General features: G+C 39.5%; 10 protein-coding genes across 10 annotated transcripts; 9 read left to right on the top strand and 1 right to left on the bottom strand.

Moving 5' to 3' along the window:
* Positions 1-43,183: 43,183 nt before the first annotated feature.
* LOC137266220 (uncharacterized PE-PGRS family protein PE_PGRS54-like) lies at positions 43,184-109,761 on the bottom strand. The gene is made up of 20 exons (XM_067801719.1): positions 109,659-109,761; positions 108,548-108,802; positions 105,314-105,640; positions 102,076-102,402; positions 98,839-99,165; positions 95,601-95,927; positions 92,363-92,689; positions 89,125-89,451; positions 85,887-86,213; positions 82,649-82,975; positions 79,411-79,737; positions 76,173-76,499; positions 72,935-73,261; positions 69,697-70,023; positions 66,459-66,785; positions 63,221-63,547; positions 59,982-60,308; positions 56,744-57,070; positions 44,082-44,175; positions 43,184-43,403 (listed from the first exon to the last, which is right to left on the bottom strand). Exons 1-20 carry the CDS (start codon positions 109,759-109,761, stop codon positions 43,184-43,186), a joined length of 5,904 nt encoding a protein of 1,967 aa, XP_067657820.1.
* Positions 109,762-122,006: 12,245 nt separating this feature from the next.
* LOC137266219 (glycine-rich protein-like) lies at positions 122,007-122,558 on the top strand. Its single transcript, XM_067801718.1, has 2 exons — positions 122,007-122,295; positions 122,542-122,558. Exons 1-2 carry the CDS (start codon positions 122,007-122,009, stop codon positions 122,556-122,558), a joined length of 306 nt encoding a protein of 101 aa, XP_067657819.1.
* Positions 122,559-124,697: 2,139 nt separating this feature from the next.
* On the top strand, positions 124,698-125,249 carry LOC137266218 (glycine-rich protein-like). Its single transcript, XM_067801717.1, has 2 exons — positions 124,698-124,986; positions 125,233-125,249. Exons 1-2 carry the CDS (start codon positions 124,698-124,700, stop codon positions 125,247-125,249), a joined length of 306 nt encoding a protein of 101 aa, XP_067657818.1.
* A 2,139-nt stretch (positions 125,250-127,388) lies between these two features.
* Positions 127,389-127,940, top strand: LOC137266217 (glycine-rich protein-like). Its single transcript, XM_067801716.1, has 2 exons — positions 127,389-127,677; positions 127,924-127,940. The coding sequence occupies exons 1-2, from the start codon at positions 127,389-127,391 to the stop codon at positions 127,938-127,940; spliced, it is 306 nt and encodes a 101-aa protein (XP_067657817.1).
* Positions 127,941-130,079: 2,139 nt separating this feature from the next.
* Positions 130,080-130,631, top strand: LOC137266215 (glycine-rich protein-like). Its single transcript, XM_067801715.1, has 2 exons — positions 130,080-130,368; positions 130,615-130,631. The coding sequence occupies exons 1-2, from the start codon at positions 130,080-130,082 to the stop codon at positions 130,629-130,631; spliced, it is 306 nt and encodes a 101-aa protein (XP_067657816.1).
* A 2,139-nt stretch (positions 130,632-132,770) lies between these two features.
* LOC137266214 (glycine-rich protein-like) lies at positions 132,771-133,322 on the top strand. Its single transcript, XM_067801714.1, has 2 exons — positions 132,771-133,059; positions 133,306-133,322. Exons 1-2 carry the CDS (start codon positions 132,771-132,773, stop codon positions 133,320-133,322), a joined length of 306 nt encoding a protein of 101 aa, XP_067657815.1.
* A 2,139-nt stretch (positions 133,323-135,461) lies between these two features.
* LOC137266213 (glycine-rich protein-like) lies at positions 135,462-136,013 on the top strand. The gene is made up of 2 exons (XM_067801713.1): positions 135,462-135,750; positions 135,997-136,013. The coding sequence occupies exons 1-2, from the start codon at positions 135,462-135,464 to the stop codon at positions 136,011-136,013; spliced, it is 306 nt and encodes a 101-aa protein (XP_067657814.1).
* A 2,131-nt stretch (positions 136,014-138,144) lies between these two features.
* On the top strand, positions 138,145-138,696 carry LOC137266212 (glycine-rich protein-like). The gene is made up of 2 exons (XM_067801712.1): positions 138,145-138,433; positions 138,680-138,696. The coding sequence occupies exons 1-2, from the start codon at positions 138,145-138,147 to the stop codon at positions 138,694-138,696; spliced, it is 306 nt and encodes a 101-aa protein (XP_067657813.1).
* A 2,131-nt stretch (positions 138,697-140,827) lies between these two features.
* LOC137266210 (glycine-rich protein-like) lies at positions 140,828-141,379 on the top strand. Its single transcript, XM_067801711.1, has 2 exons — positions 140,828-141,116; positions 141,363-141,379. The coding sequence occupies exons 1-2, from the start codon at positions 140,828-140,830 to the stop codon at positions 141,377-141,379; spliced, it is 306 nt and encodes a 101-aa protein (XP_067657812.1).
* A 2,131-nt stretch (positions 141,380-143,510) lies between these two features.
* Positions 143,511-144,062, top strand: LOC137266209 (glycine-rich protein-like). The gene is made up of 2 exons (XM_067801710.1): positions 143,511-143,799; positions 144,046-144,062. The coding sequence occupies exons 1-2, from the start codon at positions 143,511-143,513 to the stop codon at positions 144,060-144,062; spliced, it is 306 nt and encodes a 101-aa protein (XP_067657811.1).
* Positions 144,063-144,179: the final 117 nt, after the last annotated feature.

Genomic DNA, 144,179 nt, shown 5'->3' with positions numbered 1-144,179 from the left:
TTTCTATCAAACGTTGTGTTGTAGCTGACATAAACCTGAACTTTTGTTAGAAAGTCCTGATCCTATAAAGGATTTCTCTGATGAAATAACACACATTGCTGATGAGTGTATCCCTAAATCTTCTGCAGTTCCAAACATGCGAAAACCATGGTTTACCGATGATTGCAAACAGGCTAGGAAGGCACGGAAGAAAGCTGAACGTTATTTCTGTAGCCATCCCATGGTCCATAATTTAAATAATTTCAAAATTTTAAATGCTAAGGCACGGCGCACTTTTAAGCACAGTAAGCGCCAATCCTGGCGCAATTGTGTGTCCAAAATAAATTCCCGAACACCAATATCAAAGGGATGGAATATGATCCAGAAAATAAAAGGTAAGGGCTCTCAAAATAGCATTAAACATCTCAAAGCCGGAGACGAATTATTAGCTAGTAAATCTGATATTGCAAATAAACTTGGCGAAAATTTAGCCAAACACTCTTCCTCATTGAATTATGTACCTCAATTCCAAATATATAAAGAACAGCAGGAAATGAAATCTATTAATTTTAATTCAGATAATGAAGGCGATTACAATGAAATATTTACTATTCATGAGCTGTATACTGCTCTCGAACAAGCTCGAGATACTGCTACAGGAGCTGATAACATACATTATCAACTCCTGAAGCAATTACCGTTTTGATGATATTTGGACGTCTGGAAACTTTCCTTCTTCATGGTGTGATGCTATAGTTGTCCCTATCCCGAAACCTGGAAGTGATCATACCGATTCATCGAACTATCGACCCATTTCGCTTACCAGCTGTGTTTGCAGAATCATGGAGCGCATGATTAATAATCGACTTGTTGGGTACTTGGAAACCAATAACGTAATTACAGATATTCAGTGTGGTTTCCGTAAAAACAGAAGTACCGTTGATCACTTGGTGCGTTTAGAATCATTTGTTAAAAACGCTCTAATTACTAAACAACATGCAGTGTCTATCTTTTTCGATCTAGAAAAATCATATGACACAACCTGGAAACATGGCATCTTAAAAGATTTACATGACTTCGGATTACGAGGCCGTTTACCTAAATTTATAGCCAAGGTTTTAAATGACAGACAAGTCCGAGTGGGTTCTACCCTGCCTGATCATTACAATCAGGATCAGGGTGACTTTGTTTAGTATTAAGATTAATAATTTAACAAAGGTTTTAACAGATTCAATCGATGGATCATTATTTGTGGATGATTTTAATATTTCTTGTCGTGGGAAAAATATGCATACCATTGAACAGCAACTGCAATAGATAAATGGTGTCTTGAAAACGGCTTTAAATTTTCTAAATCAAAAACTAATGCATACATTTTTGCCGTAAATATAAACCACATAAGGACCCAGAACTGTTTTAAATGGTACTTCCATCAAAGTTGTTAAAGAGAGCAAAGTTCTTAGGTCTGATTTTTTACTCCCATTTAACTTTTCTTCATCATATCAAATCCTTAAAAACTAAATGCCTGAAGGCACTTGATATATTGAAAGTCGTGTCTAATTCAAAGTGGGGAGGGTATCAAGCCACCCTTCTACACCAATAGAGATCACTTGTCTGTTCGAAGCTTGATTTTAACTCATTTGTATACGGTGGAACCTGCAAAAGCAACTTCAAACTATTAGATTCTGTCCATCATCAAGGTCTAAGACTTTGCCTTGGCTCCTTTCGAACTTCTCTGTTGACAGTATGTATGTCGAGGCTGATGAACCATCTCTTGTGCACCGCCGTATAAAGTTAGCTTTACAAAACTATATTCCAATGAGCCAAATCCTGCATATAACTGTGTTTTCAATCCCCTTCATGAGGATTTATACAACAAGAAATCTTCTCTTGTTCCGACTCTCGTGCACAGAATTAAACCATTTATATCTGCTGCCGACATTGAGTAGCAAAAATATAGCTCCTTTCCGTCTTCTTTCTTCTCCCCTTGGCAATTGGTTAGGCCACAGGTTGACCTAACATTGACTACATTTAAAAAATCAGAAACTAATGGCTTACAATATAAACAAGAATATAATTAATCAAAAACATAAATATAGCAATTATAAATCCTTATTTACAGATGGATCTAAGGACGGTGGCGCAGTGGCTTGTGCCACTGTCATTGGATCCAGAACAATATCTTCTAGATTACCGGATAACAGCTCTATTGTCACCGCTGAAGCTAAAGCCATATTAGCAGTTCTTATATATATTCAAAGACACCCTAAACATAAACAGTATATAACCTTTTCAGACTCTCTTTCTTGCCTTCAGACTATAAAAAATATTTCTTGCAAACATCCACTTCTCACTGAATTTTATAATGATCTTGCTACTGGCCAGTTGGTTATTCAGCCATGTAGGCATTTCTGGTAACACGAATGGCCGATCTTGCTGCCAAAGCAGCACTCAACAAATCTGTGACACCACTTCTTATTCCATACTCTGATTTCAAAGCTAGCATTAGAACTTACACCCGTGATCTGATGCAGAAGAAGCGGGACACCCAAGTAGGTATAAATAAATTAAATGAAACAAAACCATATATTGGTTACACCTATTTGGGCTGTCAGTCCAGATTTGAAGAGGTTATTTTGCGACGATGTCGTATTGGCTATACAAGATATACTCTAAAATACCTATTGAAAGGTGAAGATCCTCCGTTTTGCATCCCTTGTGATGAAAAAATCACAGTCAAGCATGTCTTGCTTGACTGTGTTGAATATTCCATCACAAGGGATAATTATTTTACGTCAAGAAGTATGAAGGATCTTTCTAACAATAACAGGTCTTATTTAATTATTGCTTTTTTAAAAGAATTAGGTTTGTTAAATGATTTGTAAATAGATAAATATTTTATGACTGGACGTTTGAATTAGTGACTAAGATTGCTAGTGGCTGTATCCTCGAGGGGGGTTAAAGTACCGTAAAATTATTGTCCTCCTGAGAGGGTACGTAAGTCCCAAAACATTCAAAGTACATCAAAACTTTCAACTGTTTTTAATCGTAGCATATGTGTTTTTTAAGTTGTGGCTAGATTTGACTAAATTGCTAACATCTGAAGGGATTTTGTAAATCCAGATAGGGTCCATGCAGGAAGCAAAGGTACTGTAAGTCCCCATGGTCCCTAGTATGGTGATCTACCTTCAGTTGTTGGCAATCTATCGCTTGTTTTTATATTGTATTGTCCGAATAGTGATATTAGTTTTAACTTTCCACGCTAGTTGTAATTCTAATTGTGATACTCTAGTTGTTTTACTGTCCTTCGTTGACAGGTTTTTATGACATACATATATTCCATTTCAGTGTTACATGTCACGATATGGCTGAAATATTGCCGATGTGACATTAAATATTAACTCACTCACTCGCTCTCTCTACCAGCACTTACTGTGGACTATAGCGACTCAACCTAACTACAGTTACCACGTGGGAAGGATTAAACCTTGGACAGGGTTGTAGTGATGCAGTTCTTGAGACTTGGAATTGACATCAGAAACCTTTCATGGAGGTCAGAGCAATTCGAAATGTGGTGTTTGTAGATTTAAAAACGTTGAATCTAATGTGTGTTTGCAACTGAAACTCAGATAGTTGCCATTCAAATGTACTGTTTACCTGTGCGTGAGGCGTAGCATACGCTGATCAAGTTTCATCGATGCCGCAAACTATCTGAATGAAAGATAAGCGTCGGGTATTCATATTTATTAGACTTCTGTTTATACGGGGTCACGGTAGATCCAGCGTGCCTCACGTTTCTGGTGTTGGTTGTCTACAATGATATGAAGGTGTTAGGTTCCTGAAATCAGATGTTTATTATGTCAACTACTGGTGTCATCCGCAGACTCTGTTACCATGAATTTACATTTTACATAAAATATCTGAATACTGTAAATCGACAAAGCTTTGCAGGTAGGGACGTTTTGCTAGTATTGCGAGTGAACTCCAGATGCAAAAACGTTCCAGGCGTAATGATATCTCTCATTTTGATAAGCAATTGTTCACGGTCCATGTAAATCACGTGATCAAACATGGCCATCATATCGCTATTGTTCTAAAAAACACAAACATATTATTGGGCACACTAGTTTGTAAACTAATAATTACAACAATACACAACATTAATTACAATTAGTCCTTAAAAGTTGAACTCACTATGTGACAACGTGAAGAATTTCAGATGCTCGTCTACCGATAATCCTTAAAAACGATGTCCTTACTTTACAGTAATAACTCACATATTGCGTCTACTCACGTCTCGAAGTGAAGTGTACCTGAAAGTTAATAGATACGCATACATATTGACTTCGCCAAGAGGCATAATTAGTGTACCTGGACGATGACATGTCAATAAACTACTTTTGCATTGGAAATACGGAGATGACGCGAATCTTTATTGTGACACATTAAATTGTTGCTGGCACAAAAACTATTCAGCAATACACCATAACCTTAGTCATGATTATAATTATTTTACATTGATAGCGCACACCCTGCAATTAAAATGCCACTATACTAGAATATATTTCTCTTTATAAAACAATAGTTCCAGATACTATATATTTAAGAGCATTGAACTCTGTGTATTATCGAGCACGCTTTAACTAAATCACCGGTCGGGGAACATGTGCACTACAATTTCCGGGACTGTTATCGAGACAATTACACACGATAATTTTAATACGCTGCGTACAAGACAATATCTGGCAAATGCAAATTAGATTGGAATAGACAACTAATCTTGTTAAGCGATGTTAAATTGTTTCACAAGAGGAGGATTCGACAAACCCAGGTAAGTTGTTGATCAAACAAAAAATGGACGACGGGAAACTTTGTCGATTTACAGGATGCAGAAAATATGACGAATAGTGAGAAGAAGTCATGAGGCAGAGATGCGTTAGTCATTATATATCTGCCTCATGGGTGTGAGAAGGGTTGTCTTGTTAATTCTTTCAAAAGGACGCCTTGAAACGTGATTTCAAGCTTATTTCGGTTCGCGTATATATCTAGATTATATCGGTTCGCTTAATATACATGAAAGGGATATTTCCTATGTCAATATAACGACGTGTGTCCTGTCCAATCGTGACAGTCAAATCACGCGTGATCATGTCTTCATCAACAGCTACTAATATGACATGCTCCCGATCATTTGCCCTTGGTAGTGATCCGAATTATGTATTTCATATGGAAAGTATAAATCAAAAACAAGATCGACTAAACCTTGAAGCCAGTGCAGGGCCAAGGCCTGCAAGCCTTCATCTCGACATGTTTTTAACGAGACACCGCCTCGGTGCGTCCTCCATGCCGTGTGTCCAGGTTAATCGCGCTGTCAGCTGCATGTACACAGCATTTGTTTAAGGCCTTGGATTGAGTTGCTAAAAATGCCTCAGGAAAATGCAGTTCAGCTGCCAGTATGATAGGATTAAGGCGTACACGATCATAACAACATCCCGTCCTTGGTCATTATTAAATCTTTGAACTTCTCGTTCCTTCTCGTACATGATTTTTCAGTGATAAATGTAATTATTATTTGTTCATTGTTTACATATATACAGCTGTGAATGAAAGGGCCCTGCACTGGAAACTAAAGAACATCGTAACTGACATTTTAAGATTCAAAAAGTACTATGAATTTCCAACAGTGTTCAAGTTTAGAAGACAATCAACAGGTTTATTTTCCTATACGAACACCTCCTAACAACACTCTTCATTTAAAGCTTTGAGGACGTTGCCAAGAGACCGTTGATCGTATAATCAGGACAGATTTTCTGTAGTTGATAACAATGACAATGAGATGTTTTTACAACGAACCACATGCATCGCTAACAGATCGGTCACATTTGAGATCACAGCTGCCTGACATTGTGGATTTCACAGAGCGTGCCTAAAACCGGTTTATGAATGTCATGAATGTCGAATGCATTGGTTAAGTCAGTGTCTGACGTTCTCGTTGACAGAATACACATCTAAAACCTAGAATAAACCTGACATGACAAATGCTATTGATCTTTTCCAGTAGCATTGCCATTGTATGTAAGTGTCACTTCAGTGTTCAATTTTAGTTACTTAATCGAAGCTCTTGATGCAAGTCATATACATCACATATGTATCTAACAATGCTAAACGTGTGACTTCACGCACATGTACCTGATGAGAAAGACCAGGGATGATCTTCACATGTTCCCGCTATGTAGCGCAGCACCCCCATCATCCCAGCCTCCTTGACAGTATACATTTCACATTGTGTTATGTGCGATTTCACATTGGCGAAGCCTTAAAGAATGTAATGTGACTGCCCGATGTTATTGCCTGTTTTGACGTGAGTCCATTTCAATTCGAAAACATTTGCCCCTGCACGGGTGTTTTCAGCAAAAACTATTTGGTCGCTTTTCAATGGAATTCATGAACACTAGTTATATAGTCACGATCGTATAATGGGTATGAAATTTATGTGATGACCAATGGATTACAAAATAAATCTGTCGCTTATATACGTACGTAATGCATTCTCTCGCAATATGTACCATAACAATATCTCCCTAACATTGTACTTGTCCTCTGACTTGCATGGAAATCAAATAAACATTCCTCACGTGACAATTCTTAAATAAGAATATCCAGAACGTTGGATCCGGAGTACCAAGACGGGACAAGACATGGTAAGTACAATTTCACATGTCAGTGGGAACCCGTCAGGATGTGGGGATCCGGAGTACCAAGACGGGACAAGACATGGTAAGTACAATTTCACATGTCAGTGGGAACCCGTCAGGATGTGGGGTTGGACATTAAGATCTAGGTTGAGTACATCGGGTGTTAATCAGATTCAGTGAATAAAAAGCGAGTGAGTTTAGTTTTACGTTGCTTCTATCCACATTTCACGGCGGGGGACAACCTCACATAGTGTACCCATGTGGTCTAAGCCTGGTCTTCAGCGTGACTGAGTGAGTGAGTAAAAATTACAAGTGATGAAATTAAAATACAAATGATAGTCCACTAACCCAGTCGACCATGTCTCATAATCCCGTGACTACTTATATAAACAACTTGTCCCACTGGCAAAAGAGGTTACCAACCTTTTCCCCGACCCAGTTTTGCCTGGTTTAAAGTATTTGCATGTCCTTGTCACGTTATGTGATTTGTGATGTCGAACAACCAATATCTGGCTTGATGAATGCTATCCTCCCCTGTCAGATGTAGAACTAAGTCCGGTAAATGCTCTAATATTTCTGTTGTAAACATGAACTTTCCGTGATTATAGACGAAGCCAGCGAGTCTGAAGATGGTAATATGTTCTGGAAGAGTGTGAAGCCCTTTATCCCAATAATGTTTAATTTCCCTGGAATTCTATTTTCCACTGAAGTGTCAGATTCTTCTACGCAGCCGACATGTATCATCGATTTATAACATGACGCTTAACGTGTTCACTCCAGACAGAACTTTTCTAATTTAACCAATTCGATGTTCTTGACACTGAAACGATTTTGGAAGTTTTCAGGGCGTTTTATTTGGCTAATTTCAGTATCATAAAAGTAATTAGTGGAGCACTTAGTGCTTCTGGGATGGGGCAGCCATGGGGAAGCCCACATACCATTGCTTTGTGTGTATCATGTACACTTAAGAATATATAGTAATAGCTCGTTATTTCTCTTTGGAACATAGGCAGGAAATAGCTAGGAGGACCCGGAGACAAAGCCACATAAGTAGTCAGTTCTCTCAGCTCGAACACGAACAAGAAAATGAGGGATCCCTACAAACAGTGTGGCGAGGCTGCATTAGCTTTCGGTATTTACGGCCTTCCCCTGTATTTAATTTCCTACCATTATGACTATGTCCAATCTAAACATGTCACGGAAGCTTTCAGGAGAAAAATAATGACTGGCTATTTTATAGAACTGTATATTGATCATTCCCAGTGAAAGATCTATGAAACCTGCCGAGAGACATTTGCCTGTGCTATAAAGTGGATATCAGATAAAACATCTTTACTTACTTGCGTGTAGTATATACTACATTTGACCACATTGTAATAGCAAATACTTAGTGGAAATACTTTCCTACACGTCAGGTTTTGTTTCTCAATTTCATCATGACATCGTACTGAATATTGTCAACTCCTGCATGTCCAGTCTTCTACTGTGAGGTAGCCAAGTGGTTAAAGTGTTCGCTCATCACGCCGAAGGCCCGGTTTAATTCCCTGCATGAGAACACTGTGAAATCTGGTGTCCCCTGTCATGATTTTGTTGGAATATTGCTAAATGAGGCGTAAAACGAGACTCGCTGTCTCACTCACTCACTTAACCTCGGGGCGATTGCAAGAGTTTATTTGGTAGGGTTGCATTTCTTTACATTCTTTTGCTTACATTTGTTCACTCTCCTGTATAACATCGGCAAAGCTCGGTCCAAGCACACACATTTGGTCTGCCGAACAGGAACAGGTATTGAGAGTCGTTTAATGTGGCATATCTTCATAAAAAAAGCAAAAGTGTTGTATCAACAAGCGTTTGGAAATTTGGGGTTTAAACGTGTGTAACTGTATATTCATTAATTATTTGGGTATTTCGTTCAGCTGAATATTTGCATTATATTTTCACTTCCTCCTCAGCTACCAACTGCGCAAAGATGGAAAATAACTGGTGTGCGGAATGGTGGCAATTCACTGTGGGCTATTGTAAGAGACGCTGGTTATCGTACACCCATTACCAGGCGCCTTGCCAGAAAACATCAGCGAACAAGTGGCGTCTAAGGTCGTCACAGTTCAGGTCGACCATCGTGACTTCAGGGAGGATACAGCCCTTTCCAGAGTCACAAGACTTCATCCACTCAAGTGATGTGTTAAAAGCTGAGTGGGTCACACCTCGTCTTTTGTCCAACAGAGCGGTCCGAAATAGCCTAACGATGGAGGGGAGGGTCAAGAGACAGACCATTATTGTTATCTCCAAAGCACAAAGCAACACGGCTAGCTTCATGTAAAGATCGGCGTCACTGGATTTTAAGGTCATGGGGAACGTTCCACTGGTCTGACGAATTAGATTTCATTTGTACATGAATGTTGTCCGAGTTCATGTTTGGTGCCGCAGGAACTCTGCATACGAAAAATATAACGTCTTTGAGCATGTGCCGTTTTGGGGGGTTTCATGTATGATACGGTACGTCTCTCACAGGTCTGTGAACTTTGCCATGTGACGATCAGAGAACATTTAATTGGACAAATGGACAGGACTGTCGTACTGCATTTCGATGGCCATCTTCTTGAGCTCAGGGTAGTTCTGCATGGACGATATTGACAGGGCATATCGTGCCCTTTGTGATTTTTTTTATGTCAAGGGGCAATAGCAAATCTACCTTGGCAGAAGTCCAGATCACAATTGTAAAGAAGGTGTTTGGGACATTATGAGTCGCAGAATACGCCAGAGGACTTCTTCAGTGCAAAATCGTGTATACTGGAACAAGCACTCTGTCAACAAAGGAAAGCAATACCTTAACGCCAAATTAAACATGTGGTCGAGTCCGTGAGGAGGAGGAGGATCGGGGACATGCTTGCAGTGTAGGCTACACCAGGTTTTTGACGCTGTGCTTGTCTATTGATAAAATGATGTGCTTTCCAGAAAACAACCGGCCGGAATCTTGAAAATGACCGCACTGAAAATGACGTTAAACGTTTGTTTTATGTCTTTGTCTTGTTGTTTTCTTTTGTGGGGGTATTCGTTTTTTGGGTTTTTTTTAAATATATTTGTCATTTAATTATCCCTCGAATGCCTTTTTTATAGAAAACTTTAAAAATGTCAGCATACTGATTCTATGAAAACGTATGGTGTTTTGCGTTACCTTTATCCATACATTTATGTGTATGTTGCTGATGATAAGATTAAAGTTCAATATCTCAAGATTTTGTCTTCCCCTGTAGTACACCTTAATAAACTCCACCCTGAAACTACCAGGCTGAAGTCATGTAAGTTAATTTGTTAAAAAAGCAATAAATTGAAGAGCACTTAAAATATTTGTACATTTATATTTACATTACAGCGCTACAACGGGTTGTCAATCAAGAATCGAAGTGAGGGAGCGAGTTCGAAGTCGGAGAAATCATTTCATCACTAAATCATATTGTTCACATCTATGATCATCCTGTCCCTTGTTGACAAAATCAACATGACAGTAACTATTATTACCAAAGATTAAAATACTTTTTAAACAAGCAAACCAATTTTTTTCATGATTATACGGGATTTTACGACCATTCACGCGTCATAAGCAATACGGTTATTATAAGTGAATGAGTGAGTTTAGTTTCACGCCGCACTTAGCAATATTCCAGCTATATGGCGGCGGTCTGTAAATAATCGAGTCTGGACCAGACAATCCCGTGATCAACAACATGAGCATCGATCTGACATGGGAACCGATGACATGTGTCAACCAAGTCAGCGAGCCTGACCACCCGATCCCGTTAGTCGCCTCTTACGACAAGCACGGTTATTATAAAATAACATGGGGATAACATGGGGCCTACCAGAGATGTTGGTCCTTGCTGCAAACAGAACATGGACAGAGGCATATAGAGACAATACTATAACTGTTGTGTTAACATGTTGAATTAGACTTGTGGCTACCATTGCCCTTGATGCATTAAATGTGGAATGAGGCAAACATCCACTTCATGCAGTTTCTCAGAGGACACACATCGTAATCGTTCACCACTCTGGTGAATGAAAAATGTATATTAAAAGCTTTGCAATTTAGGAGGAAATGCAATACATCTATTTGATGATTTAATGACGTCTGTGTTTCATACATACATCATTCAAAGTAGCATTGACGTTCATTAATCAGTCTCCGGTTGCCACTAGTGACAAATCCAGAAAAACAGAAAGTATAATGTAATGCTAAAGAAATATTTTCCGTGTGTATACGTCGGTCATCTTACTTTCCAATTGTTCTTGGCTTGTGTCTCGAGCGTTCGGAAAGTGAAGCAAATTGAATTCTGAATAGCAATACTGAAATCAATTCCCTTTTAATGTTTCTAATTAATATAAATTCAATAAATCTGTTGACCTTCGCCATGCATAGCCATGGATATGAGGTAGCTTCATACTTTGATCGTCCGCCGTCCTCCGAATACAGTTTTATCGCAACAAATTCCTATTTCTGTCAGTGAGTATGATCCGCTTCGCTATTCATATCTGGAATACCTGGCACGTCCCGGTTGCATCCTACGCTCTTACGTGTAAGGGTATTTCCAATACAAAAGTATTTCGTTTATTGTTTAGTGTAGTAGCTTACACAATTAAAACACTCATCCATTTTGCCGTCTTCGTGTAAAGAATTGTCTATAGATATACACATATAGATCCTTTCAACATCCACACGAAAACTCTTTGATGAGAAGTGTGGATTTTGGCTATATCGCGAGCATATCGTGTTTATGAATCACTTTCAGTTGGTGACAAAGGTGACATCATCCTGCCCCATCGGTGACATCCGTTACATATCTTACAGCAACGACTGAAGGAGAAGTAAGTTCTGTGCGATGTGGTGTCGGGATTTGTTGCCTACATATTTCCCCTGGACAAAACATGTTTTCATAACTATGCATTAACTATGCTTCGTCAGTGACGTTTTCTCTGTAGGGTTGTAATGTCGTCCGTGTTTTATTCAAACTGTCAAAGAATAGTATCATAAAATCATTGAATAACCTTCTCGAAATTCTTGAGCCTTACGAACGTCGGTCATGCCCTCGAGACCGCTAATCAGCCTTTCCTTGTTGGATTTTCCGTTAATTAAAATCATAGCACTGGCAACTGATATTAGATCCTGACATCCCATACGTCTCAACCAAATGAACTGAGGTATAAAGGTGGACCAAGCAGATTGTAACCTCTTGTGAAGAAACAGTGTATCAAGGCCGTACATCTTTCATACTGTTGTCTTCTATAAAACCTGTAGAACAATGTACGCTGTATGAAAGCAAATTAACAAAGGCCATGAAGAGAGATTTCATAAGAGAATCACACTTCACACTGATGGCGGCATTGCTAAGAAACACCTAAATAGCATAACATGCAACTGGGCTTCAAGCTTACTTCAGCATAAAAGTCGGCTTTGCAAAGATTTCAGATTTCTTTATTGGTCTTTGAAGATTAGGCATCGTGGCCTGTAGCATTAATGTATTTGGATAAGCATTTGGATTTCCGAGAAATTGGATTGATCAATCGGTGAGATTTTGTTCTGAGGTTTCAAACCACGTTAATAACCCCTGATTGATTCGACTCAGTTACCAACGTCATTATAGCAGCTTATACGTATGGGGAGTTATTTTTGTTGCTTAATATGATTGGGTATTTCCACTTTACAAAAAGGTCTGGGTTGCTAAATTCATCAAAGTTTGTGTTTGAATACATTTTCGGCAAGGCGCATGAGTAAATCTGAAACTTTTTACACCTTTTGAAATCTTGATTTTTTTTTACAGTTATGTATAAGGCTCCTACGTCATCTATAATAATAACATCACATTTAATGCTATGCCGTCAAAATGGGAGTGTGTGGATTCTGGATCTGAAAAGCTTTTCAGCAGTCATATAATGATTATATAATTATATAATTCCTTAATTCCAATTTCTACAAGGGACTTCAGAAATGAATCTCTCCGGGCGTTCCTCTCACACACAAAACTAATATTCTGACATTGCCTTAAACTGCTTTAGACCAAACTCATTCACCTGCTCCACACCTTCTCAAAAGCAAAAGCATTCGTCATGTGCCTGCACTTGAAAGTGAAAGGGGAGCAACATCTTGTATTTGCAATGCAGAGATTGGTTGTACGTAGATTTGTGCACAATGTTTCGAGCAAATGGGTGAATGCCTGTTAACAAACGTTAACAATGCACCGACAAAATTACAATGATGAGCTGTTACAAAAATAGTGGATCAAGATTCAATGTCTTTATGAACTGTATCTCAGTTTCAGAAAGGATTTTTTAGAAAAAGATATAAGTGCAGAGAGAATATCTTGCCTTCAAAACACTTTCGTTTGCAAACTGAACAAGTACTCGTAGGTGTTAGTATAAGGGGTTGTTATCATATCGCAGAACAATGCATGAAGCACATGTATGGCGTCCTTCAATGTGGTATTGGAAGAATATTGCTGAAAGTGGCGTAAAAGCCACCTCAGTCATTGTTATAACTTCGGGAGGTTTTAGATGCTGAACGCATAGAATAGTTTGTGAACCATATGAAAACATGATGCATGGAGTCTACATAAACAAACCTGGATGGGGTGTAAACAATAAGTCCTATCAGTGTTTGGTTATGCTGGTCATATAAAACAAGAACACGAAATCTGAACCCCAACTACCTTCATTAATTAAGACTAGTGCCAAATAATTGTTTATTGTAATTATTTAGTATGTGACAATGTAGTCGCTGTCAGTGTAGCAAAGGTGTTTATCTGAAAGTTCAAGTTATGGTGTTTTAACTATAAAGTAAGTGTACAGTTGTTTAAAAATGCGCTGATAAATGAATTTTCTCAAAGCTGGACTTTGATGTACAGAGAATATAAATTCATATTTGAACCAGCAATATCCCTGCATATCGTATCACAAAGACGGTGCGCTCTACTTACATCAACTATATATATATATACACATAAATAACGTATATCTTGTATATGGGCCCTTGGCCTCGTTACAAATAAACTCCTTTGACTTGAATTGAAGCATTCAGTTTATATCTTCACACACTGTAATGTACAGAATAGTATCCCCTCATGCATATGGTTCCCAGAGGGATTTTGGGCACTGTGAATAATAACCTGATTAGACGGGTTATATTTCGTTTGATGTGTAAAGCCGCACACAGCAGCAATCCATCTCTATAAAATCTTATAAATAATAATTGTCTAAACCAGACAATGATTAAACACGATGTACGAGGGATGTCGACACTCAATTGAGGGCGCCAAGTCAACAGATAACATCGATTCAGTCACCTCCCTCGCACCACGGCTAGAGATTGATTGGGTTTAATTCTAACCTGGAATCTAACAGTTCAATCAGGACTAAAGTTTACTTAATAGGATCTGTTTTTATAACGGTCAAGTTACAATAGATGCCATGTCGAAATAATTAGGTTCTCAAGACGTCATAAGAAACGGCTACTTTTAAACAACACAAACCAAAGCTGTACAAAGCATAAATATATATATATATACACATTTGCGCTTTGTTGTGTCACACGTACTATGAATGCATGGGTTTGACGGTATATTAATGTGTGACCATGACACTGTGACGTTTCCGATGCTATGAAAACAAAACCTTGCAATCAATTAGCAAGGTTGATACTTCAGAGAGGGGTTTGTCGATACATCTACCAGTCTGATTCAAGAGACCCCATAAGTTGCTTTTACCCTCAGACACATCAATAATAGGACAGGCACTCAGACCGCGGCAAGGGTCGGAACAATATCTGTCTTGATACACCTCTTTACTCATTTTCTAAATCATATGGCAAACGCAATGCTGTGAAAGGCTGCATAGGTTTCTTTGGGATCTTAATAAACATGCCCACTGAAATATTTAGTTTTGGAATGGAATATGAAAACGCATGGGATCAAGATGGAAAGTGATGACATCAACTAATGATGGAGAAATGGGCGATAGGATGGAAACACTGGTTAATTAGCTACAAAAATATGATTGCTATTTCCAGCTATAATGATCACCAATGTGTGTATGTGTTTGTGTGTGTGTGTCAGTGTCTGTGTGTGTCTGTGTGTGTGTGTGTGTGTGTGTGTGTGAATTGACGAAATACATTTCGTGAACTGACAAAAAATCTCAGTTTTTTTCGAGAAATGACTAAGACGGCCAGCGATCAAAATATACGTCAGTCATTCCATGACATTCCACTTAACATGACCTACAGGAGTGGATCACACAATTTCAATATCGCAATTGTCAGTAACATAATGACTTAAAGAATGAGAAATTAGCCATGTTTTCATGTTTGATCCGCAGATCGCACGTTTCAGTATAACTACAAAATATAGCGATTCTTCAATATATATATATATACACACACGCACGCACGCACGCACGTACGCACGCATGCATGCATGTATGTATGTATGTATGTATGTAATAATGTGTGTGTGTGGAGGGGATGGGGTATTACAGGTACCGTAATTTTATCGTCTTAGAAGCTGTTTGGGTTTTGTGCTCATCGTGACATTCATTACCTCAGGGCAGGAACTTCAGGTTACAGTTTAGTCCGATCAGGAAAAAAGTGCTGTGTTACATGAAGAGGTTCTGACATAATCAGCAGAACAACGTGTAGCATAACAAATCACTGAAAACACATATATAATAGGTAATCTCGAGTGAATTCCTACATGGTAATAATGGCACTGTATATGTTCTGATAGTACGAATAAGTTATTACTCAAAAGTGTTTGTTTGAGCTACACGTGTTATACACTGATTGGCGTTAATCACTGGATTGTCTGGACCAGACATGATTCTACACAGACAGCGTCGTACAGATTTACTAGTGCTGAATACGGCGTCAAACCCGTGATACAATTTAATTTAATATAATTCTGCAATCAATCGCCTTTAGCAGAGATTTGTTATGGATGTAGAGAGGTTTATGTCGTTATCAATCGCAAATTCACATTATCCTGTTCACTACTACTGCAATCTTTATATTGCCAATGCTAGAACTGAATCTGGTTTTTTATTTAAGAAATGCAGATCGCTCTACGACCATGCGTAGTGTTACAACGTACCCTTTCGCCCCGAACTATTATATATAGTTAAAGCACTATAAACGTTCAGAACGCAAGGATTATAACAGTTCATGGCGAAAGTGGCTTTAGTACACTACAGCGAACAGTATTTCTTTTCTAATATGCAAAATGTAATACTTTCTAGGGATAATTTCGAATAATGTAAAGCAGAAAACAAATGAAGGTGCCGATGACTAAAGTTAAGGAAGTAGGCACAGGGCCAACTGACGCGGTGTCCTTTGATGTGTCTACCTGCCCCCTTTATTAACACGAATGTAACACACACACACACACACACACACACACACACACACACACACACACACATATACACACCCTCACCCTCCCCTCCTCCAAAAAAAAAGAAAAAAAACAGTGGTAAAGTTTAGATCAGTACATCTAGATGATACATTGCAACCATATGTTGTTGTGAACACTATGAAGCATTTTATCCGTTGGGAAACATAAACGCAATGTTTCCACCAGTGATGTTACCTGAGTGATGCAACTGCAAACCATGAAACGGGATGCAGCGGAGTAGTTTACTCTAGGGGGCTGTATGAGGCGGTAACAACTGACATGCGTCTTGGCGTGTTCGATTACTAGAGGACAGACTAGAATGGCTCAGTGACGCCAACACATTTTGACGTAATGCCAAAAATGTGCACATTATCGTCGTGCACATTATAAAGTACTGTCAGCGCCTTTGATCTTTAACCGAAGCATCTTAGAATTACAGATAATATCTTAACTGGAATAATCCACCAGTGTAATAAATGAAAGAGTTGGTGAGTATGTTGTCTATCAACAAATAACTGATAACATATTCCCAATCGATTCGTTCCCTTATTGAGACCGAAACGGCTCAAGTATCATCAAGAAGAACCAATATTCCGGAACCTTACACTAAAACCACCTATCTTGTACACATAACAACTGCAAAGTATATGGAGATGATGCATGTCGGAAGAGGGTATGTCGGAAGAGGGTATGTCGGAAGCGGATAGGCGTTAACGACAGGTTATCAATAAGTTCGTGAGCATAATCATCATCATTGTGTGCTTCATTACTGAGTCGTCTTCTGAGTATGTCTAAGTTATCATTGACTGAATATTGATGGTGAAAAGGATGCCCATGCCATCAATTACACTCAAGTAGGGCGCAGTTTCGTGTGTACTAGTTTTATGAATCGAAACAGTGTCCTTAGCTTGAACTATTTAACTATTTCACTATTCATTTTGAAAGCTAGTACCTTGAATGATGTTGGAATCAGACAACTAATGTGATGGATTCTAGCCATATCTTGTTACACTTTGGATCATGTGTTGTAATATGACACCTACTTTGTGTACCACATATTTGATGTATATTTCGGTTATCATAAAGCATTCGAGATCGTTATCTCACGTTTGAAGAAAAAAACGATGAACATGTGATCTACACGGCTCTAGTTGCCATGTTGGTGGTCTGGCTATAAATACAGCTTGTTCAAAAGGCAATGGATGTGTCTTTTATCCCTGTAGACTATATCAGTTTCCTTGTAATATTACAACGCAGAGAAAAGTTGGCACTTTGATGCGTATAACAAGTACCATTTAGAAAGTGGTTAAAATGTAATATACATTATGTTCTGGTGATTAAACGCAGAGGCTGTGAGTTCGAATCACAGATGGGGCACAACCGAATAAACGTTCTACATTCTGAACTTAACTGAGAACGATGTTATCCTAAATTTAAGATATATTACATTGGCTGCAGTGGTGTTAAGAGAACATCCCGTCTCGGAAGAACATTACCCACAGTCACTCTGTAATCACCGTGTATGTATGTGGCTGAAAATATTACGCTGATCTTACACGTGACAAAAACATACATTAAATTCGCCTTTGCCTATTGAATCGTTTTGAGTTTAGACGCAATTTCTTTGAATACGTATATTTTTACCAAGTTTATTTTAACTGTGTTACAATGACTTCCATATTGAAACACAAAGGTAAACCCAGAAATCTGAAAATTACAGCTGTCAACAAATAAAAAATAACTCATACTCAAACTCAGCTTTAGATTTACGGTTTAAACTGGCAAACCTGGGGCTATAGAAACATACCGCAACTAGTTTGCATTCTGTTTTACACGTAACTGGATAGAGATATGTCATCATAACACAAAGGAAATGTCAAATCTTGTCAAGAGTTATTTCCCTTTATGAGTGACGCAATGAATACATAGGACTCAACTCACAATATGTAAGTTAAACATAAATTTAGGTACCAGAATATATCAGAACATTATACAAGTTCATACATGTATATCATAACGATATCCTGCTGTTGTCCTAAGAACACATGCAAGTAAGAAAACAGAGCGACATCCTGCCATGATCAGTGTTAAAGCCTATAATCAATTGTGTGGAGATCAGGAGATATCGCTGAGTGACCATAAGCACCATCAGCAGGAGTTTGCTTACACTACCTGGAGTAAACGTTGTTGGTCAAATCATTCAATTCAGTTGATACCGTATTTTTTGCATTTTTATTTTCTTTTAATCTTATTTTGTTTATCCCACATTACGTTTTTTGTATTATTATTCTATTTATTAATTTCTTTTCTTCTTATTTTTTTTTCTTGCATAATGAAGAAATCGTGTTGATTCAATCTGGGAGACACTTGTCCCTTTAGAAAGATGTACCGGTGGGATCGAATGAAGAAAGGATTCTGTTTGAGAAAGAAAAACACTCGTTTGTTTGATCTGAGAGTTTGCGGGGGACAGTGAACAAGAGGCTCATATGAAAATGTAATGATAGTTGTTGGGAGAGGGGAATCCCAGGTCGGGTTCTTTGTGTATCTGAAGCCAGAGAGCCCTTGACCCCGAGACAGTTTTCAAAACGAAACACATTTCAAGGAGAGTCATGCGACTTGTGCTCAAAAGTTGTTTGACTAGGCAATCGCAATTTAGAGATTTGGACTTGGTGGACCTTTCGGTAGGGTTGGAGGGGGAAGGGTGAAGAGGTAAGGGGAGGTGGAGTAGGGGATGGATCGATGACATAGGCGTTAGTTGGTTTGAGTGCGGCGATTTCTTCGGTGCTCGATACGTCCACTTTTTGCGAACACCTTATGTCAACACTATTTGATAGATATTCAAATAGCACATATAGAGTGAGAAGATTTTTCACAAGGAATCGGTTGCGTTTGTCTTTAGGTCTTTAGGTGACAAAATGGATGTACAGACTCAAAATTCGTTTATTTCATTTTCATAATCTTTTCGGCAATACGCCAGTCGATACGAGTAACACGGGTGGTAATCATTAGATTAAACATGAAGGCTTCTGTCGGAAATGTTGAAGACCATTCCAGCAGTGCGTCTGACTTCCTTCATAAGACCTCTGTCAGCTTTGATTCTTGAGAAACCTAGACAATCACCTCTCTGAAGAGCTTTCAATCAGTCTCTGTTGGACGTAAATCTTTTCGAACCATCCTGTTCACTTGCAATTCTTCTCCCGGTGCATGATAGGGTTCTTAATATTGCAGTATGGAGGCTTTCTTTTCATATTAATCATGGAAGATATGATGTGGAATCGATGCCTTTTCGTGTATCAGAATACAAACAGAACATGCTCGATCAGCCCTTTTCAGATTGCAAAATGATCATCTTTGTATCCGGAAGTGCAGTACACAGTTTTTGGCAGAAGTAGTTCCTTCTGCCTCTGGACAGCTAAACTCTCTCCAATCCATATTATCAAACTATGTTTTGAGTCAGCACAGTGTGTTCTTGCATGAGTAAGCATTCAAGGCAATGTTTCCCCTGATACTTGTTTGTTGAGCTGATTTAATTTGGATCGGGTGGTCTGATCTAGTGGATTGCGTGTCATCGTGTTGTGTCAAACTATCGCCGATCATTATTACTCATGCTTTCAGCTGCACGTGTACATGGTCAATACCCCATTATTTACAGGCCGTCGTGATACAGGTCATAGACTAGTGACGTCAAACAACAATCACCGATGGGTTTTCTATCAAATTAGTGTAAGTCGACTGGTAGTCGATGGCCAGTCTACAGTCAACAACGGTCAAGTCAAGGTCAGAGGTTCAATCTAAAATCTTTTAGAGATAAGAGAGATAAGGATCACATTGTATAGGTGGAAAATCATTTTTCAGATGGCGTGCGATGGGTCTAAACGAAAGTTGAGCCAGCTGTACTGTCGATGTCGTCATATTGAGTATGACGTTACAGTTAGTGACAATTGCGGGTGACGTAAAATGTAGTCATGGGTAGCAGTAGTGTTACGTTTGTGACGCCCATATGTTTTTGACGTCATAGAAACAATAGCGTTGAACGCGTATGCATTATGGTTTCACTGTACAAATGCATACTGAGTTACATTAAGACCATATCTACCTTTAAATCTACGTGGCGACAGAGACATTTGAGACCTTGGCATTTCGAAGAGACAACTTCTAGAATTAAAACCAAAGAGTGAGCTCTCCAGAACCTAATATCTGCCTTCGTGAACCTAATTCTCATTTATGAAAACAGCATGCTTTTACTTTATATGATAATATGTAATAGATTCAAATAGACAAAACACTCAGCACAAACGTGCAATACAACCTGCACTTTCATTAGATACATAAATAAAAGTAATCTGAAACTTTTGTGTACAGAAATAAACATCTTATCTCGTATTCTCGCCATCAACGTGAGCCGTGGAACACATACAGATATAGAATCTGGTCAACTTTAGTAGCAAACCACTTCGGTGTTGAGATGCCAAGTGGCTAGAGTGCAAAGATTCTCGTGTTTCAATTTTAATAACATGGAATAAACTGTCGGGTAAAAGCGGCCTACATTTAATGATGCCATAAAATAAAGATGTGATGTGATTTACACAGATATCATAGGCCGTATTGCATGCATAATATCCAGCAGTATGTCAAAAAAAGGCTGAAGCTATCAGACTAATAAAACTGGTTATTTCAAACGTAATTTATTGGGTTACATTTTCCAAATGCTTTGATTGACAGTTTTCAGTTATATGGTGCTATTTGATTTACTGGGAGGCATATCCAAAGTGAGAAAGGACATTGTAAATAACAAGAGTGAGTGATTTTAGTTTTACACCGCACTCAATATTCCAGCTATATGGCGGCTGTGTGTTTCTTATCGAGTCTAGGTCAGACAGTCCAGTGATCAACAGCAGGAGCATCGATCTGCCTAACTGCGAATCGATGACGTGTGCCAATCAAGTCTGTGTTACGACAAGCATGGGTTATTGAAGTCCAATACTCTAATACCGGCCCTCACGGGTAGTGGATAACAACAGCAGGAAACAAGAGCACGTGTAATGTCGATAGTGATGGTGGACAAATTTCATTAACTTCCACAAGTCGCCACATGCCTGTGAGCTGCCGCACTGCTGATCGGAAACACGTGTCGTTGTCAGGTTTTTGCCATATTTGTTAACTCTATCATCCACGCTGTGCCTAAAATAAAGTACTTTTTAACGTTCTAATGACCTCGTCATGTAGTGATGATAAAACACACAATTAATACATTGAGTTTGGGTATATCTGTTAGCGCCCACGGCCAAAACAACGTTAGTTCTCAGTAAAACAATGACATTACACATTGAGAAGGACATGTCCAAACGTGATGCATATGTGAATTTGTTTCCTCTATATTTGACTGGGACGTGCAAGTGTTTGGACGGGTGCAACTGATAAAGCGGGATAGGTTCACCCTTAAGCCAACAGCTGGTATAAGCACGTCCTTCTTCATAAACGCTCACTCAAGAAACACAGGTTGTCTTACAAGCGACACAACTCGTCAAGATTTGTTAGGGTTATACAATGGGATTATTTTTGCTATCTCTATTAATTAAGATCTTGGGATCTATATTTACTCTCGATGAAAATCAGTTGCTAAATGTCGTCACAAATTATAGGCTACCATATATATATTTACCGAAAGTGGCCCCTGGTCAAGGTCATGCAGTGATTATGGCTGCATTGATCGTATCGGTTAAACGAAGCTATCTAGTTGTTTACATGGCTCCTTTCTTCAGAAGCAATACAGACTTGGAGATTTCATTTCACATCACATGCCTCCGTTGAGGCCATACATAAACATGTGATGTGTAACATTATCGACAGAATGAAAATCTCTTTCAGGTTCAAGTTCCTTCCGGAATGTATCCTGTGTTGAGTCAACACAGTCAACACTGATTAAGTTCATTGATCCAGAGTTAGATGAGTATAGCTTCCCGTGATGTCAAAAAGAGTATGCCGATTGAACACACACTCCACAAATGTAAAATCATTGCTGAGCATGCGCTGCGAATGAAGCTTAGATGAAATGGCGACCTTGGGAGCACACATGTTTTGAATACATTTGTTTTTCATACAGATACCTAAGGAGCTTTAAGTAAACCGGAAAGCGTACTATCCATATGTATTGTATAATATGTTCAGATACCAATATTCTTGAGATGCTAGAGATTTATATCTCTAGACAATTTACTTGATAGACAACTTTAGTTATTCCATGGGGAAGCGTATGCATTCATTCATTCTGAACGCTATTGATCATAAAACCCAAGCAACCTCCGGGCTCCAGATGATGCTTTCAACAGTTTATGCGATGTATGGCTAGTGCGTGAATGGGTTTTACGTGTGGAAAACTTGAACAGCCAGGTCCACACTGCCTCGTGCAGAATCACCTAGATACACCAGCAAGACGTAGTCAAGACGGCTGGAGATTATGCAGATGCAGAAGAGTCTTCATTTTTCTGTAGAGTTGTCTCCCTTAGCCTTCTCTAATCCGACAGCTGTCCTCAAGGCAGTGATGATTTGAGAATACTTTAAGGTCTCCCTATGGTTCCCCCATCAACCTCGCATCTCGGATACCCATTCCCTTAAAGATCATAACATCATTTAAACGAAGTAATCTCCGAAACTACATGACATATGCTAAAGTCGTAATTGCACTTTCAACAGCGATTTATTAAATTCCTTTAACCACCAAAGCCCTAACCGAACTTATGACTTCGCATCGCTGTAGGGGTAATGTATCTCTGATGGTGTATAGTTATTCGTCCTTTGTCACACACACTACATGCTGATGTTGAAATGCTAACAGGCTGTGTTGAAGGTCAAGGACGAACGTGGCGAATCGTGCTCAAGTAAGTCATAATCACAAAGTAGCTCATGAACGTAGCAATAAAAGCAACGAGGAACAGCACAGGCATTCTGTGGGAGGGTGCTACAAGCACTTAAGTAGGTGTTTCAATCAAGCCAATCTCCCGCATAGGAAGCTTACAATAATCAACTCCTTGTATTATGAGAGTCTCTATACAACATCACTGAAAGGCCAATGAAGTAGGTTTCCCCGTTGACTATATTGTAAAACACGAGTTGACTTAGTCGTTTTGGTCAGGGTATTCTTTCCATGATGTAAGGTTGCAAAATCATTTCTCTCGTCCCTACATGTACTTTCTCACATTTACACTTTACTTTAACTCGAAATGCATCTACAAGACGTGTTACAAATGTGTCCGGCACAACTTTGCGATGATTCTCACAGAACGTTAGAGCCAAGTAAAGCATTAGAACGTACCACAGACGGTTCTGAAGAACAGAATACCACACACTACCAAGTCATGATTCAGATAGGTATCATCTGCTTATGGAATATGCTGGAGATACCACTTTGAGTGACACCAAGAGGTGTGTATCGAATTACCGTATCACTGAAGCTACTCAGCCTTACTTGCCATACACTTGATACTTTCAGTAAAAGAAAACGTGGAAGAATACATTATATAAGTTTGGGTGAACATTGCTGAGTGTCATTAACTAATTGATGTACTCGATACTTGTAATCGATGTTCTTCAGTGTTTCTCTAAAACTGGATGTAATGAGTATGATTTTTTTCTGTCAATCACCCGTAGAAGGGAGAGGGAGTAGCCCAGAAACGCCGTGCTATACAATAAAGAATTTGCCATTCATAAACTTATCTTATACACACGACTTTGTTCATAATAGTATCTGCACTGCGAATGGATCGACATTTACATAATATATGAAGAAAAGGTAAATAGTTAAAATGTCTGAGAAAATTTAAAGTTTGAAAAATTTGCTTTGAAAAGAAATATCAACATTACTTTTAGGTGATATGTTTCAGAAGAAACACGACATTCATTTTCAAATTAATGTAACCATATGCATCACACGTGGCAAAGGTTTGTATTCGCTGCAAGTTTAGAACTGAATATTCTGTTTCAATTGATAAATAAACGTCATTTCGGCAGAGTTCATCGAAGTTTAAACGCTTTAAAGTGCTTGTTAAACTGTGTGAACCCCGTAGCTTGAGAGTTTCGAAATAGTTGAAGCCTACTGTAGTTAATCTGTGTCATGCTGACATTCGGAATAATCTGACCGTATATCATTATTTCTTGCTATTCTGTTGATACCAGCTCGGTTTATTCAAAGCGACAAATCACCATGCTTCACGCAATAGAGGCTTCCACTGATGTGTGTACTTACAACAAAGTGTTGTGTTTGTCGATGGTTCAAACACAGTCTGAAATTATGAGCTTCGTATGAAATGGAAATGAACACGACTCTTAATAACCATGTATGAATATGGATAGTAAATAATGGCATATATATCATTGTGTGACCAGTCGCAATAAGAGGGTAACAAGCTCTACAAGTCGTAGTCGATCGAAGCCCGCAATTAGCGCTTGGTACCCACGTCTCAGAAAGAAATGTACAGACATGCATTGCATGGCGAAGTGAGTGAGTACACAGCTGCCTATTGTGAAGGCTCTCAATGTCATCATGGTCTTCATTCTCAAAACCTACCAGGTACCAGAGCATAACAAACAATAGTATTGCCAGTAAATGAATCGACATTGTAGTTAATGAGATTATTATCTAAGTGTACACTTTATTATCCCAACATATTTAGGCAGCGTCTTTAATACTGACACAGGGAGGCAGTAAGAAGTTTATTGATTTATGCATTAATACGTTTCACAGCTAGGTATAAGTATGCTCTTTCGAAGTATAACTGACATACCTTACCCCATGTTCATCAGTATGAACCAAATTGTTTAAAAGATTCGTTCATGCAACTTAGAGCTGGGCTCTTGCATTTCAGAAAAAAAGGACCAGATGGGTTAAAACTGACTGAGGTCAAGATAAATAATCGTACGTGCTGAAGCGACGTGGAGAAAAGGATTCTTTTGAAGCACTAGAGGCCCGTTTTTGAATATTACGATTAAAAGTGATTCAAATGATGGATCGCAATTTTAGATGATTTTAACATATTATTTTCTGTATAATAAATATACACCAAAAGGAAACGATCATAACAAATCCAACATTTTAACTACTAGGCAACTTAAGAAATATAAACCTAAAGAAGGCCATGTCTACGAACGTGAGAATATTGACAGTTCTACTGCATCAGCACACAGGAGCCAAATGACCAAATGAAATGTGTGCTTGTCTGTCATCCCACAATTGCTAAACTGTATTGAGAGCAAGCAAAAGTAGTGCTCACCTAGCTTTCTATACAGTAATATGCATAACAAAAATAACACTGATGGTATTAGGTAATTAATCAATACATCCTTGTGAGCTGTATAGATCTTAAGTAGTGATCAACACATAAACGTCTACTGTTGAGTGTAATACGTATAGAGGCCCTATATCACACTTATTGATGATCAGATACGACTCTGTATAACATCATTGTGAGTGTACAACTTATCACACATTGTCAACTTTCTCACACCCTAAGTTAGTAAGAAATCAAACCGTCTTATACGTATAGGTATATCAGCATAAATGTCACAATATCGACATCGTCCATTTTGTAAGATGGAAACCATTTTAGAAAGTTTGACAATACTACGGATATTCCTTGGGTAAACTGAAACATACAGAGTCGGCTTGTAAAATATGAGTGAGTGAGCTTTATGCCGCTTTTAGCAATATTGCGTCGTGAGACGCCAGAAATTGGTTTCTCACATTGTACCCATGTGGGAACATAGATGAGTTATCTGGACCAGACAATCCAGTGATTAATAACATGAGCATCGATCTGCACAATTGGGAACTGATGATATGTGTCAACCAAGTCAGCAAGCCTGACCACCTGATCCCGTTTCCGCCTCTTACAACAGGCGTAGTCGCCTTTTATGACAAGCATGGGTTGCTGAAGGCCTATTCTACCCCGGTACCTTCACGGGTCCAGTTCAATAGTATCTAACTGAATCCTATAACATAACGACTATACGTTTAATGACTGTATTCTTAAGTAAGCTCAATATTATTTGTTGAATTTTGAGGCAACTATCAGATTAAACGCTTTATACAGGGTCAGAAATATTTGCACATCTATGACATAATGACTAAGCAAAATAACAAATTCTGTGAGTAGCTGATTATTTTAGTCCCGTTCCTTGGAGGTCACCGCAGAACCGACTTGAAAGAGTAACCGTTCTAAGATGTCTTACAGGTCCAGCGATACACAGACAGGAGTGCAACATCCGCATACATACGCAGATAAATCGGCATCATGTTGCAGCACAATAGCACAATGACGTGACTGCTGAAACAGCCTTTGCACGTGGTTCATCGACACTTGAATTAAACCATTTGGTGAACACAGAATACGGTGATTAACATGCAATTTCTAATGCACAAAGTGCGTGCGTCCTGATGCCACATGAAACATCGTTTAATCGAAAGTAGTTCCTCAAGGAGGTACTTAGCAAGAATTTACCGGATGGATTATTAAACCCTCGGTATTCTCACGGTTTGGCGCTTCAAAGCGTACAAGGATCTAACCAAGCAGCTTCAAAAAACTTTTCATATTGTTGGCTGATGGTCATACATGGAACAATACCGCACTGCACAACTGTAATCCAGTTATCATTAGTTAGAGCTCATTATGGCTCGTTCTAACTTTTGATTCCGGAACGTGTGCACGCTCGCAACAGGGTTCCAGTCAACAGCCCCTTGCTTACACTTGTCGTCGTTGACCGGAGTTACCTGCAGGGTGACCAGTCTTCACAGGTCTGATCAACTGGACACTGTAGTTCCCTCTTAATGTACGTGTACTCGAATTACACGATGCCATTTAGAAAGTGGTGCGGGTTCGAATCCCGGATGGGACGCAACCGAAAAAAGTACTAGAATTTGTACTTTACTAAGAAAGTGAAATCCCAAATATGACATATGTTGCGTGTACTCGAAGGAGAAGAGTCGGCATCCTCCAGAGTGCAGAACGTTAACATACAGATGCATGCATCCTTGTCGTTAATCAAAGTGTGATCCACAGAGAACGGAATCCTTTCAGAACATATTTTAAGCCCGGAAGTATTGCTGAGGTCGACTGTGGTCAACAACAGCGCACGAAGGACGTTCATACCGCCACTTGATTAAACATCAAATGATTGAGTCAACTCAAACAGCGAATAGTCGTCTCCTATATACCTGATCATGCAGACTACAGTTCACAGTGCTACAGGCTTGCAGTGATAACTACAGATTACAGCAAACCACAATGTTTTCAGAATACGGAGGTATATACTCCCTTCCGTTCACAATGCAAATAGATGGGTTTAGTCTCTAATCGCCTACGTCTGTATTTGCCAACATCTCAGATCGCCAACATCTCAGATCGCCAACAAAAACAAAGCTGACTAATAAGGTAGAATAAATGCACCCCTTCTCTTATAGTGAAACCGCCTGACCAGGGATATAGTGATCTTGATTGACTGTTATAAAGATAGTTAGTGGAGTAGGAAGATAGGCATATCCAAAATGAAGTCACACCTGGGCTCAAATAAGATGAAAGGCATTAATGTATCATGGATCTTCACTACCACAGAGATGCTGGAAGTACTTGTTTAGGCCGTCTACATCGATGGTGTGTTTTATGTTAGATGTTGTTTCCAGGTATACCCCTGCTGCCAGATATATACATTGTTTAGATGTGCTGGACATGAGTCAGTACTGGACAGGGTTGCATTGGAATCCCTGACGATTACAAAGGTGATCTCTATTCTCTTGGGAGACACATGGACAACATTCTGTGAGTGAGAGAGTATGGTGCTACGCCGCTATTGGCATATATTCCGGAAATACGACGACTATAAGCACCAGGAATGGGCTTCACATATTGTACCTAAGCGATTATCGAACACGGACTTTCCGCGTGACCTACGAACGCTTTAACCAATAGGCTATCCTACCGCTCCAGGGTCACTAGTCCCCGTAACGGATGCAAATCTTCGGCGCAGAGCCTTCGGTGACCAGACTGCATCCTTACAATGACCCGGTGAGCGATCATTTGACTGAAGCAGTCATCACATGTCTAGAACAAGTTCCACATTGCAATTTCATGACATGTTTAGTTCCACGATGGATGCAAGATATTAGCATCAAGACGCGTTTGAGCCAAACGGTCAGTAGGCGTCACAATTCAGTCGCGTAATGAAGCCATTTATGACATGTATACCGACGCTGGATTGACGAGTGGTTCTCTGACGATATACATCCCCACTTATAGATTTAATCATGCTTAATCGACTTACCATATCAAACTGCTACTATGTTCGATTGGTTACCTTAACGTCCATGTGTATCACGTCTTATTTTCACACACCCAGTGTGGACCAGTGTAAAGGATGCGCTCAGCACCAGATTGCCAAACTGGGCAGCCGGTGTCAAGGGTCTGCGCCCCATGTTGGTGGATGAATCCAGGAAACGTGTTCCTTTTGTTTTGTGCTCCTTAACATCACTACAGATGGTAGTATGGACCTGCTCTACCAATCGATTGGTCCCAATAACGTTTATGCAAATTAAATCTACGCACATTCTTGACTTGTCTAATATTATGCATATTTGGTTCATGGGCAAACAGGCAATGATGATTGCTGACAAATGTTTGTAGATTATTGATTATTGATATAACCTCACAATGCTTTTAGTAGGACTATATAGCTATCCACGTCGTATTTGTAGGAGTATCATCCCTGTATCCCTAAGTGTTTGCATGATCCGATGCAATCAGACATGTTGATACTTCATTGTAAGTGTCTCGAACAAGACATCATGGTGAAGGTTCACGTCACTTGACTCGATTCATGGTAACTAAATCTCTAACCCAACATAACAAAAAGAAACGCTTTCAAAAGCTAATAGTATCATATATGAAATGTTACTCGCCTCCGATCTGGCTCTTTGATTATAGAACGTTTCAGAACTCAGCAATCTGTTGACCTTTCATCTATCCGAAATTTTACGACTGTAGAATGCCGCTCTGTTTCCATGCAGAAAACATAAAATTCCTCTCTATTAATTATTATGAATATGTTGCTGAATTGACAAATCACACTGTTACACTTAAAATCAACCAAAACGACCAATATTTGTCCTTTCACATTTTTCCATTCTAAATAGTCTATATATCCGAAACACACTGCTGGGGGGGCTGGTTGGTTGGCTGGCTGGTCGGTGAATATTGACTGGCTGACGCCGCACTCAGCAATATTCAGTCTATATGGCGGTGGTGTTTAAGGATCGAACCTGGACCAGACAATCCAGTGAGCATCAATCTATGACTCCGATGTTATAAATGACAAACGTTTGGTCACTGGGTCAAGGTGTTGCCAACATTGTCTGCTTTTCGTTGCAGAGGAGCTCACGCGAGTTCCATGCATATGCATAAATGAATGTCTAAAAGCTGCAGCAATGCAAAGGTAAGCATTTAGCCTCCATATCCACCACAGCCTTTACGAAATACAGCATCAGTAGCCCATATTCACCCCAGTCATGTTTGGAAATACTGATTAAAATCTGGTATGTAATTTGGATGTCTGGAAAGTGTCCTTCTTCCTGTCGTACGAACACATGAAAATTAAATTCAAAAGCGTGAAATTCAATCTGTGAATGATATTTAATGTACACATCGTTGACTGATGTTTCCAACAACGATTTCCCCTGTTTTCACTGAAGGTCCTTTTTGTGTCTGTACATAGCTGTGATTATGGCAATGATATAATCGGCATAATGTGACGGGGCTTTTGTGAGATTGCGGGAAGAGGTATTTAGGGCGGATGATGTTGACCTGGAAACCCAGTTAGCTTTCTTGGAAGTATTACTGAACCAGATACATTGGCCACTAAAATGAAAGTGACGGAAAACCTGAGGCTGTCAGGGTAAATCTGTCTCGCATCCGGCAGTCTCTTACCGGTATGTCAAATCGTATATCATTCTAAACGTCTTTAGCCTAACAGGTCTCCTACTAGTTTTCCATGAAAATGAGTCCATCTGCCACAGTGTCTATATTTCATCATTTAAGCGTATGTTTTCGTGTTCAATGGCAGGTGGGGTAGCCCTGTCGTTAAAGCTTTCTCTCGCCACGCTGAAAACCCTGGACCGTATACTAGTGTATTGGACTGAAGTTCATCCCGTCCTGAGAATGCATTACCGTTACTGGGGCGGTTGGGTTAAGCGTACACCGAAGTCCCGAGTTTGATTCCCACAAGGGTACAGGGTTTGAAACCGCCAACGCAAAAGAAATCCCTTTAATGTGACCATAAGACAGTTTCAAAGTGGGAGGAGGGAACTCCAGAACCTCTTCCTTTCAAAATTCCAGGATCCGCCCATGGGTCACATTTCGTCAACTGCTAAGCTATTGTTGTCGCTGACATGAAATATACTCTCAATGTTTGCAAAACATGCTGTTTGTCGTGGATGGGCTGCTGCTTAGCGGAAGGGTTGATAATTTCTATTAACTACATTGGCAAACTTACATTGATCATTTCTTTTTCCAGAAGATGGACAGTGAACGAGCATTTTGCGTATGTTTGGGCGATTTCTGTTTTGGCGATTAGGTCTCCTTTTCGTTGAGTACATCAAGGAGAGATGTGTAATACAAGCTTTGAGCGCTGCTAAACGTTTACAATCGTCGTTGTAATCGAGTCTGACTAGACAATCCAGTGATCAACAGCATGACCATCGATCTGACAATTGGGAACCGATGACATGTGTCAATAAAGTCAGCGAGCTTGACCACCCGATTTCGTTAGTCCTCTTACGACAAGCAGGGGTTACTGAAGGTGAGTGTTCTAAACCGGACTTTCACGGGTGTGATTGAGAAAGAGTCACAGGGACAGTACAACCAACACACAGTGATATTCGTATCATCGTCTTAGAGATCCCTGCACATTTCTTTAAAACCAGACAATGTGGCATGATGCCAGCGTTTGTGTTATCATCACCTTTCCTGCTAGTTTTCCAAAAAGATGGCAATATTTACAATACCATCTATTCATCACGCTTTTAGATGAACAGTAGAAGTAGTTAGTGTCAATCATCTAACACCTGGCCAAGAAGTTCCCTGAGAGATCCACTTGATTAGAACACAGTCAAAAAGCCTACAGCTACATGGTTGGTTGTCTGACTTTGTAATCCTGTACCCGCCCCTTCCATACAGACAAGAAGACTTAGTCACTAGTATACATAACGGGGATTGCCTCGGCTCGCAGTCTTGTATCGGTGCACTTCGGTATAAGCTAGAATTTGTATAGAATTTTCACGTTCTATGTTCTGACCTGGTCCTTTGCGATTCTTTGGGGTGTGGTTGGGAAAAGTCGGTGTAATTTTCCTAAAATTCGCCAAGAAGGTATAAACAGGGCAATTGTCAACTGTCATAACTGACCGTCTTTGCCACCCTTCAAACTATAAAGATCTCCCCAATCAACAACCGCGTTCTTATTATCCCCCTCTGCCGTTCGTAACGGTGTTTGTATACGGTGTTTCCCGGTAGAAGGTTGGGTTTAACCGTGTTTTGAAGCTGGTTATGCATCCTTGAGGTCACTAGACTTGTTCATTTCACTATGTGCTGCCTAGGCTACGATCCCATGTATTCGGACCCTGCAGTCAAGCGAGGGCAATAACAGCTCATCCAGGATTAACACGTTCAAGCGAAGACAGGAGATCACGATCGATCGCCGGGATCATCCTGGATTTGCCAACCACAGTGTACATGTTTGCATTACTTACAGAGCTAAAAGTAAAACTCCAAATGTTCGTTATGACTGACATAGTGATCCTTTAGATTACACACCGCTTTGTGTTATTGACACAGTTTGCAGTCAGTGTGCATTACGGAAACTGCTTTTTGTATGTGAACATGGTTGAAATAAACACAAGCGTCATAGATTGTAGAAATGATTAAGACAAAAAGTCAGCGTCAGAGAATAATACGTTTGAATGATTTTTTTTCCTGAATGTAGAGTCCAAATACACAAATATACATCACCAGTATTCACAACCGCATGAAGTCAAAGGTATTAAGAACTCGAGATCTCGTTTGTCCCCCATTATCCTGTTTACACCTGTGGACAAAGGGATAGCTTGGATCACACACTTGGGAATGTTAACTCCCTCGACCTGCTGTGTCACATTCATCGATTCAGCAGATCCCATATTAGTTTTAAACCTGCCGTTAAGCGGACCAGGAAGATTGTGTTGACTACTTTCCTGAAGGTCAAGCCACCAAAGACCAAAATATCTCTTCAGGCAAGTGCCGGAGATTATCGACAAAATGGAGGTGTATCCTTTCAAAAGGATAATCTACATGTAAGCAACTACTGACCACTCAATGACCAATATATCTAGTCAGACTGGAGGCGTGTCCTGCTAAAATCACTTTGTACATGTGAGCAGCTATCGTTCGCCCATGTCTGTAATTAATGACTGTGTGTTCAAGTCTATTGGTAGGTACAACATTTTCTCCCCTTACAAAATTCAGTGGAATAATATAAATTTGGACCATAGTCCCCTGGTCGAATAACACTCTTTGACATCTTCGTTGAATGTGCATTTGCGAGGTTCGAGCGTTGCTCCAACATTGCGATTGTTTATGACACTTATGCGGGAGGAGTGTTCAACATATAACTCTTGGCATGTTGAGTCTCTTGTAATTTGTTTCACCTCTTTCTGGGAGAGTACATTATTGGAAGGGATTTTCTTTACCCTACAATACTGACAGATCATCGAGATACCCACAGAATTATTTACTTTCCTGACCTGAGCACTTTCCTGACTGTATGAGGAATTACGGTAGCATTTTGCTGAATTGTTATGGCAAGGGCGGATGCAGAGGGAAGTGACACAACCCGACCATTTTTCTTCGTCGAATTTAGTAATAGGGGTTTAGTTGAAGACGATTTTCGGGCAATGCTGATGACTTTGTGACTGATGGACTCTATATGTGTTATATTTGATTTTATAGGCAACACCGACCCAGATTTTTGCTAAACGAGACCTTGAAATGGCTGAATTGCAGCCTTTCTGACAGCGAAATCAGCACAGTCACTGAATCAAAGAAAAAGAGCGAGTGAATTTTGAAATCAAATATCGTAAAAGCACTCACATTGGCTCTTAAAAAACTAAACCTACCAAAATGTCATGTATACCTTGGAAGGTTCGAAAATGCACATGGTATCAACTCCACTCGTCTCGATCACTTTTGCAGATTAATATAGCGAAAGGTCATCCATGCTCAAGATTACACATGAGACTGGGATTTTGTAACTGATACATTTTGACCCAACAGTATGTTTCTCTTTTTCTGAATTTCGGTGCTTCGAAATCCATTATGAGTGTGTAATGGGTATCTTTTAAGGTTTTATAATGAACTCAAATATTGGTGGTACTAATGCATGGTCTTGGCATGTTTCGTCCCTACGTACGTCCGTCAATAGTCATATATGTGCCATTATTTACATATATCGAGCAAGCATTTTATGAAGTGGCGAGTACATGTCTTGCCGACGTTATCTGAGGATTTTTCAGTGAGAACGTCCAACATTTCCTTGAAGTTCAGCATACATTAGGTTTAAAACAGTTCTGTTTTTCCCTTGTGATGTTTTACATTCTACCATGAACACATTATTTTTTTGCAATCTGGTACAATGCTAGAAATAAATCATTGTACATCGAACAGCATTAGTCTTGTGATTTGACGGATCACAAGATAACGTTCGTTAAAAAACATGTGAAAACACGTCGTTGACGGGTTTTGTTATTACAGCTTACATCACATTGTAATCGTCTTTGTCACGATCCATATTCGACTGTTATTGTCTCAAAACATTCATATGATTCAATGCAGTAACCATAAATCAAGTTTATTACAAATGGCAACTCAAACACCAAGGCACCTAATCAACACCAGCATGTCCCTACACCAGGCATCATAATAACTTCCTATACCGTGGTAATGTCTTCTGTTGTGATGCTATCTTGGGATATACTGCAGATTCTCGTAACATTAACTTATTCAGCCAGTGCTCTGTGGGACGTCGAGCTTCCTGACATATGAAAGTGGATGCTGAGTCCATAAATTGCTCCAAGGCTATGCAATTACAAGTAAAACCAACCCAAAGCAGTTGCCGACCTTCAAGTGGAATATTCATTACAACAACACATGTAAATCAATATCGGTAACGTTCATAATAATCATAAAACATAAAAGTGGTATTCAAAAACGTGTCAAGAATGTGACAGATTCGATATGAATGAATAGTCAAATATATACTCTTCAATAAAAGAAACATGAAATAGGAACAAGTTCAGCTTTAGAAAAATATTTGACACAAACTAATCCATGTTTAATCTTAACATGTGGTGGAAATCTACTGAGTTTTAAAACGACTTTGTTAATTATCTATTACTCCGTTTCAGAATATACACTCGTTCCTACTGTACACTATTGACATTATTAGTCACATAACTGCCCAGACAGTACATACATAGATGCTGTGGCGATCGCAGGAGGATGAGAATGTCCTTCAAAAGTCATTCCTCTTTACTGATTCGCTCCTAGTTGCATTTCTTTCTGTCAGAATTAAACGGGCATCATGTCTTTCGACATAAGAACATAAGGCAGCACAAATTTTAGATACAATCAGCCACTTACATGAAATACTTCAAACCATTTGAAACTATCACTAAATCAACCAAGAAATGGCACTGCTCCTGTAATGGTTCATTTACTGTGTTAATTCTATTCATGGAAGCAGAGATAGATGTATTAACATAGACACATATACGGTTAAGATGAAGGAAATGTGTCTGTCCATCCCAATTCCGAACAGAATCTTTCTTCTGACACGCTAATTTTAAACCTTGTCCTTTTTATTTCTGATCATTAATTCAACTGAACTTTCGGAAAACCTTTCTGAGCGTCACGCAAAACACTTGATACAAAAATGTCGTGGGGTGTTTGAAGACAAATCGTTAAGTTGGAAATATTGTATCTGTTGTATCATGTAGCATTAATATGACTGTATAATATACATATACATTAGTAATCGTGAAACGAAATGAAGAATGTTTGTTTTCTCGTTAGTGTCCTTATTGAACAAGTCATTTATGGACGAATAACAAGGCCTTGCAAATTCTTCAAAATACATGTATAATAACTTAAAACAAATATTTATTTTGCGACATATTTATATATCGTAAATGTTGGCAAAGCAAGTTGATAAAATCGATTATCTCTCGGTGTGTCATATCACAATATTTACCAACTGGTCTGCTATCAGTGAATAATTAACCCGAACTATTTTAATGTTTGTGTCTGCATTCCCACTCGACTGACTGTCATAATACCATTTATCTACGTTTGTAAACACTTGTGTACAATGTCAACAAACACTGCCACACACGAATTTGAATATTGTTTCCCAAACGGATTTCACACAAATGTTGAAGAAAACTGCACATCATATGCACATATGCATGTAACAAACGGAAGGCAGAAATATTTGAATGCTATAAGGTATTTGTAGATTATTGCCTTAAAAGTTGCATTTATATTAAGCATCTCTGGTATCCCCAACTAAAATACCTTGAGCTAAAGTTGGAACTTACAGTGGTATTTGTTTACTGATAATCATACTAGAATTTATGTATCTATATGTAAAATTGAAACTAGATAGATCCCCATTATATGTCTCTGAGCTGATGTGAACTGGAACATCCCTATAATAGCGCCAATCTGATAACGGAGTTATATCATATGAGTGGGTGAATGAATGTCCAGCACTTTCAAGCCGCGTATTGAATATCACTGTCTAAAGCAGCATTTGATGTATATCAACGATTCAAGCTGGGCCTTGGAGTATTTGTTTCAGTGTTTTCAACACTGTAGTTATAGAAAACCACATGAAGTGGACATGCTGTCAAGACAATTTGTACTTTAGCAGGTAAATTACCTGTTTGGCCGGCCATTATGGGTAAAAGATTCTTAACACATTTAAAACTAGCAGACTGAAATATAAGGCTCATTATAGTTGACGTCTTTGAGGTAAAAAGTGATGTCAGATGGAATCATACTGGGGATTATCATGCCAATATTAATAGTTATACACCGCCCTGAGAATATCATATTTTAAAACTTCCCTCACAGTACAATGTTGCAATAATTACGAACATTGTATCAGAACATTCACAACCATGTAGAGAAAAAAACATTTCGGATGAAAGAACCCCATTTGACTTATTACATAATGAGCGCTTCCTTTAATCTTTGCATTTGTATTACATCGTAACCCAACCAAATTAAAACTGTTTGAAGACGCTTTCAGCCCAAGTGAGTCTAACCATGACATTTTCTGATGATATCCAGAGCTTCAGATATATCTATTTTTGGACATAATTTGCTTACATGAGCCACCAACTTTCTTAAACCTTGATGAACAAAATACAATAGCATATACACGATTAGTCGTTATATTGTTGCTTGTTTATTCCCAAGTTAAAAATAATGAAGAAATTAACCATATAACCATCACTGCAATCAATAGTTAGTGCTTTATTTATAACACTGTTGTAGATATATACGTCAGTTGTAGACTGAATTCGTTGTTAAATCACCTGACAGTTAGCAAACCCACAGGTGTTTCTGCTTAGAACGCAGTCAATAAATGACAACTAATTAGTCGGCTGTCTGACTTTAGATTCCTGTACCTGCCGATGACAAGCGGACAAGCCAGTTTAGCTACTGGTGTACATAAGCAGGATAGACTCGGTTCACAGGGCGGGGCGGGGCGGGGATTGTTTGTTTCTTGGATTGTTTTTGTAATCGATAATCATAGCGAATTTGCCTCATATGTTCACTGAATAAGGACAACAAAAAGCACCTAATCATATTCTATTCCTGGGAATTCAACATTCAGTCAATAGTTCCATATTTATGACATTTCACCGATCAAAAACGTCGCTTGATTACATAACAGCCCCCCTTTTGTAGCCAGTTCTTCAATCAAGTCCGAATGCAAGGTGCAGATGAAAGCACAATTCAATATGGGAATAGGAAGCAAAATTGGGGCTCTGAAATTGACACAATATGATATTTGTTGGAGTGTGAATAAAAACGATAACAACCCTTAGACATGGAAATTAAAGAAGACTAAAGTTTCGCACGGACGTATCCTCCATGAGTTGCATAACTAAGAAAAAAAGTAATTATGTAAACATGCAATTACTAGAGAGCGCCGTATACATTTATGACAAGCCAAAACGATATTAAGATCACCCAGCATTATGGGACGTAACGCATCGGAAACCTTCATGACGATGAAATCTTGGCCATGTAGGACAACAGTTCATAAATATCCATTACCAGCGTGAATGCAGCATGGAACAAGTGTCACCGTATTAAGGACTCCACCTCTCCCTTTTCCACCATTATCCCCTTTACACCTATAGACGAAGTGGTTGCTGGGATCACACATTGGGGAATCTTAGCCCTCTCGACCTGCTGTGTCAGATCCATCAGATCCCACATCGGTTTTAAACCTGGCGTTAAGCGGGCCAGGAAGATTGCGTTGACTGCTTTCCTGAAGGTCATGCCACCAATGACCAATATATCTCCTCAGGCAAACATCAGTATCAACATTGCCACAGTGGTTACAACGTGACATGTGAATGGTATGTGGAATTAAATGGCAAGTTGATTCTAACAAAATGTTGTTTGCCCTGATTTTTTGGCCGCGGCAAGTTTGCTGATCATTTAACATGCTATCCATATGCCTGCCAGTGTTTTACCTGCTACTACTACTGCTATGTATACATAATACTGAGATCATACAATGTATGCACTATCAGTAACTTGTTACGATAAATTCTTAACCGTGACAAACGATGTGAGAAATCCCCCTGTGAACCAGCATAACAGAACAAAAACAAGTCATAAACGTTCAAATTATGTACTATTATTCAAGGAGAGCAAGGTATACAAGGTCAGTTTCACAATGCTGATTACAAATTCAATCCAAATGAGACAAAATCTAAGGCAATGGGTCACAATATATATAGTATAGCAAACTCACCAAAGTCTTAGAGTGAGAGACAAACAGTCGAGCAGCATGTAACACGGCAAACAGTTTCTGGCAGCAGTTTCAGGTGTTAGCAGATTGATGATGATACTCCAGTGAACGTGTGTCCCTCGCAACATGGCAACCAGCCTTTATATATATATATGCTCAGCCATTTCCCGAAAGTTTAGGCACTTACGACCATCGTCAACACTGTAGAATGCCCTCGAATAAGTCTCCCGGAAGTAAACACATAGAAAACTAAGAGCAGATAAATTCCGGAAAACCAGATTCCTAAAAGTGCTGACCATTTATTAAACGAAATGTGACCCATCATAATTATTATTCAAAACACTAAATGTTGTGACCAAATAATAATTATTACTATTAAGCATAAATGTTTATTACAAATGGCTACTCAATCACCAAGACACCTAATCAATGCCAGCATGCTCCTAAGCCAGACATCTTTTTAACTTCCTACACCACGATAATGCCTTGTGTTGTGATGCTATCTTGGGATATAGTGAAGATTCTCGTAACATTAACTTATTCAGTCAGTGCTCTCTGTAGGACGCCGAGCACCCTGGCATATGAAAGCGGACGCTAGGGCCTAAACTGGCGCAGGGTAAGCACTTACGAGATGTTAAGACTGAGTAAAACCAGCCAAAAGCAATTGCCAATCTTCGAGAACATTCATTACAACAGGTGTAAACCAATCTCCGTAAAGTTCATAATCTGAACTTGTTATATAAATGTGGTAATTAGAAAGTATCAAGAATGTCACATATTGAATATGAAAGTGATAGTTAAAGGTACTCTTTCGAAAAGTATCGCATAGGCGATTCAAATGAATAAAAAAATATGTCCATGTGTTCATACATTAATCATTGCAAAACACAACACAGATTTCAACGGTCAACCTTTAACATGCAGCAAGGGAAAATTCGACTGAGATAAAGCACATTATCAGAAGCCAAGTTGATACGGAAGTGCTCCCAAAGAAAAACGCTATAGGCATGATTGATACTGATTTTTTAACACTACTTGTTAATTATCGATTGCTCAGTTTCAGATTATACATTCATTCCTGTTGTGGTCTTGATTAATAGTCACATAAATGTTTAGAAAATACATAGATACATGTCGCTAGAGGGGGATCTCATCTATTCTCGTTTCACTTTGAGAACACCATGTAATAATGATTTTAGATTGCTAACTCGTTCCTGACTGCATTTCTTTTTCTTCCCGAAGTGAAAGCTCAAAATGGCTTTCGACAACAGCAGACGACAGTAAGATAGATTGTGCAAAGTAAACAGCCACTTAACGAAATGAAACTCCACAGTCCTCCTTGAAATCATCACTAAATCAACCAGGAAACAACACCGTTGCTGTATCACAGCTTGGTGGTTCATTTAATGTGTGGATTCCATGTACTGAAGTAGAGACAAGCGAAAGAAAAAGTGTTTAATACAAGATGCATGACTTCTTGCTCTGCTGTATGTGGCGTAAAAGTCCAGGAACTCCAGTACCTAGCGGTTGCATTTTACAAAAGTTCAACTGCAATCGGCGACGTTCTTTACAACAAAAAGTTCATCCAGTGTAAGACGACGAAGGATTATGATTTTCAGACCTCTGAACGTGGAATGTGTTCTGAAGATTTCGTATTGCCATAAAATGAGTCACTACTTCAGACCTCCATTCAGATGTCGCATATTATTCATTGATTACCTCAAAACAATGAAACCTCGGACTCCGCGGCTACCAATCTCTTGCAGTACTCTTTGGCCTTTTGTAAGGGGACGGGTGCATGTATATGGGTCGACTAAGTTTTGTGAACCCCTGTAATCTCATTTGAAATTCCCGTATGTCCACCTGACACACTATAGAACAAATATTTTTACAGAATTTCATTGATACAATTGAATCGAGGACCACCACGTGGAGCGTTCATCTTCAATGTCACATCATAGCATTTGGACACATTTTTAGTGTGTGTGTGTGTGTGTTACTTACTTACTTACTTACTTACTTACTTACTTACTTACTTGATTCAAAGGAGTTTCCTGACAGCTTGTGTCCGGGGGCCTTTCTAGTTCCACATGAATACATATAGAGCAGTAACATAGGCCAATAAACTATAAACTATAATTAACTTAATATATATAGATATTTGGCAACAGATATAATTATCATAAATGTTGGCCCGCCATTGTATAATCCATTATCTCTTGATGTGGCCTTCTGGTTTGCTAGCAGTGAAAATTGAGCATGATCTGGTTTATTGTGAGTGTAGAGATTCAGCGCCATTTACCATTTATCTTACAACGAGATGCTTTATAACGTAGCTGCCAATGGAGTGCATTAATCTACTTACGAGTTTTAATCTGTTATTGGACAATGATAACAGAGTCCACCTGAACTAAAGATGCAGGGGACAAGGGAGACGTCCTGCTTCCTTTTTCTATCACTGCTTATACGTGAGTGAGCTGAGTGTTACGCCGCACTCAGCAATAATCCAGATATATGGCGGTTGTTTCTAAATAATCAAATCTGGACCAAACAATCCAGTGATCAGTGGCATGAGCATGGATTTGCGCAATTGGGAACAGATGGCCTGTGTCAACCAGCCTGACAACCCAATAACGTTAGTCGCCTCTTACGACAAGCGTAATCGCCTTAGTGGCAAGTGTGGGTTGCTGAAGATCTACACTAATCCGCGCCTGTTCCTCAGGGGTTTCAATGCTTATAGATTCCTAGTGAATAAAGATTAGGGTCTGGATGAGGTAAGGAACGGCTTCCACAGGTCAGAAGGTGTCGCGAGGTATCCTTGCGACCAACGTCGTCGAAATCTCCCTTTGACAAAGTTGAAACAATGAAACAATACATAAACTGGAAATCAGTCCGTAAAAGAATCTGGTGCGATACCAACAAACCACAAAGAAATGTGTCATGTCACTGTGTGTCCCAGTTCACCAATCTGCAAATGGGTATCTTGTGAAGATGCGTCAGTCAACAAGCGGTATGAGTACTCCCCAGGAGTTCAAAAGGTCAAAAAGTGCACGAAAAAGGCATCCGTTGATCAAGGTAACACTCAAGCACCTTGGTCATGTATTAATTCCTTGGATATGTGCGCCATATAAATATCCTATGACAATTGTAATAATAAGTGTAAACAATGATATTCAATGATAGGCACACACTGAGAATTTAGGGTGAAACTGTTCACAGAACTGATCCTCGTGGCATGCGAGAAGTAGTGTTAGCTGACCGACTGGCATGCCCCATTCATAATACAATATTATATTAAGCATATCTGGTATCCTTAACTGCCATATATTGAGTTAAACTTTGAACTTTGAAAGGTGTTTATTTATGGATACACATATTTCCTGGACTGAATTCGTATTGCGGACACTAGGTAGACCCCAACAATATGTCCCCAAGCTTTCAGGAACTAGGAAAGCTTAACCACCCATCTAATAGCGCCAATGTGATAACGGAATTACACGAATGGGTGAATTTTGGCGCTCGCAAGTTTTTTCATGGCAGGTTATAGAGTATGAGATTCTGAATCAGCGTTTGATGTATAATAACGATCCAAGCTGTTCCTTGGCGCACTGATTATCGTTTTCAGAATGCATTTCTTGTGATTACAGAAAGCCGTCTGTTGTCAACATGCTTTGAAGACAGTTTGTACTTTTAGAGACAGATCGTGACAAATCAACGGTTTAGCAAATTTGCGGTATTTTTGTTGCTAAATTAATGACTACTTCACACATTTAAAACCAATAAATTAGACAGGAAATTAAACAGGGAGGCTCATTATATCGCGTCCACGTGTTATATTCTTTCATCAATGTCCTGTTGAGGTACAAAGCCTTGTCGGATGGAATCACATTAGATTTTACAAGCTTCCTTTCATCTTTGCGCTTGTGTCACTTCATTTCCCATCCTTATCATAAGTGTTGGAAGATGTTCTGAACCAACGTGTGTTTTAATATGACATTGTGTTGAATATCCATATATCCACATCCAAAGTTACAAGGTATAATTAACGGTTCTCACTAAACATGGTACAAAGGAAATGAGGATATGCGTCGGAACGTTTTAGAGACTGAACGATGAGTTGTGGAGCGATTACCTCATACACGTGCTATTGAAGTGTATTTTGACAGCTTTACCATCAAATTTTGCCGTAACCCTGTTTGAACAACTTCATATCAAGGATCGTATGCCGACCCCTTTTCGTATCCCAGCTTTGACAAATTGTAACGGTAGAGATGCCCCGGTGATACTGGACATATGGAACGTAGTCCATTGTCATCCATCCTGTCTTGTGGTCATACGACTGGGTGTTGTCTTGTCTGTTTTATTTTCTATTTTTGACAGATTAAAGATGAAAATGCATCAGAATTGCACAGGGCCCCCACCCCCTCCACACGCAGCCCAGACAGCAAATGGGACTTCTCCCAGGAAACACTGCCTTGTCGAACTTTGCGGAGAATATGGAGGCTCCCCAACACTGCAGCCTTACCCAGTGTCAGGAGGGTTGTGTTCCCGGTGGAGAACCCCGGCACTCTCCTGATCTGCGCCAAGAGTTCAGGAGGTACCAAACCATGGACACCGAGAACAGTGGGGAGCCTGGCGATGGTGAACTTGGGATGCAAGGGAGACATTTCATAGACGAGGTCCACATATATTATCATGTTTTTTTCCTGAATCTTGTCAATCACATTTCGGTTAAAAGAACAGAAAATTCAATGACATAAATATATTCATTGGTTTTATCAAAAAAGGACAAGATCAGGTTTGTTGTCTGAAATCTGAATGTTGTCTCATTCTGTATATTGGCCTATTCCAGAGAAGTTTAAAAGCATATTTTCCGCGTCTCCCTGGACACCGTGACTGGTCCTGGGAAGCAAAAGGGAAGCCCTCAGTTTCACATTTCAGAACAACCGACTTTATTTAGGCGAATGAGTTGGTTGGGTAGCTGTTCTGTTCCACACGATGCAATGGCTTCTCAGACAGCCTCTCTACCAAGGACCGACTCTGGGCAGACTTGGTAAAGGACTTCACCTGGTTTACTTTCATCGATGTACCGCCCAGCAGTACATCGGTATCAATAAAATCAACCTCAAATTTCAGATACAGATTGAGTCCAACAACCTTGGTACACTTAAAATAGCTGTGGAAGAACTTGCTTTCATCGTGAGTCTTGACATGCATCACCAGAGTATCATCCAATAAATAAATATGTGCAAAAGTGCACAATAAAATTCTCACATGAAGAGCCTCCACATTAATCAAACCCCGACTCCCAGTGTTGTCCCTCTGACACGGAGGTGTAATTCTTAATACTTTGTATATTCTTATGTCCTGAAATTTGCATGATGTGCTTTGGCGAAACATTTGCATTGACAAGGTATTGTATGAGATGTTTACGAGCAGTGTGATTTGAGTCGTTTGCATCCGGATACATTGGCGTGTTTAGCCATTTGTGTCTCTGCTAATTGTCATTCTTTTAAACCACAGCTGACCCGGTCTAGGAGTGCTTTCACAAGCTGCAAGATAGAAAGAAGAATCGTGGGAGTTAAAATCAGCGGGTCGGACTGAACGATAGCGCTTTATTCGGAGAGAACACTATGAACGACCGTTGAAATTCGCCATACACGATCGGGCACAACGAGGACTATCACCTGTGCGAGGTTTGGTCTGACGACCTTGTGCCCGAGGGGTTCGCAACTGTATATTAGCATCTCGTTTTACCTTATTGCCTCTACATGTCATGTTGTATGTAGCGAGCCGAACCTCATACTCAAAATGCACTGTGTTTAGGTGACAGACTGAGGAATTCAATTCCCACCTGAGCCGAACTCCACAGTTCGTCCAGTCCGGCTTCATCGTTCTGGGGATGGTTACCTTTCCTTTCTTCTGTAGAAATTTCTGTTTTCTGTTTTCTGCAAATCAATCGATGTACCAAGCATGTAAGCACACATTTTTACATTTTAATTGTTTAATGTGTTTGATTGAAAAATATACTTAATTGGACAACTCCCGTGTGGACCCGGAACAGAATGTGTACACAGCAACCCCATTGCTTGTCGTAAGAGGCGACTAAATTGGGCAACCTGTTTGCCGTGGGTTGCGTCCCGTGTCGGTGGAGGACGGTAGTCTGTTGGGTGAGGGCAGTAGGAGACTGAACCATTTTGCTCTTATTGCTCAACACACCACTTCGGCCCTTACTTCACCTAGAGGGGTGGTAGAACTGGCCGAGTTCTATCAATCGGCTGGTCACGCAAAGCCCTGAGCTACAACGATGTAATGCTCAAAATGTATAAAACTGTTGATTTGAAATTTTATGCTTGGCTATTTTGAGATTGTTATTTCAAACCCATCATTTTATGTATGTTTTTGCCTAGAGTCGTATGCCCAGAAGGCGGTGACTCATGGGCCAATCTGTGGAACTATTAATCTTTTAATTTTTCTGCTGGAGTATATCATCCGCTTCTTTTTAGCATTGTCCTTGTGATACTCCGTGGTGGGTGGGGAGCTCGGATGACGAATCATTACCACTTAGCATGGAATACCAAACCCCAAACAAAAAACGAAACGTCCACTTGACATTGATTATGATGAACAGCGACCTTCGAAGTCTGTTGATTATTGGCCTCGTTTCCTAATTCTTGAGACTCTTGATCAAACTCCATTAAAGCTGAATACGTTTGCTATATCAAAATGTGTCCATGGAATAGCAGGAGAAATTAAAGACGTGAAACGCTTGCGTTCAGGATCTCTGTTACTTGAATGTAATAGAAAACAACAAGCAACCAATCTGCTGTCCACTGAAATGTTTGTTGGATTTCTGGTTAAGGTGTCTGCACATACAACTCTGAACACCAGTAAAGGTATTGTAAGAGATCGAGACCGTCTATTTGCAGATATGACTGAGTTTGACATTGTATCGGAAATGAAGGATCAAGGAGTGATAGATGTGAAAAGATTTTCAAGCCGGAAGAATAATGAGGTTGTTCCAACTAACACGTACCTGTTTTCGTTCTCTGGATCACAAATGCGCCCATATCAATCAAGGCAGGTAACTGCAATGTTAACGTTGATTTGTACATCCCCAATCCTTTGCAGCGTTTTAAATGCCAGAAATATGGACATGGTGTGAACACTTGCACATTGTCTGTTGTGTGTGCTCACTGTGGTGAGGAAACACACACAACAGAAGATTGTGGCAGTGATTTTTAAAAATGCACCAACTGCTCAGGCGATCATTCGTCATTTTCTACACAGTGTCCTATTTGGAAAGAGCAGATGGAGATAAAGAGAATAAGGTTTACTCAAAATATCTCTTTTTGTGAAAACACTGGTAAAGAGATCTGATCTTCCAGAAAGTTATGCTACAATAGCAAAAACCTCATCTGAGTCTAGCTCTAAAATAACAAAATCATCCACGGGCTGCCAAACTACCTTGACTTGGGTCAATTGCGACTCTCCACAGATACCATACCCTGCTATATCATCACAGACTGAGGAATCACTTCCTAGTACACCAAAGTCTTCTTCTGATCACAAATCATCATCATCTCAGTCACACTCAAAGTCTCAATCGACAACTGATAGTCAACACACTGTTAAAAGTAAACCTAAGCCTAAGCCTGATGCTTCCAAACAACAAAGTGGCAGGGCACCTAAAGGGTCACAAAATATAATTCAATTGTTCAACAAATATGGGTCTCTTGAAGACATGGACGTTTCTGAAAACGTCCATTCTAGGGCACATAGCTTGTCGCCCTCCAAAAGAGTGCGGGGTAGATCCCCAATAAATCCCCCCAAAAGACAGTTTATTCTAACAATATTCTACAGTGGAACTGCAGAGGACTGAGGACTAACTTACATGAATTACAGCTATTAGTCCAAGATATTACACCTTCACCTTCTGTCTGCAGGAGACTTTCAAACAGACAGATACTTTGGATCTTCGTCATTACAAAGCATATCATTGCTTTTCACCTGCAGGTGATAAGGCCACAGGAGGATCTTCCATTCTTATCAAAGAAAACATTATCCATAGCCCCGTTTCACTTAATACTAATCTTCAGGCCGTTGCAGTACGACTAACTTTGCACGTTGCGTTTACATTATGCTGTCTCTATATCTCTCCGTCTTTGACGTTTGCCAAAACCGATCTTCAAACTCTGTATGACCAACTCCTGAAGCCCTGTGTTATAATGGGAGATCTGAAAGGCCACAACCCACTCTGGGGTAGTGTAACTACAAACGCTAAAGGTAAATTGTTGGAGGGCTTTGTTCTGACAATGATTTATGTATTTATAATGATGTTTCAAACACATACTTACACCCTGGTACAGGAACCTACTCTGCTCTCGACTTGTCACTCACAAATTCAGAACTATTTAATGAATTCGAATGGCCAGTCCACGATGACCTCTGTGGAAGTGACCATTTTCCTACTATATTAAAAGCTGTAACTCCATCTGATGTTCCTCCATCATCAAGGCGGAATTTTAAAAAGGCTAACTGGGCTTTATATGAACCACTGTGTGCTGAAAAACTTAAACCTGAACGTTTTATTGACGTTCGTGATGCTATTAAATGTTATTCTGATGAACTGAATTCCATAGCTGATGAGTGTATACCAAAGTCCTCTGCAGTTCCACACATTCGAAAACCATGGTTCGGCGATGAATGCAAACAAGCTAGGAAGGCAAGGAAAAAAGCAGAACACTATTTCCGTCGCCACCATATGGTGCATAATCTAAATAAATTTAAAATGTTAAATGCTAAAGCGCGGCGTACTTTTAAACAGAACAAACGCCAATCTTGGCAAAATTATGTATCCAAAATAAATTCCACGTCCAAGGTATGGAACATGATCCAGAAAATTAAAGGTAAAGGTATCAAATCTACTGTCCATCATGTTAAACATGGAGATCAATTGCTTATTGATAAATCAGATATTGCACATAAACTGGGCGAAACTCTCGCTAAACATTCTTCCTCTTCGAATTATATACCTCAATTTCAGCAATATCAAAAACAACAAGAAATGAAAACTATTAATTTCAATTGTGATAGTGGGGAAGATTATAATGAAACATTTTCTATTTATGAACTCCATACTGCTCTTGATCAAGCTCATGACACTGCTACAGGAGCTGATAACATACATTATCAACTCCTTAAGCACTTACCAGAATCCTGTTTAGAGACGCCCTTGTATATATTTGATGATATTTGGACTTCTGTGAAATTTCCTTCTTTATGGCGTGATGCTATAGTAGTACCAATACCTAAGCCTGGACGGGATTATACGGATCCGTCTAATTATCGTCCGATTTCATTAACTAGCTGTGTTTGCAAGACCATGGAACGTATGATAAATAATCGACTTGTTTGGTACTTGGAAACAAATAACCTCATAACAGATGTACATTGTGGTTTCCGTAAAAACAGAAGTACTGTCGACCACCTAGTGCGACTAGAATCATTTGTGAAAAACGCACTAATTCATAAACAACATGTTGTGTCTATCTTTTTTGATCTGGAAAAAGCATATGACACAACCTGGAAATATGGCATTCTGAGAGATTTACATGATTTCGGTTTGCGAGGTCGTTTGACTGAATTCATAGCAAACTTTTTAAATGACAGACAATGTCAAGTCCACGTGGGTTCTACCCTGTCTGATCATTACAATCAAGATCAGGGTGTTCCACAAGGCAGTATTGTGTCTGTAACACTTTTTAGTATCAAGATAAATAGTTTGTCAAAAGTTTTAAACGATTCAATTGATGGATCGTTTTTTGTGGATGATTTTAATATTTCTTGTCGTGGTAAAAATATAAATACTATTGAACGGCAACTGCAGCTGTGTTTAAATAAAATAAATAAATATTGTCTTGAAAACGGCTTTCAATTTTCTAAATCCAAAACTCATTGTATACACTTTTGTAAAAAATATAAACTGCATGCGGATTCTGAACTGTTTCTAAATGGATCTCCCATAAAAGTTGTGAAGGAAGCCAAGTTCTTAGGTCTAATCTTTGACTCACAGTTAACGTTTTTACCGCATATTAAATTACTTAAAACTAAATGCCTGAAGGCACTTGACTTGTTGAAAGTCGTTTCAAATTCTAAATGGGGACGGATCAAGCTACCCTCCTGCAGCTTTATCGATCACTGATCCGATCAAAACTTGATCGTATATGGTGGAGCCTGTAAAAGCAACCTAAACCTTTTAGATTCTGTTCACCATCAAGGTCTAAGACTTTGTCTTGGCTCCTTTCGAACTTCACCTGTTGACAGCCTGTACGTTGAGGCTGATGAGCCATCTCTTGAGCAGCGACGTATAAAACTAGCTTCACAGTATGTAACAAAATTATATTCCAGTGAGTCAAAACCTGCATATAACTGTGTTTTCAGTTCCCTGTATGAGGATTTATTCAAAAAGAAACCTTCTCTTGTTCCACCTCTTGGTTTATGAATTAAACCATTTCTTTCTTCAGCCGGCATTGAGCTGGAATATATAGCTCCTTCCCGTCTTCTGTCCTCTCCTCCTTGGTAATTGGTTAGGCCCCAAGTGGACCTAACATTAATTACATTTAAAAACTCAGAAACTAATGAATTACAATACAAACAAGAATATAAGCAATTGAAACATAAATATAGCAATTATAAATCCTTATTTACAGATGGGTCCAAGGACGGTGGCTCAGTTGCTTGTGCCACTGTCATTGGATCCAAAACAATATCATCTAGAAAACTAGATAATAGTTCTATTTTTACAGCAGAACCTAACGCCATATTAACAGCTCTTAAATCTATTAAAAGGCACCCAAAACGCAAACAGTACATAATCTATTCTGACACTCTTTCTTGCCTTCAGGCTATTAAAAATATTTCTTGTAAACATCCACTTTTAATTGAAATTATTGAATTGTACAATGATCTTGCTACTGGCCAATACGACATCGTATTCTGTTGGTTACCCAGCCACGTAGGCATTTCCGGTAACGCAATGGCCGATCTTGCTGCCAAGGCAGCACTCAACAAATCTGTGACACCACTTCTTATTGCATACTCTGATTACAAAGCTAGCATTAGAACTTACATCCGTGATCTGATGCAGAAGAAGTGGGACACCCAAGTAGGTACAAATAAATTACATGAAATAAAACCGTATATTGGTTACACCTTCTTGGGCTGTCAGTCCAGATTTGAAGAGGTTATTTTAAAACGATTTCGTATTAGCCATACTAGATATACTCATGTATACTTGTTAAAAGATGAGGATCCTCCATTTTGTATCCCTTGTGATGAGAGAGTCACTGTCAAGCATATCCTGCTTGACTGTGTGGAATTCTCCATCACAAGGGATAGGTATTATACAGTTAAAACAATTAAGGATCTATTTACCAGCGTTAGATCTCATTTAATTATTGGTCTTTTAAAAGATATTGATTTTTTGGTTGAATTTTGAAAACTTGTGTAAATAGATGTATTTTAATTATTGGACGTTTGGATTAGTAACTTGAATTGTTGGTGGCTGTACCCTCAAAGGGGGTTGAAGTATTGTAAAATTATTGTCCTCCTGAGAGGGTACTTATGTCCAAAAGCATTCACAGTCAATTTAAACTTTCCACTGTTCTCAGTCGTAGTATATGTGTATTTTTAATTTTTGGCCAGATATGTCTAAATTGCTAACAGCTGAGGGGATGATGTAAATCCAAATAGGGTCCATGCAGGTAGCAAATGCACTGTAAGTCCCTATGGTCCCTAGTATGGTGATCTATAGCCTGACTTTATATTGTATTGTCCGAATAGTGATATTAGTTGTAACTTTCCAAGCTAGTTTTAATTGAAATTGTGATATTCTAGTTGTTTTACTGTCCTTCGCTGACAGGTTTTTATACTATACATATATTTCATTTCAGTATTAAATGTTCTCGTCACGATATGGCTGAAACATTGCCGATGTGACGTTAAATATGAACTCAGTCACTCACGTAACTGGACAATCTTGTTTTAATAACAACAATATTGCAAGCGAATCCCAAGGTGACGTTATCTCCGAAATGCCAACCTCTGAATGAACATAGTAAAACATACTAAAATTTCATGAATGAAAAATGTAGTTTTCTTTGAAATCCTCGTAATCGAAGCTTTGCATAAAACTATTCTTGATAAAGTGATATTCAGGACACCATATATAATTATGAACCACGATATGCTTGCCCTCGTACGCAATTCTCCATACTAGGTTGCTGGGGACTTCATCGCCTCTCGCAGGTTCACTTCAAGTGAGCAAATCAGTTGGAGGGAATTTGATGCATTTAAATGCATACGGATCGTCGATACACTTGAAGCTAAATTGATTGTCCATGTGATCGAATTTAGGAATTTCGTTTCCTTTTTTCATTTGTATCCATTTACATAAAGATCACAATTGTCTCCGGCCTCCGTCATCCAAAAATGCCCTCTCTCCAAATGTGACATATGTGTTTCCAATGAAGAATGTCATCAATTACACGTAAGAATCTTCCATTTGTTTTCATCTTTGACCAAGAACCCCGAACCTTTGAACTTATTAACATAACAACTTAGCGACAGATGTCTGAGAAATCAGTGAAGTGGTATTTATCATGTGGAAACTGAGCACTTTTGTGGCTTTGAGAAACGTAATCAATTCTTTGCTTGTTTTTGGTATATATTTGTAACTTGTGGTAGGGTATTTATTAGAATCTGTCTTTGGGTTTACGCTCTTCCTAAACATTTTTTACCTTTGGAATCCCGAACATACAAAGAAGACGACGTGTCTGTAGATGCATACCGACTCATCTAAATGTTTCACGTGATGTCAGCATTGAGAGTAGGATGGGATTGGTGGTAGGGCCCTATTTCCGTCAGGTCGACTTTGCTGTCGGTTTGCGATTACAGTGATTCTGACGCAAATATTCATTCACTAAACGGCATCTACGAGTAGAATGCAGTTTTCCTGACATTGTTCGACATTCATTGACAGAGTGGTTGTTACTCACATACTTATGGTCGACACTATTGCCGGGAAGTGAGAACACACAGTAAAGACGGTTATATCACTGCAACACCGGAATTCGCTTGTCAAGGAAGTATACAGAGACTCCTGGCCTGCCTGTTGTGTTGACGGGGATAGTCGGCACTGGAAAAACACCAAGATCCAGCAGAAACACCAAAGGATCTTTGACGTCTTTACAACATATTGAAACTGTTGGCAGAACGTTATTGCAGAGGTAAAAATGGAAACAGATAGTGAACTTAGCGACGAAGTGAAAATTCTGTGGGGAAGTCACGTGTTCTGTGCCTTGTGATTTCTTGAAAAAATTGTAGTAAAGGTTCTTTTCAATTCATTCGGTCTCTCTTTAATTTGATAAGAAACCATGCCGTAACCTGTGTTGTTTCTCTCCTCCAATCATGCTTTAGCATGCTCCAAGCTAGTTTCAATGACATGTAGTATGCCTATCAGTAAATTCAGGTTCAGTTTAAAGACAAATCAAAGATGCTCCACCGCAAGTCTGAACTGGTCCGGTGTTGCAGGCAGTGTGTGCTTTAGCAGTAAATATAATGATCGTTTATCAACCCATGTAATCGTGGTCAGCTCACACAAGGAGACAAGTTAATGCATCTTGCTATTTGACAAGCGAAGATATGTTTGGAACTAACATCCATGACTAGGATATTGTTTCACATTGCAGACATGAACAGCAAAGTGGTTAAGCTCGGAGAGTTTCTGCTATGCATGAAGGAAGATATCCAACTCATCCTATTTCGGATTTAAGCAGATATTTGACTAAAATAGCTTGTATTTTACCTCCATGCGTTGACATGTTGATGGACGCTTTCAATTTAATATTCCTTCTCGGTGTTCCTGTAGAATAAATATTTAGCAAAACATAGTACATGTACTCTAATACAGTTTCTTCATCCAATTACTGCATCCAAACACATTGCTGTATACTCCTATGTTAGTACAACTCATGAACACTACAAAAAGTGGTTTAATTTTATGGAAATGATCAATCTTTTCCAAAGATACCATCAAACGTTGACAGAAATGAATATTCATTTCGGACTTTCTCCCCTTGAGGAATGCAAGAAATTATTTTAAAGCGTTCTTATACAGCAATTCAGGGGCCAATAAACCATCATATCTTTACCAAAAAGCATAATCAGAGATGTTCATTAGAAAAATCTCTTAAATTCACATTACAAAAACACTGGTGTATTAGGTTTGGACTGTTTTGGAAAAGATAACAGAAAATTGCTTGAAATCTAGTACTCATTAACGTCTCTAGAAAGTAGAACAGCATAAACTTTAGCAAAGCAAACCGTCCTCGTCTAATTATCCGGTAGCGGGAAAACGCTTTCACTTGAACATCTTTGTGCAAGCCAATTGTTGGGCCTGATCGACCAAGCTTTAATGTTGCCTGCATGCTCGAAGCTCTACTATCACACCCTTAGACTATGAACATAATACCATCTCTCCTTAATTATGATTTATATGCTGTCATACAATATATGTGACAGAGTGATACGCCAGGGACGAGCAGGAGTGCGTGTCTGTTAAAAGCACACCATAAAAGGTGTTAGACGTGAAGTGGTTTCTCAGTTGATTGTTCATTCTACTAACAATCAAGGATAAGCTGGACAAGAAAAGAGAACGCATTTGCGATGTTAGAAGTAGGCGTTGCACGGCAATGAGTAACTCCCGTTCTTTTTGTGAAACAGAGCAGATGAAGGCTAATGCGCCTACAGTGCATGACGATGAAATTGATTCTGCGCGTTTACTCTCCAAGACTCTCACGCGGTCGGTGTAGCAAGTCGTTAATACACTACGCTTGATCCCGGAGCACCTTCGTTCAAAATTGCAAGCGCCAGTGGGAGGCACTCATACATGCTAATACAGATCAATTGTCTGGTCGGTGCTCAACTTATCCTTGTTTGCCAGGAAGTAGCTGTATTTGCAACTGCTATTGGAAGTTGTGTGCTTGATGGTTTGATGTCACACTTTTAAACATACTTTTGATTGTATATGTTCTCACATGGCCAAAAGGCAAACTTTCACTGTGGCTGTTTGATGATGCGGTACGTAACGTGTAAAGAGTTTATACATATATAGTTAGTTAACTCGTCCTCAATAACAATTTATGTACAATTGTTGGGGTTTTTTTTCTTTTGCACTATCATAATATATACCCTTCTCGATCACAAGACCATGTGAATGAAACCTGTAACTCTCCGAGATTTCATAACATGAAGGTATTCTTCTGTATTCAGAAAAAAGGATTTGAAAATACTGTGTAAAGTGGATTTGGGAGACTATATTATTTCCAGGTCTGAATGTGCATTTCCTTTATTCTTTTTGATACGGCATTCCAAATAATCTTTGGCAAGAAATCTTTAGTGACAAAATATACATCACTGAAACAACAATGATTCAGACTAAGTGCATTTGTAACACTTGTTACACAGTTGCATTTCTGTTTAAGTTAAACAAATGTATCGTGTTATTACATATCTTAGGAAATCTTGACACTAGCATATCCAAGAGCTTTTTCCCAATGTCCGATATCTTTTATAGCCATTGGTATTTTCGGACGTCATCAAACCCTTCGAGGCAGTAAAGTTGTGTCTAAGACTTGAAACGAGAAAAGACCCGTGAAGATCCCCGGGTAGAATAAGCCTTCAGCAATCCATGCTTCCTATAAAAGGCAACTGTGCTTGTCGTAAGAGGCGACTAACTGGATCGGGTGCTCAAGCTCGCTGACTTGCTTGAACCATGTCATCGGCTCCAAATTACGCAGATCGATGCTCATGTTGTTAATCACTGGATTACTTACAGACCGCCGTCATATAGATGGTATATTCCTGAGTGCGGTGTAAAACTAAATTCACTCACTCACTCACTGAAACCAGCAAAATGGACGAATTCAACTCAAATCGGTTGTATTCTCAGAAACAAGTTATACAAACAGTCGTCACAATGCAGGTGATAGTAACTCAGTAGTGGCCGATTCCTGTTGGTTCAGCAAACCGGCAACAGACAAGCAGGCCACAAGGTTATCACCCTAGGGGTATACAGGTGTGCTGGTGTACTTGAACATTCATGGAGAAAGTAGAGGGTGGTATATAACAGGGTGTAGGTCTAAAGGGTATAAAAAAACTTCCAAGTACAACTCGACTTTGAACCAGTATTAAGCAAATAGTCGTTTGAGAGCTGTCTATCCACTACACTTGTGATGGAGCAATGTACATCAGACATTATGCCATATGTACCCGAGACGAAATTACAAAAGACGAGAAAATTGATGCAACGTACAAGTACAGCATCGCCACACTACAGCAGTGTCACTGTTACAAGGGGTTGCTATGTACACATCTACCTGTAATACGGCAGCCTGTCCACACGATGACCGCCTGCTTAATATACTGCTGAAATCTCCCAAAAGCATGATATTCGCCCCACATGTTAACATTCTCACCACACTTAAACAAAATACTACAATAACTTCATTTCCCAGAAGGTATATGCATATACTAGTGTCTTTTCACAAAGGGATTGTGACTATCAATTGTTACAGCACGCATTTATCGGTTACAAACTAGGCATGGCTGTCTTCTGAAAACAGGATAAGGTTTCCCTTATGAACTACAACCTGTTCCCTCGTATTGGTAGACTTTCTTTTGCACGTGTTTCTCATTGGTGTAGCAGAGGGGTTAGGATTCACGTCCCTCCTTCGCCAACACTTTCTGGCATCCCTGCTTGATAGCAAGTCATGCGCACATAACTAGGATATGATGAGAAACGTACTGTGGACTCTGCCTGTACGTAGTGCCAATTCCTGACATTTACACAAAGGATTGGTTCGCTTTATCTGACACCTATCTTCTTTGAAGCAACTGTCCATTTCTTAATATCATTTGTCTGAGGTCACAGAAGTCACTTATCATGAAGGCTTCAGTTGTACTGATACATATATTGGGTACTAAGCAAGACACCAGGTGCTAGGCAACACTTTCTAGTTGCAAATATTTCTTAGATGTTTCACGACCTTTCCATTCGGTCATTTTCGTTCCAGACTGAAGGAATATTGTCTTTGGAAAATGTCTCAACAGTTGCTACAATGCAATGTATATTTGCATCGCTATATCAAGTTTTAATCACTATTGCACGTGATTCACTTCAATTTGTTTTAGACTTCAGGTGAATGTTTGAAACCAAACTTCAGTAGCAAGAAGAAGTAGAAAACTCCATTTTATACTTTACACATGCCCTTTACATGATGAAAACAGTCTTCTCTGCGTTGATAGATGATATAACCCTTGCCTAAGAATCAATCAAGAACTTTATCATATGTCTACCATATCAGATTCGATACAAGCAATTCCCGTCCGATTCCATAAACATATACGTTTGGATAGAGATAAATACTTCTTCAGTTAATTGGAGCAGCGGTATGGAAACGGTTCATTTACATCATGAAATCTGGGAACAAACTTCCCATGTAGTGTACAACATGAATGGTACTTTCGGCAAGTGTTATCAACTATTGATTTCATGTTTAATAGTAAGTTATTTTTGTAGGCTATTCGTTTTTTTTTTCTTGTTTGATAAATAAACCGACAGAATATGCTACAGTAACTTATGATTGCAGACCCTTTCACTTGGAACAGGAAACTCACTTGCATTCGAATCGCATACTGTGCACTCTGACTACTATTGAAAGACTTAATGTACCTGAACACGCAAACATGACTCAACTCCGAGTATTTTCTTATTTCACACAACGACATCACCGAAGCCCTTCGTGGCAGCACAAGTGGTACATTTGCATGAGATATGGAACCAGGGAAGAAATGGCATGTATGAAATATGTAAAGCTTTCAATACCCTATCCTATTCAGTATGATTTCTTCAGGAAAGTCGAAGCACATTTCATAAGTTGACGCCATTGCTTGAAGCAATACTGATTGCACGTTAAGTATTTGGGTGTAACTAAACAACACATGTTTCCAGAGTTAATAATATGGATACATATAGTAACTCGTCCTTTTTGTGAACGTTGAATTCAGTTTTAAGATTTTCAAACAAAGAAGAAACCGTTTGTATTTCAGTTTTTATTGAACCAGTAGTATTGCCATGAGTATATAAAACAATGAGTAATAAGTCCTCTTCAGACTGCAGGTGACTGTAACTCAGTAGTAGCCGATTCCTGAAACAGAAAGGGTAGTTACATATGAAATTGGGATTTACGGAAAAGTAACATGGAAATGTTGAAACTAATTGCATGATAAAGTATACCAAGCATTTCAAACAGCTGACAAGAGTTTGAAAGATGTTTATCAACTGGAAACAGCTCATTTGCGTAAAAGAGTAATAAACACATGGGTACATGATATCATTCAATAAAAATGAAGTTTAAAACAGGATAACGGGTGAAAGGATGGATTGTTAAATACCTTTCCCCAGTCCAATTCCATATCCTGGCACTCCGTAGAAACCACCGTAGCCTCCATACAGACCTCCCAGGCCGTATCCCCCGTATTTGCCTCCATACAGACCGCCCATTCCTCCGTACGGGCCATAGCCGTAGCCTCCGTAAACACCTCCGTGCAGTCCACCCATTCCGTAGCCTAATGCGCCCACTCCTCCATACAACACACCCAGTCCATGTGCTCCTCCATACAGACCGGTTGGTTCAGCAAAGGCGGTGACAGCCAAGCAGGCCACAAGGACGGCGACGATCTTCATCATTTTGAGTATCTGTTCAACAACATTAAAATCATCTTCAAGACAGAGAAACAACATGTTAGCATTACTCGTCTGGAGATTTTTCTCCACGGCACACATCATCGATGATGTTATCATGTTTTATTTCGCATACATCCACATATTTTAAAACTAACAAGAACGGTAAATATCACTTACACAGTCACATTTTAGCGACCTGGAGCAATGAAACACTTGAGAAAGTAGAGATGTGCAGCAGAAGAATGAAAACTTCAGAGTGCACATGCTTACCACAGGCAAACTTTGAAATGATACTCACAGTTTGGTCTGAAGACGTATCTGTGTCTTAGCAGTTGATGACGAAAGAGATGATAGAATACTTTCCCCCTCACCTATATATACAATTTTGTGAACTATATGTGATTGATTTACATTGGATTGCCCACTTCCAGGTGAGCAACACACCTAAATGTTAATGATGTGAACTGATCATTCTTTTCGCCTCAAATGACTTGCCTCAGGTTATCACCCTAAGGGTATACATGTCTGCTGGTGTACTTGAACATTCATGAAGGAAGTAGAGGGTGGTATATAACAGGGTGTAGGTCTCTCTTCACATCTTTCACATCTCTCTTTTGCATGGTTTAACTGCATTTAGAAAAAATAGTAACTTCCAAGTACTACTCGACTTTGAACCAGTATTAAGCAAATAGTCGTTTGAGAGCTGTCTATCCACTACACTTGTGATGGAGCAATGTACATCAGACATTATGCCATATGTGCCCGAGACGAAATTACAAAAGACGAGAAAATTGATGCAACGTACAAGTACAGCATCGCCACACTACAGCAGTGTCACTGTTACAAGGGGTTGCTATGTACACATCTACCTGTAATACGGCAGCCTGTCCACACGATGACCGCCTGCTTAATATACTGCTGAAATCTCCCAAAAGCATGATATTCGCCCCACATGTTAACATTCTCACCACACTTAAACAAAATACTACAATAACTTCATTTCCCAGAAGGTATATGCATATACTAGTGTCTTTTCACAAAGGGATTGTGACTATCAATTGTTACAGCACGCATTTATCGGTTACAAACTAGGCATGGCTGTCTTCTGAAAACAGGATAAGGTTTCCCTTATGAACTACAACCTGTTCCCTCGTATTTGTAGACTTTCTTTTGCACGTGTTTCTCATTGGTGTAGCAGAGGGGTTAGGATTCACGTCCCTCCTTCGCCAACACTTTCTGGCATCCCTGTTTGATAGCAAGCCATGCGCACATAACTAGGATATGATGAGAAACGTACTGTGGACTCTGCCTGTACGTAGTGCCAATTCCTGACATTTACACAAAGGATTGGTTCGCTTTATCTGACACCTATCTTCTTTGAAGCAACTGTCCATTTCTTAATATCATTTGTCTGAGGTCACAGAAGTCACTTATCATAAAGGCTTCAGTTGTACTGATACATATATTGGGTACTAAGCAAGACACCAGGTGCTAGGCAACACTTTCTAGTTGTAAATATTTCTTAGATGTTTCACGACCTTTCCATTCGGTCATTTTCGTTCCAGACTGAAGGAATATTGTCTTTGGAAAATGTCTCAACAGTTGCTACAATGCAATGTATATTTGCATCGCTATATCAAGTTTTAATCACTATTGCACGTGATTCACTTCAATTTGTTTTAGACTTCAGGTGAATGTTTGAAACCAAACTTCAGTAGCAAGAAGAAGTAGAAAACTCCATTTTATACTTTACACATGCCCTTTACATGATGAAAACAGTCTTCTCTGCGTTGATAGATGATGTAACCCTTGCCTAAGAATCAATCAAGAACTTTATCATATGTCTACCATATCAGATTCGATACAAGCAATTCCCGTCCGATTCCATAAACATATACGTTTGGATAGAGATAAATACTTCTTCAGTTAATTGGAGCAGCGGTATGGAAACGGTTCATTTACATCATGAAATCTGGGAACAAACTTCCCATGTAGTGTACAACATGAATGATACTTTCGGCAAGTGTTATCAACTATTGATTTCATGTTTAATAGTAAGTTATTTTTGTAGGCTATTCGGGTTTTTTTTCTTGTTTGATAAATAAACCGATAGAATATGCTACAGTAACTTATGATTGCAGACCCTTTCACTTGGAACAGGAAACTCACTTGCATTCGAATCGCATACTGTGCACTCTGACTACTATTGAAAGACTTAATGTACCTGAACACGCAAACATGACTCAACTCCGAGTATTTTCTTATTTCACACAACGACATCACCGAAGCCCTTCGTGGCAGCACAAGTGGTACATTTGCATGAGATATGGAACCAGGGAAGAAATGGCATGTATGAAATATGTAAAGCTTTCAATACCCTATCCTATTCAGTATGATTTCTTCAGGAAAGTCGAAGCACATTTCATAAGTTGACGCCATTGCTTGAAGCAATACTGATTGCACGTTAAGTATTTGGGTGTAACTAAACAACACATGTTTCCAGAGTTAATAATATGGATACATATAGTAACTCGTCCTTTTTGTTAACGTTGAATTCAGTTTTAAGATTTTCAAACAAAGAAGAAACCGTTTGTATTTCAATTTTTATTGAACCAGTAGTATTGCCATGAGTATATAAAACAATGAGTAATAAGTCCTCTTCAGACTGCAGGTGACTGTAACTCAGTAGTAGCCGATTCCTGAAACAGAAAGGGTAGTTACATATGAAATTGGGATTTACGGAAAAGTAACATGGAAATGTTGAAACTAATTGCATGATAAAGTATACCAAGCATTTCAAACAGCTGACAAGAGTTTGAAAGATGTTTATCAACTGGAAACAGCTCATTTGCGTAAAAGAGTAATAAACACATGGGTACATGATATCATTCAATAAAAATGAAGTTTAAAACAGGATAACGGGTGAAAGGATGGATTGTTAAATACCTTTCCCCAGTCCAATTCCATATCCTGGCACTCCGTAGAAACCACCGTAGCCTCCATACAGACCTCCCAGGCCGTATCCCCCGTATTTGCCTCCATACAGACCGCCCATTCCTCCGTACGGGCCATAGCCGTAGCCTCCGTAAACACCTCCGTGCAGTCCACCCATTCCGTAGCCTAATGCGCCCACTCCTCCATACAACACACCCAGTCCATGTGCTCCTCCATACAGACCGGTTGGTTCAGCAAAGGCGGTGACAGCCAAGCAGGCCACAAGGACGGCGACGATCTTCATCATTTTGAGTATCTGTTCAACAACATTAAAATCATCTTCAAGACAGAGAAACAACATGTTAGCATTACTCGTCTGGAGATTTTTCTCCACGGCACACATCATCGATGATATCATCATGTTTTATTTCGCATGCATCCACATATTTTAAAACTAACAAGAACGGTAAATATCACTTACACAGTCACATTTTAGCGACCTGGAGCAATGAAACACTTGAGAAAGTAGAGATGTGCAGCAGAAGAATGAAAACTTCAGAGTGCACATGCTTACCACAGGCAAACTTTGAAATGATACTCACAGTTTGGTCTGAAGACGTATCTGTGTCTTAGCAGTTGATGACGAAAGAGATGATAGAATACTTTCCCCCTCACCTATATATACAATTTTGTGAACTATATGTGATTGATTTACATTGGATTGCCCACTTCCAGGTGAGCAACACACCTAAATGTTAATGATGTGAACTGATCATTCTTTTCGCCTCAAATGACTTGCCTCAGGTTATCACCCTAAGGGTATACATGTCTGCTGGTGTACTTGAACATTCATGAAGGAAGTAGAGGGTGGTATATAACAGGGTGTAGGTCTCTCTTCACATCTTTCACATCTCTCTTTAGCATGGTTTAACTGCATTTAGAAAAAAATAGTAACTTCCAAGTACTACTCGACTTTGAACCAGTATTAAGCAAATAGTCGTTTGAGAGCTGTCTATCCACTACACTTGTGATGGAGCAATGTACATCAGACATTATGCCATATGTGCCCGAGACGAAATTACAAAAGACGAGAAAATTGATGCAACGTACAAGTACAGCATCGCCACACTACAGCAGTGTCACTGTTACAAGGGGTTGCTATGTACACATCTACCTGTAATACGGCAGCCTGTCCACACGATGACCGCCTGCTTAATATACTGCTGAAATCTCCCAAAAGCATGATATTCGCCCCACATGTTAACATTCTCACCACACTTAAACAAAATACTACAATAACTTCATTTCCCAGAAGGTATATGCATATACTAGTGTCTTTTCACAAAGGGATTGTGACTATCAATTGTTACAGCACGCATTTATCGGTTACAAACTAGGCATGGCTGTCTTCTGAAAACAGGATAAGGTTTCCCTTATGAACTACAACCTGTTCCCTCGTATTTGTAGACTTTCTTTTGCACGTGTTTCTCATTGGTGTAGCAGAGGGGTTAGGATTCACGTCCCTCCTTCGCCAACACTTTCTGGCATCCCTGTTTGATAGCAAGTCATGCGCACATAACTAGGATATGATGAGAAACGTACTGTGGACTCTGCCTGTACGTAGTGCCAATTCCTGACATTTACACAAAGGATTGGTTCGCTTTATCTGACACCTATCTTCTTTGATGCAACTGTCCATTTCTTAATATCATTTGTCTGAGGTCACAGAAGTCACTTATCATAAAGGCTTCAGTTGTACTGATACATATATTGGGTACTAAGCAAGACACCAGGTGCTAGGCAACACTTTCTAGTTGTAAATATTTCTTAGATGTTTCACGACCTTTCCATTCGGTCATTTTCGTTCCAGACTGAAGGAATATTGTCTTTGGAAAATGTCTCAACAGTTGCTACAATGCAATGTATATTTGCATCGCTATATCAAGTTTTAATCACTATTGCACGTGATTCACTTCAATTTGTTTTAGACTTCAGGTGAATGTTTGAAACCAAACTTCAGTAGCAAGAAGAAGTAGAAAACTCCATTTTATACTTTACACATGCCCTTTACATGATGAAAACAGTCTTCTCTGCGTTGATAGATGATGTAACCCTTGCCTAAGAATCAATCAAGAACTTTATCATATGTCTACCATATCAGATTCGATACAAGCAATTCCCGTCCGATTCCATAAACATATACGTTTGGATAGAGATAAATACTTCTTCAGTTAATTGGAGCAGCGGTATGGAAACGGTTCATTTACATCATGAAATCTGGGAACAAACTTCCCATGTAGTGTACAACATGAATGGTACTTTCGGCAAGTGTTATCAACTATTGATTTCATGTTTAATAGTAAGTTATTTTTGTAGGCTATTCGGGTTTTTTTTCTTGTTTGATAAATAAACCGATAGAATATGCTACAGTAACTTATGATTGCAGACCCTTTCACTTGGAACAGGAAACTCACTTGCATTCGAATCGCATACTGTGCACTCTGACTACTATTGAAAGACTTAATGTACCTGAACACGCAAACATGACTCAACTCCGAGTATTTTCTTATTTCACACAACGACATCACCGAAGCCCTTCGTGGCAGCACAAGTGGTACATTTGCATGAGATATGGAACCAGGGAAGAAATGGCATGTATGAAATATGTAAAGCTTTCAATACCCTATCCTATTCAGTATGATTTCTTCAGGAAAGTCGAAGCACATTTCATAAGTTGACGCCATTGCTTGAAGCAATACTGATTGCACGTTAAGTATTTGGGTGTAACTAAACAACACATGTTTCCAGAGTTAATAATATGGATACATATAGTAACTCGTCCTTTTTGTGAACGTTGAATTCAGTTTTAAGATTTTCAAACAAAGAAGAAACCGTTTGTATTTCAATTTTTATTGAACCAGTAGTATTGCCATGAGTATATAAAACAATGAGTAATAAGTCCTCTTCAGACTGCAGGTGACTGTAACTCAGTAGTAGCCGATTCCTGAAACAGAAAGGGTAGTTACATATGAAATTGGGATTTACGGAAAAGTAACATGGAAATGTTGAAACTAATTGCATGATAAAGTATACCAAGCATTTCAAACAGCTGACAAGAGTTTGAAAGATGTTTATCAACTGGAAACAGCTCATTTGCGTAAAAGAGTAATAAACACATGGGTACATGATATCATTCAATAAAAATGAAGTTTAAAACAGGATAACGGGTGAAAGGATGGATTGTTAAATACCTTTCCCCAGTCCAATTCCATATCCTGGCACTCCGTAGAAACCACCGTAGCCTCCATACAGACCTCCCAGGCCGTATCCCCCGTATTTGCCTCCATACAGACCGCCCATTCCTCCGTACGGGCCATAGCCGTAGCCTCCGTAAACACCTCCGTGCAGTCCACCCATTCCGTAGCCTAATGCGCCCACTCCTCCATACAACACACCCAGTCCATGTGCTCCTCCATACAGACCGGTTGGTTCAGCAAAGGCGGTGACAGCCAAGCAGGCCACAAGGACGGCGACGATCTTCATCATTTTGAGTGTCTGTTCAACAACATTAAAATCATCTTCAAGACAGAGAAACAACATGTTAGCATTACTCGTCTGGAGATTTTTCTCCACGGCACACATCATCGATGATGTTATCATGTTTTATTTCGCATGCATCCACATATTTTAAAACTAACAAGAACGGTAAATATCACTTACACACTCACATTTTAGCGACCTGGAGCAATGAAACACTTGAGAAAGTAGAGATGTGCAGCAGAAGAATGAAAACTTCAGAGTGCACATGCTTACCACAGGCAAACTTTGAAATGATACTCACAGTTTGGTCTGAAGACGTATCTGTGTCGTAGCAGTTGATGACGAAAGAGATGATAGAATACTTTCCCCCTCACCTATATATACAATTTTGTGAACTATATGTGATTGATTTACATTGGATTGCCCACTTCCAGGTGAGCAACACACCTAAATGTTAATGATGTGAACTGATCATTCTTTTCGCCTCAAATGACTTGCCTCAGGTTATCACCCTAAGGGTATACATGTCTGCTGGTGTACTTGAACATTCATGAAGGAAGTAGAGGGTGGTATATAACAGGGTGTAGGTGTCTCTTCACATCTTTCACATCTCTCTTTTGCATGGTTTAACTGCATTTAGAAAAAATAGTAACTTCCAAGTACTACTCGACTTTGAACCAGTATTAAGCAAATAGTCGTTTGAGAGCTGTCTATCCACTACACTTGTGATGGAGCAATGTACATCAGACATTATGCCATATGTGCCCGAGACGAAATTACAAAAGACGAGAAACTTGATGCAACGTACAAGTACAGCATCGCCACACTACAGCAGTGTCACTGTTACAAGGGGTTGCTATGTACACATCTACCTGTAATACGGCAGCCTGTCCACACGATGACCGCCTGCTTAATATACTGCTGAAATCTCCCAAAAGCATGATATTCGCCCCACATGTTAACATTCTCACCACACTTAAACAAAATACTACAATAACTTCATTTCCCAGAAGGTATATGCATATACTAGTGTCTTTTCACAAAGGGATTGTGACTATCAATTGTTACAGCACGCATTTATCGGTTACAAACTAGGCATGGCTGTCTTCTGAAAACAGGATAAGGTTTCCCTTATGAACTACAACCTGTTCCCTCGTATTTGTAGACTTTCTTTTGCACGTGTTTCTCATTGGTGTAGCAGAGGGGTTAGGATTCACGTCCCTCCTTCGCCAACACTTTCTGGCATCCCTGTTTGATAGCAAGTCATGCGCACATAACTAGGATATGATGAGAAACGTACTGTGGACTCTGCCTGTACGTAGTGCCAATTCCTGACATTTACACAAAGGATTGGTTCGCTTTATCTGACACCTATCTTCTTTGATGCAACTGTCCATTTCTTAATATCATTTGTCTGAGGTCACAGAAGTCACTTATCATAAAGGCTTCAGTTGTACTGATACATATATTGGGTACTAAGCAAGACACCAGGTGCTAGGCAACACTTTCTAGTTGTAAATATTTCTTAGATGTTTCACGACCTTTCCATTCGGTCATTTTCGTTCCAGACTGAAGGAATATTGTCTTTGGAAAATGTCTCAACAGTTGCTACAATGCAATGTATATTTGCATCGCTATATCAAGTTTTAATCACTATTGCACGTGATTCACTTCAATTTGTTTTAGACTTCAGGTGAATGTTTGAAACCAAACTTCAGTAGCAAGAAGAAGTAGAAAACTCCATTTTATACTTTACACATGCCCTTTACATGATGAAAACAGTCTTCTCTGCGTTGATAGATGATGTAACCCTTGCCTAAGAATCAATCAAGAACTTTATCATATGTCTACCATATCAGATTCGATACAAGCAATTCCCGTCCGATTCCATAAACATATACGTTTGGATAGAGATAAATACTTCTTCAGTTAATTGGAGCAGCGGTATGGAAACGGTTCATTTACATCATGAAATCTGGGAACAAACTTCCCATGTAGTGTACAACATGAATGGTACTTTCGGCAAGTGTTATCAACTATTGATTTCATGTTTAATAGTAAGTTATTTTTGTAGGCTATTCGGGTTTTTTTTCTTGTTTGATAAATAAACCGATAGAATATGCTACAGTAACTTATGATTGCAGACCCTTTCACTTGGAACAGGAAACTCACTTGCATTCGAATCGCATACTGTGCACTCTGACTACTATTGAAAGACTTAATGTACCTGAACACGCAAACATGACTCAACTCCGAGTATTTTCTTATTTCACACAACGACATCACCGAAGCCCTTCGTGGCAGCACAAGTGGTACATTTGCATGAGATATGGAACCAGGGAAGAAATGGCATGTATGAAATATGTAAAGCTTTCAATACCCTATCCTATTCAGTATGATTTCTTCAGGAAAGTCGAAGCACATTTCATAAGTTGACGCCATTGCTTGAAGCAATACTGATTGCACGTTAAGTATTTGGGTGTAACTAAACAACACATGTTTCCAGAGTTAATAATATGGATACATATAGTAACTCGTCCTTTTTGTGAACGTTGAATTCAGTTTTAAGATTTTCAAACAAAGAAGAAACCGTTTGTATTTCAATTTTTATTGAACCAGTAGTATTGCCATGAGTATATAAAACAATGAGTAATAAGTCCTCTTCAGACTGCAGGTGACTGTAACTCAGTAGTAGCCGATTCCTGAAACAGAAAGGGTAGTTACATATGAAATTGGGATTTACGGAAAAGTAACATGGAAATGTTGAAACTAATTGCATGATAAAGTATACCAAGCATTTCAAACAGCTGACAAGAGTTTGAAAGATGTTTATCAACTGGAAACAGCTCATTTGCGTAAAAGAGTAATAAACACATGGGTACATGATATCATTCAATAAAAATGAAGTTTAAAACAGGATAACGGGTGAAAGGATGGATTGTTAAATACCTTTCCCCAGTCCAATTCCATATCCTGGCACTCCGTAGAAACCACCGTAGCCTCCATACAGACCTCCCAGGCCGTATCCCCCGTATTTGCCTCCATACAGACCGCCCATTCCTCCGTACGGGCCATAGCCGTAGCCTCCGTAAACACCTCCGTGCAGTCCACCCATTCCGTAGCCTAATGCGCCCACTCCTCCATACAACACACCCAGTCCATGTGCTCCTCCATACAGACCGGTTGGTTCAGCAAAGGCGGTGACAGCCAAGCAGGCCACAAGGACGGCGACGATCTTCATCATTTTGAGTATCTGTTCAACAACATTAAAATCATCTTCAAGACAGAGAAACAACATGTTAGCATTACTCGTCTGGAGATTTTTCTCCACGGCACACATCATCGATGATGTTATCATGTTTTATTTCGCATGCATCCACATATTTTAAAACTAACAAGAACGGTAAATATCACTTACACAGTCACATTTTAGCGACCTGGAGCAATGAAACACTTGAGAAAGTAGAGATGTGCAGCAGAAGAATGAAAACTTCAGAGTGCACATGCTTACCACAGGCAAACTTTGAAATGATACTCACAGTTTGGTCTGAAGACGTATCTGTGTCGTAGCAGTTGATGACGAAAGAGATGATAGAATACTTTCCCCCTCACCTATATATACAATTTTGTGAACTATATGTGATTGATTTACATTGGATTGCCCACTTCCAGGTGAGCAACACACCTAAATGTTAATGATGTGAACTGATCATTCTTTTCGCCTCAAATGACTTGCCTCAGGTTATCACCCTAAGGGTATACATGTCTGCTGGTGTACTTGAACATTCATGAAGGAAGTAGAGGGTGGTATATAACAGGGTGTAGGTGTCTCTTCACATCTTTCACATCTCTCTTTTGCATGGTTTAACTGCATTTAGAAAAAATAGTAACTTCCAAGTACTACTCGACTTTGAACCAGTATTAAGCAAATAGTCGTTTGAGAGCTGTCTATCCACTACACTTGTGATGGAGCAATGTACATCAGACATTATGCCATATGTGCCCGAGACGAAATTACAAAAGACGAGAAAATTGATGCAACGTACAAGTACAGCATCGCCACACTACAGCAGTGTCACTGTTACAAGGGGTTGCTATGTACACATCTACCTGTAATACGGCAGCCTGTCCACACGATGACCGCCTGCTTAATATACTGCTGAAATCTCCCAAAAGCATGATATTCGCCCCACATGTTAACATTCTCACCACACTTAAACAAAATACTACAATAACTTCATTTCCCAGAAGGTATATGCATATACTAGTGTCTTTTCACAAAGGGATTGTGACTATCAATTGTTACAGCACGCATTTATCGGTTACAAACTAGGCATGGCTGTCTTCTGAAAACAGGATAAGGTTTCCCTTATGAACTACAACCTGTTCCCTCGTATTTGTAGACTTTCTTTTGCACGTGTTTCTCATTGGTGTAGCAGAGGGGTTAGGATTCACGTCCCTCCTTCGCCAACACTTTCTGGCATCCCTGTTTGATAGCAAGCCATGCGCACATAACTAGGATATGATGAGAAACGTACTGTGGACTCTGCCTGTACGTAGTGCCAATTCCTGACATTTACACAAAGGATTGGTTCGCTTTATCTGACACCTATCTTCTTTGAAGCAACTGTCCATTTCTTAATATCATTTGTCTGAGGTCACAGAAGTCACTTATCATAAAGGCTTCAGTTGTACTGATACATATATTGGGTACTAAGCAAGACACCAGGTGCTAGGCAACACTTTCTAGTTGTAAATATTTCTTAGATGTTTCACGACCTTTCCATTCGGTCATTTTCGTTCCAGACTGAAGGAATATTGTCTTTGGAAAATGTCTCAACAGTTGCTACAATGCAATGTATATTTGCATCGCTATATCAAGTTTTAATCACTATTGCACGTGATTCACTTCAATTTGTTTTAGACTTCAGGTGAATGTTTGAAACCAAACTTCAGTAGCAAGAAGAAGTAGAAAACTCCATTTTATACTTTACACATGCCCTTTACATGATGAAAACAGTCTTCTCTGCGTTGATAGATGATGTAACCCTTGCCTAAGAATCAATCAAGAACTTTATCATATGTCTACCATATCAGATTCGATACAAGCAATACCCGTCCGATTCCATAAACATATACGTTTGGATAGAGATAAATACTTCTTCAGTTAATTGGAGCAGCGGTATGGAAACGGTTCATTTACATCATGAAATCTGGGAACAAACTTCCCATGTAGTGTACAACATGAATGGTACTTTCGGCAAGTGTTATCAACTATTGATTTCATGTTTAATAGTAAGTTATTTTTGTAGGCTATTCGGGTTTTTTTTCTTGTTTGATAAATAAACCGATAGAATATGCTACAGTAACTTATGATTGCAGACCCTTTCACTTGGAACAGGAAACTCACTTGCATTCGAATCGCATACTGTGCACTCTGACTACTATTGAAAGACTTAATGTACCTGAACACGCAAACATGACTCAACTCCGAGTATTTTCTTATTTCACACAACGACATCACCGAAGCCCTTCGTGGCAGCACAAGTGGTACAATTGCATGAGATATGGAACCAGGGAAGAAATGGCATGTATGAAATATGTAAAGCTTTCAATACCCTATCCTATTCAGTATGATTTCTTCAGGAAAGTCGAAGCACATTTCATAAGTTGACGCCATTGCTTGAAGCAATACTGATTGCACGTTAAGTATTTGGGTGTAACTAAACAACACATGTTTCCAGAGTTAATAATATGGATACATATAGTAACTCGTCCTTTTTGTGAACGTTGAATTCAGTTTTAAGATTTTCAAACAAAGAAGAAACCGTTTGTATTTCAATTTTTATTGAACCAGTAGTATTGCCATGAGTATATAAAACAATGAGTAATAAGTCCTCTTCAGACTGCAGGTGACTGTAACTCAGTAGTAGCCGATTCCTGAAACAGAAAGGGTAGTTACATATGAAATTGGGATTTACGGAAAAGTAACATGGAAATGTTGAAACTAATTGCATGATAAAGTATACCAAGCATTTCAAACAGCTGACAAGAGTTTGAAAGATGTTTATCAACTGGAAACAGCTCATTTGCGTAAAAGAGTAATAAACACATGGGTACATGATATCATTCAATAAAAATGAAGTTTAAAACAGGATAACGGGTGAAAGGATGGATTGTTAAATACCTTTCCCCAGTCCAATTCCATATCCTGGCACTCCGTAGAAACCACCGTAGCCTCCATACAGACCTCCCAGGCCGTATCCCCCGTATTTGCCTCCATACAGACCGCCCATTCCTCCGTACGGGCCATAGCCGTAGCCTCCGTAAACACCTCCGTGCAGTCCACCCATTCCGTAGCCTAATGCGCCCACTCCTCCATACAACACACCCAGTCCATGTGCTCCTCCATACAGACCGGTTGGTTCAGCAAAGGCGGTGACAGCCAAGCAGGCCACAAGGACGGCGACGATCTTCATCATTTTGAGTGTCTGTTCAACAACATTAAAATCATCTTCAAGACAGAGAAACAACATGTTAGCATTACTCGTCTGGAGATTTTTCTCCACGGCACACATCATCGATGATATCATCATGTTTTATTTCGCATGCATCCACATATTTTAAAACTAACAAGAACGGTAAATATCACTTACACAGTCACATTTTAGCGACCTGGAGCAATGAAACACTTGAGAAAGTAGAGATGTGCAGCAGAAGAATGAAAACTTCAGAGTGCACATGCTTACCACAGGCAAACTTTGAAATGATACTCACAGTTTGGTCTGAAGACGTATCTGTGTCTTAGCAGTTGATGACGAAAGAGATGATAGAATACTTTCCCCCTCACCTATATATACAATTTTGTGAACTGTATGTGATTGATTTACATTGGATTGCCCACTTCCAGGTGAGCAACACACCTAAATGTTAATGATGTGAACTGATCATTCTTTTCGCCTCAAATGACTTGCCTCAGGTTATCACCCTAAGGGTATACATGTCTGCTGGTGTACTTGAACATTCATGAAGGAAGTAGAGGGTGGTATATAACAGGGTGTAGGTCTCTCTTCACATCTTTCACATCTCTCTTTAGCATGGTTTAACTGCATTTAGAAAAAATAGTAACTTCCAAGTACTACTCGACTTTGAACCAGTATTAAGCAAATAGTCGTTTGAGAGCTGTCTATCCACTACACGTGTGATGGAGCAATGTACATCAGACATTATGCCATATGTGCCCGAGACGAAATTACAAAAGACGAGAAAATTGATGCAACGTACAAGTACAGCATCGCCACACTACAGCAGTGTCCCTGTTACAAGGGGTTGCTATGTACACATCTACCTGTAATACGGCAGCCTGTCCACACGATGACCGCCTGCTTAATATACTGCTGAAATCTCCCAAAAGCATGATATTCGCCCCACATGTTAACATTCTCACCACACTTAAACAAAATACTACAATAACTTCATTTCCCAGAAGGTATATGCATATACTAGTGTCTTTTCACAAAGGGATTGTGACTATCAATTGTTACAGCACGCATTTATCGGTTACAAACTAGGCATGGCTGTCTTCTGAAAACAGGATAAGGTTTCCCTTATGAACTACAACCTGTTCCCTCGTATTTGTAGACTTTCTTTTGCACGTGTTTCTCATTGGTGTAGCAGAGTTGTTAGGATTCACGTCCCTCCTTCGCCAACACTTTCTGGCATCCCTGTTTGATAGCAAGCCATGCGCACATAACTAGGATATGATGAGAAACGTACTGTGGACTCTGCCTGTACGTAGTGCCAATTCCTGACATTTACACAAAGGATTGGTTCGCTTTATCTGACACCTATCTTCTTTGAAGCAACTGTCCATTTCTTAATATCATTTGTCTGAGGTCACAGAAGTCACTTATCATAAAGGCTTCAGTTGTACTGATACATATATTGGGTACTAAGCAAGACACCAGGTGCTAGGCAACACTTTCTAGTTGTAAATATTTCTTAGATGTTTCACGACCTTTCCATTCGGTCATTTTCGTTCCAGACTGAAGGAATATTGTCTTTGGAAAATGTCTCAACAGTTGCTACAATGCAATGTATATTTGCATCGCTATATCAAGTTTTAATCACTATTGCACGTGATTCACTTCAATTTGTTTTAGACTTCAGGTGAATGTTTGAAACCAAACTTCAGTAGCAAGAAGAAGTAGAAAACTCCATTTTATACTTTACACATGCCCTTTACATGATGAAAACAGTCTTCTCTGCGTTGATAGATGATGTAACCCTTGCCTAAGAATCAATCAAGAACTTTATCATATGTCTACCATATCAGATTCGATACAAGCAATACCCGTCCGATTCCATAAACATATACGTTTGGATAGAGATAAATACTTCTTCAGTTAATTGGAGCAGCGGTATGGAAACGGTTCATTTACATCATGAAATCTGGGAACAAACTTCCCATGTAGTGTACAACATGAATGGTACTTTCGGCAAGTGTTATCAACTATTGATTTCATGTTTAATAGTAAGTTATTTTTGTAGGCTATTCGGGTTTTTTTTCTTGTTTGATAAATAAACCGATAGAATATGCTACAGTAACTTATGATTGCAGACCCTTTCACTTGGAACAGGAAACTCACTTGCATTCGAATCGCATACTGTGCACTCTGACTACTATTGAAAGACTTAATGTACCTGAACACGCAAACATGACTCAACTCCGAGTATTTTCTTATTTCACACAACGACATCACCGAAGCCCTTCGTGGCAGCACAAGTGGTACAATTGCATGAGATATGGAACCAGGGAAGAAATGGCATGTATGAAATATGTAAAGCTTTCAATACCCTATCCTATTCAGTATGATTTCTTCAGGAAAGTCGAAGCACATTTCATAAGTTGACGCCATTGCTTGAAGCAATACTGATTGCACGTTAAGTATTTGGGTGTAACTAAACAACACATGTTTCCAGAGTTAATAATATGGATACATATAGTAACTCGTCCTTTTTGTGAACGTTGAATTCAGTTTTAAGATTTTCAAACAAAGAAGAAACCGTTTGTATTTCAATTTTTATTGAACCAGTAGTATTGCCATGAGTATATAAAACAATGAGTAATAAGTCCTCTTCAGACTGCAGGTGACTGTAACTCAGTAGTAGCCGATTCCTGAAACAGAAAGGGTAGTTACATATGAAATTGGGATTTACGGAAAAGTAACATGGAAATGTTGAAACTAATTGCATGATAAAGTATACCAAGCATTTCAAACAGCTGACAAGAGTTTGAAAGATGTTTATCAACTGGAAACAGCTCATTTGCGTAAAAGAGTAATAAACACATGGGTACATGATATCATTCAATAAAAATGAAGTTTAAAACAGGATAACGGGTGAAAGGATGGATTGTTAAATACCTTTCCCCAGTCCAATTCCATATCCTGGCACTCCGTAGAAACCACCGTAGCCTCCATACAGACCTCCCAGGCCGTATCCCCCGTATTTGCCTCCATACAGACCGCCCATTCCTCCGTACGGGCCATAGCCGTAGCCTCCGTAAACACCTCCGTGCAGTCCACCCATTCCGTAGCCTAATGCGCCCACTCCTCCATACAACACACCCAGTCCATGTGCTCCTCCATACAGACCGGTTGGTTCAGCAAAGGCGGTGACAGCCAAGCAGGCCACAAGGACGGCGACGATCTTCATCATTTTGAGTGTCTGTTCAACAACATTAAAATCATCTTCAAGACAGAGAAACAACATGTTAGCATTACTCGTCTGGAGATTTTTCTCCACGGCACACATCATCGATGATATCATCATGTTTTATTTCGCATGCATCCACATATTTTAAAACTAACAAGAACGGTAAATATCACTTACACAGTCACATTTTAGCGACCTGGAGCAATGAAACACTTGAGAAAGTAGAGATGTGCAGCAGAAGAATGAAAACTTCAGAGTGCACATGCTTACCACAGGCAAACTTTGAAATGATACTCACAGTTTGGTCTGAAGACGTATCTGTGTCTTAGCAGTTGATGACGAAAGAGATGATAGAATACTTTCCCCCTCACCTATATATACAATTTTGTGAACTATATGTGATTGATTTACATTGGATTGCCCACTTCCAGGTGAGCAACACACCTAAATGTTAATGATGTGAACTGATCATTCTTTTCGCCTCAAATGACTTGCCTCAGGTTATCACCCTAAGGGTATACATGTCTGCTGGTGTACTTGAACATTCATGAAGGAAGTAGAGGGTGGTATATAACAGGGTGTAGGTCTCTCTTCACATCTTTCACATCTCTCTTTAGCATGGTTTAACTGCATTTAGAAAAAATAGTAACTTCCAAGTACTACTCGACTTTGAACCAGTATTAAGCAAATAGTCGTTTGAGAGCTGTCTATCCACTACACGTGTGATGGAGCAATGTACATCAGACATTATGCCATATGTGCCCGAGACGAAATTACAAAAGACGAGAAAATTGATGCAACGTACAAGTACAGCATCGCCACACTACAGCAGTGTCCCTGTTACAAGGGGTTGCTATGTACACATCTACCTGTAATACGGCAGCCTGTCCACACGATGACCGCCTGCTTAATATACTGCTGAAATCTCCCAAAAGCATGATATTCGCCCCACATGTTAACATTCTCACCACACTTAAACAAAATACTACAATAACTTCATTTCCCAGAAGGTATATGCATATACTAGTGTCTTTTCACAAAGGGATTGTGACTATCAATTGTTACAGCACGCATTTATCGGTTACAAACTAGGCATGGCTGTCTTCTGAAAACAGGATAAGGTTTCCCTTATGAACTACAACCTGTTCCCTCGTATTTGTAGACTTTCTTTTGCACGTGTTTCTCATTGGTGTAGCAGAGTTGTTAGGATTCACGTCCCTCCTTCGCCAACACTTTCTGGCATCCCTGTTTGATAGCAAGCCATGCGCACATAACTAGGATATGATGAGAAACGTACTGTGGACTCTGCCTGTACGTAGTGCCAATTCCTGACATTTACACAAAGGATTGGTTCGCTTTATCTGACACCTATCTTCTTTGAAGCAACTGTCCATTTCTTAATATCATTTGTCTGAGGTCACAGAAGTCACTTATCATAAAGGCTTCAGTTGTACTGATACATATATTGGGTACTAAGCAAGACACCAGGTGCTAGGCAACACTTTCTAGTTGTAAATATTTCTTAGATGTTTCACGACCTTTCCATTCGGTCATTTTCGTTCCAGACTGAAGGAATATTGTCTTTGGAAAATGTCTCAACAGTTGCTACAATGCAATGTATATTTGCATCGCTATATCAAGTTTTAATCACTATTGCACGTGATTCACTTCAATTTGTTTTAGACTTCAGGTGAATGTTTGAAACCAAACTTCAGTAGCAAGAAGAAGTAGAAAACTCCATTTTATACTTTACACATGCCCTTTACATGATGAAAACAGTCTTCTCTGCGTTGATAGATGATGTAACCCTTGCCTAAGAATCAATCAAGAACTTTATCATATGTCTACCATATCAGATTCGATACAAGCAATTCCCGTCCGATTCCATAAACATATACGTTTGGATAGAGATAAATACTTCTTCAGTTAATTGGAGCAGCGGTATGGAAACGGTTCATTTACATCATGAAATCTGGGAACAAACTTCCCATGTAGTGTACAACATGAATGGTACTTTCGGCAAGTGTTATCAACTATTGATTTCATGTTTAATAGTAAGTTATTTTTGTAGGCTATTCGGGTTTTTTTTCTTGTTTGATAAATAAACCGATAGAATATGCTACAGTAACTTATGATTGCAGACCCTTTCACTTGGAACAGGAAACTCACTTGCATTCGAATCGCATACTGTGCACTCTGACTACTATTGAAAGACTTAATGTACCTGAACACGCAAACATGACTCAACTCCGAGTATTTTCTTATTTCACACAACGACATCACCGAAGTCCTTCGTGGCAGCACAAGTGGTACATTTGCATGAGATATGGAACCAGGGAAGAAATGGCATGTATGAAATATGTAAAGCTTTCAATACCCTATCCTATTCAGTATGATTTCTTCAGGAAAGTCGAAGCACATTTCATAAGTTGACGCCATTGCTTGAAGCAATACTGATTGCACGTTAAGTATTTGGGTGTAACTAAACAACACATGTTTCCAGAGTTAATAATATGGATACATATAGTAACTCGTCCTTTTTGTGAACGTTGAATTCAGTTTTAAGATTTTCAAACAAAGAAGAAACCGTTTGTATTTCAATTTTTATTGAACCAGTAGTATTGCCATGAGTATATAAAACAATGAGTAATAAGTCCTCTTCAGACTGCAGGTGACTGTAACTCAGTAGTAGCCGATTCCTGAAACAGAAAGGGTAGTTACATATGAAATTGGGATTTACGGAAAAGTAACATGGAAATGTTGAAACTAATTGCATGATAAAGTATACCAAGCATTTCAAACAGCTGACAAGAGTTTGAAAGATGTTTATCAACTGGAAACAGCTCATTTGCGTAAAAGAGTAATAAACACATGGGTACATGATATCATTCAATAAAAATGAAGTTTAAAACAGGATAACGGGTGAAAGGATGGATTGTTAAATACCTTTCCCCAGTCCAATTCCATATCCTGGCACTCCGTAGAAACCACCGTAGCCTCCATACAGACCTCCCAGGCCGTATCCCCCGTATTTGCCTCCATACAGACCGCCCATTCCTCCGTACGGGCCATAGCCGTAGCCTCCGTAAACACCTCCGTGCAGTCCACCCATTCCGTAGCCTAATGCGCCCACTCCTCCATACAACACACCCAGTCCATGTGCTCCTCCATACAGACCGGTTGGTTCAGCAAAGGCGGTGACAGCCAAGCAGGCCACAAGGACGGCGACGATCTTCATCATTTTGAGTATCTGTTCAACAACATTAAAATCATCTTCAAGACAGAGAAACAACATGTTAGCATTACTCGTCTGGAGATTTTTCTCCACGGCACACATCATCGATGATATCATCATGTTTTATTTCGCATGCATCCACATATTTTAAAACTAACAAGAACGGTAAATATCACTTACACACTCACATTTTAGCGACCTGGAGCAATGAAACACTTGAGAAAGTAGAGATGTGCAGCAGAAGAATGAAAACTTCAGAGTGCACATGCTTACCACAGGCAAACTTTGAAATGATACTCACAGTTTGGTCTGAAGACGTATCTGTGTCTTAGCAGTTGATGACGAAAGAGATGATAGAATACTTTCCCCCTCACCTATATATACAATTTTGTGAACTATATGTGATTGATTTACATTGGATTGCCCACTTCCAGGTGAGCAACACACCTAAATGTTAATGATGTGAACTGATCATTCTTTTCGCCTCAAATGACTTGCCTCAGGTTATCACCCTAAGGGTATACATGTCTGCTGGTGTACTTGAACATTCATGAAGGAAGTAGAGGGTGGTATATAACAGGGTGTAGGTCTCTCTTCACATCTTTCACATCTCTCTTTAGCATGGTTTAACTGCATTTAGAAAAAATAGTAACTTCCAAGTACTACTCGACTTTGAACCAGTATTAAGCAAATAGTCGTTTGAGAGCTGTCTATCCACTACACTTGTGATGGAGCAATGTACATCAGACATTATGCCATATGTGCCCGAGACGAAATTACAAAAGACGAGAAAATTGATGCAACGTACAAGTACAGCATCGCCACACTACAGCAGTGTCACTGTTACAAGGGGTTGCTATGTACACATCTACCTGTAATACGGCAGCCTGTCCACACGATGACCGCCTACTTAATATACTGCTGAAATCTCCCAAAAGCATGATATTCGCCCCACATGTTAACATTCTCACCACACTTAAACAAAATACTACAATAACTTCATTTCCCAGAAGGTATATGCATATACTAGTGTCTTTTCACAAAGGGATTGTGACTATCAATTGTTACAGCACGCATTTATCGGTTACAAACTAGGCATGGCTGTCTTCTGAAAACAGGATAAGGTTTCCCTTATGAACTACAACCTGTTCCCTCGTATTTGTAGACTTTCTTTTGCACGTGTTTCTCATTGGTGTAGCAGAGGGGTTAGGATTCACGTCCCTCCTTCGCCAACACTTTCTGGCATCCCTGTTTGATAGCAAGCCATGCGCACATAACTAGGATATGATGAGAAACGTACTGTGGACTCTGCCTGTACGTAGTGCCAATTCCTGACATTTACACAAAGGATTGGTTCGCTTTATCTGACACCTATCTTCTTTGAAGCAACTGTCCATTTCTTAATATCATTTGTCTGAGGTCACAGAAGTCACTTATCATAAAGGCTTCAGTTGTACTGATACATATATTGGGTACTAAGCAAGACACCAGGTGCTAGGCAACACTTTCTAGTTGCAAATATTTCTTAGATGTTTCACGACCTTTCCATTCGGTCATTTTCGTTCCAGACTGAAGGAATATTGTCTTTGGAAAATGTCTCAACAGTTGCTACAATGCAATGTATATTTGCATCGCTATATCAAGTTTTAATCACTATTGCACGTGATTCACTTCAATTTGTTTTAGACTTCAGGTGAATGTTTGAAACCAAACTTCAGTAGCAAGAAGAAGTAGAAAACTCCATTTTGTACTTTACACATGCCCTTTACATGATGAAAACAGTCTTCTCTGCGTTGATAGATGATGTAACCCTTGCCTAAGAATCAATCAAGAACTTTATCATATGTCTACCATATCAGATTCGATACAAGCAATACCCGTCCGATTCCATAAACATATACGTTTGGATAGAGATAAATACTTCTTCAGTTAATTGGAGCAGCGGTATGGAAACGGTTCATTTACATCATGAAATCTGGGAACAAACTTCCCATGTAGTGTACAACATGAATGGTACTTTCGGCAAGTGTTATCAACTATTGATTTCATGTTTAATAGTAAGTTATTTTTGTAGGCTATTCGGGTTTTTTTTCTTGTTTGATAAATAAACCGATAGAATATGCTACAGTAACTTATGATTGCAGACCCTTTCACTTGGAACAGGAAACTCACTTGCATTCGAATCGCATACTGTGCACTCTGACTACTATTGAAAGACTTAATGTACCTGAACACGCAAACATGACTCAACTCCGAGTATTTTCTTATTTCACACAACGACATCACCGAAGCCCTTCGTGGCAGCACAAGTGGTACATTTGCATGAGATATGGAACCAGGGAAGAAATGGCATGTATGAAATATGTAAAGCTTTCAATACCCTATCCTATTCAGTATGATTTCTTCAGGAAAGTCGAAGCACATTTCATAAGTTGACGCCATTGCTTGAAGCAATACTGATTGCACGTTAAGTATTTGGGTGTAACTAAACAACACATGTTTCCAGAGTTAATAATATGGATACATATAGTAACTCGTCCTTTTTGTGAACGTTGAATTCAGTTTTAAGATTTTCAAACAAAGAAGAAACCGTTTGTATTTCAATTTTTATTGAACCAGTAGTATTGCCATGAGTATATAAAACAATGAGTAATAAGTCCTCTTCAGACTGCAGGTGACTGTAACTCAGTAGTAGCCGATTCCTGAAACAGAAAGGGTAGTTACATATGAAATTGGGATTTACGGAAAAGTAACATGGAAATGTTGAAACTAATTGCATGATAAAGTATACCAAGCATTTCAAACAGCTGACAAGAGTTTGAAAGATGTTTATCAACTGGAAACAGCTCATTTGCGTAAAAGAGTAATAAACACATGGGTACATGATATCATTCAATAAAAATGAAGTTTAAAACAGGATAACGGGTGAAAGGATGGATTGTTAAATACCTTTCCCCAGTCCAATTCCATATCCTGGCACTCCGTAGAAACCACCGTAGCCTCCATACAGACCTCCCAGGCCGTATCCCCCGTATTTGCCTCCATACAGACCGCCCATTCCTCCGTACGGGCCATAGCCGTAGCCTCCGTAAACACCTCCGTGCAGTCCACCCATTCCGTAGCCTAATGCGCCCACTCCTCCATACAACACACCCAGTCCATGTGCTCCTCCATACAGACCGGTTGGTTCAGCAAAGGCGGTGACAGCCAAGCAGGCCACAAGGACGGCGACGATCTTCATCATTTTGAGTATCTGTTCAACAACATTAAAATCATCTTCAAGACAGAGAAACAACATGTTAGCATTACTCGTCTGGAGATTTTTCTCCACGGCACACATCATCCATGATGTTATCATGTTTTATTTCGCATGCATCCACATATTTTAAAACTAACAAGAACGGTAAATATCACTTACACAGTCACATTTTAGCGACCTGGAGCAATGAAACACTTGAGAAAGTAGAGATGTGCAGCAGAAGAATGAAAACTTCAGAGTGCACATGCTTACCACAGGCAAACTTTGAAATGATACTCACAGTTTGGTCTGAAGACGTATCTGTGTCTTAGCAGTTGATGACGAAAGAGATGATAGAATACTTTCCCCCTCACCTATATATACAATTTTGTGAACTATATGTGATTGATTTACATTGGATTGCCCACTTCCAGGTGAGCAACACACCTAAATGTTAATGATGTGAACTGATCATTCTTTTCGCCTCAAATGACTTGCCTCAGGTTATCACCCTAAGGGTATACATGTCTGCTGGTGTACTTGAACATTCATGAAGGAAGTAGAGGGTGGTATATAACAGGGTGTAGGTCTCTCTTCACATCTTTCACATCTCTCTTTAGCATGGTTTAACTACATTTAGAAAAAATAGTAACTTCCAAGTACTACTCGACTTTGAACCAGTATTAAGCAAATAGTCGTTTGAGAGCTGTCTATCCACTACACTTGTGATGGAGCAATGTACATCAGACATTATGCCATATGTGCCCGAGACGAAGTTACTAAAGACGAGAAAATTGATGCAACGTACAAGTACAGCATCGCCACACTACAGCAGTGTCACTGTTACAAGGGGTTGCTATGTACACATCTACCTGTAATACGGCAGCCTGTCCACACGATGACCGCCTGCTTAATATACTGCTGAAATCTCCCAAAAGCATGATATTCGCCCCACATGTTAACATTCTCACCACACTTAAACAAAATACTACAATAACTTCATTTCCCAGAAGGTATATGCATATACTAGTGTCTTTTCACAAAGGGATTGTGACTATCAATTGTTACAGCACGCATTTATCGGTTACAAACTAGGCATGGCTGTCTTCTGAAAACAGGATAAGGTTTCCCTTATGAACTACAACCTGTTCCCTCGTATTTGTAGACTTTCTTTTGCACGTGTTTCTCATTGGTGTAGCAGAGGGGTTAGGATTCACGTCCCTCCTTCGCCAACACTTTCTGGCATCCCTGTTTGATAGCAAGCCATGCGCACATAACTAGGATATGATGAGAAACGTACTGTGGACTCTGCCTGTACGTAGTGCCAATTCCTGACATTTACACAAAGGATTGGTTCGCTTTATCTGACACCTATCTTCTTTGAAGCAACTGTCCATTTCTTAATATCATTTGTCTGAGGTCACAGAAGTCACTTATCATAAAGGCTTCAGTTGTACTGATACATATATTGGGTACTAAGCAAGACACCAGGTGCTAGGCAACACTTTCTAGTTGTAAATATTTCTTAGATGTTTCACGACCTTTCCATTCGGTCATTTTCGTTCCAGACTGAAGGAATATTGTCTTTGGAAAATGTCTCAACAGTTGCTACAATGCAATGTATATTTGCATCGCTATATCAAGTTTTAATCACTATTGCACGTGATTCACTTCAATTTGTTTTAGACTTCAGGTGAATGTTTGAAACCAAACTTCAGTAGCAAGAAGAAGTAGAAAACTCCATTTTATACTTTACACATGCCCTTTACATGATGAAAACAGTCTTCTCTGCGTTGATAGATGATGTAACCCTTGCCTAAGAATCAATCAAGAACTTTATCATATGTCTACCATATCAGATTCGATACAAGCAATACCCGTCCGATTCCATAAACATATACGTTTGGATAGAGATAAATACTTCTTCAGTTAATTGGAGCAGCGGTATGGAAACGGTTCATTTACATCATGAAATCTGGGAACAAACTTCCCATGTAGTGTACAACATGAATGGTACTTTCGGCAAGTGTTATCAACTATTGATTTCATGTTTAATAGTAAGTTATTTTTGTAGGCTATTCGGGTTTTTTTTCTTGTTTGATAAATAAACCGATAGAATATGCTACAGTAACTTATGATTGCAGACCCTTTCACTTGGAACAGGAAACTCACTTGCATTCGAATCGCATACTGTGCACTCTGACTACTATTGAAAGACTTAATGTACCTGAACACGCAAACATGACTCAACTCCGAGTATTTTCTTATTTCACACAACGACATCACCGAAGCCCTTCGTGGCAGCACAAGTGGTACATTTGCATGAGATATGGAACCAGGGAAGAAATGGCATGTATGAAATATGTAAAGCTTTCAATACCCTATCCTATTCAGTCTGATTTCTTCAGGAAAGTCGAAGCACATTTCATAAGTTGACGCCATTGCTTGAAGCAATACTGATTGCACGTTAAGTATTTGGGTGTAACTAAACAACACATGTTTCCAGAGTTAATAATATGGATACATATAGTAACTCGTCCTTTTTGTGAACGTTGAATTCAGTTTTAAGATTTTCAAACAAAGAAGAAACCGTTTGTATTTCAATTTTTATTGAACCAGTAGTATTGCCATGAGTATATAAAACAATGAGTAATAAGTCCTCTTCAGACTGCAGGTGACTGTAACTCAGTAGTAGCCGATTCCTGAAACAGAAAGGGTAGTTACATATGAAATTGGGATTTACGGAAAAGTAACATGGAAATGTTGAAACTAATTGCATGATAAAGTATACCAAGCATTTCAAACAGCTGACAAGAGTTTGAAAGATGTTTATCAACTGGAAACAGCTCATTTGCGTAAAAGAGTAATAAACACATGGGTACATGATATCATTCAATAAAAATGAAGTTTAAAACAGGATAACGGGTGAAAGGATGGATTGTTAAATACCTTTCCCCAGTCCAATTCCATATCCTGGCACTCCGTAGAAACCACCGTAGCCTCCATACAGACCTCCCAGGCCGTATCCCCCGTATTTGCCTCCATACAGACCGCCCATTCCTCCGTACGGGCCATAGCCGTAGCCTCCGTAAACACCTCCGTGCAGTCCACCCATTCCGTAGCCTAATGCGCCCACTCCTCCATACAACACACCCAGTCCATGTGCTCCTCCATACAGACCGGTTGGTTCAGCAAAGGCGGTGACAGCCAAGCAGGCCACAAGGACGGCGACGATCTTCATCATTTTGAGTATCTGTTCAACAACATTAAAATCATCTTCAAGACAGAGAAACAACATGTTAGCATTACTCGTCTGGAGATTTTTCTCCACGGCACACATCATCGATGATATCATCATGTTTTATTTCGCATGCATCCACATATTTTAAAACTAACAAGAACGGTAAATATCACTTACACACTCACATTTTAGCGACCTGGAGCAATGAAACACTTGAGAAAGTAGAGATGTGCAGCAGAAGAATGAAAACTTCAGAGTGCACATGCTTACCACAGGCAAACTTTGAAATGATACTCACAGTTTGGTCTGAAGACGTATCTGTGTCTTAGCAGTTGATGACGAAAGAGATGATAGAATACTTTCCCCCTCACCTATATATACAATTTTGTGAACTATATGTGATTGATTTACATTGGATTGCCCACTTCCAGGTGAGCAACACACCTAAATGTTAATGATGTGAACTGATCATTCTTTTCGCCTCAAATGACTTGCCTCAGGTTATCACCCTAAGGGTATACATGTCTGCTGGTGTACTTGAACATTCATGAAGGAAGTAGAGGGTGGTATATAACAGGGTGTAGGTCTCTCTTCACATCTTTCACATCTCTCTTTAGCATGGTTTAACTGCATTTAGAAAAAATAGTAACTTCCAAGTACTACTCGACTTTGAACCAGTATTAAGCAAATAGTCGTTTGAGAGCTGTCTATCCACTACACTTGTGATGGAGCAATGTACATCAGACATTATGCCATATGTGCCCGAGACGAAATTACAAAAGACGAGAAAATTGATGCAACGTACAAGTACAGCATCGCCACACTACAGCAGTGTCACTGTTACAAGGGGTTGCTATGTACACATCTACCTGTAATACGGCAGCCTGTCCACACGATGACCGCCTGCTTAATAAAGTGCTGAAATCTCCCAAAAGCATGATATTCGCCCCACATGTTAACATTCTCACCACACTTAAACAAAATACTACAATAACTTCATTTCCCAGAAGGTATATGCATATACTAGTGTCTTTTCACAAAGGGATTGTGACTATCAATTGTTACAGCACGCATTTATCGGTTACAAACTAGGCATGGCTGTCTTCTGAAAACAGGATAAGGTTTCCCTTATGAACTACAACCTTTTCCCTCGTATTTGTAGACTTTCTTTTGCACGTGTTTCTCATTGGTGTAGCAGAGGGGTTAGGATTCACGTCCCTCCTTCGCCAACACTTTCTGGCATCCCTGTTTGATAGCAAGCCATGCGCACATAACTAGGATATGATGGGAAACGTACTGTGGATTCTGCCTGTACGTAGTGCCAATTCCTGACATTTACACAAAGGATTGGTTCGCTTTATCTGACACCTATCTTCTTTGATGCAACTGTCCATTTCTTAATATCATTTGTCTGAGGTCACAGAAGTCACTTATCATAAAGGCTTCAGTTGTACTGATACATATATTGGGTACTAAGCAAGACACCAGGTGCTAGGCAACACTTTCTAGTTGTAAATATTTCTTAGATGTTTCACGACCTTTCCATTCGGTCATTTTCGTTGCAGACTGAAGGAATATTGTCTTTGGAAAATGTCTCAACAGTTGCTACAATGCAATGTATATTTGCATCGCTATATCAAGTTTTAATCACTATTGCACGTGATTCACTTCAATTTGTTTTAGACTTCAGGTGAATGTTTGAAACCAAACTTCAGTAGCAAGAAGAAGTAGAAAACTCCATTTTATACTTTACACATGCCCTTTACATGATGAAAACAGTCTTCTCTGCGTTGATAGATGATGTAACCCTTGCCTAAGAATCAATCAAGAACTTTATCATATGTCTACCATATCAGATTCGATACAAGCAATTCCCGTCCGATTCCATAAACATATACGTTTGGATAGAGATAAATACTTCTTCAGTTAATTGGAGCAGCGGTATGGAAACGGTTCATTTACATCATGAAATCTGGGAACAAACTTCCCATGTAGTGTACAACATGAATGGTACTTTCGGCAAGTGTTATCAACTATTGATTTCATGTTTAATAGTAAGTTATTTTTGTAGGCTATTCGGGTTTTTTTTCTTGTTTGATAAATAAACCGATAGAATATGCTACAGTAACTTATGATTGCAGACCCTTTCACTTGGAACAGGAAACTCACTTGCATTCGAATCGCATACTGTGCACTCTGACTACTATTGAAAGACTTAATGTACCTGAACACGCAAACATGACTCAACTCCGAGTATTTTCTTATTTCACACAACGACATCACCGAAGCCCTTCGTGGCAGCACAAGTGGTACATTTGCATGAGATATGGAACCAGGGAAGAAATGGCATGTATGAAATATGTAAAGCTTTCAATACCCTATCCTATTCAGTCTGATTTCTTCAGGAAAGTCGAAGCACATTTCATAAGTTGACGCCATTGCTTGAAGCAATACTGATTGCACGTTAAGTATTTGGGTGTAACTAAACAACACATGTTTCCAGAGTTAATAATATGGATACATATAGTAACTCGTCCTTTTTGTGAACGTTGAATTCAGTTTTAAGATTTTCAAACAAAGAAGAAACCGTTTGTATTTCAATTTTTATTGAACCAGTAGTATTGCCATGAGTATATAAAACAATGAGTAATAAGTCCTCTTCAGACTGCAGGTGACTGTAACTCAGTAGTAGCCGATTCCTGAAACAGAAAGGGTAGTTACATATGAAATTGGGATTTACGGAAAAGTAACATGGAAATGTTGAAACTAATTGCATGATAAAGTATACCAAGCATTTCAAACAGCTGACAAGAGTTTGAAAGATGTTTATCAACTGGAAACAGCTCATTTGCGTAAAAGAGTAATAAACACATGGGTACATGATATCATTCAATAAAAATGAAGTTTAAAACAGGATAACGGGTGAAAGGATGGATTGTTAAATACCTTTCCCCAGTCCAATTCCATATCCTGGCACTCCGTAGAAACCACCGTAGCCTCCATACAGACCTCCCAGGCCGTATCCCCCGTATTTGCCTCCATACAGACCGCCCATTCCTCCGTACGGGCCATAGCCGTAGCCTCCGTAAACACCTCCGTGCAGTCCACCCATTCCGTAGCCTAATGCGCCCACTCCTCCATACAACACACCCAGTCCATGTGCTCCTCCATACAGACCGGTTGGTTCAGCAAAGGCGGTGACAGCCAAGCAGGCCACAAGGACGGCGACGATCTTCATCATTTTGAGTATCTGTTCAACAACATTAAAATCATCTTCAAGACAGAGAAACAACATGTTAGCATTACTCGTCTGGAGATTTTTCTCCACGGCACACATCATCCATGATGTTATCATGTTTTATTTCGCATGCATCCACATATTTTAAAACTAACAAGAACGGTAAATATCACTTACACACTCACATTTTAGCGACCTGGAGCAATGAAACACTTGAGAAAGTAGAGATGTGCAGCAGAAGAATGAAAACTTCAGAGTGCACATGCTTACCACAGGCAAACTTTGAAATGATACTCACAGTTTGGTCTGAAGACGTATCTGTGTCTTAGCAGTTGATGACGAAAGAGATGATAGAATACTTTCCCCCTCACCTATATATACAATTTTGTGAACTATATGTGATTGATTTACATTGGATTGCCCACTTCCAGGTGAGCAACACACCTAAATGTTAATGATGTGAACTGATCATTCTTTTCGCCTCAAATGACTTGCCTCAGGTTATCACCCTAAGGGTATACATGTCTGCTGGTGTACTTGAACATTCATGAAGGAAGTAGAGGGTGGTATATAACAGGGTGTAGGTCTCTCTTCACATCTTTCACATCTCTCTTTAGCATGGTTTAACTGCATTTAGAAAAAATAGTAACTTCCAAGTACTACTCGACTTTGAACCAGTATTAAGCAAATAGTCGTTTGAGAGCTGTCTATCCACTACACTTGTGATGGAGCAATGTACATCAGACATTATGCCATATGTGCCTGAGACGAAGTTACAAAAGACGAGAAAATTGATGCAACGTACAAGTACAGCATCGCCACACTACAGCAGTGTCACTGTTACAAGGGGTTGCTATGTACACATCTACCTGTAATACGGCAGCCTGTCCACACGATGACCGCCTGCTTAATATACTGCTGAAATCTCCCAAAAGCATGATATTCGCCCCACATGTTAACATTCTCACCACACTTAAACAAAATACTACAATAACTTCATTTCCCAGAAGGTATATGCATATACTAGTGTCTTTTCACAAAGGGATTGTGACTATCAATTGTTACAGCACGCATTTATCGGTTACAAACTAGGCATGGCTGTCTTCTGAAAACAGGATAAGGTTTCCCTTATGAACTACAACCTGTTCCCTCGTATTTGTAGACTTTCTTTTGCACGTGTTTCTCATTGGTGTAGCAGAGGGGTTAGGATTCACGTCCCTCCTTCGCCAACACTTTCTGGCATCTCTGTTTGATAGCAAGCCATGCGCACATAACTAGGATATGATGAGAAACGTACTGTGGACTCTGCCTGTACGTAGTGCCAATTCCTGACATTTACACAAAGGATTGGTTCGCTTTATCTGACACCTATCTTCTTTGAAGCAACTGTCCATTTCTTAATATCATTTGTCTGAGGTCACAGAAGTCACTTATCATAAAGGCTTCAGTTGTACTGATACATATATTGGGTACTAAGCAAGACACCAGGTGCTAGGCAACACTTTCTAGTTGTAAATATTTCTTAGATGTTTCACGACCTTTCCATTCGGTCATTTTCGTTCCAGACTGAAGGAATATTGTCTTTGGAAAATGTCTCAACAGTTGCTACAATGCAATGTATATTTGCATCGCTATATCAAGTTTTAATCACTATTGCACGTGATTCACTTCAATTTGTTTTAGACTTCAGGTGAATGTTTGAAACCAAACTTCAGTAGCAAGAAGAAGTAGAAAACTCCATTTTATACTTTACACATGCCCTTTACATGATGAAAACAGTCTTCTCTGCGTTGATAGATGATGTAACCCTTGCCTAAGAATCAATCAAGAACTTTATCATATGTCTACCATATCAGATTCGACACAAGCAATTCCCGTCCGATTCCATAAACATATACGTTTGGATAGAGATAAATACTTCTTCAGTTAATTGGAGCAGCGGTATGGAAACGGTTCATTTACATCATGAAATCTGGGAACAAACTTCCCATGTAGTGTACAACATGAATGGTACTTTCGGCAAGTGTTATCAACTATTGATTTCATGTTTAATAGTAAGTTATTTTTGTAGGCTATTCGGGGTTTTTTTCTTGTTTGATAAATAAACCGATAGAATATGCTACAGTAACTTATGATTGCAGACCCTTTCACTTGGAACAGGAAACTCACTTGCATTCGAATCGCATACTGTGCACTCTGACTACTATTGAAAGACTTAATGTACCTGAACACGCAAACATGACTCAACTCCGAGTATTTTCTTATTTCACACAACGACATCACCGAAGCCCTTCGTGGCAGCACAAGTGGTACATTTGCATGAGATATGGAACCAGGGAAGAAATGGCATGTATGAAATATGTAAAGCTTTCAATACCCTATCCTATTCAGTCTGATTTCTTCAGGAAAGTCGAAGCACATTTCATAAGTTGACGCCATTGCTTGAAGCAATACTGATTGCACGTTAAGTATTTGGGTGTAACTAAACAACACATGTTTCCAGAGTTAATAATATGGATACATATAGTAACTCGTCCTTTTTGTGAACGTTGAATTCAGTTTTAAGATTTTCAAACAAAGAAGAAACCGTTTGTATTTCAATTTTTATTGAACCAGTAGTATTGCCATGAGTATATAAAACAATGAGTAATAAGTCCTCTTCAGACTGCAGGTGACTGTAACTCAGTAGTAGCCGATTCCTGAAACAGAAAGGGTAGTTACATATGAAATTGGGATTTACGGAAAAGTAACATGGAAATGTTGAAACTAATTGCATGATAAAGTATACCAAGCATTTCAAACAGCTGACAAGAGTTTGAAAGATGTTTATCAACTGGAAACAGCTCATTTGCGTAAAAGAGTAATAAACACATGGGTACATGATATCATTCAATAAAAATGAAGTTTAAAACAGGATAACGGGTGAAAGGATGGATTGTTAAATACCTTTCCCCAGTCCAATTCCATATCCTGGCACTCCGTAGAAACCACCGTAGCCTCCATACAGACCTCCCAGGCCGTATCCCCCGTATTTGCCTCCATACAGACCGCCCATTCCTCCGTACGGGCCATAGCCGTAGCCTCCGTAAACACCTCCGTGCAGTCCACCCATTCCGTAGCCTAATGCGCCCACTCCTCCATACAACACACCCAGTCCATGTGCTCCTCCATACAGACCGGTTGGTTCAGCAAAGGCGGTGACAGCCAAGCAGGCCACAAGGACGGCGACGATCTTCATCATTTTGAGTATCTGTTCAACAACATTAAAATCATCTTCAAGACAGAGAAACAACATGTTAGCATTACTCGTCTGGAGATTTTTCTCCACGGCACACATCATCGATGATGTTATCATGTTTTATTTCGCATGCATCCACATATTTTAAAACTAACAAGAACGGTAAATATCACTTACACACTCACATTTTAGCGACCTGGAGCAATGAAACACTTGAGAAAGTAGAGATGTGCAGCAGAAGAATGAAAACTTCAGAGTGCACATGCTTACCACAGGCAAACTTTGAAATGATACTCACAGTTTGGTCTGAAGACGTATCTGTGTCTTAGCAGTTGATGACGAAAGAGATGATAGAATACTTTCCCCCTCACCTATATATACAATTTTGTGAACTATATGTGATTGATTTACATTGGATTGCCCACTTCCAGGTGAGCAACACACCTAAATGTTAATGATGTGAACTGATCATTCTTTTCGCCTCAAATGACTTGCCTCAGGTTATCACCCTAAGGGTATACATGTCTGCTGGTGTACTTGAACATTCATGAAGGAAGTAGAGGGTGGTATATAACAGGGTGTAGGTCTCTCTTCACATCTTTCACATCTCTCTTTAGCATGGTTTAACTGCATTTAGAAAAAATAGTAACTTCCAAGTACTACTCGACTTTGAACCAGTATTAAGCAAATAGTCGTTTGAGAGCTGTCTATCCACTACACTTGTGATGGAGCAATGTACATCAGACATTATGCCATATGTGCCCGAGACGAAGTTACAAAAGACGAGAAAATTGATGCAACGTACAAGTACAGCATCGCCACACTACAGCAGTGTCACTGTTACAAGGGGTTGCTATGTACACATCTACCTGTAATACGGCAGCCTGTCCACACGATGACCGCCTGCTTAATATACTGCTGAAATCTCCCAAAAGCATGATATTCGCCCCACATGTTAACATTCTCACCACACTTAAACAAAATACTACAATAACTTCATTTCCCAGAAGGTATATGCATATACTAGTGTCTTTTCACAAAGGGATTGTGACTATCAATTGTTACAGCACGCATTTATCGGTTACAAACTAGGCATGGCTGTCTTCTGAAAACAGGATAAGGTTTCCCTTATGAACTACAACCTGTTCCCTCGTATTTGTAGACTTTCTTTTGCACGTGTTTCTCATTGGTGTAGCAGAGGGGTTAGGATTCACGTCCCTCCTTCGCCAACACTTTCTGGCATCCCTGTTTGATAGCAAGCCATGCGCACATAACTAGCATATGATGAGAAACGTACTGTGGACTCTGCCTGTACGTAGTGCCAATTCCTGACATTTACACAAAGGATTGGTTCGCTTTATCTGACACCTATCTTCTTTGAAGCAACTGTCCATTTCTTAATATCATTTGTCTGAGGTCACAGAAGTCACTTATCATAAAGGCTTCAGTTGTACTGATACATATATTGGGTACTAAGCAAGACACCAGGTGCTAGGCAACACTTTCTAGTTGTAAATATTTCTTAGATGTTTCACGACCTTTCCATTCGGTCATTTTCGTTGCAGACTGAAGGAATATTGTCTTTGGAAAATGTCTCAACAGTTGCTACAATGCAATGTATATTTGCATCGCTATATCAAGTTTTAATCACTATTGCACGTGATTCACTTCAATTTGTTTTAGACTTCAGGTGAATGTTTGAAACCAAACTTCAGTAGCAAGAAGAAGTAGAAAACTCCATTTTATACTTTACACATGCCCTTTACATGATGAAAACAGTCTTCTCTGCGTTGATAGATGATGTAACCCTTGCCTAAGAATCAATCAAGAACTTTATCATATGTCTACCATATCAGATTCGATACAAGCAATTCCCGTTCGATTCCATAAACATATACGTTTGGATAGAGATAAATACTTCTTCAGTTAATTGGAGCAGCGGTATGGAAACGGTTCATTTACATCATGAAATCTGGGAACAAACTTCCCATGTAGTGTACAACATGAATGGTACTTTCGGCAAGTGTTATCAACTATTGATTTCATGTTTAATAGTAAGTTATTTTTGTAGGCTATTCGAGGTTTTTTTCTTGTTTGATAAATAAACCGATAGAATATGCTACAGTAACTTATGATTGCAGACCCTTTCACTTGGAACAGGAAACTCACTTGCATTCGAATCGCATACTGTGCACTCTGACTACTATTGAAAGACTTAATGTACCTGAACACGCAAACATGACTCAACTCCGAGTATTTTCTTATTTCACACAACGACATCACCGAAGCCCTTCGTGGCAGCACAAGTGGTACATTTGCATGAGATATGGAACCAGGGAAGAAATGGCATGTATGAAATATGTAAAGCTTTCAATACCCTATCCTATTCAGTCTGATTTCTTCAGGAAAGTCGAAGCACATTTCATAAGTTGACGCCATTGCTTGAAGCAATACTGATTGCACGTTAAGTATTTGGGTGTAACTAAACAACACATGTTTCCAGAGTTAATAATATGGATACATATAGTAACTCGTCCTTTTTGTGAACGTTGAATTCAGTTTTAAGATTTTCAAACAAAGAAGAAACCGTTTGTATTTCAATTTTTATTGAACCAGTAGTATTGCCATGAGTATATAAAACAATGAGTAATAAGTCCTCTTCAGACTGCAGGTGACTGTAACTCAGTAGTAGCCGATTCCTGAAACAGAAAGGGTAGTTACATATGAAATTGGGATTTACGGAAAAGTAACATGGAAATGTTGAAACTAATTGCATGATAAAGTATACCAAGCATTTCAAACAGCTGACAAGAGTTTGAAAGATGTTTATCAACTGGAAACAGCTCATTTGCGTAAAAGAGTAATAAACACATGGGTACATGATATCATTCAATAAAAATGAAGTTTAAAACAGGATAACGGGTGAAAGGATGGATTGTTAAATACCTTTCCCCAGTCCAATTCCATATCCTGGCACTCCGTAGAAACCACCGTAGCTTCCATACAGACCTCCCAGGCCGTATCCCCCGTATTTGCCTCCATACAGACCGCCCATTCCTCCGTACGGGCCATAGCCGTAGCCTCCGTAAACACCTCCGTGCAGTCCACCCATTCCGTAGCCTAATGCGCCCACTCCTCCATACAACACACCCAGTCCATGTGCTCCTCCATACAGACCGGTTGGTTCAGCAAAGGCGGTGACAGCCAAGCAGGCCACAAGGACGGCGACGATCTTCATCATTTTGAGTATCTGTTCAACAACATTAAAATCATCTTCAAGACAGAGAAACAACATGTTAGCATTACTCGTCTGGAGATTTTTCTCCACGGCACACATCATCGATGATGTTATCATGTTTTATTTCGCATGCATCCACATATTTTAAAACTAACAAGAACGGTAAATATCACTTACACACTCACATTTTAGCGACCTGGAGCAATGAAACACTTGAGAAAGTAGAGATGTGCAGCAGAAGAATGAAAACTTCAGAGTGCACATGCTTACCACAGGCAAACTTTGAAATGATACTCACAGTTTGGTCTGAAGACGTATCTGTGTCTTAGCAGTTGATGACGAAAGAGATGATAGAATACTTTCCCCCTCACCTATATATACAATTTTGTGAACTATATGTGATTGATTTACATTGGATTGCCCACTTCCAGGTGAGCAACACACCTAAATGTTAATGATGTGAACTGATCATTCTTTTCGCCTCAAATGACTTGCCTCAGGTTATCACCCTAAGGGTATACATGTCTGCTGGTGTACTTGAACATTCATGAAGGAAGTAGAGGGTGGTATATAACAGGGTGTAGGTCTCTCTTCACATCTTTCACATCTCTCTTTAGCATGGTTTAACTGCATTTAGAAAAAATAGTAACTTCCAAGTACTACTCGACTTTGAACCAGTATTAAGCAAATAGTGGTTTGAGAGCTGTCTATCCACTACACTTGTGATGGAGCAATGTACATCAGACATTATGCCATATGTGCCCGAGACGAAGTTACAAAAGACGAGAAAATTGATGCAACGTACAAGTACAGCATCGCCACACTACAGCAGTGTCACTGTTACAAGGGGTTGCTATGTACACATCTACCTGTAATACGGCAGCCTGTCCACACGATGACCGCCTGCTTAATATACTGCTGAAATCTCCCAAAAGCATGATATTCGCCCCACATGTTAACATTCTCACCACACTTAAACAAAATACTACAATAACTTCATTTCCCAGAAGGTATATGCATATACTAGTGTCTTTTCACAAAGGGATTGTGACTATCAATTGTTACAGCACGCATTTATCGGTTACAAACTAGGCATGGCTGTCTTCTGAAAACAGGATAAGGTTTCCCTTATGAACTACAACCTGTTCCCTCGTATTTGTAGACTTTCTTTTGCACGTGTTTCTCATTGGTGTAGCAGAGGGGTTAGGATTCACGTCCCTCCTTCGCCAACACTTTCTGGCATCCCTGTTTGATAGCAAGCCATGCGCACATAACTAGGATATGATGAGAAACGTACTGTGGACTCTGCCTGTACGTAGTGCCAATTCCTGACATTTACACAAAGGATTGGTTCGCTTTATCTGACACCTATCTTCTTTGAAGCAACTGTCCATTTCTTAATATCATTTGTCTGAGGTCACAGAAGTCACTTATCATAAAGGCTTCAGTTGTACTGATACATATATTGGGTACTAAGCAAGACACCAGGTGCTAGGCAACACTTTCTAGTTGTAAATATTTCTTAGATGTTTCACGACCTTTCCATTCGGTCATTTTCGTTGCAGACTGAAGGAATATTGTCTTTGGAAAATGTCTCAACAGTTGCTACAATGCAATGTATATTTGCATCGCTATATCAAGTTTTAATCACTATTGCACGTGATTCACTTCAATTTGTTTTAGACTTCAGGTGAATGTTTGAAACCAAACTTCAGTAGCAAGAAGAAGTAGAAAACTCCATTTTATACTTTACACATGCCCTTTACATGATGAAAACAGTCTTCTCTGCGTTGATAGATGATGTAACCCTTGCCTAAGAATCAATCAAGAACTTTATCATATGTCTACCATATCAGATTCGATACAAGCAATTCCCGTCCGATTCCATAAACATATACGTTTGGATAGAGATAAATACTTCTTCAGTTAATTGGAGCAGCGGTATGGAAACGGTTCATTTACATCATGAAATCTGGGAACAAACTTCCCATGTAGTGTACAACATGAATGGTACTTTCGGCAAGTGTTATCAACTATTGATTTCATGTTTAATAGTAAGTTATTTTTGTAGGCTATTCGGGTTTTTTTTCTTGTTTGATAAATAAACCGATAGAATATGCTACAGTAACTTATGATTGCAGACCCTTTCACTTGGAACAGGAAACTCACTTGCATTCGAATCGCATACTGTGCACTCTGACTACTATTGAAAGACTTAATGTACCTGAACACGCAAACATGACTCAACTCCGAGTATTTTCTTATTTCACACAACGACATCACCGAAGCCCTTCGTGGCAGCACAAGTGGTACATTTGCATGAGATATGGAACCAGGGAAGAAATGGCATGTATGAAATATGTAAAGCTTTCAATACCCTATCCTATTCAGTCTGATTTCTTCAGGAAAGTCGAAGCACATTTCATAAGTTGACGCCATTGCTTGAAGCAATACTGATTGCACGTTAAGTATTTGGGTGTAACTAAACAACACATGTTTCCAGAGTTAATAATATGGATACATATAGTAACTCGTCCTTTTTGTGAACGTTGAATTCAGTTTTAAGATTTTCAAACAAAGAAGAAACCGTTTGTATTTCAATTTTTATTGAACCAGTAGTATTGCCATGCGTATATAAAACAATGAGTAATAAGTTCTCTTCAGACTGCAGGTGACTGTAACTCAGTAGTAGCCGATTCCTGAAACAGAAAGGGTAGTTACATATGAAATTGGGATTTACGGAAAAGTAACATGGAAATGTTGAAACTAATTGCATGATAAAGTATACCAAGCATTTCAAACAGCTGACAAGAGTTTGAAAGATGTTTATCAACTGGAAACAGCTCATTTGCGTAAAAGAGTAATAAACACATGGGTACATGATATCATTCAATAAAAATGAAGTTTAAAACAGGATAACGGGTGAAAGGATGGATTGTTAAATACCTTTCCCCAGTCCAATTCCATATCCTGGCACTCCGTAGAAACCACCGTAGCCTCCATACAGACCTCCCAGGCCGTATCCCCCGTATTTGCCTCCATACAGACCGCCCATTCCTCCGTACGGGCCATAGCCGTAGCCTCCGTAAACACCTCCGTGCAGTCCACCCATTCCGTAGCCTAATGCGCCCACTCCTCCATACAACACACCCAGTCCATGTGCTCCTCCATACAGACCGGTTGGTTCAGCAAAGGCGGTGACAGCCAAGCAGGCCACAAGGACGGCGACGATCTTCATCATTTTGAGTATCTGTTCAACAACATTAAAATCATCTTCAAGACAGAGAAACAACATGTTAGCATTACTCGTCTGGAGATTTTTCTCCACGGCACACATCATCGATGATATCATCATGTTTTATTTCGCATGCATCCACATATTTTAAAACTAACAAGAACGGTAAATATCACTTACACACTCACATTTTAGCGACCTGGAGCAATGAAACACTTGAGAAAGTAGAGATGTGCAGCAGAAGAATGAAAACTTCAGAGTGCACATGCTTACCACAGGCAAACTTTGAAATGATACTCACAGTTTGGTCTGAAGACGTATCTGTGTCTTAGCAGTTGATGACGAAAGAGATGATAGAATACTTTCCCCCTCACCTATATATACAATTTTGTGAACTATATGTGATTGATTTACATTGGATTGCCCACTTCCAGGTGAGCAACACACCTAAATGTTAATGATGTGAACTGATCATTCTTTTCGCCTCAAATGACTTGCCTCAGGTTATCACCCTAAGGGTATACATGTCTGCTGGTGTACTTGAACATTCATGAAGGAAGTAGAGGGTGGTATATAACAGGGTGTAGGTCTCTCTTCACATCTTTCACATCTCTCTTTAGCATGGTTTAACTGCATTTAGAAAAAATAGTAACTTCCAAGTACTACTCGACTTTGAACCAGTATTAAGCAAATAGTGGTTTGAGAGCTGTCTATCCACTACACTTGTGATGGAGCAATGTACATCAGACATTATGCCATATGTGCCCGAGACGAAGTTACAAAAGACGAGAAAATTGATGCAACGTACAAGTACAGCATCGCCACACTACAGCAGTGTCACTGTTACAAGGGGTTGCTATGTACACATCTACCTGTAATACGGCAGCCTGTCCACACGATGACCGCCTGCTTAATATACTGCTGAAATCTCCCAAAAGCATGATATTCGCCCCACATGTTAACATTCTCACCACACTTAAACAAAATACTACAATAACTTCATTTCCCAGAAGGTATATGCATATACTAGTGTCTTTTCACAAAGGGATTGTGACTATCAATTGTTACAGCACGCATTTATCGGTTACAAACTAGGCATGGCTGTCTTCTGAAAACAGGATAAGGTTTCCCTTATGAACTACAACCTGTTCCCTCGTATTTGTAGACTTTCTTTTGCACGTGTTTCTCATTGGTGTAGCAGAGGGGTTAGGATTCACGTCCCTCCTTCGCCAACACTTTCTGGCATCCCTGTTTGATAGCAAGCCATGCGCACATAACTAGGATATGATGAGAAACGTACTGTGGACTCTGCCTGTACGTAGTGCCAATTCCTGACATTTACACAAAGGATTGGTTCGCTTTATCTGACACCTATCTTCTTTGATGCAACTGTCCATTTCTTAATATCATTTGTCTGAGGTCACAGAAGTCACTTATCATAAAGGCTTCAGTTGTACTGATACATATATTGGGTACTAAGCAAGACACCAGGTGCTAGGCAACACTTTCTAGTTGTAAATATTTCTTAGATGTTTCACGACCTTTCCATTCGGTCATTTTCGTTCCAGACTGAAGGAATATTGTCTTTGGAAAATGTCTCAACAGTTGCTACAATGCAATGTATATTTGCATCGCTATATCAAGTTTTAATCACTATTGCACGTGATTCACTTCAATTTGTTTTAGACTTCAGGTGAATGTTTGAAACCAAACTTCAGTAGCAAGAAGAAGTAGAAAACTCCATTTTATACTTTACACATGCCCTTTACATGATGAAAACAGTCTTCTCTGCGTTGATAGATGATGTAACCCTTGCCTAAGAATCAATCAAGAACTTTATCATATGTCTACCATATCAGATTCGATACAAGCAATTCCCGTCCGATTCCATAAACATATACGTTTGGATAGAGATAAATACTTCTTCAGTTAATTGGAGCAGCGGTATGGAAACGGTTCATTTACATCATGAAATCTGGGAACAAACTTCCCATGTAGTGTACAACATGAATGGTACTTTCGGCAAGTGTTATCAACTATTGATTTCATGTTTAATAGTAAGTTATTTTTGTAGGCTATTCGGGGTTTTTTTCTTGTTTGATAAATAAACCGATAGAATATGCTACAGTAACTTATGATTGCAGACCCTTTCACTTGGAACAGGAAACTCACTTGCATTCGAATCGCATACTGTGCACTCTGACTACTATTGAAAGACTTAATGTACCTGAACACGCAAACATGACTCAACTCCGAGTATTTTCTTATTTCACACAACGACATCACCGAAGCCCTTCGTGGCAGCACAAGTGGTACATTTGCATGAGATATGGAACCAGGGAAGAAATGGCATGTATGAAATATGTAAAGCTTTCAATACCCTATCCTATTCAGTCTGATTTCTTCAGGAAAGTCGAAGCACATTTCATAAGTTGACGCCATTGCTTGAAGCAATACTGATTGCACGTTAAGTATTTGGGTGTAACTAAACAACACATGTTTCCAGAGTTAATAATATGGATACATATAGTAACTCGTCCTTTTTGTGAACGTTGAATTCAGTTTTAAGATTTTCAAACAAAGAAGAAACCGTTTGTATTTCAATTTTTATTGAACCAGTAGTATTGCCATGCGTATATAAAACAATGAGTAATAAGTTCTCTTCAGACTGCAGGTGACTGTAACTCAGTAGTAGCCGATTCCTGAAACAGAAAGGGTAGTTACATATGAAATTGGGATTTACGGAAAAGTAACATGGAAATGTTGAAACTAATTGCATGATAAAGTATACCAAGCATTTCAAACAGCTGACAAGAGTTTGAAAGATGTTTATCAACTGGAAACAGCTCATTTGCGTAAAAGAGTAATAAACACATGGGTACATGATATCATTCAATAAAAATGAAGTTTAAAACAGGATAACGGGTGAAAGGATGGATTGTTAAATACCTTTCCCCAGTCCAATTCCATATCCTGGCACTCCGTAGAAACCACCGTAGCCTCCATACAGACCTCCCAGGCCGTATCCCCCGTATTTGCCTCCATACAGACCGCCCATTCCTCCGTACGGGCCATAGCCGTAGCCTCCGTAAACACCTCCGTGCAGTCCACCCATTCCGTAGCCTAATGCGCCCACTCCTCCATACAACACACCCAGTCCATGTGCTCCTCCATACAGACCGGTTGGTTCAGCAAAGGCGGTGACAGCCAAGCAGGCCACAAGGACGGCGACGATCTTCATCATTTTGAGTATCTGTTCAACAACATTAAAATCATCTTCAAGACAGAGAAACAACATGTTAGCATTACTCGTCTGGAGATTTTTCTCCACGGCACACATCATCGATGATATCATCATGTTTTATTTCGCATGCATCCACATATTTTAAAACTAACAAGAACGGTAAATATCACTTACACACTCACATTTTAGCGACCTGGAGCAATGAAACACTTGAGAAAGTAGAGATGTGCAGCAGAAGAATGAAAACTTCAGAGTGCACATGCTTACCACAGGCAAACTTTGAAATGATACTCACAGTTTGGTCTGAAGACGTATCTGTGTCTTAGCAGTTGATGACGAAAGAGATGATAGAATACTTTCCCCCTCACCTATATATACAATTTTGTGAACTATATGTGATTGATTTACAGTGGATTGCCCACTTCCAGGTGAGCAACACACCTAAATGTTAATGATGTGAACTGATCATTCTTTTCGCCTCAAATGACTTGCCTCAGGTTATCACCCTAAGGGTATACATGTCTGCTGGTGTACTTGAACATTCATGAAGGAAGTAGAGGGTGGTATATAACAGGGTGTAGGTCTCTCTTCACATCTTTCACATCTCTCTTTAGCATGGTTTAACTGCATTTAGAAAAATAGTAACTTCCAAGTACTACTCGACTTTGAACCAGTATTAAGCAAATAGTCGTTTGAGAGCTGTCTATCCACTACACTTGTGATGGAGCAATGTACATCAGACATTATGCCATATGTGCCCGAGACGAAGTTACAAAAGACGAGAAAATTGATGCAACGTACAAGTACAGCATCGCCACACTACAGCAGTGTCACTGTTACAAGGGGTTGCTATGTACACATCTACCTGTAATACGGCAGCCTGTCCACACGATGACCGCCTGCTTAATATACTGCTGAAATCTCCCAAAAGCATGATATTCGCCCCACATGTTAACATTCTCACCACACTTAAACAAAATACTACAATAACTTCATTTCCCAGAAGGTATATGCATATACTAGTGTCTTTTCACAAAGGGATTGTGACTATCAATTGTTACAGCACGCATTTATCGGTTACAAACTAGGCATGGCTGTCTTCTGAAAACAGGATAAGGTTTCCCTTATGAACTACAACCTGTTCCCTCATATTTGTAGACTTTCTTTTGCACGTGTTTCTCATTGGTGTAGCAGAGGGGTTAGGATTCACGTCCCTCCTTCGCCAACACTTTCTGGCATCCCTGTTTGATAGCAAGCCATGCGCACATAACTAGGATATGATGAGAAACGTACTGTGGACTCTGCCTGTACGTAGTGCCAATTCCTGACATTTACACAAAGGATTGGTTCGCTTTATCTGACACCTATCTTCTTTGAAGCAACTGTCCATTTCTTAATATCATTTGTCTGAGGTCACAGAAGTCACTTATCATAAAGGCTTCAGTTGTACTGATACATATATTGGGTACTAAGCAAGACACCAGGTGCTAGGCAACACTTTCTAGTTGTAAATATTTCTTAGATGTTTCACGACCTTTCCATTCGGTCATTTTCGTTCCAGACTGAAGGAATATTGTCTTTGGAAAATGTCTCAACAGTTGCTACAATGCAATGTATATTTGCATCGCTATATCAAGTTTTAATCACTATTGCACGTGATTCACTTCAATTTGTTTTAGACTTCAGGTGAATGTTTGAAACCAAACTTCAGTAGCAAGAAGAAGTAGAAAACTCCATTTTATACTTTACACATGCCCTTTACATGATGAAAACAGTCTTCTCTGCGTTGATAGATGATGTAACCCTTGCCTAAGAATCAATCAAGAACTTTATCATATGTCTACCATATCAGATTCGATACAAGCAATTCCCGTCCGATTCCATAAACATATACGTTTGGATAGAGATAAATACTTCTTCAGTTAATTGGAGCAGCGGTATGGAAACGGTTCATTTACATCATGAAATCTGGGAACAAACTTCCCATGTAGTGTACAACATGAATGGTACTTTCGGCAAGTGTTATCAACTATTGATTTCATGTTTAATAGTAAGTTATTTTTGTAGGCTATTCGGGGTTTTTTTCTTGTTTGATAAATAAACCGATAAAATATGCTACAGTAACTTATGATTGCAGACCCTTTCACTTGGAACAGGAAACTCACTTGCATTCGAATCGCATACTGTGCACTCTGACTACTATTGAAAGACTTAATGTACCTGAACACGCAAACATGACTCAACTCCGAGTATTTTCTTATTTCACACAACGACATCACCGAAGCCCTTCGTGGCAGCACAAGTGGTACATTTGCATGAGATATGGAACCAGGGAAGAAATGGCATGTATGAAATATGTAAAGCTTTCAATACCCTATCCTATTCAGTCTGATTTCTTCAGGAAAGTCGAAGCACATTTCATAAGTTGACGCCATTGCTTGAAGCAATACTGATTGCACGTTAAGTATTTGGGTGTAACTAAACAACACATGTTTCCAGAGTTAATAATATGGATACATATAGTAACTCGTCCTTTTTGTGAACGTTGAATTCAGTTTTAAGATTTTCAAACAAAGAAGAAATCGTTTGTATTTCAATTTTTATTGAACCAGTAGTATTGCCATGAGTATATAAAACAATGAGTAATAAGTCCTCTTCAGACTGCAGGTGACTGTAACTCAGTAGTAGCCGATTCCTGAAACAGAAAGGGTAGTTACATATGAAATTGGGATTTACGGAAAAGTAACATGGAAATGTTGAAACTAATTGCATGATAAAGTATACCAAGCATTTCAAACAGCTGACAAGAGTTTGAAAGATGTTTATCAACTGGAAACAGCTCATTTGCGTAAAAGAGTAATAAACACATGGGTACATGATATCATTCAATAAAAATGAAGTTTAAAACAGGATAACGGGTGAAAGGATGGATTGTTAAATACCTTTCCCCAGTCCAATTCCATATCCTGGCACTCCGTAGAAACCACCGTAGCCTCCATACAGACCTCCCAGGCCGTATCCCCCGTATTTGCCTCCATACAGACCGCCCATTCCTCCGTACGGGCCATAGCCGTAGCCTCCGTAAACACCTCCGTGCAGTCCACCCATTCCGTAGCCTAATGCGCCCACTCCTCCATACAACACACCCAGTCCATGTGCTCCTCCATACAGACCGGTTGGTTCAGCAAAGGCGGTGACAGCCAAGCAGGCCACAAGGACGGCGACGATCTTCATCATTTTGAGTATCTGTTCAACAACATTAAAATCATCTTCAAGACAGAGAAACAACATGTTAGCATTACTCGTCTGGAGATTTTTCTCCACGGCACACATCATCGATGATGTTATCATGTTTTATTTCGCATGCATCCACATATTTTAAAACTAACAAGAACGGTAAATATCACTTACACACTCACATTTTAGCGACCTGGAGCAATGAAACACTTGAGAAAGTAGAGATGTGCAGCAGAAGAATGAAAACTTCAGAGTGCACATGCTTACCACAGGCAAACTTTGAAATGATACTCACAGTTTGGTCTGAAGACGTATCTGTGTCTTAGCAGTTGATGACGAAAGAGATGATAGAATACTTTCCCCCTCACCTATATATACAATTTTGTGAACTATATGTGATTGATTTACATTGGATTGCCCACTTCCAGGTGAGCAACACACCTAAATGTTAATGATGTGAACTGATCATTCTTTTCGCCTCAAATGACTTGCCTCAGGTTATCACCCTAAGGGTATACATGTCTGCTGGTGTACTTGAACATTCATGAAGGAAGTAGAGGGTGGTATATAACAGGGTGTAGGTCTCTCTTCACATCTTTCACATCTCTCTTTAGCATGGTTTAACTGCATTTAGAAAAAATAGTAACTTCCAAGTACTACTCGACTTTGAACCAGTATTAAGCAAATAGTCGTTTGAGAGCTGTCTATCCACTACACTTGTGATGGAGCAATGTACATCAGACATTATGCCATATGTGCCCGAGACGAAATTACAAAAGACGAGAAAATTGATGCAACGTACAAGTACAGCATCGCCACACTACAGCAGTGTCACTGTTACAAGGGGTTGCTATGTACACATCTACCTGTAATACGGCAGCCTGTCCACACGATGACCGCCTGCTTAATATACTGCTGAAATCTCCCAAAAGCATGATATTCGCCCCACATGTTAACATTCTCACCACACTTAAACAAAATACTACAATAACTTCATTTCCCAGAAGGTATATGCATATACTAGTGTCTTTTCACAAAGGGATTGTGACTATCAATTGTTACAGCACGCATTTATCGGTTACAAACTAGGCATGGCTGTCTTCTGAAAACAGGATAAGGTTTCCCTTATGAACTACAACCTGTTCCCTCATATTTGTAGACTTTCTTTTGCACGTGTTTCTCATTGGTGTAGCAGAGGGGTTAGGATTCACGTCCCTCCTTCGCCAACACTTTCTGGCATCCCTGTTTGATAGCAAGCCATGCGCACATAACTAGGATATGATGAGAAACGTACTGTGGACTCTGCCTGTACGTAGTGCCAATTCCTGACATTTACACAAAGGATTGGTTCGCTTTATCTGACACCTATCTTCTTTGAAGCAACTGTCCATTTCTTAATATCATTTGTCTGAGGTCACAGAAGTCACTTATCATAAAGGCTTCAGTTGTACTGATACATATATTGGGTACTAAGCAAGACACCAGGTGCTAGGCAACACTTTCTAGTTGTAAATATTTCTTAGATGTTTCACGACCTTTCCATTCGGTCATTTTCGTTCCAGACTGAAGGAATATTGTCTTTGGAAAATGTCTCAACAGTTGCTACAATGCAATGTATATTTGCATCGCTATATCAAGTTTTAATCACTATTGCACGTGATTCACTTCAATTTGTTTTAGACTTCAGGTGAATGTTTGAAACCAAACTTCAGTAGCAAGAAGAAGTAGAAAACTCCATTTTATACTTTACACATGCCCTTTACATGATGAAAACAGTCTTCTCTGCGTTGATAGATGATGTAACCCTTGCCTAAGAATCAATCAAGAACTTTATCATATGTCTACCATATCAGATTCGATACAAGCAATTCCCGTCCGATTCCATAAACATATACGTTTGGATAGAGATAAATACTTCTTCAGTTAATTGGAGCAGCGGTATGGAAACGGTTCATTTACATCATGAAATCTGGGAACAAACTTCCCATGTAGTGTACAACATGAATGGTACTTTCGGCAAGTGTTATCAACTATTGATTTCATGTTTAATAGTAAGTTATTTTTGTAGGCTATTCGGGGTTTTTTTCTTGTTTGATAAATAAACCGATAGAATATGCTACAGTAACTTATGATTGCAGACCCTTTCACTTGGAACAGGAAACTCACTTGCATTCGAATCGCATACTGTGCACTCTGACTACTATTGAAAGACTTAATGTACCTGAACACGCAAACATGACTCAACTCCGAGTATTTTCTTATTTCACACAACGACATCACCGAAGCCCTTCGTGGCAGCACAAGTGGTACATTTGCATGAGATATGGAACCAGGGAAGAAATGGCATGTATGAAATATGTAAAGCTTTCAATACCCTATCCTATTCAGTCTGATTTCTTCAGGAAAGTCGAAGCACATTTCATAAGTTGACGCCATTGCTTGAAGCAATACTGATTGCACGTTAAGTATTTGGGTGTAACTAAACAACACATGTTTCCAGAGTTAATAATATGGATACATATAGTAACTCGTCCTTTTTGTGAACGTTGAATTCAGTTTTAAGATTTTCAAACAAAGAAGAAATCGTTTGTATTTCAATTTTTATTGAACCAGTAATATTGCCATGAGTATATAAAACAATGAGTAATAAGTCCTCTTCAGACTGCAGGTGACTGTAACTCAGTAGTAGCCGATTCCTGAAACAGAAAGGGTAGTTACATATGAAATTGGGATTTACGGAAAAGTAACATGGAAATGTTGAAACTAATTGCATGATAAAGTATACCAAGCATTTCAAACAGCTGACAAGAGTTTGAAAGATGTTTATCAACTGGAAACAGCTCATTTGCGTAAAAGAGTAATAAACACATGGGTACATGATATCATTCAATAAAAATGAAGTTTAAAACAGGATAACGGGTGAAAGGATGGATTGTTAAATACCTTTCCCCAGTCCAATTCCATATCCTGGCACTCCGTAGAAACCACCGTAGCCTCCATACAGACCTCCCAGGCCGTATCCCCCGTATTTGCCTCCATACAGACCGCCCATTCCTCCGTACGGGCCATAGCCGTAGCCTCCGTAAACACCTCCGTGCAGTCCACCCATTCCGTAGCCTAATGCGCCCACTCCTCCATACAACACACCCAGTCCATGTGCTCCTCCATACAGACCGGTTGGTTCAGCAAAGGCGGTGACAGCCAAGCAGGCCACAAGGACGGCGACGATCTTCATCATTTTGAGTATCTGTTCAACAACATTAAAATCATCTTCAAGACAGAGAAACAACATGTTAGCATTACTCGTCTGGAGATTTTTCTCCACGGCACACATCATCGATGATGTTATCATGTTTTATTTCGCATGCATCCACATATTTTAAAACTAACAAGAACGGTAAATATCACTTACACACTCACATTTTAGCGACCTGGAGCAATGAAACACTTGAGAAAGTAGAGATGTGCAGCAGAAGAATGAAAACTTCAGAGTGCACATGCTTACCACAGGCAAACTTTGAAATGATACTCACAGTTTGGTCTGAAGACGTATCTGTGTCTTAGCAGTTGATGACGAAAGAGATGATAGAATACTTTCCCCCTCACCTATATATACAATTTTGTGAACTATATGTGATTGATTTACATTGGATTGCCCACTTCCAGGTGAGCAACACACCTAAATGTTAATGATGTGAACTGATCATTCTTTTCGCCTCAAATGACTTGCCTCAGGTTATCACCCTAAGGGTATACATGTCTGCTGGTGTACTTGAACATTCATGAAGGAAGTAGAGGGTGGTATATAACAGGGTGTAGGTCTCTCTTCACATCTTTCACATCTCTCTTTAGCATGGTTTAACTGCATTTAGAAAAAATAGTAACTTCCAAGTACTACTCGACTTTGAACCAGTATTAAGCAAATAGTCGTTTGAGAGCTGTCTATCCACTACACTTGTGATGGAGCAATGTACATCAGACATTATGCCATATGTGCCCGAGACGAAATTACAAAAGACGAGAAAATTGATGCAACGTACAAGTACAGCATCGCCACACTACAGCAGTGTCACTGTTACAAGGGGTTGCTATGTACACATCTACCTGTAATACGGCAGCCTGTCCACACGATGACCGCCTGCTTAATATACTGCTGAAATCTCCCAAAAGCATGATATTCGCCCCACATGTTAACATTCTCACCACACTTAAACAAAATACTACAATAACTTCATTTCCCAGAAGGTATATGCATATACTAGTGTCTTTTCACAAAGGGATTGTGACTATCAATTGTTACAGCACGCATTTATCGGTTACAAACTAGGCATGGCTGTCTTCTGAAAACAGGATAAGGTTTCCCTTATGAACTACAACCTGTTCCCTCGTATTTGTAGACTTTCTTTTGCACGTGTTTCTCATTGGTGTAGCAGAGGGGTTAGGATTCAGGTCCCTCCTTCGCCAACACTTTCTGGCATCCCTGTTTGATAGCAAGTCATGCGCACATAACTAGGATATGATGAGAAACGTACTGTGGACTCTGCCTGTACGTAGTGCCAATTCCTGACATTTACACAAAGGATTGGTTCGCTTTATCTGACACCTATCTTCTTTGAAGCAACTGTCCATTTCTTAATATCATTTGTCGGAGGTCACAGAAGTCACTTATCATAAAGGCATCAGTTGTACTGATACATATATTGGGTGCTAAGCAAGACACCAGGTGCTAGGCAACACTTTCTAGTTGTAAATATTTCTTAGATGTTTCACGACCTTTCCATTCGGTCATTTTCGTTCCAGACTGAAGGAATATTGTCTTTGGAAAATGTCTCAACAGTTGCTAAAAATTTATGTTTGCATCGCTATATCAAGTTTTAATCTCTATTGCACGCGATTCACTTCAATTTGTTTTAGACTTCAGGTGAATGTTTGAAACCAAACTTCAGTAGCAAGAAGAAGTAGAAAACTCCATTTTATACTTTACACATGCCCTTTACATGATGAAAACAGTCTTCTCTGCGTTGATAGATGATGTAACCCTTGCCTAAGAATCAATCAAGAACTTTATCATATGTCTACCATATCAGATTCGATACAAGCAATTCCCGTCCGATTCCATAAACATATACGTTTGGATAGAGATAAATACTTCTTCAGTTAATTGGAGCAGCGGTATGGAAACGGTTCATTTACATCATGAAATCTGGGAACAAACTTCCCATGTAGTGTACAACATGAATGGTACTTTCGGCAAGTGTTATCAACTATTGATTTCATGTTTAATAGTAAGTTATTTTTGTAGGCTATTCGGGTTTTTTTTCTTGTTTGATAAATAAACCGATAAAATATGCTACAGTAACTTATGATTGTAGACCCTTTCACTTGGAACAGGAAACTCACTTGCATTCGAATCGCATACTGTGCACTCTGACTACTATTGAAAGACTTAATGTACCTGAACACGCAAACATGACTCAACTCCGAGTATTTTCTTATTTCACACAACGACATCACCGAAGCCCTTCGTGGCAGCACAAGTGGTACATTTGCATGAGATATGGAACCAGGGAAGAAATGGCATGTATGAAATATGTAAAGCTTTCAATACCCTATCCTATTCAGTCTGATTTCTTCAGGAAAGTCGAAGCACATTTCATAAGTTGACGCCATTGCTTGAAGCAATGCTGATTGCACGTTACGTATTTGGGTGTAACTAAACAACACATGTTTCCAGAGTTAATAATATGGATACATATAGTAACTCGTCCTTTTTGTGAACGTTGAATTCAGTTTTAAGATTTTCAAACAAAGAAGAAATCGTTTGTATTTCAATTTTTATTGAACCAGTAGTATTGCCATGAGTATATAAAACAATGAGTAATAAGTCCTCTTCAGACTGCAGGTGACTGTAACTCAGTAGTAGCCGATTCCTGAAACAGAAAGGGTAGTTACATATGAAATTGGGATTTACGGAAAAGTAACATGGAAATGTTGAAACTAATTGCATGATAAAGTATACCAAGCATTTCAAACAGCTGACAAGAGTTTGAAAGATGTTTATCAACTGGAAACAGCTCATTTGCGTAAAAGAGTAATAAACACATGGGTACATGATATCATTCAATAAAAATGAAGTTTAAAACAGGATAACGGGTGAAAGGATGGATTGTTAAATACCTTTCCCCAGTCCAATTCCATATCCTGGCACTCCGTAGAAACCACCGTAGCCTCCATACAGACCTCCCAGGCCGTATCCCCCGTATTTGCCTCCATACAGACCGCCCATTCCTCCGTACGGGCCATAGCCGTAGCCTCCGTAAACACCTCCGTGCAGTCCACCCATTCCGTAGCCTAATGCGCCCAGGCTGGTAAACCTTATCTTCAGCCCAGGTCCCTCGCGCGCTCGACACGCAGCCCAGACACTCTCCTGATCTGCACCAAGAGTTCAGGATGTACCAAACCAATGGCACCGAGAACGATGGGGAGCCTGACGACAGTGTACTGAGATGCAAGCGGGACATTTCAAAGGCGAGATCTGTCATGCTTTTCCTGAATCTTGCCAATCACGTTGCTGTCAAAAGGGACAGAAAATTCAATGATATAAATAATTTCATTGGTTTCAAAAAGGACAAGATCAGGTTTGTTGGCAGGAATTCGTCTCAGGCTGTATATTGGCCTATTCCAGAGAGGTTTAAAAGCATCGTTTTCCAGGACGCACTGGACAAGTTCAGGGTGGTACCATGGATGGACCTCGGGGTCAAAGACAGAGGCATGACGGAGGCGATAGTAAAAGCAGCGAGCCATGCCATCATGTCTTTTATGGTATGCTGTTTGTGCCAAATTAGGGGTCCGGTCCGGGGAGTGCTAACAGAACCTTGGGGCATGCCTGACGGCCTTGTCTTATCTTGGTGAGCCAACTGCACACGAGAAAACGGACGGCCCAGCAACATGCTTTATATTCCTTGGTCTCGAGATCGACACATCGAATATGCAAGTCAAAATACCGGCAGGTAAGGTCGACACAGTTGATAGATCTCTGCTTTCCTCAAGCAAATCAAAGACGATTCGAAAGATGCTGCAATCACTAGTGGGTAAACTCAATTTTATGTGTCGCGCCATTCCCATGGGCAAACCGTTCTGTCGCAAATTCATATAGCAACGTAAGGCATCAGTCACATCACGTTCGCCTCACGCAGTCGTTGAGAGGATCTATCCTCAACAGCTTTAATGGCGTATCTGTGTTTCAGGAAAGTCAATGGTAGGACAGTTCGCATTTGCAGCTATTTACTGACGCAGCCGGCACCGCAGGCTTTAGGGCATACTTTCAGGGACGGGATGGTGAACGGATGCTGGCCAGGCGCCTGGGTAACGAACGGTCTGACGAAGAACATGACGCTCCTGGAGCTTTTTCCTATCTTACTAGCAGTACGGCTATGGGGTGACTGTTTCGCCAACAAGAAGGTACTCTACTTCTGTGTGACCACAAGCAGTGGTTTTCATTATCAACAAACAAACACGCAAGGTACCCTGCAAGGAAAGTTTTCTTAAAGTTCCTAGCTTGTTGGTGTAAAAAAGGACAATCATTTTATAAATATATTTAGTATCTCCTAATTAGGTCTTAATATCTCCTAATCAGGACCTAGTATCTCCTAATTAGGTCTTAATATGTCCTAAATATACTACCGACAAGAAATAAGGGAACTAATGAAATAATAGCGAATTTGAAACTGCTTTAATTCAATTTTAGGCGTCAAGTTCAATATCTGGTGTGTCCACCATGTTGGGCAACACATTCACGGCACCTTGATGGCATGCTGTTAATCAATTTCCGGATGGTTGCCCGTGGTATTGCCCGCCATTCCTCTTGGAGAGCTGCACCAAGCTGGGCCAGGTTGGCAGGTCCTGGGTCCCTGACCAAGAACGTCCCAGAGATGTTCAATTGGGGACAGGTCTAGGGACTTAGAGGGCCAGTCCAATGTCTGGATACCTTCTTGTCGGAGATAAGCGGAGACAATTCGGGCCCGATGTGGTCTGGCATTATCATCTTGGAATACAAAATTTCGGCCGATAACTCTAGCCAATGGAGCCACAACAGGACGCAATATTTGGTCAACGTATCGCTGACCAGTCATGGCTCCGTTAATGATGACCAAATCTGATCGTCTGTCATGTGTAATCCCACCCCACACAATGACAGTACCACCCCCGTATCGATCATGGTCAAGAATTGCTGCTGTGGCATATCGCTCCCCGCTCCGACGCCAACAACGTTTTCTGCCATCTGTGAATCGTAGGCAAAACCTTGACTCATCAGAGAACATGGTGTAACGCCAGTGGCGCATAGCCCGTCCCTGATACTGCCTAGCCCATACCAATCTTTGGCGCTTATGGTGAGCTGAAAGGGTGACACCCTTAAAAGGCCGGCTTGCTTTGAGACGAGCTTGATAGAGTCGTTTTTTAACGGTTGAGGTTGAAATGCGTCTTCCAGTGAGTGTGTGGAATTCACTATTGATGACAGGGGCCGATTTAAACCTATCGCGTAGAGCAATTAACGTAATGAGACGATCCTGTCGTGGTGTCGTTGATTTTGGTCTACCACGCCCAGGTCTCGTTGCAACCCCACCCGTTTGACGGTACTTATCCCACAGGCGTGAAATTACACTTTTTGATTTACCCATCTGCCGGGCAACTTCACATAATGATGTCCCCCCTCTATCATCCCCACAATTTTCCATTTTGTTGCTTCACCGAGATACTGCCGCTGAGGCATTTCTGTCAGTAAGTGTCAATCTCTATTGCATTAGTGATTGCGACTTCTCCAGTACATTTACAGGAGTTAACTTCTGTGTGCACGTGTAGCACGTGCTGGGCATGCATTATGCGAAATTCCATTGTCATTGGATGTTGCGTTTGGGAGATACGCCACGATACATTCAATTTCTTGGTTCCCTTATTTTCTGTCGGTAGTATATAGGTGACACTAGCTCCTAATTAGGAGATACTAGGTCCTAATTAGGAGATACTAAGTCCTAATTAGATGATATTTAGTTCTAATTAGGACATAATAAGTACTAATAAGAAAATCTTGAGTACTAATTAGGAGATAAAACAAATTCAGACTGTGGCACTAGGACGTTTACATGGTATGCTGTGTGACATTGTTCCGGGTAAGCGAATTGGTACAAACGAGACAAGAGTCCGGCTGTCAGGCCCAAGACATCACCACGAAGACCTGTTAGTTACTCTCCATCACTCAAAGTCAGACAAACTCTCAAGAAGTATTACAATCAGCAACTCCAGTTCTCAGAACCATGATTTGTGTCCGGTAGCGGCATACAGAGCTTATTTAGGTAAGCGCACAAAAGGATCACAGTAGGCATTTGTGCATTACCAGTCCCCAGTAACTAGGAATCAGTTTCAAGCTGTTTTAAAGAAATACTTTGCTTTCAGTGGAATTGGCACTTCCTCCTATACATCCCATTTTTTTCGGATAGGAGCAGCTACCACGGCAGCGTGCAACGGTGTAAGTTCAGAGCTAATTCAGCACTTTGGTTGATGGGGATCTGAGTGTTACAAAACTTACATACGCATTCCAGTTTTCATATAATAATCTAATAGGCTCTCTGGTTCATAAATAATTATTTGGGTTTATTGTCTACGGTCCATTCTCCTCCTTTGAGTGATCGCGTGTTTCAGTTTGGCTGATCGGGTCCAGTTACCTAGAGAGAGTCAGTAACCAGCGAGGCCATCAGCTTGACAGCGACAACATGTTCTGGCTAGTGAGGGGAGGTATGCGGTGGGCAGAACTACGGCAGGTGGTGGACCGACACGTGGCCAGGACGACCAGCCACCCCAAGGCTCTCGTCATTCACTTAGGGTCAAACAACCGAGGGCAAGTCACTACGGGCTGTTTCATGAGATTGAGCTGTCGATGCTCCGGATCGGCTTGCTGCTCCCCAAGACCATAATCATCTGGTCGGACATGCTGCCTCGCAGATACTGGGATGTGACCAGGTGCCCCACCCAGCTAGAGAGGGCAAGAACTAAACTTAACAGGAGGATTGGCAGCATGGTGCGAGGTGTGGAGGTATACAGGTCCTCCATCCCCAGTTCAACGCCAGAGACAGGGACCTGTATGCCTTCGACGGTGTACACTTGTCACTGAGAGGCATGGCTGTTTTTGTTAACAACATTGGTAAAACCCTGGACTCGATCCTTAACCGAGGAGAATCACCAAACTGAATGCTGAATGCACTGTTACCTTACGTTTATTTTCTTGAAGAGAATATGGTGGGTTTATCTATTGCATGGCCTGGGTGTGGGGTAGCACTTTCGTGCTTGTGGCAGGGTGCTCATGGGCTGCTGTTATATTTGGCTGCACGTCTACATTTTGCACGGTCAGGGTCTTCTGCTTTACAGCAAGGATCAGGTATATCCACTTTGCTTTACAACCGGTGAGTAGGGTCTGCTTTACAGCAACGATCAGGTATATCCTCTCAGCTTTACAGCAGGTGACTAGGGTCTGCTTTACAGCAAGGATCAGGTATATCCATTCTGCTTTACAGCGGATGACTAGGGTCTGCTCTACAGCAAAGAGTTGGCTTGGCAACGGTAGTTGCCCTGGCTCAATATTCTTTTACATTTGGTGCCTGGCAGCGGTAGCGCCATGGCAAGGGTTTCCTCGTAACGGTAGTTACTAGGGCAGCGGTAGCTGCAGGTGCATTTTCATTACTAATCCAGCAGGTCTCGAGCACCCCTACACTCTAGGCCATTTAACCCACGTACGTCTTTGTCATTTCTGCTTCTCCTGTTATAAATATACGATTAAGACAGGAACGAGGATGGTGTGCTCTGTTATCAGACATGATCCGTCTGGTCAGGCAGTCAAGACTCTGGATGTCTTGTTTTGTCCAATCAACTACTCCAAAGGAATAGAAGAGGACTGGCACAGCAAAAGTTTTGGTAGCTTTCACCTTGTTACGAGCATTTAGCTCTGAGCTCCAGATTTTCTTTAAACGAGATTTATACTCGGCCAGAAGTTTATCTTGAATCTGGGCATTCTGGAGCTGTCTCGAACTAGCATTCCAAGATAGGTGTATGCCTGATCTTCCACAAGATGCTCAATAACTCCTCCCCCTTGTATCCTGACAGACCCATCATCTGTTAACGGTACGTTTCAAATGAAGACTATTACATTTGTCGAGTCCAAATGCCATGCCAGGATCATTAGAGAAGACTCGATAAGAAGAACCTGTTGTTTCAGATTGGTTTCTCCTTTGGCAAGGAGCACGATGTCATCCATGTAGAGGAGATGAGTAAGAGGTGTTGGGGATCTGTGCTGAGGAGGTCCGGGATGGTAACCCTCCACCCTATCGAGCAGAAAACTCAACGGATTTAAAGACAAAAAAGCAAAGGACTGTAAGAGTCCCCTTGAAATATTCCTCCTCTGATTGGAATAGATTCTGCACCTGCCCTAGAGAGTACATCTCGACCAGCAACTCATTAATGTTGAGTAGACCAGCAACTCGGTAAAGACTTGAGTAAATCAAGTAGTCGCTCAGGGAGGTCAATAAACTGAGGAGACTGTCATGTGGGACAGATTCGTATGCCTTTTTGTCCAGCACATGGAGAGGTTGCGGTAATACTTTTTAGCCTCTTCCAAAATAATTTTCTGTACAAGACGTTGGTCCTTGCACCCCCAACATCCCTTTCTCGCCCCCTTCTGCTCTCTGTAAATTATCTATACCTATTCCTAAATGATTTTCGTAAAGTAGCAATAAATATGTTCTACCAAGGATGTCAATCAAATTTCGAAAAAAGTTCACCTTATGATCTGTACAAAACGTTTAATACTTTATTAGAGCCAGAAAAATATCTATCTGTTCTAACAAATAGTAACTTAAGAAATATATATATCAAATGTAGACTTGTCTTGTCACAACTAATGATTAATTATGGACGGAATATATCATTTGAAAGAAAGCAAAGAATTTGTCCATTATGTGACTCTGCAATAGAAGACGAAATACATTTTATTTATCCTCAAATGATGTCGATGTAATATTTAGATTATCTCTCTTTGTAAAACATGGAATGGACCTAAGAAATAACTTGTTAAATGGATTGTCACATTTACCTCACTAAGTTCTCCGGATTACCAATAACTGTTAAACGAATGTTTTATGTTTTTTGTGATTTCCACTGAGTCTACGAATTTCAAACATTGTACTTGTGCAAACTTGTATATGGGCCGATGGCCTTTGATACAATAAAACCCACTCTCTCTCTCTTTGTAAATTATCTCATTGGGAGAGCAGTAAGATGACACGAGGTTTGTCAAACACCCTGTAAATAATTTGTATTGAGTATTCAAACATGTGATGGGGGGGGGGGGAGAGTTTTGGGGATCAGTCAATCAGAACCAAGGAGGAACGTCACCTGTGCCCACAAGAGAATTAAAACAATGGAGTAGTGGTGTCTGGATACAAGGGAACAGTTTCCAATACTGGTTTTGAATGCCATCAGGCCCTGGAGCTGTATTGGATTTGGACTTTTTAATAACACTTTTCAGGCAGTCTGGTGAGATGTCACAAACAAACGATCTAGTTACTTTCTCATGCATTGCATGGTCATAATCACTGACCCATGGTACCTCCAGGTTACATTTGCCGGGTACAGACCACAACTGTTTCCAAAACCTTTCATTGGCATCCATGGGAGGCCGTTTATCATGCTCACCAAGTGGCCGATAGAATTGTGTTTCATTATTCCTAAACAGTTTCTTTTGTTTGATAAATTTGTTTCTCTTTTCCCATTCTCTCTTTCTTTCTGTCCCTTTTTTTTATTTTTGCCTTAAGGGAATCGACAATTTGGAGCAGTACCTTAAGTTTTCTTTTGTTGTCTTGTACTGTAATTTTAATTTGTCCAAATTGCCTTTTGTCGTTTTGACATGGGACTCCCCGATGATCTTAATTTCAAGCACAGCTGTATCCAGAAAATATGTTTCCTTGTTTCTGTTAATTTACTTGGAACCGGCGTTTCTTTGGTTTATTGTTCTTAGTAGTAGAAGACTTTTCTTTGGAAACAGTGAGAAGTTCCTCCAAGGTTCGAGCGGCATCATAGACACAGTAATTAACTTCATGTAATGAACAGTCTCCACGAAGTTTCATAGAAATAATGTCATTTAATAAATCAATTTCAGTTTTTGGAAAGGATGTATTTGTTTGTTTGATTAGCCTCCGTTTTTTTCAAAGGTATAAGAGATATTTCATCAAAAACTGAATGGAACAAAATACATACAGCATTTTTCGGAAAGATCAGCAACCGAAGAAGAGGAAGAGTGAGGATCCGCAATTCCGGAACCAAATGCCTCTAAGGCGGAACAGTTTGTTTCGGGAAGGGGAAAGAGGTTCACGCGGACGTACATGAAACGTTTTGGGTCTGCTGCCACTTGAGCATTTCGCTCTTGCAAACGTCCCTCGTGGGTACCAGTTGTTGGTTGAACTGATTCACGGGACACGAGATGTTTAAGCCACCGGAGTTGATCTCGGAGACTTATGTAAGCATACATGAGCATGACATTGTCCCAATGCAGCTTAAGCGACTTGCCATTGACGCGTGGATTATCATACCAACTTGTCGCTTTCGCACACTCTAGTGGCGTGGAGTTTAGATGTTTTGACCAAGATATTCTTGGTCGGGTTATGTTCCTTCACCAGGGGCAAGTCCCATCTCCAGTGTGGTTGGTTTGACTACCGGAGGAAGGCTGACTGGGATGCGGAAGTGAATTTAAATTTTCCTCTTGTCTGTCTGCAACCCAGTGAGAAAACCAGCTTCGGAGGGTCAGCCCCAACTGGGTGGTGTACGTTTGGTTCAGGGAATATGATGTTCTATCTAGGCTCACCGCGGAGAGGCGTACATCATTATTGGATATTTATATAGCGCTCATATCCATGCAACTATTGCTTCATGGCGCCTCTCCTCATAGATGATATCACTGTTGCGTTAAAATGTTTCAGTAAGTATACTATACTGGGTATTGCTTCTATTTTGAAATCGTCATTTCTACCGCATCAGTTTTCAGTCCAATTTAAAGAATGTGTACTTTCTGATAATGCATCGAGATATACACACTTCTGTTGTTCATGGAATGAGCGGTATGCAAACGGTTAGTCTGAAATCATGAATTCAACACTTAAACGTCCCATGAAGTGAACACAATGATATTCAAAACCTGTTCAGTAGTAATCAATGATTTACACTTTGTCATTTTGTTGGTGTGATGAATAAACAGATAGCATGAGTAATTCTAAACGCTAGTACCAAATCCCCTCAATAGGAATATTATAGCATTTGTAGTATGACAAAGATCAAGGCCATCATTCTTTCATCGCAGCAGCATGGATATCAGTTATCCAAAGCACGATACATGAATATTGTTTAGATAATTCCACAATTATATATGTTTCAGGTGTGTATCATCACCCCCGCTGCCAGTTTCGTGAACTAAGAAACTGGAAGAATGCAGCTCGTGTACAGAAAATGTTTAAGTATTTTACCTTAATTTATATTAATACGTTTGCCTCCCAACTGCTTTAGACAGCTTTTGAAATGGCGACACATGGCTAATGTAAAAGGTTTAGCCAAACCTTTACGGAGTATATTATCACTGCATCATTTATCGCTTAGTAAATCGTAACGATATTTATTTCTATGACGACGGGTCTGTAAAATACCTAGCCTTGTCTGTTTTGGATCACAAAATCTAAAACATAGGCGTGCTTCGTCTGGTTTTTAAACACAAGCTGGCCTTGTGAATATGTTTTCATATGAAATGTCAAGCTCATGGCCTCAGAAATCATCATGACAAACCAATCTGATACTGTCAAGAGATCTGAATCTGGAAAACAAGTAATTATTAGAATCAGGTTGCAAATAATTGTCTAAGCCATCATAATATATGTGTGAAAACACTGTGCATCATTGTGAGGGCAGCGACAACTTGAATTGAGTTACTGAGAGTGACAATGCTGCGACAATGTTCGTAGCTCATCAGAATTCTGTCATAGGAACCAGGGTATATCAGTAAATGGAAGTAATGATATCGACTATTTTCTATGACAGTTCCGAGTTTATGTCTTGGAAATAAGCGCCCTGTGGATTAGAGAATGGCGTATGGACTATATGTGTAGTGTCTGCAATAAGCACACCGTGCACTCAAAACCTCTCTGTTATAATAAGCGCTGTGGAAATGTCGTATCATTAAGTCATCTGATTAAGGGCTCTGTACTGGCTCTGGAGGTGTATTTGTGATGAAGAGTAGCAGTGCTCCCAGTTACTAGTGTCTAATTTCGGGAAGACTGTTCTATTACTAATAGTTTGGGTTTTTTTGTACCGTTTAATAGCATGTTTTTGGCTGCGATTGCCTGACACTCGACATGAAGAAAGAACACAGACACGGTGTCTGTATAATCTATCTCAGTGGAGTATCGACGTTAAACTGTGTTACTATGCAACTTTCCTATGCTGCTTCTCGTACACAGGAGCCACAAGCAGACGTGAGTGATCAAGTATACGCTTGATTAATATTGATCTAGTTAAAACCCCGATCACCTCAATGCACTAATTAAGAACCATAAAGAGTCTCTAGCAAACCATTCACCTTAACATGAGAATAGAGGCAATGAAGCTGTACGCCAAAGGAAGTATTGATCTTAACAGTCATACAAAGGGAAGAATGGTCATCGCCTAGCGGGAAGCAATGAACAGGACCTGGCCGAACCTCTTTAATGATTAATATTTACTGACTCGGATCTGAAATGGTATTCACAGCGGAATTTGTCACACACTGAAGTTCGCTGATGCCCCTACTAGATATACAATTCGAGTTCAAGAGCGTAAATACTTTTTAAACATCGTTACTTTTATGTATATAATAGTATGTATGAAAAATTGCCATCTTTATTCGAAATACTTACCGTTGCACTCATTTCTGATATATTTCGTTTGTCAGTTATTCTAAAGAGCATGACGAGTGTTGTCCAGTCGTCAAAGGTGTCGGAATTAGCACTACAGGGTGGCATCCCTCAGTCTTGCCTTGGGTTCGAATCCCAGAATCTACTGACAATGATCTTGCGTACCATGCAGTTCAATCAGATATTACATGCTTAAACTGAAATACTGTTAAAAACTCAACCCAGTCTCTAGGTCATGCTGTACTAACGCGACAAACACGAAACATCTAATCCGAAACGGGTTTTTTTCATCAGTCCACAGGATAGGATTGTGACTGACGTTCTGTTTTCTATAGCATCATAGACTACAGGAACTTCCTTAGTGAGGCTATTTTTTTTATCTAGAATGTCTATCTACATCTCAGCGTAATGTCAACCACCACCCAGTCATAACAGGAAACCGTCCACACATGTATAGCCTTAGGGTGATAACCTGAGGCAAGTCATTTGAGGCGAAAAGAATGGTCAGTTCACATCATTAACATTTAGGTGTGTTGCTCACCTGGAAGTGGCCAACCCGAGGTAAATCAATCACATGTAGTTCACAACTTGTATATATAAAGGTAAGGGGGGAAAATATTCTATCATCTCTTTCTTCACCAACTGCTAAGACACAGTTACGTCTTCAGACCAAACTGTAAGTACCATTTCAAGGTTTGCCTGTGGTAAGCATGTGCACTCTGACGTTTTCATTCTTCTGCTGCACACCTCTACTTTCTCAACTGTTACATTGATCCAATTCAGTAAACTGTGGCTGTGTAAGTGCTATTTACCGTTCTTGTCAGTGTGGAAATATGTGGTTGCTTGTGAAATAAAACATGATAATATCATTGATCACGTGTGCCGTGGAGAAAAATCTCCAGACGAGTAATGATAACATGTTGTTTCCCTGTCATGAAGATGATTTTAATGTTACTGAACAGATACTCAAAATGATGAAGATTGTCGCCGTCCTTGTTGTCTGCCTGGCTGTTACCGCCTTCGCTGAACCAACCGGTCTGTATGGAGTACATGGAATGGGTGGGTTGTTTGGAGGAGCTGGCGTATTAGGCTACGGAATAGGTGCAATGCACGGAGGTTTTTATGGAGGCTACGGCTATGGCCCGTACGGAGGAATGGGCGGTGTGTATGGAGGCAAATACGGATACGGACTGGGAAGTCTGTATGGAGGCTACGGTGGTTTCTACGGAATGCCAGGATATGGAATGGGATTAGGAAAAGGTATTTCGCAATACATAATTTCACTCCTTATCCCATTTTAAACTTCACTTTCTTGAATAATATCATGTACACATGTCTTTATTATTATTCTACGCAAATACGATATTTTCAGCTGATAAACATCTTTCAAACTGTCGTCAGCTGTTTGAAATGCTTGGGATAGTTTATTGTGCTCTTAGTTTCAACATTTCCATGTTATTTTTCCGTAAATCCCTATTTTACATGTAACTACCCTTTCTGTTTCAGGAATCGGCTATTACTGAGTTACTGTCACCTGCAGTGTGAAGAGAACTTATTACTCATTATTTTGTATACTCATGACAATACAACTGGTTCAATAAAAATTAAAATACAAACGATTTGTGCTTTGTTTGAAAATCATAAAACTGAATTCAACGTTTACAAAACGGACGAGTTACTATATGTCTCCATCTTGTTAAGTCAGGAAACATGAGTGGTTCCACTACATCCAAATGTCTAACTGGTAATCAGTTTTGCTGCAAGCAATGGCGGCAAGTTATGAAATGTGCTTCGAATTTCCTGGAGAAATCAGACTGAATATGATAGGGGTATTGAAGACTTCACATATATTTCCTACATGCCATCTCTTATCCGGTTCCATGTCTCATGCAAATATATCATTTGTGCTGCCACGAAGGGCTTCGGTGATGTCATTGTGAAATCCGAAAATACTCGGAGTTGAGTCATGTGTGCATCTTCATGTGCATGAAATCTTTTAGTAGTAGCCATTGTGCACAATATCCGATTCGAATGCAAGTGAGTATCCCGTTCCAAGTGAAAAGGTCTACAATCGTAAATTGCTGTAGCACATTCCATCGGTTTATTTATCATATAAACCTAACGAAAAGCCTAGAATCATAAGTTACTACAAACTACTAAAGTTGTATTTACCATGCTATCAATAGTCGATAACACTTGATGAAAATATCAATCATTTTGTACACTACTGGGGAAGTTTGCTTCCAGATTTCATGATATAAAATAACCGTTTGTATTCCGCTGCTCTCATTAACATGAGACGTATTTATCTCTATCAAAACGTATATATTTATCATCTCAGCGTAATGTCAACCACCACCCAGTCATAACAGGAAACCGTCCACCTGCATGGGTTGTCAAGGGGAAGATTTAACTCCAAAATAACGCAAGAAAGCGGTGCCAAAGAGAAAATGTTGTTTGAGTTAAAGCCCGATATTAAATAAACAAGGACTATTGGAAAATAATATCAAAACTTCATGTAAGTGTGTGAATGCTATTACTGGTGAGAATGGATTAATGAAGTTTTACATGACGAGGTTTTATGGGGATTGAATTGACTCAAATCAATCTGAATTGAACTTGAATCGATTGAATGCAAGAATTTTATGCATATACCTTCTGGGAAATGAAGTTATTGTAGTTTTTAGTTTAAATCTGGTGATAATGTTAACATTCGGGGAGAATGTCATGCTATTGGGAGATTTCAGCAGTCTATTAAGCAGGCGGTCATCACGTGGACAGGCTGCAGTATTACACACACATGTGTATATAGCAACCCCTTGTAACAGTGACATTGCTGCTGTGTGACGATCCTGTGCTCGTGCGTTGTGTCAATTTTCCCGTCTTTCGTAATTTCGTCTCAGGCAGATATGTCATAATGTCTGATATACATTGCTCCATCACAAGTGTAATGGATAGACAGCTGTTAAACGACTATTTGCCTAATACTGGTTCAAAGCTGAGTACCTGCAAGTTCTTTGTTTTCTAAATGCAGTTACAACATGCCACAGAGAGATGAAAAAGATATACGAAGAGAGACCTACACCCTATTATATACCACCCTCTACTTCCTTTATGAATGTTCAAGTACACCAGCACACATGTATAGCCTTAGGGTGATAACCTGAGGCAAGTCATTTGAGGCGAAAAGAATGGTCAGTTCACATCATTAACATTTAGGTGTGTTGCTCACCTGGAAGTGGCCAACCCGAGGTAAATCAATCACATGTAGTTCACAACTTGTATATATAAAGGTAAGGGGGGAAAATATTCTATCATCTCTTTCTTCACCAACTGCTAAGACACAGTTACGTCTTCAGACCAAACTGTAAGTACCATTTCAAGGTTTGCCTGTGGTAAGCATGTGCACTCTGACGTTTTCATTCTTCTGCTGCACACCTCTACTTTCTCAACTGTTACATTGATCCAATTCAGTAAACTGTGGCTGTGTAAGTGCTATTTACCGTTCTTGTCAGTGTGGAAATATGTGGTTGCTTGTGAAATAAAACATGATAATATCATTGATCACGTGTGCCGTGGAGAAAAATCTCCAGACGAGTAATGATAACATGTTGTTTCCCTGTCATGAAGATGATTTTAATGTTACTGAACAGATACTCAAAATGATGAAGATTGTCGCCGTCCTTGTTGTCTGCCTGGCTGTTACCGCCTTCGCTGAACCAACCGGTCTGTATGGAGTACATGGAATGGGTGGGTTGTTTGGAGGAGCTGGCGTATTAGGCTACGGAATAGGTGCAATGCACGGAGGTTTTTATGGAGGCTACGGCTATGGCCCGTACGGAGGAATGGGCGGTGTGTATGGAGGCAAATACGGATACGGACTGGGAAGTCTGTATGGAGGCTACGGTGGTTTCTACGGAATGCCAGGATATGGAATGGGATTAGGAAAAGGTATTTCGCAATACATAATTTCACTCCTTATCCCATTTTAAACTTCACTTTCTTGAATAATATCATGTACACATGTCTTTATTATTATTCTACGCAAATACGATATTTTCAGCTGATAAACATCTTTCAAACTGTCGTCAGCTGTTTGAAATGCTTGGGGTAGTTTATTGTGCTCTTAGTTTCAACATTTCCATGTTATTTTTCCGTAAATCCCTATTTTACATGTAACTACCCTTTCTGTTTCAGGAATCGGCTATTACTGAGTTACTGTCACCTGCAGTGTGAAGAGAACTTATTACTCATTATTTTGTATACTCATGACAATACAACTGGTTCAATAAAAATTAAAATACAAACGATTTGTGCTTTGTTTGAAAATCATAAAACTGAATTCAACGTTTACAAAACGGACGAGTTACTATATGTCTCCATCTTGTTAAGTCAGGAAACATGAGTGGTTCCACTACATCCAAATGTCTAACTGGTAATCAGTTTTGCTGCAAGCAATGGCGGCAAGTTATGAAATGTGCTTCGAATTTCCTGGAGAAATCAGACTGAATATGATAGGGGTATTGAAGACTTCACATATATTTCCTACATGCCATCTCTTATCCGGTTCCATGTCTCATGCAAATATATCATTTGTGCTGCCACGAAGGGCTTCGGTGATGTCATTGTGAAATCCGAAAATACTCGGAGTTGAGTCATGTGTGCATCTTCATGTGCATGAAATCTTTTAGTAGTAGCCATTGTGCACAATATCCGATTCGAATGCAAGTGAGTATCCCGTTCCAAGTGAAAAGGTCTACAATCGTAAATTGCTGTAGCACATTCCATCGGTTTATTTATCATATAAACCTAACGAAAAGCCTAGAATCATAAGTTACTACAAACTACTAAAGTTGTATTTACCATGCTATCAATAGTCGATAACACTTGATGAAAATATCAATCATTTTGTACACTACTGGGGAAGTTTGCTTCCAGATTTCATGATATAAAATAACCGTTTGTATTCCGCTGCTCTCATTAACATGAGACGTATTTATCTCTATCAAAACGTATATATTTATCATCTCAGCGTAATGTCAACCACCACCCAGTCATAACAGGAAACCGTCCACCTGCATGGGTTGTCAAGGGGAAGATTTAACTCCAAAATAACGCAAGAAAGCGGTGCCAAAGAGAAAATGTTGTTTGAGTTAAAGCCCGATATTAAATAAACAAGGACTATTGGAAAATAATATCAAAACTTCATGTAAGTGTGTGAATGCTATTACTGGTGAGAATGGATTAATGAAGTTTTACATGACGAGGTTTTATGGGGATTGAATTGACTCAAATCAATCTGAATTGAACTTGAATCGATTGAATGCAAGAATTTTATGCATATACCTTCTGGGAAATGAAGTTATTGTAGTTTTTAGTTTAAATCTGGTGATAATGTTAACATTCGGGGAGAATGTCATGCTATTGGGAGATTTCAGCAGTCTATTAAGCAGGCGGTCATCACGTGGACAGGCTGCAATATTACACACACATGTGTATATAGCAACCCCTTGTAACAGTGACATTGCTGCTGTGTGACGATCCTGTGCTCGTGCGTTGTGTCAATTTTCCCGTCTTTCGTAATTTCGTCTCAGGCAGATATGTCATAATGTCTGATATACATTGCTCCATCACAAGTGTAATGGATAGACAGCTGTTAAACGACTATTTGCCTAATACTGGTTCAAAGCTGAGTACCTGCAAGTTCTTTGTTTTCTAAATGCAGTTACAACATGCCACAGAGAGATGAAAAAGATATACGAAGAGAGACCTACACCCTATTATATACCACCCTCTACTTCCTTTATGAATGTTCAAGTACACCAGCACACATGTATAGCCTTAGGGTGATAACCTGAGGCAAGTCATTTGAGGCGAAAAGAATGGTCAGTTCACATCATTAACATTTAGGTGTGTTGCTCACCTGGAAGTGGCCAACCCGAGGTAAATCAATCACATGTAGTTCACAACTTGTATATATAAAGGTAAGGGGGGAAAATATTCTATCATCTCTTTCTTCACCAACTGCTAAGACACAGTTACGTCTTCAGACCAAACTGTAAGTACCATTTCAAGGTTTGCCTGTGGTAAGCATGTGCACTCTGACGTTTTCATTCTTCTGCTGCACACCTCTACTTTCTCAACTGTTACATTGATCCAATTCAGTAAACTGTGGCTGTGTAAGTGCTATTTACCGTTCTTGTCAGTGTGGAAATATGTGGTTGCTTGTGAAATAAAACATGATAATATCATTGATCACGTGTGCCGTGGAGAAAAATCTCCAGACGAGTAATGATAACATGTTGTTTCCCTGTCATGAAGATGATTTTAATGTTACTGAACAGATACTCAAAATGATGAAGATTGTCGCCGTCCTTGTTGTCTGCCTGGCTGTTACCGCCTTCGCTGAACCAACCGGTCTGTATGGAGTACATGGAATGGGTGGGTTGTTTGGAGGAGCTGGCGTATTAGGCTACGGAATAGGTGCAATGCACGGAGGTTTTTATGGAGGCTACGGCTATGGCCCGTACGGAGGAATGGGCGGTGTGTATGGAGGCAAATACGGATACGGACTGGGAAGTCTGTATGGAGGCTACGGTGGTTTCTACGGAATGCCAGGATATGGAATGGGATTAGGAAAAGGTATTTCGCAATACATAATTTCACTCCTTATCCCATTTTAAACTTCACTTTCTTGAATAATATCATGTACACATGTCTTTATTATTATTCTACGCAAATACGATATTTTCAGCTGATAAACATCTTTCAAACTGTCGTCAGCTGTTTGAAATGCTTGGGGTAGTTTATTGTGCTCTTAGTTTCAACATTTCCATGTTATTTTTCCGTAAATCCCTATTTTACATGTAACTACCCTTTCTGTTTCAGGAATCGGCTATTACTGAGTTACTGTCACCTGCAGTGTGAAGAGAACTTATTACTCATTATTTTGTATACTCATGACAATACAACTGGTTCAATAAAAATTAAAATACAAACGATTTGTGCTTTGTTTGAAAATCATAAAACTGAATTCAACGTTTACAAAACGGACGAGTTACTATATGTCTCCATCTTGTTAAGTCAGGAAACATGAGTGGTTCCACTACATCCAAATGTCTAACTGGTAATCAGTTTTGCTGCAAGCAATGGCGGCAAGTTATGAAATGTGCTTCGAATTTCCTGGAGAAATCAGACTGAATATGATAGGGGTATTGAAGACTTCACATATATTTCCTACATGCCATCTCTTATCCGGTTCCATGTCTCATGCAAATATATCATTTGTGCTGCCACGAAGGGCTTCGGTGATGTCATTGTGAAATCCGAAAATACTCGGAGTTGAGTCATGTGTGCATCTTCATGTGCATGAAATCTTTTAGTAGTAGCCATTGTGCACAATATCCGATTCGAATGCAAGTGAGTATCCCGTTCCAAGTGAAAAGGTCTACAATCGTAAATTGCTGTAGCACATTCCATCGGTTTATTTATCATATAAACCTAACGAAAAGCCTAGAATCATAAGTTACTACAAACTACTAAAGTTGTATTTACCATGCTATCAATAGTCGATAACACTTGATGAAAATATCAATCATTTTGTACACTACTGGGGAAGTTTGCTTCCAGATTTCATGATATAAAATAACCGTTTGTATTCCGCTGCTCTCATTAACATGAGACGTATTTATCTCTATCAAAACGTATATATTTATCATCTCAGCGTAATGTCAACCACCACCCAGTCATAACAGGAAACCGTCCACCTGCATGGGTTGTCAAGGGGAAGATTTAACTCCAAAATAACGCAAGAAAGCGGTGCCAAAGAGAAAATGTTGTTTGAGTTAAAGCCCGATATTAAATAAACAAGGACTATTGGAAAATAATATCAAAACTTCATGTAAGTGTGTGAATGCTATTACTGGTGAGAATGGATTAATGAAGTTTTACATGACGAGGTTTTATGGGGATTGAATTGACTCAAATCAATCTGAATTGAACTTGAATCGATTGAATGCAAGAATTTTATGCATATACCTTCTGGGAAATGAAGTTATTGTAGTTTTTAGTTTAAATCTGGTGATAATGTTAACATTCGGGGAGAATGTCATGCTATTGGGAGATTTCAGCAGTCTATTAAGCAGGCGGTCATCACGTGGACAGGCTGCAGTATTACACACACATGTGTATATAGCAACCCCTTGTAACAGTGACATTGCTGCTGTGTGACGATCCTGTGCTCGTGCGTTGTGTCAATTTTCCCGTCTTTCGTAATTTCGTCTCAGGCAGATATGTCATAATGTCTGATATACATTGCTCCATCACAAGTGTAATGGATAGACAGCTGTTAAACGACTATTTGCCTAATACTGGTTCAAAGCTGAGTACCTGCAAGTTCTTTGTTTTCTAAATGCAGTTACAACATGCCACAGAGAGATGAAAAAGATATACGAAGAGAGACCTACACCCTATTATATACCACCCTCTACTTCCTTTATGAATGTTCAAGTACACCAGCACACATGTATAGCCTTAGGGTGATAACCTGAGGCAAGTCATTTGAGGCGAAAAGAATGGTCAGTTCACATCATTAACATTTAGGTGTGTTGCTCACCTGGAAGTGGCCAACCCGAGGTAAATCAATCACATGTAGTTCACAACTTGTATATATAAAGGTAAGGGGGGAAAATATTCTATCATCTCTTTCTTCACCAACTGCTAAGACACAGTTACGTCTTCAGACCAAACTGTAAGTACCATTTCAAGGTTTGCCTGTGGTAAGCATGTGCACTCTGACGTTTTCATTCTTCTGCTGCACACCTCTACTTTCTCAACTGTTACATTGATCCAATTCAGTAAACTGTGGCTGTGTAAGTGCTATTTACCGTTCTTGTCAGTGTGGAAATATGTGGTTGCTTGTGAAATAAAACATGATAATATCATTGATCACGTGTGCCGTGGAGAAAAATCTCCAGACGAGTAATGATAACATGTTGTTTCCCTGTCATGAAGATGATTTTAATGTTACTGAACAGATACTCAAAATGATGAAGATTGTCGCCGTCCTTGTTGTCTGCCTGGCTGTTACCGCCTTCGCTGAACCAACCGGTCTGTATGGAGTACATGGAATGGGTGGGTTGTTTGGAGGAGCTGGCGTATTAGGCTACGGAATAGGTGCAATGCACGGAGGTTTTTATGGAGGCTACGGCTATGGCCCGTACGGAGGAATGGGCGGTGTGTATGGAGGCAAATACGGATACGGACTGGGAAGTCTGTATGGAGGCTACGGTGGTTTCTACGGAATGCCAGGATATGGAATGGGATTAGGAAAAGGTATTTCGCAATACATAATTTCACTCCTTATCCCATTTTAAACTTCACTTTCTTGAATAATATCATGTACACATGTCTTTATTATTATTCTACGCAAATACGATATTTTCAGCTGATAAACATCTTTCAAACTGTCGTCAGCTGTTTGAAATGCTTGGGGTAGTTTATTGTGCTCTTAGTTTCAACATTTCCATGTTATTTTTCCGTAAATCCCTATTTTACATGTAACTACCCTTTCTGTTTCAGGAATCGGCTATTACTGAGTTACTGTCACCTGCAGTGTGAAGAGAACTTATTACTCATTATTTTGTATACTCATGACAATACAACTGGTTCAATAAAAATTAAAATACAAACGATTTGTGCTTTGTTTGAAAATCATAAAACTGAATTCAACGTTTACAAAACGGACGAGTTACTATATGTCTCCATCTTGTTAAGTCAGGAAACATGAGTGGTTCCACTACATCCAAATGTCTAACTGGTAATCAGTTTTGCTGCAAGCAATGGCGGCAAGTTATGAAATGTGCTTCGAATTTCCTGGAGAAATCAGACTGAATATGATAGGGGTATTGAAGACTTCACATATATTTCCTACATGCCATCTCTTATCCGGTTCCATGTCTCATGCAAATATATCATTTGTGCTGCCACGAAGGGCTTCGGTGATGTCATTGTGAAATCCGAAAATACTCGGAGTTGAGTCATGTGTGCATCTTCATGTGCATGAAATCTTTTAGTAGTAGCCATTGTGCACAATATCCGATTCGAATGCAAGTGAGTATCCCGTTCCAAGTGAAAAGGTCTACAATCGTAAATTGCTGTAGCACATTCCATCGGTTTATTTATCATATAAACCTAACGAAAAGCCTAGAATCATAAGTTACTACAAACTACTAAAGTTGTATTTACCATGCTATCAATAGTCGATAACACTTGATGAAAATATCAATCATTTTGTACACTACTGGGGAAGTTTGCTTCCAGATTTCATGATATAAAATAACCGTTTGTATTCCGCTGCTCTCATTAACATGAGACGTATTTATCTCTATCAAAACGTATATATTTATCATCTCAGCGTAATGTCAACCACCACCCAGTCATAACAGGAAACCGTCCACCTGCATGGGTTGTCAAGGGGAAGATTTAACTCCAAAATAACGCAAGAAAGCGGTGCCAAAGAGAAAATGTTGTTTGAGTTAAAGCCCGATATTAAATAAACAAGGACTATTGGAAAATAATATCAAAACTTCATGTAAGTGTGTGAATGCTATTACTGGTGAGAATGGATTAATGAAGTTTTACATGACGAGGTTTTATGGGGATTGAATTGACTCAAATCAATCTGAATTGAACTTGAATCGATTGAATGCAAGAATTTTATGCATATACCTTCTGGGAAATGAAGTTATTGTAGTTTTTAGTTTAAATCTGGTGATAATGTTAACATTCGGGGAGAATGTCATGCTATTGGGAGATTTCAGCAGTCTATTAAGCAGGCGGTCATCACGTGGACAGGCTGCAGTATTACACACACATGTGTATATAGCAACCCCTTGTAACAGTGACATTGCTGCTGTGTGACGATCCTGTGCTCGTGCGTTGTGTCAATTTTCCCGTCTTTCGTAATTTCGTCTCAGGCAGATATGTCATAATGTCTGATATACATTGCTCCATCACAAGTGTAATGGATAGACAGCTGTTAAACGACTATTTGCCTAATACTGGTTCAAAGCTGAGTACCTGCAAGTTCTTTGTTTTCTAAATGCAGTTACAACATGCCACAGAGAGATGAAAAAGATATACGAAGAGAGACCTACACCCTATTATATACCACCCTCTACTTCCTTTATGAATGTTCAAGTACACCAGCACACATGTATAGCCTTAGGGTGATAACCTGAGGCAAGTCATTTGAGGCGAAAAGAATGGTCAGTTCACATCATTAACATTTAGGTGTGTTGCTCACCTGGAAGTGGCCAACCCGAGGTAAATCAATCACATGTAGTTCACAACTTGTATATATAAAGGTAAGGGGGGAAAATATTCTATCATCTCTTTCTTCACCAACTGCTAAGACACAGTTACGTCTTCAGACCAAACTGTAAGTACCATTTCAAGGTTTGCCTGTGGTAAGCATGTGCACTCTGACGTTTTCATTCTTCTGCTGCACACCTCTACTTTCTCAACTGTTACATTGATCCAATTCAGTAAACTGTGGCTGTGTAAGTGCTATTTACCGTTCTTGTCAGTGTGGAAATATGTGGTTGCTTGTGAAATAAAACATGATAATATCATTGATCACGTGTGCCGTGGAGAAAAATCTCCAGACGAGTAATGATAACATGTTGTTTCCCTGTCATGAAGATGATTTTAATGTTACTGAACAGATACTCAAAATGATGAAGATTGTCGCCGTCCTTGTTGTCTGCCTGGCTGTTACCGCCTTCGCTGAACCAACCGGTCTGTATGGAGTACATGGAATGGGTGGGTTGTTTGGAGGAGCTGGCGTATTAGGCTACGGAATAGGTGCAATGCACGGAGGTTTTTATGGAGGCTACGGCTATGGCCCGTACGGAGGAATGGGCGGTGTGTATGGAGGCAAATACGGATACGGACTGGGAAGTCTGTATGGAGGCTACGGTGGTTTCTACGGAATGCCAGGATATGGAATGGGATTAGGAAAAGGTATTTCGCAATACATAATTTCACTCCTTATCCCATTTTAAACTTCACTTTCTTGAATAATATCATGTACACATGTCTTTATTATTATTCTACGCAAATACGATATTTTCAGCTGATAAACATCTTTCAAACTGTCGTCAGCTGTTTGAAATGCTTGGGGTAGTTTATTGTGCTCTTAGTTTCAACATTTCCATGTTATTTTTCCGTAAATCCCTATTTTACATGTAACTACCCTTTCTGTTTCAGGAATCGGCTATTACTGAGTTACTGTCACCTGCAGTGTGAAGAGAACTTATTACTCATTATTTTGTATACTCATGACAATACAACTGGTTCAATAAAAATTAAAATACAAACGATTTGTGCTTTGTTTGAAAATCATAAAACTGAATTCAACGTTTACAAAACGGACGAGTTACTATATGTCTCCATCTTGTTAAGTCAGGAAACATGAGTGGTTCCACTACATCCAAATGTCTAACTGGTAATCAGTTTTGCTGCAAGCAATGGCGGCAAGTTATGAAATGTGCTTCGAATTTCCTGGAGAAATCAGACTGAATATGATAGGGGTATTGAAGACTTCACATATATTTCCTACATGCCATCTCTTATCCGGTTCCATGTCTCATGCAAATATATCATTTGTGCTGCCACGAAGGGCTTCGGTGATGTCATTGTGAAATCCGAAAATACTCGGAGTTGAGTCATGTGTGCATCTTCATGTGCATGAAATCTTTTAGTAGTAGCCATTGTGCACAATATCCGATTCGAATGCAAGTGAGTATCCCGTTCCAAGTGAAAAGGTCTACAATCGTAAATTGCTGTAGCACATTCCATCGGTTTATTTATCATATAAACCTAACGAAAAGCCTAGAATCATAAGTTACTACAAACTACTAAAGTTGTATTTACCATGCTATCAATAGTCGATAACACTTGATGAAAATATCAATCATTTTGTACACTACTGGGGAAGTTTGCTTCCAGATTTCATGATATAAAATAACCGTTTGTATTCCGCTGCTCTCATTAACATGAGACGTATTTATCTCTATCAAAACGTATATATTTATCATCTCAGCGTAATGTCAACCACCACCCAGTCATAACAGGAAACCGTCCACCTGCATGGGTTGTCAAGGGGAAGATTTAACTCCAAAATAACGCAAGAAAGCGGTGCCAAAGAGAAAATGTTGTTTGAGTTAAAGCCCGATATTAAATAAACAAGGACTATTGGAAAATAATATCAAAACTTCATGTAAGTGTGTGAATGCTATTACTGGTGAGAATGGATTAATGAAGTTTTACATGACGAGGTTTTATGGGGATTGAATTGACTCAAATCAATCTGAATTGAACTTGAATCGATTGAATGCAAGAATTTTATGCATATACCTTCTGGGAAATGAAGTTATTGTAGTTTTTAGTTTAAATCTGGTGATAATGTTAACATTCGGGGAGAATGTCATGCTATTGGGAGATTTCAGCAGTCTATTAAGCAGGCGGTCATCACGTGGACAGGCTGCAGTATTACACACACATGTGTATATAGCAACCCCTTGTAACAGTGACATTGCTGCTGTGTGACGATCCTGTGCTCGTGCGTTGTGTCAATTTTCCCGTCTTTCGTAATTTCGTCTCAGGCAGATATGTCATAATGTCTGATATACATTGCTCCATCACAAGTGTAATGGATAGACAGCTGTTAAACGACTATTTGCCTAATACTGGTTCAAAGCTGAGTACCTGCAAGTTCTTTGTTTTCTAAATGCAATTACAACATGCCACAGAGAGATGAAAAAGATATACGAAGAGAGACCTACACCCTATTATATACCACCCTCTACTTCCTTTATGAATGTTCAAGTACACCAGCACACATGTATAGCCTTAGGGTGATAACCTGAGGCAAGTCATTTGAGGCGAAAAGAATGGTCAGTTCACATCATTAACATTTAGGTGTGTTGCTCACCTGGAAGTGGCCAACCCGAGGTAAATCAATCACATGTAGTTCACAACTTGTATATATAAAGGTAAGGGGGGAAAATATTCTATCATCTCTTTCTTCACCAACTGCTAAGACACAGTTACGTCTTCAGACCAAACTGTAAGTACCATTTCAAGGTTTGCCTGTGGTAAGCATGTGCACTCTGACGTTTTCATTCTTCTGCTGCACACCTCTACTTTCTCAACTGTTACATTGATCCAATTCAGTAAACTGTGGCTGTGTAAGTGCTATTTACCGTTCTTGTCAGTGTGGAAATATGTGGTTGCTTGTGAAATAAAACATGATAATATCATTGATCACGTGTGCCGTGGAGAAAAATCTCCAGACGAGTAATGATAACATGTTGTTTCCCTGTCATGAAGATGATTTTAATGTTACTGAACAGATACTCAAAATGATGAAGATTGTCGCCGTCCTTGTTGTCTGCCTGGCTGTTACCGCCTTCGCTGAACCAACCGGTCTGTATGGAGTACATGGAATGGGTGGGTTGTTTGGAGGAGCTGGCGTATTAGGCTACGGAATAGGTGCAATGCACGGAGGTTTTTATGGAGGCTACGGCTATGGCCCGTACGGAGGAATGGGCGGTGTGTATGGAGGCAAATACGGATACGGACTGGGAAGTCTGTATGGAGGCTACGGTGGTTTCTACGGAATGCCAGGATATGGAATGGGATTAGGAAAAGGTATTTCGCAATACATAATTTCACTCCTTATCCCATTTTAAACTTCACTTTCTTGAATAATATCATGTACACATGTCTTTATTATTATTCTACGCAAATACGATATTTTCAGCTGATAAACATCTTTCAAACTGTCGTCAGCTGTTTGAAATGCTTGGGATAGTTTATTGTGCACTTAGTTTCAACATTTCCATGTTATTTTTCCGTAAATCCCTATTTTACATGTAACTACCCTTTCTGTTTCAGGAATCGGCTATTACTGAGTTACTGTCACCTGCAGTGTGAAGAGAACTTATTACTCATTATTTTGTATACTCATGACAATACAACTGGTTCAATAAAAATTAAAATACAAACGATTTGTGCTTTGTTTGAAAATCATAAAACTGAATTCAACGTTTACAAAACGGACGAGTTACTATATGTCTCCATCTTGTTAAGTCAGGAAACATGAGTGGTTCCACTACATCCAAATGTCTAACTGGTAATCAGTTTTGCTGCAAGCAATGGCGGCAAGTTATGAAATGTGCTTCGAATTTCCTGGAGAAATCAGACTGAATATGATAGGGGTATTGAAGACTTCACATATATTTCCTACATGCCATCTCTTATCCGGTTCCATGTCTCATGCAAATATATCATTTGTGCTGCCACGAAGGGCTTCGGTGATGTCATTGTGAAATCCGAAAATACTCGGAGTTGAGTCATGTGTGCATCTTCATGTGCATGAAATCTTTTAGTAGTAGCCATTGTGCACAATATCCGATTCGAATGCAAGTGAGTATCCCGTTCCAAGTGAAAAGGTCTACAATCGTAAATTGCTGTAGCACATTCCATCGGTTTATTTATCATATAAACCTAACGAAAAGCCTAGAATCATAAGTTACTACAAACTACTAAAGTTGTATTTACCATGCTATCAATAGTCGATAACACTTGATGAAAATATCAATCATTTTGTACACTACTGGGGAAGTTTGCTTCCAGATTTCATGATATAAAATAACCGTTTGTATTCCGCTGCTCTCATTAACATGAGACGTATTTATCTCTATCAAAACGTATATATTTATCATCTCAGCGTAATGTCAACCACCACCCAGTCATAACAGGAAACCGTCCACCTGCATGGGTTGTCAAGGGGAAGATTTAACTCCAAAATAACGCAAGAAAGCGGTGCCAAAGAGAAAATGTTGTTTGAGTTAAAGCCCGATATTAAATAAACAAGGACTATTGGAAAATAATATCAAAACTTCATGTAAGTGTGTGAATGCTATTACTGGTGAGAATGGATTAATGAAGTTTTACATGACGAGGTTTTATGGGGATTGAATTGACTCAAATCAATCTGAATTGAACTTGAATCGATTGAATGCAAGAATTTTATGCATATACCTTCTGGGAAATGAAGTTATTGTAGTTTTTAGTTTAAATCTGGTGATAATGTTAACATTCGGGGAGAATGTCATGCTATTGGGAGATTTCAGCAGTCTATTAAGCAGGCGGTCATCACGTGGACAGGCTGCAGTATTACACACACATGTGTATATAGCAACCCCTTGTAACAGTGACATTGCTGCTGTGTGACGATCCTGTGCTCGTGCGTTGTGTCAATTTTCCCGTCTTTCGTAATTTCGTCTCAGGCAGATATGTCATAATGTCTGATATACATTGCTCCATCACAAGTGTAATGGATAGACAGCTGTTAAACGACTATTTGCCTAATACTGGTTCAAAGCTGAGTACCTGCAAGTTCTTTGTTTTCTAAATGCAATTACAACATGCCACAGAGAGATGAAAAAGATATACGAAGAGAGACCTACACCCTATTATATACCACCCTCTACTTCCTTTATGAATGTTCAAGTACACCAGCACACATGTATAGCCTTAGGGTGATAACCTGAGGCAAGTCATTTGAGGCGAAAAGAATGGTCAGTTCACATCATTAACATTTAGGTGTGTTGCTCACCTGGAAGTGGCCAACCCGAGGTAAATCAATCACATGTAGTTCACAACTTGTATATATAAAGGTAAGGGGGGAAAATATTCTATCATCTCTTTCTTCACCAACTGCTAAGACACAGTTACGTCTTCAGACCAAACTGTAAGTACCATTTCAAGGTTTGCCTGTGGTAAGCATGTGCACTCTGACGTTTTCATTCTTCTGCTGCACACCTCTACTTTCTCAACTGTTACATTGATCCAATTCAGTAAACTGTGGCTGTGTATGTGCTATTTACCGTTCTTGTCAGTGTGGAAATATGTGGTTGCTTGTGAAATAAAACATGATAATATCATTCATCACGTGTGCCGTGGAGAAAAATCTCCAGACGAGTAATGATAACATGTTGTTTCCCTGTCATGAAGATGATTTTAATGTTACTGAACAGATACTCAAAATGATGAAGATTGTCGCCGTCCTTGTTGTCTGCCTGGCTGTTACCGCCTTCGCTGAACCAACCGGTCTGTATGGAGTACATGGAATGGGTGGGTTGTTTGGAGGAGCTGGCGTATTAGGCTACGGAATAGGTGCAATGCACGGAGGTTTTTATGGAGGCTACGGCTATGGCCCGTACGGAGGAATGGGCGGTGTGTATGGAGGCAAATACGGATACGGACTGGGAAGTCTGTATGGAGGCTACGGTGGTTTCTACGGAATGCCAGGATATGGAATGGGATTAGGAAAAGGTATTTCGCAATACATAATTTCACTCCTTATCCCATTTTAAACTTCACTTTCTTGAATAATATCATGTACACATGTCTTTATTATTATTCTACGCAAATACGATATTTTCAGCTGATAAACATCTTTCAAACTGTCGTCAGCTGTTTGAAATGCTTGGGGTAGTTTATTGTGCACTTAGTTTCAACATTTCCATGTTATTTTTCCGTAAATCCCTATTTTACATGTAACTACCCTTTCTGTTTCAGGAATCGGCTATTACTGAGTTACTGTCACCTGCAGTGTGAAGAGAACTTATTACTCATTATTTTGTATACTCATGACAATACAACTGGTTCAATAAAAATTAAAATACAAACGATTTGTGCTTTGTTTGAAAATCATAAAACTGAATTCAACGTTTACAAAACGGACGAGTTACTATATGTCTCCATCTTGTTAAGTCAGGAAACATGAGTGGTTCCACTACATCCAAATGTCTAACTGGTAATCAGTTTTGCTGCAAGCAATGGCGGCAAGTTATGAAATGTGCTTCGAATTTCCTGGAGAAATCAGACTGAATATGATAGGGGTATTGAAGACTTCACATATATTTCCTACATGCCATCTCTTATCCGGTTCCATGTCTCATGCAAATATATCATTTGTGCTGCCACGAAGGGCTTCGGTGATGTCATTGTGAAATCCGAAAATACTCGGAGTTGAGTCATGTGTGCATCTTCATGTGCATGAAATCTTTTAGTAGTAGCCATTGTGCACAATATCCGATTCGAATGCAAGTGAGTATCCCGTTCGAAGTGAAAAGGTGTACAATCGTAAATTGCTGTAGCACATTCCATCGGTTTATTTATCATATAAACCTAACGAAAAGCCTAGAATCATAAGTTACTACAAACTACTAAAGTTGTATTTACCATGCTATCAATAGTCGATAACACTTGATGAAAATATCAATCATTTTGTACACTACTGGGGAAGTTTGCTTCCAGATTTCATGATATAAAATAACCGTTTGTATTCCGCTGCTCTCATTAACATGAGACGTATTTATCTCTATCAAAACGTATATATTTATCATCTCAGCGTAATGTCAACCACCGCCCAGTCATAACAGGAAACCGTCCACCTGCATGGGTTGTCAAGGGGAAGATTTAACTCCAAAATAACGCAAGAAAGCGGTGCCAAAGAGAAAATGTTGTTTGAGTTAAAGCCCGATATTCAGGACTATTGGAAAATAATATAAAAACTTCATGTAAGTGTGTGAATGTTATTACTGGTGAGAATGGATTAATGAAGTTTTACATGACGAGGTTTTATGGGGATTGAATTGACTCAAATCAATCTGAATTGAACTTGAATCGATTGAATGCAAGAATTTTATGCATATACCTTCTGGGAAATGAAGTTATTGTAGTTTTTAGTTTAAATCTGGTGATAATGTTAACATTCGGGGAGAATGTCATGCTATTGGGAGATTTCAGCAGTCTATTAAGCAGGCGGTCATCACGTGGACAGGCTGCAGTATTACACACACATGTGTATATAGCAACCCCTTGTAACAGTGACATTGCTGCTGTGTGACGATCCTGTGCTCGTGCGTTGTGTCAATTTTCCCGTCTTTCGTAATTTCGTCTCAGGCAGATATGTCATAATGTCTGATATACATTGCTCCATCACAAGTGTAATGGATAGACAGCTGTTAAACGACTATTTGCCTAATACTGGTTCAAAGCTGAGTACCTGCAAGTTCTTTGTTTTCTAAATGCAGTTACAACATGCCACAGAGAGATGAAAAAGATATACGAAGAGAGACCTACACCCTATTATATACCACCCTCTACTTCCTTTATGAATGTTCAAGTACACCAGCACACATGTATAGCCTTAGGGTGATAACCTGAGGCAAGTCATTTGAGGCGAAAAGAATGGTCAGTTCACATCATTAACAGTTAGGTGTGTTGCTCACCTGGAAGTGGCCAACCCGAGGTAAATCAATCACATGTAGTTCACAACTTGTATATATAAAGGTAAGGGGGGGAAATATTCTATCATCTCTTTCTTCACCAACTGCTAAGACACAGTTACGTCTTCAGACCAAACTGTAAGTACCATTTCAAGGTTTGCCTGTGGTAAGCATGTGCACTCTGACGTTTTCATTCTTCTGCTGCACACCTCTACTTTCTCAACTGTTACATTGATCCAATTCAGTAAACTGTGGCTGTGTAAGTGCTATTTACCGTTCTTGTCAGTGTGGAAATATGTGGTTGCTTGTGAAATAAAACATGATAATATCATTGATCACGTGTGCCGTGGAGAAAAATCTCCAGACGAGTAATGATAACAAGTTGTTTCCCTGTCATGAAGATGATTTTAATGTTACTGAACAGATACTCAAAATGATGAAGATTGTCGCCGTCCTTGTTGTCTGCCTGGCTGTTACCGCCTTCGCTGAACCAACCGGTCTGTATGGAGTACATGGAATGGGTGGGTTGTTTGGAGGAGCTGGCGTATTAGGCTACGGAATAGGTGCAATGCACGGAGGTTTTTATGGAGGCTACGGCTATGGCCCGTACGGAGGAATGGGCGGTGTGTATGGAGGCAAATACGGATACGGACTGGGAAGTCTGTATGGAGGCTACGGTGGTTTCTACGGAATGCCAGGATATGGAATGGGATTAGGAAAAGGTATTTCGCAATACATAATTTCACTCCTTATCCCATTTTAAACCTCACTTTCTTGAATAATATCATGTACACATGTCTTTATTATTATTCTACGCAAATACGATATTTTCAGCTGATAAACATCTTTCAAACTGTCGTCAGCTGTTTGAAATGCTTGGGATAGTTTATTGTGCACTTAGTTTCAACATTTCCATGTTATTTTTCCGTAAATCCCTATTTTACATGTAACTACCCTTTCTGTTTCAGGAATCGGCTATTACTGAGTTACTGTCACCTGCAGTGTGAAGAGAACTTATTACTCATTATTTTGTATACTCATGACAATACAACTGGTTCAATAAAAATTAAAATACAAACGATTTGTGCTTTGTTTGAAAATCATAAAACTGAATTCAACGTTTACAAAACGGACGAGTTACTATATGTCTCCATCTTGTTAAGTCAGGAAACATGAGTGGTTCCACTACATCCAAATGTCTAACTGGTAATCAGTTTTGCTGCAAGCAATGGCGGCAAGTTATGAAATGTGCTTCGAATTTCCTGGAGAAATCAGACTGAATATGATAGGGGTATTGAAGACTTCACATATATTTCCTACATGCCATCTCTTATCCGGTTCCATGTCTCATGCAAATATATCATTTGTGCTGCCACGAAGGGCTTCGGTGATGTCATTGTGAAATCCGAAAATACTCGGAGTTGAGTCATGTGTGCATCTTCATGTGCATGAAATCTTTTAGTAGTAGCCATTGTGCACAATATCCGATTCGAATGCAAGTGAGTATCCCGTTCGAAGTGAAAAGGTGTACAATCGTAAATTGCTGTAGCACATTCCATCGGTTTATTTATCATATAAACCTAACGAAAAGCCTAGAATCATAAGTTACTACAAACTACTAAAGTTGTATTTACCATGCTATCAATAGTCGATAACACTTGATGAAAATATCAATCATTTTGTACACTACTGGGGAAGTTTGCTTCCAGATTTCATGATATAAAATAACCGTTTGTATTCCGCTGCTCTCATTAACATGAGACGTATTTATCTCTATCAAAACGTATATATTTATCATCTCAGCGTAATGTCAACCACCGCCCAGTCATAACAGGAAACCGTCCACCTGCATGGGTTGTCAAGGGGAAGATTTAACTCCAAAATAACGCAAGAAAGCGGTGCCAAAGAGAAAATGTTGTTTGAGTTAAAGCCCGATATTCAGGACTATTGGAAAATAATATAAAAACTTCATGTAAGTGTGTGAATGTTATTACTGGTGAGAATGGATTAATGAAGTTTTACATGACGAGGTTTTATGGGGATTGAATTGACTCAAATCAATCTGAATTGAACTTGAATCGATTGAATGCAAGAATTTTATGCATATACCTTCTGGGAAATGAAGTTATTGTAGTTTTTAGTTTAAATCTGGTGATAATGTTAACATTCGGGGAGAATGTCATGCTATTGGGAGATTTCAGCAGTCTATTAAGCAGGCGGTCATCACGTGGACAGGCTGCAGTATTACACACACATGTGTATATAGCAACCCCTTGTAACAGTGACATTGCTGCTGTGTGACGATCCTGTGCTCGTGCGTTGTGTCAATTTTCCCGTCTTTCGTAATTTCGTCTCAGGCAGATATGTCATAATGTCTGATATACATTGCTCCATCACAAGTGTAATGGATAGACAGCTGTTAAACGACTATTTGCCTAATACTGGTTCAAAGCTGAGTACCTGCAAGTTCTTTGTTTTCTAAATGCAGTTACAACATGCCACAGAGAGATGAAAAAGATATACGAAGAGAGACCTACACCCTATTATATACCACCCTCTACTTCCTTTATGAATGTTCAAGTACACCAGCACACATGTATAGCCTTAGGGTGATAACCTGAGGCAAGTCATTTGAGGCGAAAAGAATGGTCAGTTCACATCATTAACAGTTAGGTGTGTTGCTCACCTGGAAGTGGCCAACCCGAGGTAAATCAATCACATGTAGTTCACAACTTGTATATATAAAGGTAAGGGGGGGAAATATTCTATCATCTCTTTCTTCACCAACTGCTAAGACACAGTTACGTCTTCAGACCAAACTGTAAGTACCATTTCAAGGTTTGCCTGTGGTAAGCATGTGCACTCTGACGTTTTCATTCTTCTGCTGCACACCTCTACTTTCTCAACTGTTACATTGATCCAATTCAGTAAACTGTGGCTGTGTAAGTGCTATTTACCGTTCTTGTCAGTGTGGAAATATGTGGTTGCTTGTGAAATAAAACATGATAATATCATTGATCACGTGTGCCGTGGAGAAAAATCTCCAGACGAGTAATGATAACAAGTTGTTTCCCTGTCATGAAGATGATTTTAATGTTACTGAACAGATACTCAAAATGATGAAGATTGTCGCCGTCCTTGTTGTCTGCCTGGCTGTTACCGCCTTCGCTGAACCAACCGGTCTGTATGGAGTACATGGAATGGGTGGGTTGTTTGGAGGAGCTGGCGTATTAGGCTACGGAATAGGTGCAATGCACGGAGGTTTTTATGGAGGCTACGGCTATGGCCCGTACGGAGGAATGGGCGGTGTGTATGGAGGCAAATACGGATACGGACTGGGAAGTCTGTATGGAGGCTACGGTGGTTTCTACGGAATGCCAGGATATGGAATGGGATTAGGAAAAGGTATTTCGCAATACATAATTTCACTCCTTATCCCATTTTAAACCTCACTTTCTTGAATAATATCATGTACACATGTCTTTATTATTATTCTACGCAAATACGATATTTTCAGCTGATAAACATCTTTCAAACTGTCGTCAGCTGTTTGAAATGCTTGGGATAGTTTATTGTGCACTTAGTTTCAACATTTCCATGTTATTTTTCCGTAAATCCCTATTTTACATGTAACTACCCTTTCTGTTTCAGGAATCGGCTATTACTGAGTTACTGTCACCTGCAGTGTGAAGAGAACTTATTACTCATTATTTTGTATACTCATGACAATACAACTGGTTCAATAAAAATTAAAATACAAACGATTTGTGCTTTGTTTGAAAATCATAAAACTGAATTCAACGTTTACAAAACGGACGAGTTACTATATGTCTCCATCTTGTTAAGTCAGGAAACATGAGTGGTTCCACTACATCCAAATGTCTAACTGGTAATCAGTTTTGCTGCAAGCAATGGCGGCAAGTTATGAAATGTGCTTCGAATTTCCTGGAGAAATCAGACTGAATATGATAGGGGTATTGAAGACTTCACATATATTTCCTACATGCCATCTCTTATCCGGTTCCATGTCTCATGCAAATATATCATTTGTGCTGCCACGAAGGGCTTCGGTGATGTCATTGTGAAATCCGAAAATACTCGGAGTTGAGTCATGTGTGCATCTTCATGTGCATGAAATCTTTTAGTAGTAGCCATTGTGCACAATATCCGATTCGAATGCAAGTGAGTATCCCGTTCGAAGTGAAAAGGTGTACAATCGTAAATTGCTGTAGCACATTCCATCGGTTTATTTATCATATAAACCTAACGAAAAGCCTAGAATCATAAGTTACTACAAACTACTAAAGTTGTATTTACCATGCTATCAATAGTCGATAACACTTGATGAAAATATCAATCATTTTGTACACTACTGGGGAAGTTTGCTTCCAGATTTCATGATATAAAATAACCGTTTGTATTCCGCTGCTCTCATTAACATGAGACGTATTTATCTCTATCAAAACGTATATATTTATCATCTCAGCGTAATGTCAACCACCACCCAGTCATAACAGGAAACCGTCCACCTGCATGGGTTGTCAAGGGGAAGATTTAACTCCAAAATAACGCAAGAAAGCGGTGCCAAAGAGAAAATGTTGTTTGAGTTAAAGCCCGATATTCAGGACTATTGGAAAATAATATCAAAACTTCATGTAAGTGCGTGAATGTTATTACTGGTGAGAATGGATTAATGAAGTTTTACATGACGAGGATTTATGCGGATTGAATTGACTCAAATCAATCTGAATTGAACTTGGATCGATTGAATGCAAGAATTTTATGCATATACCTTCTGGGAAATGAAGTTATTGTAGTTTTTAGTTTAAATCTGGTGATAATGTTAACATTCGGGGAGAATGTCATGCTATTGGGAGATTTCAGCAGTCTATTAAGCAGGCGGTCATCACGTGGACAGGCTGCAGTATTACACACACATGTGTATATAGCAACCCCTTGTAACAGTGACATTGCTGCTGTGTGACGATCCTGTGCTCGTGCGTTGTGTCAATTTTCCCGTCTTTCGTAATTTCGTCTCAGGCAGATATGTCATAATGTCTGATATACATTGCTCCATCACAAGTGTAATGGATAGACAGCTGTTAAACGACTATTTGCCTAATACTGGTTCAAAGCTGAGTACCTGCAAGTTCTTTGTTTTCTAAATGCAATTACAACATGCCACAGAGAGATGAAAAAGATATACGAAGAGAGACCTACACCCTATTATATACCACCCTCTACTTCCTTTATGAATGTTCAAGTACACCAGCACACATGTATAGCCTTAGGGTGATAACCTGAGGCAAGTCATTTGAGGCGAAAAGAATGGTCAGTTCACATCATTAACATTTAGGTGTGTTGCTCACCTGGAAGTGGCCAACCCGAGGTAAATCAATCACATGTAGTTCACAACTTGTATATATAAAGGTAAGGGGGGAAAATATTCTATCATCTCTTTCTTCACCAACTGCTAAGACACAGTTACGTCTTCAGACCAAACTGTAAGTACCATTTCAAGGTTTGCCTGTGGTAAGCATGTGCACTCTGACGTTTTCATTCTTCTGCTGCACACCTCTACTTTCTCAACTGTTACATTGATCCAATTCAGTAAACTGTGGCTGTGTAAGTGCTATTTACCGTTCTTGTCAGTGTGGAAATATGTGGTTGCTTGTGAAATAAAACATGATAATATCATTGATCACGTGTGCCGTGGAGAAAAATCTCCAGACGAGTAATGATAACATGTTGTTTCCCTGTCATGAAGATGATTTTAATGTTACTGAACAGATACTCAAAATGATGAAGATTGTCGCCGTCCTTGTTGTCTGCCTGGCTGTTACCGCCTTCGCTGAACCAACCGGTCTGTATGGAGTACATGGAATGGGTGGGTTGTTTGGAGGAGCTGGCGTATTAGGCTACGGAATAGGTGCAATGCACGGAGGTTTTTATGGAGGCTACGGCTATGGCCCGTACGGAGGAATGGGCGGTGTGTATGGAGGCAAATACGGATACGGACTGGGAAGTCTGTATGGAGGCTACGGTGGTTTCTACGGAATGCCAGGATATGGAATGGGATTAGGAAAAGGTATTTCGCAATACATAATTTCACTCCTTATCCCATTTTAAACTTCACTTTCTTGAATAATATCATGTACACATGTCTTTATTATTATTCTACGCAAATACGATATTTTCAGCTGATAAACATCTTTCAAACTGTCGTCAGCTGTTTGAAATGCTTGGGATAGTTTATTGTGCACTTAGTTTCAACATTTCCATGTTATTTTTCCGTAAATCCCTATTTTACATGTAACTACCCTTTCTGTTTCAGGAATCGGCTATTACTGAGTTACTGTCACCTGCAGTGTGAAGAGAACTTATTACTCATTATTTTGTATACTCATGACAATACAACTGGTTCAATAAAAATTAAAATACAAACGATTTGTGCTTTGTTTGAAAATC

The sequence above is a fragment of the Haliotis asinina genome, chromosome 15, assembly GCF_037392515.1.
Source record: "Haliotis asinina isolate JCU_RB_2024 chromosome 15, JCU_Hal_asi_v2, whole genome shotgun sequence".
NCBI classification, from domain to species: Eukaryota; Metazoa; Mollusca; class Gastropoda; order Lepetellida; family Haliotidae; genus Haliotis; species Haliotis asinina.
This window is presented reverse-complemented; position numbering and strand designations above follow the sequence as displayed.

Excerpts from the sequence above, each read along its gene's own strand:
- LOC137266220 (XM_067801719.1), bottom strand. The coding sequence starts at position 109,761 with ATGTTCTTCGTCAGACCGTTCGTTACCCAGGCGCCTGGCCAGCATCCG. Across the intron at positions 92,690-95,600 it reads TGGAATTGGACTGGGGAAAG|ATGATTTTAATGTTGTTGAA; the intron begins GTATTTAACAAT and ends TCTGTCTTGAAG. Across the intron at positions 89,452-92,362 it reads TGGAATTGGACTGGGGAAAG|ATGATTTTAATGTTGTTGAA; the intron begins GTATTTAACAAT and ends TCTGTCTTGAAG.
- LOC137266219 (XM_067801718.1), top strand. The coding sequence starts at position 122,007 with ATGATGAAGATTGTCGCCGTCCTTGTTGTCTGCCTGGCTGTTACCGCC.
- LOC137266218 (XM_067801717.1), top strand. The coding sequence starts at position 124,698 with ATGATGAAGATTGTCGCCGTCCTTGTTGTCTGCCTGGCTGTTACCGCC.
- LOC137266217 (XM_067801716.1), top strand. The coding sequence starts at position 127,389 with ATGATGAAGATTGTCGCCGTCCTTGTTGTCTGCCTGGCTGTTACCGCC.
- LOC137266215 (XM_067801715.1), top strand. The coding sequence starts at position 130,080 with ATGATGAAGATTGTCGCCGTCCTTGTTGTCTGCCTGGCTGTTACCGCC.
- LOC137266214 (XM_067801714.1), top strand. The coding sequence starts at position 132,771 with ATGATGAAGATTGTCGCCGTCCTTGTTGTCTGCCTGGCTGTTACCGCC.
- LOC137266213 (XM_067801713.1), top strand. The coding sequence starts at position 135,462 with ATGATGAAGATTGTCGCCGTCCTTGTTGTCTGCCTGGCTGTTACCGCC.
- LOC137266212 (XM_067801712.1), top strand. The coding sequence starts at position 138,145 with ATGATGAAGATTGTCGCCGTCCTTGTTGTCTGCCTGGCTGTTACCGCC.
- LOC137266210 (XM_067801711.1), top strand. The coding sequence starts at position 140,828 with ATGATGAAGATTGTCGCCGTCCTTGTTGTCTGCCTGGCTGTTACCGCC.
- LOC137266209 (XM_067801710.1), top strand. The coding sequence starts at position 143,511 with ATGATGAAGATTGTCGCCGTCCTTGTTGTCTGCCTGGCTGTTACCGCC.